The sequence below is a fragment of the Barbus barbus genome, assembly GCF_936440315.1.
Source record: "Barbus barbus genome assembly, chromosome: 7".
Taxonomy (NCBI): Eukaryota; Metazoa; Chordata; class Actinopteri; order Cypriniformes; family Cyprinidae; genus Barbus; species Barbus barbus.
Window position 1 is genome coordinate 32,219,643 of NC_136735.1, and position 121,896 is coordinate 32,341,538.

The 121,896-nt window shown below is 37.4% G+C and overlaps 5 protein-coding genes across 17 annotated transcripts; 2 read left to right on the forward strand and 3 right to left on the reverse strand.

The window, feature by feature from the left end:
• Positions 1 to 44,880: 44,880 nt before the first annotated feature.
• On the reverse strand, positions 44,881 to 47,965 carry LOC306872415 (uncharacterized protein). The gene is made up of 6 exons (XM_079420947.1): positions 47,260 to 47,965; positions 47,082 to 47,171; positions 46,926 to 47,006; positions 46,743 to 46,817; positions 45,578 to 46,318; positions 44,881 to 45,300 (listed from the first exon to the last, which is right to left on the reverse strand). The coding sequence occupies exons 5-6, from the start codon at positions 46,239 to 46,241 to the stop codon at positions 45,008 to 45,010; spliced, it is 957 nt and encodes a 318-aa protein (XP_079277073.1). The 5' UTR covers positions 46,242 to 46,318; positions 46,743 to 46,817; positions 46,926 to 47,006; positions 47,082 to 47,171; positions 47,260 to 47,965; the 3' UTR covers positions 44,881 to 45,007.
• An 11,447-nt stretch (positions 47,966 to 59,412) lies between these two features.
• Positions 59,413 to 66,425, forward strand: LOC306873314 (nocturnin-like). The gene is made up of 3 exons (XM_079422527.1): positions 59,413 to 59,584; positions 63,256 to 63,534; positions 64,468 to 66,425. Exons 2-3 carry the CDS (start codon positions 63,264 to 63,266, stop codon positions 65,325 to 65,327), a joined length of 1,131 nt encoding a protein of 376 aa, XP_079278653.1. The 5' UTR covers positions 59,413 to 59,584; positions 63,256 to 63,263; the 3' UTR covers positions 65,328 to 66,425.
• Positions 66,426 to 67,804: 1,379 nt separating this feature from the next.
• LOC306873313 (ETS-related transcription factor Elf-2-like) lies at positions 67,805 to 91,768 on the reverse strand. Of its 10 annotated transcripts, none has more exons than XM_079422521.1 (9): positions 91,446 to 91,768; positions 83,400 to 83,520; positions 81,511 to 81,715; positions 71,584 to 71,694; positions 71,293 to 71,469; positions 71,057 to 71,137; positions 70,300 to 70,489; positions 69,822 to 70,178; positions 67,805 to 69,742 (listed from the first exon to the last, which is right to left on the reverse strand). In XM_079422521.1, the coding sequence occupies exons 2-9, from the start codon at positions 83,472 to 83,474 to the stop codon at positions 69,088 to 69,090; spliced, it is 1,851 nt and encodes a 616-aa protein (XP_079278647.1). In that variant the 5' UTR covers positions 83,475 to 83,520; positions 91,446 to 91,768; the 3' UTR covers positions 67,805 to 69,087. The 10 variants fall into 10 exon arrangements, with proteins under 10 accessions (XP_079278647.1, XP_079278644.1, XP_079278643.1 ...); XM_079422517.1 differs by having other exon boundaries at positions 67,811 to 69,742; positions 71,269 to 71,469; positions 91,446 to 91,759; XM_079422522.1 differs by lacking the exon at positions 91,446 to 91,768 and adding an exon at positions 85,037 to 85,638 and having other exon boundaries at positions 67,811 to 69,742.
• Positions 91,769 to 93,181: 1,413 nt separating this feature from the next.
• On the reverse strand, positions 93,182 to 105,266 carry LOC306872444 (uncharacterized protein). Of its 3 annotated transcripts, none has more exons than XM_079421004.1 (6): positions 105,105 to 105,266; positions 102,626 to 102,729; positions 102,454 to 102,530; positions 100,842 to 101,051; positions 95,035 to 95,727; positions 93,182 to 94,654 (listed from the first exon to the last, which is right to left on the reverse strand). In XM_079421004.1, exons 3-6 carry the CDS (start codon positions 102,491 to 102,493, stop codon positions 94,611 to 94,613), a joined length of 987 nt encoding a protein of 328 aa, XP_079277130.1. In that variant the 5' UTR covers positions 102,494 to 102,530; positions 102,626 to 102,729; positions 105,105 to 105,266; the 3' UTR covers positions 93,182 to 94,610. The 3 variants fall into 3 exon arrangements, with proteins under 3 accessions (XP_079277130.1, XP_079277129.1, XP_079277128.1); XM_079421003.1 differs by having other exon boundaries at positions 100,842 to 102,095; positions 102,458 to 102,530; positions 105,105 to 105,231; XM_079421002.1 differs by having other exon boundaries at positions 102,458 to 102,530; positions 105,105 to 105,229.
• A 738-nt stretch (positions 105,267 to 106,004) lies between these two features.
• On the forward strand, positions 106,005 to 111,511 carry LOC306872390 (histone PARylation factor 1-like). Of its 2 annotated transcripts, XM_079420915.1 has the most exons (10): positions 106,005 to 106,072; positions 106,246 to 106,307; positions 107,079 to 107,220; positions 107,875 to 108,049; positions 108,200 to 108,386; positions 108,539 to 108,637; positions 108,950 to 109,100; positions 109,257 to 109,344; positions 109,501 to 109,673; positions 110,492 to 111,511. In XM_079420915.1, the coding sequence occupies exons 2-10, from the start codon at positions 106,246 to 106,248 to the stop codon at positions 110,624 to 110,626; spliced, it is 1,212 nt and encodes a 403-aa protein (XP_079277041.1). In that variant the 5' UTR covers positions 106,005 to 106,072; the 3' UTR covers positions 110,627 to 111,511. The 2 variants fall into 2 exon arrangements, with proteins under 2 accessions (XP_079277041.1, XP_079277042.1); XM_079420916.1 differs by lacking the exon at positions 107,079 to 107,220 and having other exon boundaries at positions 106,013 to 106,307; positions 110,492 to 111,500.
• Positions 111,512 to 121,896: the final 10,385 nt, after the last annotated feature.

The following is a 121,896-nucleotide window of genomic DNA, read 5'->3' on the forward strand; positions in this document are numbered from 1 at the left end:
GAACGAGACAACCAACCACTGAAGAGTGCGCTAGTCACACGACCGACCGAACAGCCAATCCGAACGCGGCCCGCAAAGAACTGAATTCACCAAAGGAAAGAGTCTCTTTGAACTGGAGAAAGCCTGAACTGAGTTCGATCAAAACAACTGAAAGACCAAGTAAGGCAAATCTCTTTATTGACTGAAACCGGGATATCTCTCCGCTGAGGGTAAAGATAAAATACTTCTTTGTCTATGAGTTTCCTCAGGTTGAAAAGCTAGCATTAAAACCTAAGTCTCTCTCTTCAGATACAAACAACTCGCTCCCATTTGTGTGTATGTTAAATTGTCTGTTAATAATGTGTTAGAGTAGTGAATAAAACCTTGACTTTATTAAGAAATCTTTTGTCTGTGTTATGTGATTTAACATGTCGTAACTATTTGCCAATAGATCGCGTTTACCTATACGCTCTTGAGCTAACTAAGCTAACTCAATTTAACTATTTGATTTATTTTAATCGTTGGCCACGAATGAAATAAACAACGTGTTAAAAGATAACTTGCTGTTATTAATGCTTGCTGGACAAGTCGTTAACAAGGCATAAGTTGTACATTATGATTGATAACAATTAATCATATGAAGATCAACTCTTAAGAGTGATTCCCTAAAAGCTAAATAATAAATAAATATATATATGTAGGATTCATTTTCTACATATGTAATGATAGAAAAAAAATAGAATGATACTTTAAATAATGAGACTAAAACAAGCACCAGTATAGGTGGAAGCAAGCCTGTCTTAATGACTGAGCCATTGAGTCATTTATTCAATCAATTTATTAAAAACTGCTGATTCCTTCAGGAACGAAGAAACTGTTTTTATGAATGGATCAGTGAATCACTGATTCAAGGCATTCAAAAAAGGTAAATTCATTCAGTAATGAAACACTGTTGTGTGCAGAGATGCACAACATGACTTTGTTTAGAACCATTTTTGCAAAATAGAGCAAAAAGACAATATTTTCTTCACGATTTAAATCACTTAATATTAACTTCTTGTTTATTGAATTTTGTTGCCCTGACACTTAGTAAAGTCTGCCACAGATCGTGCTAAATGCTAACCAATCTGTTCATATAATCTAGTCATTCTAAATGTGTGTCCTAGAAAATCTGTTCTTATAATACCATGATTAAAAATCTATATTTGTTGCTATATAGTAATAGTAATCTAATTTTGTCAGATAGGGATATTGGTATTATGAATTTATAGGCTACAGTAAGTTAAAGATACCTGAAGCAGCTGCATTTTACTGTTTAAGTGCTGGTTTAATATAAATAATTTTAATGCGCATGAAAACTCAATCTTGATGCGCACAAGACATGGTAATAAAAACATTTGGGGCTTCAGCCCCCTTAGCCCGCCGCTGTTTGATTCCCAGGGAATGAATAACTTAATAAAATGTGTAGGGGCGTGCAGGGCACAAACTAACACGGGGTTAGCTGTAACACACACGGTTTAAATATTTCCACACATGCTAGCATAACCAAATTTACAGTATTTACTAGCTGCCATATCAATGATCCGATATTCAATGATCTGCTATATATTAGATCCAATAACATTTTAAGCTGTCATATGGTTATGTTACAACGTGCTCCTCCTATGTTGCAATGTACCCCAGCTACGGGGCATGTTGTCACATTTCACTTCCATTCTTTTGAGATAAATAACGAAAAACATACACTGTAATTATGAAACAACGCCACATATTTGTACTAGACAAGTGTGAAATTATACTGTATAAAAAAATTATACTCTGAGCCCCACGTGAATTTACACAAACTAAGAAAGTCAAAAAGTGTTAGGTTGTGCCCTGTGCTTCCCTAATTTTAAATACAATATAACTTTAGTAACATTAATTAAGTTGATGAAAGCTCACCTGTTGTTATGACGGCAATCACAGGAAAAGACTCCAGTACTTCTCCGATGAAGACGACAAGACCACAAACGTGAAAATAAAATACAAAAGATGTACTTTACAGTGATATTTCTTAACTCACCTCCGACGTTGCAAACGAAATCTAGACTAGAAACTTGAAAAGAACAAACAAAAGAAGTTCTTGAAAATACTGTTTAAAATCTCCACTGAAACAGTGGTGTTGTCTACGCACTTACCTCAGTAACGTTATTTCGTTTTAGTTTGTTGTTAAGGTTAAGTAACGACTTGCCAGATTAACTAAGTTGCATTAAAAGGCAGCAGAACCTACAAACGTGTTTCTCGGTTTAACTAAGGTTTATTTTGACTAATATAGGTGATCTTAATTTACTCACCAGTCGATGTTATCACCATTATGGCGGCGTTACGTTAATCCGCCGTCAGTCAGATAAAAAGGCCCCAACTCCGGACATGAAAAAGGACACGATGAATAATGTTAGTTTGCTGTTAACAAGCATCTTAAAATATCTCAGTTTTGCATAAAACAGAAATAATATACTAACCTTTTTGTCCAGTTAACAGTGTAACCTTTCTCTTTTGTCCTTTTACCGCTGCTTCCACCAAACAGTAAATAAAAGAAATCTCCCTTGCCATTGGTCAGTTTTTCGCGGACAAGTTCACTACTGTAAATTTACAATAGTTTACTGTGATTTCATATATAATACATATATTTTCCCACAGTCCTTTGCTGTTTACAGTAAAATACTGTATATGCATTTTACAGTATCTTACTGTACATATTACAGTAAAATACTGTTCAAATTACAAAAATCGGTTACAGTGTATACACTGTCATTAGACTCACTCATTCTCTCATCAGGGTTTTCTTTAAAAGAGGCAGTACAAAAAAATGCAAAAATAAATAAAAAAAATAAGATCAAATAAAACATCTAAAACATAATTTTACGAGCACATGAAGTTTCAGGGGGAGTTTTCATCCATGTCGGCATGATTGGCTGATCATGCTGTCAACGGCATAACATGCAAATCGGACTGAATGTGTCAATCTGGTGAAAAGGGACAGAATAATTACAAAGTAAACAACTCACCCACGCAGACATCACCACGTTTAAGTCAATGATTTTCACATGATGTCGAAATGATCTCTGAATTAAAACATTTTTGGTGTATATTTTGAAGGTGCACCTCCATACCTGCCACCCTCCAAATACTTGCAATATTTATGAAGGATGACTAATGAACTGAAAAGAAGGTGGATATTAATAATAATTGACGAGCAACAGTCTGTGGTAAAAATGTTCGCAGAAGTACACTGCTGTTCAAAAGTTTGGGGTTGTTATGTTTTTTGTAGTTTTTTTTGTTTAGTCCCCTTCAGTATTTTTGAAAGGTCTCTTATGCTCACCAATTCTGCATTTATTTGGTTAAAGTTATATTGTGAAATATTATTGCAATTCAAAAACTTTTACCAAACCTGAATTTTCCTGTCTTCAGTGTCGCATGATCCATCAGAAATCATTCTAATATGCTTATTTTGTGTTTAAGAGACAGTTCTTATTATTATCGATGTTAAGAACAATTATGCTGCTTAATATTTTTGTGGATAAAGTGAAACATGTTATTCGGCATTCTTTGATAATTAATTTATTTGAGATAGACATATTTTGTAAGTTGTCTTTTCTGTCACTTTTGATCAATTTAATGTATCCTTGCTGAAAGAAAAAAAAATCAATAATAACAAATGCTGTCTCAATTCAGAAGACCACCACATGCCACTGTCTCTTATGTGTTACTCCCAATGTCATTTCTTTTCCTGGAACTATTTGTGACATTCACATTCTTCTCACTTGAGCAACTGCTGCATTGCCTATAATTATTTTATCTTCATATAGGAATGAAGGTCCTGTTCATCACTGCATAAAAGTCATGGGATTCTTTGTCCTTGCCACATTGTCAGTTGTCTTCCACTGAGGACCAAAAAACAAGATGTCTAACTATAAAAATAATGCGCTGTAGCAATGTACTGTAAATCACAAAAAAGTTTTTTTTTTTTTTTTATATAAATCATGATGACTGCACACAATGTTAGCACTGGCTATGCTTGGGTCTAAGTAAATACTTGTGTACTGCCTACTATGTATGCGCAGTGTACTGTATACTTGATAACAGTGGCGTAACTTTGCTTTGAAAAGTGGTGGGGACACCGCACAACTCGTTTTGCTATTTGTTTATTTAATAACCAAATTTACTTGGGGACTGAGTTCAGAGTTGGAAATGCACTTAATTTTCACTTTGATGTACACATGCATCACATTCACAAATATGTCTATAAACATCCAAATAAGCAAAACGTAACATTCACATTGTGAATGTTACGTTTTGCTTATCACAACACATCCAGGGTAGCTAATATCAATCAAAATACGCAAGATAAATATGGTGAACTTACCATTTCATGGTCAGCTCAGCTGCAGCGTATTCATTAATTGCACAATTGTGTGTGTGTGGGTGTATTACGATTCATTCTACTTTGAATTACTTGCATATGTTCTCTTAATACCAGCAGGACAACTTGCTAAAAGCAGGTGTGATCGATGCACGTGCTGAACATGGAAGAATCAACATTACGTCAAGAGTCAAGACAAGCCCACAAAATGTTTCCTCATCCAATCAAATAATTTAACCAATCCTGAACTATGCAAAACCTTGTGTAAAACATGAATGAGAGTTAATTTGTGTTTAAAATGGTTAAACTACCTTTATTAATTAAATAATTAAATAAATGAAATTGTTTTGACGAATCTTTTTTTTTATGACGTTTTTATAAAAGCTCTATTTTTTCCTCCCCCACCCCACATGTAAAGGCTAGTTAACGGTAAATGTTGCTACCTATAGCATACATGTTAAAACATCAACAAAATTTCCAAAAGAAAGTGTGGAAGTGATATAAGAAGCTTTTTAGTGAAGCAGCCACGCACAGTGTTACTTTGCTTAACATGAAAACATATTATATTTAACTTACGTGAATATAGACATACTGTCGCTAATCATGTTTTCTGGCGGCCACTGGAGCGCGCTGTGATTTAATACAAAACTGAATTAAAGGACTATGAACTAAAGTCATAACATAGAATTGTCCTGTTGCCTAAAAGTGCTTTAACTATTATTCAACCTTCAATGATGGACAAATGCCAATATTGCTTATGATTGCAAATGTAAACATTTAGATCCTGGGTTGAACTAGTAATTTTTTCCCCAGAATCAGACAAATGTGCCTACTGACAAAGAACAAGAACAGGGAGCAGAAAATGTAGAGGTAAGAGTAAGACTAAAATACAGTATTAACATTGTAGACTACAAATAAATTTTAAAGAGGTACAGGATCTGTAGACTAATTATAGGGAAAGGAAACTACATATCCCATGACGCATATCGCGTATCTCACTTGATAAGATTGTCAAGGTTTTTTTTTTTATTTATTTATTTTTATTTATTATTACAACAGTATAGAGATGACAGGAAGCGAAGTGGGAGAGAAAGAAAGGGGCGGGATCGGGAAAAGTCCTCGAGCCGGGATTCGAACTCAGGATGGCCATAACACAAACAGCGTTATATGTTGACGCGCTGCACACAAGACTATTGTCACAGCCCTAGACAGTCTGGGTGTGTGTTTTTCTCCCCATGTGCTCCCCGTGACCTAGTTTTCCCTTCTGTTTGATTGTGTCATTCTGTTCACCTGTGTTCTATTAATTATCCTTTTTAGCTCTCCTTACTTAAGCCCAGTGTTTCCTTTGTCCAGTCTTTGGTGTCGTCAATGTTAGTGGTTGTGTTTTCCCAGTTCTCTGAGCTTCTGTATTAGCGTTAAAAATAAACGTGGTTTCCTTATCCTGCGTCGTGCTCTTCACAGTAGCCAAACGGGACAGCTATTGGCCCGACATTATTATTTTTTTAATGGTTATATCTCATAAAATTACACATTTTCAAAAACTAAAAACTATGCACTTTTTTAAAAGACCCTCATGTCGTTCTAAACCTGTAAGACCTTCGTTCATATTCGGAAAACACAATTTTTTTTTTTTTATGAATTTCGAGAGCTCTCTGATCCTGCTTAGACAGCAACGCAACTGCAATGTTCCAAGGTCCAGAAATGTAGCAAGGACATTGGTAAAATAGCCCATGTGTCATAAGTGGCTCAACTTCAATTTTGCATAGCTATGAAAATACTTTTTGTGCGCAAAGAAAACAAAAATAACATAACATAACACAATCTTGCGCGCAAAAAGTATTCTTGTAGCTTTGCAAAATCGAAGTTGAGACACTGATGGCACATTTTCCTTTTTCTTTTTTTTTTTGTTTTAAGTTTTACCAATGTCCTTGCTATGTTTCTGGGTCTGGGAACATTTCAGTTGCGTTGCCGTCTGTGCAGGATCAGAGAGCTATCAGATTTCATCAAAAATATCTTAATTTGTGTTCCGTAGATAGCGAACGTCTTACGGGTTTGAAACGAGGTTGAGTAATTAATAACAGAATTTTCATTTTGGAGTGAACTAACCCTTTAAGTTATTATTCATTTTATCCATATATATATATAGTAAAATTTCCTTAACTTTTGTCTAACTAACTACTAACCGTCTGATGACATAGTGACTTGCGAAGGACATCACTTGATTTCTGGTCCATCCACGTCAACTGCATTGTTATTGTATAGCCTGCTCAGTTTGGCATTATGCCACCCAGGTAGATGCATACAGATATGTACAGTACTATGTAGAGCGTACATTCTGCAAAACAACGCTGTAAAACAGTCAAATCAAAATCATATTATAACATTTCAAAAATATCCACCATCCGGAGATTGTCACTGGATTTGAGGTTTAATTGGAAGGGAGAGCAGTTCAACTAAAGCTAAGACATGTTGGGTTCAGATGTGGAGTACAGGGTTAACACTGCTGGTGGCCTTCTTCAGTGATCTCAAGTGCAGCACAATAACGCCTTTAACAACCTGCTGAAAAACATTAATGGCTTCGGCAAGAGCTGTGACTTACATCGACTCTCCCAGTCTTTTTCGCTATCCTATCTTTCTGTCCTCCTCATTACTGCTTTCATTCTCTTTTTCTCATTCCCAGTACCTTCTGTGCCGTTTCTTTCACGAAGAATGAATTGGAGAGAAGGGAATGAGAGTAATTTCTCTCTCTATACCTTGCATGCTGTGTTTCCATGGTTTCTTAATGCACTCTTTTACTCCCAATTCCATAACTCCTTATTTTTTTATAGTACGTCACAAAAGACTACATGAGGCTTCACTTTCTCATTTCCATTCTGTCTTTATTTCTTTCCAGATTCCTTAATTGTCTGATTAATCAGACAATCAAGTTTTCTTTCTGCTCTGAAGCTTGCATTCTAAGATATTTCACATTGAATATGATGAATAGCTTCCCATGAATGAGTGAATGTGCAAGCATTTCAAAGTTATTACCACACTTAACACTTTTATATTAATTTAAAAAAACTGAGAAATTCTTTGAAATTTCAAATTATGCATGAACTACAGCAAATCAATCAGTTTGTATTGCATCACATGTAAAGCCACCGCTGACCCAGATCACAAAGAGTGTTACATATTTTTTAAATTGGTATAGCTCAAGAAACAAGTTAAAAGAAAAAAAAATGCACAGTTTTTTCTTTTACCAAGCTTGTTTCTTGTTTTTGTGCATGAAGATAAGACAGGTTTGACATCAGTGCACAGTTTGAGAACAGAGCGAGATTTGAGTTCCTCTCATCACATGGCTTTAGTCAAATGGACTACTTTGATTGATTGATTGATTTATGTATCATTTGACTGCCACAGTTACTACTTTTGCTTTGTGGAAAAGAACAGCTTGGATTCTGCACAATATCTCCTTTTATGTCCCATGGAAGAGAGAAGAAATACATTAGGTTTTAATATTTCAGTTTTGGGTGAACTATCCCTTTAAGACTTCATTAATAGGAATGTTAACCAACCATCTCGCTTCGATAAACCTCAGAAGCAGAACCAAATACGTGAACTACCAAAAGCCACTGAGCTTTATCTGCTTCTTTTGTCATTGTGGAATAATTATTACTCTCTCCATCTCGTAATTACACTCCATGTGACTCGTTACGTTATGCAATACCATCAGAGGAGCATTATGGGATACAATGAACATCTGCTTGTCTTGCTGGCACATACTTTAACACAACACCTGTAATTATGCAAATGATACAGCATGTGATTACCCTGTGTAACAATGACATGGGGTAATGATTACAGTGGGTTTAATCACTAACCCACTCACACATATAGACGAAATATATTTACACAAACACTGTGCAGACCATTACACACACAACTACACTGTAAAAAATTCTCATGATTTTAACGGTAAAAGACTGTAAAAATGTCACAGTAAAAACTTGTTAAATGATTAACAGTACATTTCCTTAATATATACAGTGAATAACTGTAATAGAGCTAAACTTTGTTTTCGAGAAAGTAGCCTCAGAGTTGACACTCATAGACTGTGTCTGAAACCACAACCCAACACCCTCATTCACTAGTTCCTACATTAGTTCACTATATAGTCCACTAGACAGAGTGATTAAGAATGAGTGAGTTCAGACACTGATGAACACCTGTTGTTAACAAACACAATCACTGAAGGAAAGAACCAGAAACAAAACTATAACTGACATACAGCCACAGCCTTAAATGAAATCAACTGAAATAAATCAGCAGAGGATGATTAAACAACTCCACAAACAGCATTACCAGCTCCACTTATTGCTAACCAGTTTGACTTAATTTCTGTCATATATCTATGAATTAACAGAGGTTTATATTTATTTCATGTTTTGTTTTGTTTGACCTCACCATTTTGGTTATCGGTGTTTGCTTTAGTTATGTTCTTGACCCTTGACTCTTTAATGATAGTTATAACTGTATTTGTGACGCATGTTTGTTATGATAAGAAAAGCCAAGAGAAATTGTTAAGTAGTTTTGAGTAGCTGTTGATGGTCATCATCAAATAATGACCTGATTCACTGATCTCAGTTACTGTCAAACGATATGGGTGATTTGTAACTCATTTCATATTGTTTATGGAAGTAATATTACTCTAGTCTGCACGATAAGTTGACAAACTATTATGAAGGAATTTAAAACATTTTATACACAAAACCTTTAGAGCTATAGCACCATTTAGACACACAGACATCAAGAATGGTGACTATTAATAATAAAACACAATTAACGCCGTAAAGCATGCTGGGTGCCAGTATAAAACTCCCAGCATGCATTGCAGCATGAATAAACTATGCAGCTGAATGTTCTTACTATTTTCTTTATTTGCTTTTATTTTGTTGTTGTTTTGGTTGTGACTTGTCAGTAGACAGTTTTGTGATGTTCAGAGTTTTTATTTTATTTTTTTATCATTTTGAGATTCACACACTGATTGTTGATGTCTGTGTGTGTTTAAGTTCTGCTGTAGTTTAATACATTTATTTGTGCATATTGTGCTTAGAACTGTTTAGCAACATTTCACTGCTGTAATATCAACGGTGCAATTTAAATTTATTAACATATCACATATTTAATAAGAGGTTAAACATTGAGTAAGATCAGTGAATTAAACTAGACCATGATGGTTTTAACATCACAAACATCAGCATTAATGTTTTTTTTTTCTTTTTTTGTTTAGAGAGTTCTTGCTTTAAAAACTGCATCTAACAAACACAGTTAATTAAAGCAACCAAATAAATACTAACTTTAAAAAGTTAAGGTTCCAGAGCCTAACTAAAGCAACCACTTATCACCAATATGGTGACTTCAAATGAAAGCACAACACCTAAAAGAGCTTTTGTACACATATGACTGAAATAAAGTCAAAGTGTTTTGTAATAAGAAGGTGGTAATGCTGTTTGTGGAGTTGTTTAATCACCCTCTTCTGAGATCTTGAGAGATTTCATGTGTTTTATTTCAGTTGATTTAATCTTTGGCTGTAAGTTTTGTATCTCTGCTCTTGTTTCTCTTTCCTTCGGTGATTCTACTTGTTAACAGCAGGTGTTCATCACTAAAGCTCAATCCGCATTTACTTAGTCACTTAATTATCTAATTAACTTCAGTTTTACTTCAACACTCTGTAGTGTGGACATATAAGTGCTCTTTAAAACCGAGGATTTTGCTGTGGGATTAAGGGGGTTAAATATGTGAGATGAAAAAAAAATAAAAATACACAAACGTAATTTTGACAGAAATACACCGTAAATTAAAAAACCGTAGATTACTGGCAACCACAGCTGCCGGTATTTCACCGTAAAATCAAGAAAAAACCCTGCAAAATACTGTAAAACCTAACAGTCCACTTCCTGTTGTTTTTTGTGGGTCACCATTGTGCTGGAGAGTAGAGCCTGTGTTTAAGTCAAGGACGGACAGAGAAACACTGATGTTATGCTGCGTATTGTTTTATTTAAAGGCAGTAACTGTGTAATTACTGATGCAGTGAGACTCTCTTCGCTAATTTTAATCACACATGTATGTGTGCTGCTGTTAACTGCAAGAGATTTGAGTTGAATTGATGCTTTTAATCACTTTGCATGAATCAGGTTTTTCTTCATGTACTTAAGCAAAATAGTTCTCAATATCCTTATGCTCACTTTACATAAACATTAGAAATATTAGTTTATAAACAAATGGAAGTTGGGCAATTTAAATGCAGTCGGTTTCTGAAAATAAAATGAGTTAACTGAAAAGTTTGTATATTAACATTGTATCAGTTAATGAAATACGGTTTTTCACTGTAAATTTAAACAGTTCTGTAAATCCTAAAATGTTGCTACCGTATTTTTCACGGTAAAATTCTGGTAACCACAGCTGCCGGTATTTTAAATTTAACAGATTTTTTTTTACAGTGTGTGTAACTGCAATTGAATACTAATAAGTCAGTGCTCATCTAAACAGCCTCTTCTTCTATAAGCTTTGAAGTGTTTATCCTACATTTCCTCCCTTAAAGGTAAATGTCACTTAGTTCTTCATGGGATTTTGCCTTTATTTGACAGCATATCAGAGAGATGGGAGAATGTGGTGCAGTCCAAACTTAAACGTACATCTCTGGGAATACTGTGACTCTTATGTGTCACCATCACAAGCACCACTGCTGCTCCACAGCCATCTAAGGAGAAGTGCCTTTTTTGGATGAATTGTGACACTATATTCTGTATTTTTTTTTAAAGAAATGAAAGCCAGTTGTTGAGACCATTATTATTGTTTTGCATTGCGACCATTTTCATGAAAATTAAGAAAGGTTAAAAAATATTATTTATATTGTTGTAAAGTATAATGTTATTCTCGCCCCAAATTCCTACTGAAAAAAAGTAATACAATCATCCTGTTCCTGTGAAAATGATTTATTATTATTATTATTATTATTAAGATCTATAAGATTTGGTAGCCTACAAATCAACCAAAAATAATTAAATTTTAATTTCATTAAAAAAAGAGCAACTAACTAAAATAAGTTTGTTGAAGCACTAAAATTACCAGTTGCAAATAAATAAAAACTGAAATAAATTAAATAAACCTTCATATTAATATAAAAACTAATAAAAAATGACAAAAGCTATTCAATTGTAAAAAAAATAAAAAAAATAATAATAATTACTTAATGAAAATATTGAATGAATGAATGAATGAATGAATGAATGAATGAATGATCATTTATATAGCGCTTTATTGTGTATTGCTGTACACCCAAAGCACAATCATGTGGGGGGGGGGTCTCTCCTCAACCACCACCAGTGTGCAGCATCCACTTGGATGATGCGACGGCAGCCACACTACAACGGCACCAGTGCGCTCACCACACACCAGCTACAGGTGGAGAGGAGAGAGAGTCATTGAGGCAATCAAGTGTATGGGGATTATTAGGAGGCCATGTAGGGGGCCACAAGGGCCAGTAGAGGGAATTTGGCCAGGACACCGGGGTTACACCCCTACTCTTTAAGAGAAGGTGCCATGGGATTTTTAATGACCACAGAGAGTCAGGACCTCGGTTTAACATCTCATCCGAAAGACGGATGATACGTATTGTTTTAACTCTCTATGGCAGTGCTTCCTAAACCTGTCCTGGAGGACCCCTGCCCTGCACATTTTGTATGTCTCCCTAATCAGACACACCCAATTTAGTTCTTGCAGTCTCTACTAACGAGCTGATGAGTGGAATCAGGTGTGTTAGATAAGGGAGACATACAAAAGGTGCAGGGCAGGGGGGCCTCCAGGACAGGTTTAGGAAGCACTAAATTGCATGTAAAATACAATATTAATGTTCAACCAACAAAATGTTATTTTAGTGATGTCAAATGACATCCCCTTCAGCCAGTAAAATTAAAATTTATTAGCCACGTGCTTCACATTTTTGGTAACAAAAGTAGTAAAGAAGGCATTAACACGTTAGATCACATCCTCTCAAGGCGCCATATTGAGCTCATTTTAGACTACAAAAAGCATATAAATTCAATTTATAAAAAATATAATTGTACATTCAAATGTTTTTTTTTTAATAAATGTTTTGTCATTTTTAATGCACTTTTATGAAAGCAATCACTCAGCGACCAAAAAATCTGAGTGTCATGCATAACTGACAAAGTCCTATTATGGGATGCATATTTGCTGTAGCTGGCACTATTGACCAGCATTAGCAGGTATAACAGCCTTTATGCAATATGCATGTGTTTTAGGTTCATTTTTTGGAAGATGGAGAGACAAATTTGTACTTATTTCAGAAGGTATTGATGATAGTAATACGAGTGCATCATAAAATCAGGTTGTAGTAATACAAGAAGTTGTTGAGGACTAAGGAGGATAGAAGCATTGAGGGTGAGGGCAGTGATGAAGAATAGGTTGTTATGGAGGTCAGACATTTGGGCACATTACTGTATGCCAGTTTAAAAGATGTGATGCATAACAACCAGACGTCAGGAAAGATGCCATTGTCTATTGGCATTACTATACTGACAGGCAGCGATGCTCAAGTCAACATCTAATTACATGTGGGATGTGTAGTGTACGCTGAAAAAGAAGAGTCTTGTTGACTTTCACTTGTGCTAAAATAATTGATTTGAAATTCCAAGAAGAGAAACAACGTTAAAGATGTTTTAATACTTATGACTCAATAAGACATGGTTTGCAGGCAGTGAAATTCCAAATTCCGAACTTGTCAAGCTTTAGACATTTGCACATGTGAGTTCCTAAACAAATATAACAGCACAAGAAAAAAAAAAGAATGTTCATAAAGACTTGTAATGTTTTTTTTTTAAAACAGTAAGACCTTTTTACTTCTTTTCAGATAGTGAAAAAGCCTTGATTGTGTGTGAAGTTTCAGACAGTTTGCCAAAAAGAATTTACCCCAATGGGGCAAAGTCAGTTATATATGACGGAACCCTAAAAAGAAGGTCAAAGGTCAAAATGTAGAAAACAAATTTTGGAAAATTATTTTATACCCAAATATGTCAAATATAAAGTCAATTATTTTTCAAGCTGTGAATTCAAAATTAGTCCCACAGAGGAATAATAAAAACTATAATAGAACATAAATAATACTAAAAATAGCATTGTGATGTACACAACATCCACAAAAACAAGCTGTTGAATGGGCAGATCAACACTCTCTTACTGATTTGAGAGTGAGATTTGGGAAGACACAGGACTGGGACTGAGAATCTGGAATGACGGATGACAACAGGAAGAGGCAGATAGAAAGACAGAGACATAGAGATAGAGGGTTGGAACTGACAAGTGTTTGTGAGACACTGAAAAACAACCAGACACCGAGAAGACAAGCAAAGATGAGAAAGGATGGGTCGGGACGAAAATGCAAAAACGAACAGGACCCAAGTAGAAGGAAGCCAGTGACATAGCAAGTGAGAGAGAGAGAACGAGCGAGAGAGGAGTCCAGAAAGACAGCAAGAGCAGGCATCAGGCTTCTGGGTAATCTGCGTTATGAAGAGAGACAGCGCAGACAGCGGAATCAATGGACCTGTCTGTGTAGGAGAGAATGGAGCCCTGGTTCTATGCCTAGCTAGCCCCAGTCGTCCTGGAGCTCAGTAAACCAGACAGAGCACGCAAACTCATCTCCTCCCCGAGACCAGGGCTACTCACAGGGGCATCAGAGGGTGGAGAGAAGGTCCCAAGGAACAGTAAATCAGCCAGAGCTGTCGCTAACGCTTAGCACGGCAATATGTTCCAATACATCCCAGTCAAGGGCACGGAGGCGAGCTGACCCGTTGAAGTGGGGTCGAGAAAGAGAGAGCTCTGACAAACGGGAGCAATTGAACCAGGAGGGGGAAAAATGCAAGAATAAGAATCACAGTGCAAGACAGTGAGTGAACATTGGTGTTAAAAGGAGAAAACGAGGCAAAATGGAGCAGGATTGCCAGAATTCTCCATACTGCAGCGGTGCTACTATTATGGCACAAATGGGAAACACTTTGGTGTTTTTAAAGCATTAGAGGCACTACAAACTATAAAAATAAACTATATTATATAACATAACTAATTAGGGACTAGCTTTAAACACTTTGTATGTAGTCAGTACAAAGCAAGCAATTAAATACAACATCAGTGTGATCAGTTGACCTGTATGAATTATAGTGATTTAATCTGCAAAACAATATTTTTTTTACAATATTTTATTCTGAGCTAATGGCTTAAGAACCTTTTTCCCTCAGAAGCAGAGTAATTTATTTTAAAAAGCACATGTTGCAAGTTCAATACTAGAAAAAGAAAACTACAGAGATTTATTAATTTTTTTAAAGAAATTAACTTTTATTCAGCAAGGAAGACTCAAATTGTTCAAAAGTGTCAGTAAATACATTTATAATATTACAAAAGATTTCTATTTTAAATAAATGATTTTCTCTTGAATTTTTTTATACATCAAAGAACCTTGAAAAAGAAAAAGGTGTTACAAAAATATTAAGCAACACAACTGTTTTCAACATTGATAAAAGTAAAAAAAAAATTGCATATAAGAATGATTTTTGAAGGATCACGTGACACTGAAGACTGGAGTAATAGCTGCTGAAAATTCAGCTTTGCCATCAAAGTAATAAATTACAAAATAGTTATTTTAAATTGCAATAATATTTTTTAACTGTTTTTACTGTATGTTGATCAAATAAATGCAGCCTTCTATCAAAAACATTTTTTTTTAATTACCAACACCAAACTTCTGAAAAGTAGTACATCTACAAACTGATTCAGACAGAAATCCATTGGACTTCTAGTTGTTATCCGTCTTAACACTCTAATTGAAGAGCCATATACATTCTGAAAAAAATGCACTTTGTAATTTAGCACAGTGTCACATGCTCAAAATTTGAAAAACTAAGCACACTGTATCCTGTTGGTCACGGGAGCTTATTGAAACATTTTTTCAAAAGTTAGCAGCTCTCTCTGCCCATCAGGATGTTTTGAAAAATGTTCTCCCTTTGCAAGCTCAAGATATTGCAGATTCAAAAACAATATGTCTGTTAAAAACAGAATTATACAACAGGGAGATGAAAAATGACAAAGGCAATATGTATCACTATGCATTATTCCATAAGGGGAGCCACTTGTAAGCCAACAACCTGCGGCACTGAAAACTCATTCAGGAGAACAGACCAACCCGTCCTCTGTAACATATAGTACACCAGCTAATTCTCACTCTTCCTCTCAAATCGCCCGTCTTCATCTGTCACAGATTCAAATGTGTCAAGGGAATCATCAAGAGCGGATTCAGTTCTCTAATTGGACACAGGAGACCAAGGCCTTTGTGCCAGTGCTTAACACTTCAAACTTAACACCAAAATCATTTCCACTCTCACACACGCATAAAACACCCCAATGTATTTCATACCTAAGCCCAGTGCCCAGCTCTCTCCTCAAACATATTGGAATAATTTCTAAACCCTCTGGTGGGAGAGAGATTGTGAAAAGTGGATTGCTGAGCTGTGTTAGGTGGAAGTGTGACATTTTATATAAGCAGAAAGAATATGTTATGTGTGGAAATGAGACCGAAATAGATGAATGTGCCTGTGGAGAACGGTGGGTACAGCGTGTACGTCTGTGTTGACATGCCGCACGCTAAACTCAATCTATACGGCCACCAAAGTCCAAAAGAAAACACAAAAGCCAAAAATGACATGCACATTCACAAATCATAAAGCTGCGGAATCTGTGAGGCTTAGAGCAAAGCAAAGAGGTCACCTTTATGGGATTGAAGCATCCTGACATACCCAAACTATCCATATGCATGCGGTCTTTAAGCCCTCTAAGAGCAAGAGACAAACAGCGAGGAGAAAAAAGTGGTAGTGAAACCCTTGTTAATAAAGCCCCAGAGCTCTGAATATGTATGAATTATGTATGCGTGTCTTCAGGCATGTCTTACTTTACAACTCATAAACACTCACACATACACAAACCCACTCACAAAGATAAGATAAGTCAAGTGTCTCTGGAGCCTCTGCTAAGTGTGAGAATATGTTCTGCTGTTCATCTGATTAATCCAAAATAACTGCATAAATTGGTCATATGCTCAAACACACACAAACACTTACTGTAGGCTGGGTATTTACATTTTCTTTAATGTTCTCGGCTCTGAGTCAAAAGAAAGCACAACACATCTGAGTTCAGTTCCAGTACTTACAAGTGCTAACAAGAACACTATTTGCTGCGTTAAAAATGTTTATTCAAGTAGAAATGGTCAAGGATGAAATTTAGTTTGTATGTAGTACAGAAAAATTTTAAAAAAATTGAAATACATTTATAGAACAGCTCTCTGGCTCTGAAATCTGGTTGGAAGAGCCCAGTTTGAAGCCACTTTTGTTGTGAACACACACCTATGACTTTACATCAATAATTATATTTTATTGTGCCAAATACTTGTTTCATAGAATGATCTTTGATAGTTACAGCGCTTGGCAACTGTACACAGCCCACAGTTACAGTAGGCGCATGGTCTGTATTGGCAGAATAATTGTTTATTTATCATTATTAATGAATGTAATTATTTATTGAACATGGGTGTCTTTTATCATTTTGCTGTTGGCACCGTTAAAAGAATGTTCTGGGTTCAATATTAATTAAGCTCTTGATTTGTGCCTCAGTAAAACAAAAACAAAGGGGTACGGTAATGCATACGGTAATGAAAGTCTACCAGGCAAGGTGTTGCACGGGAGTCTTAAAAGTAAAACATTATTAACATTATTAAACATTATGGGCCAGATTTACTAAACAGGGAAAAATTGCATTAGAGCGCAATTCCATAAAAGCGCCAATGGGAGGGGAAAATTCTGCGGATGATTTACTGACAATGCACACATTAAAGAACACAGACGCAGCCAGATCATTTCCATAATGACCAGAGCAGTCTACAAAGAGCAGCGCAAATTACTGCCTGCTTTAAGACATGCTTTCTTTGGGCGTTATCGCGTTGTGTGATTCATTTTAATAATCTTCTCTCATAAATTTTGATTCTGGAAAGGAAACTCCTATAAATGCATATTCAATAGGGTCAGGCGCAAAAATAACTGTGTCCATGCCTTTTCAGAGCTAATTCTTCACTGCGCATCTTTAGTAAATTCTGACGTTACTATTTTAACGCCAAAAGACAGTTTGCACTGGCGCAAGCTGTTAGTAGGCAACATCTGGCCCTATGTGTTAACATGAGACAAGTATGATAAAATGGCTTGTCAGTACAAAGTTTTATCCAATCTTTTAACTCCTGTTCAACATTGATGAAATGTTTTTTGAGCATTAAATGAAACAATGAAACCTGGAAACCTGAAAATTCAGCTTTCATCCATCACAGGAACAAATTACATTTTAAAATATATTACAATAGAGAAAAAAGTTGTTTTAAATAGTAATATTTCACAGTATTACTGTTTTACTGTATTTTGATCATTTTGAGTGTGAGTTGCACATTCCTTCCAGAATGCCTTACCCTGAAATTCCATTGTAAGTAAATTAAAGTAATAGTTCACCCAAAATTAAATTTCTATCATTATTTACTCACCCTCATGTCAAATAAAACACAAAAGGAGAACTTTGAAGAAGCTTCACATAGAACCTTTCTATATAACAACAAGCAACAGACTGGGGGGAAAACACGTTCACACTTTTAAGAGACCTCCAGAAAGAATTGGTCACTGGTAAAACACGTATTATAAGATATAATGAAATTTTAGTGAAATTTATGAAACCAAAGAAAATGCATTCCGTCAAAATACAGGGCATCAAAGGAGCAAAGATGCTCTTTACTACCAGATGGTGTAGTTACAACTTCTAGCGACAGGGGCTAACAGTGTCACGTTAACCAGCCAAACACTGCCCTCTCAGTTCAGACTAAAAAGAATGAAATAGATTTAAGTGGGATCAGCCAAAAAACGGATTTCTGCTGCCTGTCTGAACAAAGCCTATGTGACCTCTCTTCCTCTGGGAGATTAATGTGAACGGAGTCCTCCTCCATCTCTCACTTAGACTTTTGGATTTAGTAGCTGCATGAGGACCTAAACTTCCTCTGTCCATGAGTGTCCAACTGTTTTACACATTTGTGAAGTTTCATGGTGCTGTGGCAGCATTTTGCCTTCAGATGCCGGAACACCTCTACTTCAGTCTCTCCTGGGATTTCCACCCTCTTTAATTATTTTAAACCTCTCCAGTCCTCTTCCTCTCCCTTCATGCTCTATCTCCCTCTCTTTCTTGTCTCCCCACAATCCTTCTCTCTCTCCCTTGTCGAAACATCTGTTGTTTATCAGTTCTCCTCATCTCTATCGCTCCGTCCCGATGTGAGGAATGGGGGGTCCCGTCCTGGGGGGCTCCTGTCACTCACTGATCACCTGCTCCAGGGTCTGAGAGACAGTAGTCTGTCCCTACGGCAAGTGCACACCGGTCAGCACCATGACAACAGAGCTAATGTATGCAGGGGAGATGAAAGATGACGATGGGTTGTCCCAGTGGAAGTAAGACCCAGTCAGCAGCAAAAAAAGAGATAGGCCCTCAAGACAAAAGTAGAGAGGGTGAATTTGGGAAAGGCAAGGCAGACAAAAGCAATGTTCAAAACCTAGCTATCTGCCTCACATGGGTAACTTTCTAAGACAGCAGTGAAACGGCAGTGAAAATTCACAAACAAAAAAGGTACACTGTCAATAGAGCTGAAATACATGATGACTGCTGAAACAGGATTTCATTGGTCAATGTGGTGAATTCATGTGAATTCATTTTTCACCCTCATGGAAAACTCCTGATTGCATGGAATCCTATTGGAATGACTGGATTCAGCATGAATCGTGTATGTGACTGGCAGATGGAGAAAATGTACAAAACTTTTTGAAAGGTGGAAAAACACTATTCAGCCATAATGCATAAATTGATAAAAAGATGAAGTAAAGGCAAAATGTTATGAAATATTTTTTTTTCCAAACAAGTGCTGTTCTTTTGAAATTTCTATTCATCTATGAATCCTGGAAAAAAAATGTATAATTGTTTCCATAAAAAAAAAAAATTATATACCATTTAAAATACCCTTTTAATAGTCTTGAGCACCAAATCAGCATATTGTAATGATTTCTGAAGGGCTGACACTGAAGATTAATGGCTATGCCATCACATGAATTTTAAATTGTAAACACTATTCCACAATATTACAGATTTACTGTATTTCTGAGCAAGAAAAATTATACTTTTATTTTAACTGAACAAATACAATAAATAAGCCAGTCTCCATTTGAGCATACTTGAAGACATTCTTGCTTTGGTCAGATTCTATAAAATTACACATCCTATATAAACTTCTAATGGTAAACTTTGATAACAGAAGAAATGAATATATTTGCTGTAGCAGACTGTATGTCACTTACATCCGCAAGGGTCAAATTATAGTGTTTCAAAACATGTTTTACGTAGCACTTTCCTAGTACAGTAATCAAGCAACTGCCAAAAGTTTTGGATTTTGAATGCCTTGCTGCCTCTCTGATCTTAGGAGTCATCATAAATATGCATGCCTACCTTTTGGAACAGCCTTTAAATTGAAAGTGCATCTATGATGCCTTAAAACACTGTCTAGAAGGGCAGCTCACTGGGATTTTGAAAAGAACTACAGAAAGAAGAGTAAAAAGGAGAGTTTGGAATGAAGATAAAGAAAGTGACAGCAAAGGTGAAAACATTAAAGCCAACGCACACGCATAAAAATTCTTGTTTTGAAAAGCATCATCTCTGAATGGTCCAATGAGTACTGTTTTTTTCTTGAAAACTCACATTATTGATCTTTCCATCTAAGACTAATTGACGCTGTGATGTTGACATCTGCTGCCAATGTCCACTTGACGCTTCCTGATGTCTATGTCAGTCCAAATTCTCTCTGAAAGAAGCCAATACTCTTAAATGGTTCCTCTATTCACTCTATTGATTTATCCACCATTCTACAAAAGCTAAAGGCAGCTTGTAGACTGTAGAGCTGTATTAGGCTTTTTTTGTTCAGCACTTGAAGAAGGCCTAGCAGAGAACAGTGATCTTCCTCTTTTAGTTGTGAGACAACAAAAACAATCAATCCAGTCCAAGAGAGGAAAAGAAAGCACACAGCCACTTTGTGCTCTATTGCACTACCCCATTTCATCTTTCAATATTTGCCTCACAAGCAAGAGCACGTGTGAATGTGTGTGGCGTGATCAAAATCTCAAAAACTTACAGCACTTTTATTACCCTTTAGCACCTTTGGGCCTATTTGAATCAATGGTGATTGGGCAAATTGAGGGCCAGTGCTCTGCATTTACCTCTAAAAGATTCAAGCACTCCTGCTCCAATCTTAAGAACTTAAAAGGAACCACGGGAAGATGCACAAAATTGCCCCTGATTACTAGGCCCGGGATGCCTGGAAGAGATGACTTATCTTAGCGTAGATAACAGCCACCAACAGGTTAAGCAGCAGAGCCCCATTAACTCTGCAAAACTGCAGGTGCCATCTCTTCATCTGGCTTCAATTTAAAAGTTCAAATGCTTTAGTATGCCCATTTTCCAACCTAAATTTCATTCTCACTCTCTCACAGCCTGATGCTGAAACAACCCAAGATTTCATAGACAACAAAAAGGCGTGAAAAAGATTACTAGGGAATGATGTGACATTTGCGCTTTGCTCCAGTCTCAAATACCAAGTTGGATTCGGTCCCACCAGCATTTTCTGATGCTCAGCGCCACTTGCAAAAAGGTCAGCTAGCTTGCGTGCAAGACAGATGCATTCAAAAGCTGTGTTTTGTAAGTAATCCACCAAATGTTGATGACGACGTATAATGGCGATAATGAAATGAAACTAATACGAAGAATATTTGGCTATACTGTATGCATATTAAAGGAGAGCTACCATACAGTACATGGCAAAGGATTCCAAAGTGCACTCCCAAAGACTCCTAAAAGCCTTAAACAAAAAGTATTCAATAGAATACACACTTAGAACAGAATAAAATCAGAACAGTGGGGAAAAAAAGTATAATAGGTTCTCAGTGAGCCTCAACTTTGCAAGGGCATTAAATAACTTAAACATAGTGTCCCTCTAATGCCGATGAATAAAATGCAATAAGGTCCTGAGAAATGCAGTCACTTTTTCTCTCGTTATTAGAGCTGAAATACAATGCACTGGTGCAGAAGTACAGCAGTGGATTGTGAAATCCACATCTACCTTTAAGTAAGAAACACAGTCTGGAATCATTGAGCAACTGCTCCCGATGGGTTTCTGAACTAATATAAGGCCAAGCCATTCACTGTTGCAGTGGTAAGGAAGGAAAAACATATCACATTAGCTTAGCCTGAAGAAATAGATAAGGCCACGGGAAAGAAACTGGCTGGGGTACATGATTGGCAAGCTGCAGGGTGTCCTGACTGACAGTAGATTTTGGAGTGCTTTATTTTTAGCACCTAAAAACACTTCATCTAGTGGGTAGAAAACCATACACTGAGACCGAACAAGAAGTGAGAGGCAAGAGGAAGGGGGGAAAGTGTGAGAGAGAAAAAAAATGTGTGAAAGAGAGACATGGTGTCCTTTCTGTAAATGAACGTTGATGTGCTGCAACTTTATCATTAGCTTGAGAAGAAGCCATCCAGGCTTAATTATCCTCGTCCTTGGCCACGAGGATAGGAATCGAGTTCGCATACAGACCCACGGAGGAAGAAAACACGGATCGCTTTCTCCTCATTGGAAACCCCAGCAGACCTGTGCATCTTAGCGCAACGCATCTCGCCCGAAACACGACTGATGCGTATGATGAGCTGAACTGGGCCGGGAGAATTGGATCTTTTAATCTTGCAAAGTGGGAGAGGAACTCACCAGGCAGAACTGATTGAATTTTTGCTCCTTTTTTCTTCTCTGAGCAAGTCCAGATTTGGGGCAATAAAGTTATAACAGCATTCATTACTTTTTGCTGAGTGCTGGGACATTAGTGTCTTCTCACGTCTTTCCTTTTGCCTTTTTCTCCATCATCCCCACATCAGAGGGCCAAATGAAATTCAGGTTGCTTTGATTGGGACCATTTCTACATAGAGACATTCATCCACTTCAGTGATAACCTACCACTGTAGGCTCCTGCTGAGTACAGTTATCCATATACCCCTGATAGTGCTGTGCTATATCACTGCTTCATATCAACCAAAAGTGAAGCCTATTTCACTTTTAGCCAACTTGTGTTGATTCCCATTCTCTTGTATAATCAGCCAATGTTAATGCTACTATTCTAGTTGCATTTTGGCCTGTACCTAAAGATAAAAAAAACTGAATAACCATAAATATGCTTGATGACTTAACTTGTTAGAAAAAAAAAATTGCCCAAAACAGCAGCTGAAGACAGAAATATATCAATTAAATAATTATTTATTTATAGTTCATTCTATCCAATATGTTTATAACTGCTGACAATATACATTGATACTTAATTTTACAATAATTTCTTTAGAATCATGTGACACTGAAGCCTAATGGATGTCTAAAATTCAGGAATACATTAATAAATATAAATAAATAAATGCTATTTCACAATATTACTGTTTTTACTGTAGTTTTGTTCAAATAAATGCAGCTTTGTTAAACATCAGAGACTTCTAAAAACATTAAAAATAAATAAATCTAACCAACCACAACCTTCTGAACAGTAGTGTATCTAACAAAAATGTTTGCTTAAAACAATAAAAAAATAAAAAAATTTAAAATTAAATATTTAATATTACCCTTACCTTCTCTTAAAACAAATCTTTTTTATTATTTATTTATTTTTTAATTTTATACAATATTCCTCTCAAGTAAATGTATCTAATTTACACTATATGGACTAATTTTGTTTCCATCTCTGTTGCAACAGTTAAAAATAGTGTCTAAAATGACTGTACCCATATGTACAAATCATTGGTGTTTGGTGATAAGTTTTAGGCTCAAGGTCTGCATGGGATCAGGACTTGGCTTTATGTAGACCAGTCAAGTTCTTCCACACTGACTGAATCAATTGTTTCTTTTTGAACCTTGCCTCATGCACAGAGGCACTGTCATGTTAGAAGAGAAAAGGGTCCTGTCCAAACTGTTTCTATAGAAGCACACAATTCCCTAGTATATCATTATATGCTTAAACATTTAGATTTATACTCATGGAAATTACTAAAGCAGTCAAACCTTCATTAGAACGGGGTGTCCCCATACGTTGTATCTTGTTTAAATAGTATTCCTAAAATGGCCCAAAAGCAACCAACAATACAGATTAATGAAATGATTTTTGCATTGCCTTTTATGCAAGACAAAAAGGCAACTCACTAGGTTTTGGAACAGAGCTTGTTTTAAAAAGTATATGTATGCCAAGTCTAAAATCATATGGCAAATACAATGGTTGGTCGGACAACACACACACACACACACACACACACACACACACACACACACTAAAGAGGAGATCAGGCAACATGCACTGTGTCTGGACAATTCACAACATGGCAATTACAAGACACAACACTGGGTATTATGAGAGATAGTACATCTATATGCCCCCCCCCCCCCCCCCCCCCCCACACACACACACACACACACACCTTCTTTGTATCCAGCATAGCAGGAGGTTATATGAGAAGAATGGCCTTCTTTTTTACTGACCAGAAATTCCGTCCAGCTCAATTTTACAGGTGTAACAAACTCTCATACAGAGAAAGAAAGAGAGAGTGCACTTCACACCAAGCTACACTGAACTAAAGCAGTTCAAATATTAAATCCCTTATATATAACCATGTACATTGACCATGTACAAGCTACTTAACATTAACTGTATGTAAATTACATAAACTAATAGCAATAACTGTTTATCCACTAAAAAAAAGAAAATTAGCTAATTTTATTGTTGCTTAATTGGATATGATGAGATATTGATTTGCGTATTGCCATTTGAAGTACTTGAGTCTACACCATTGAACTTACATAAACATATGATTCTTCTCCAGAGAGAAAGAGTTGGTTTGTTTGGTTTTTCATCTGTCATTTCATCCATGCAAATCAGATTGGTGAATCTCTGTCTGTGAGGCAGTCGGATGTTCACACGTCTCAGAAGAAAACAGATTGAAACGTGTCTTCTCTAGTTTACCTAAAAATAATCTTCTTTGCTTAATAAGGTCAGAAGCTTTTGTTAAAATATCTGCTGAGCACAGACTGTAACATTAGGCAAGGTTACACACCGTTACACCCCTGTCATGACAATTTTCAATATCCATTTTGATTCTCTTCTTCTATTCTTCTCATGAGTAAGACTGCGTTAATGGAATACTAGCGTACTGCATACTCTGCAGTATAAAGTGTATACCACAGACTATTTTTTAAAACAGTATGTCAAACAGTATGCAAAATGCAAAAAGTAACAGCTATATTCTGTATACTACTGATACTACTATAATGCATAACTAAATACTATTTAAAAAAACAACAATATGCACCGATAATGGCTAGATACTGTATACAGTTTCTAGTTAGACCTTATCCTATTATAATAAAGTATGTAACAATAAATATAGGCTACTGTATGCTATTTTTTCCAAATAGCAAATGACAAAAAACATATACAAAAAAGAAACATTATCACACAATGTCATCACATTTCATGTTTAATTCAGTGAGTGCCTTTCAGTTAAAAAATCATCTAAAAAAAATATAAATATGGTTATGTTTAGGCAAATATGAGAAAAAAAAAGATTTATTAGCTGTTGACAGGAGATCATAAAAATCTTAGTTAACATTATATCCTGTTCATTAATCGCACTGGAAATAGAAAGTTCAGTTGAAACCATTGTACTTTAGTATACATTATTGATTATTCAGCACTGTGCTTTGTATATATGCATTTTGGCAAATGTAGAACGTATTGGTATTCTATGCATAGAACATTTGCATACCGTGCACAGCATATATTCTGCATACTACTTTCTGTCAATAATAGTAACTGGCATACCATTCTGAATATACTCTGAGTCTTAATTTGTTTTCAGGAAGTCACAGTGGAGCTCTTGATGGTTGGAAGTAATACGAGGTGTGCATATTGCACAGAGTCACAGCTTGTGGGAAAGAACCCAACAGGTAACTGTAGTTAATTTGGTAGGTAAATTATTAGCAGGCTCTTGTAGGTATTAGCCCATTGTGTCCAAGCCTGTCTGTCAGCTGCAGTGCAATACTGTAATTAAGTGCCTGGATCTACAGAGCATGTAATCTCCTGCTTCGCACCAGTGATGCGATGCACTCTGGGAGTTGTAGTCAGCGACAGGATTGATGGGTGCCATATGTAGTCCATTTATCACTGGGTTTGTTTGAATTCCCTTTAAAATGAGACAGGAGCAGCAGAGGAGACGGACAGAAACACACACACACACACAAATACTTGCATTGAAATTTAAAAGAAAGTATGTGTGTGTCGACTATCAATCTTTCCATACTATAGAACGATAAATGGACATACATAGAACCATTAATCAACAGACAGAATGACAGAAAATGACAGACAGACAAAAGCATATAGAATGACAGAAAGACAAACAGAATGAAATAACAGACAGACAAAAAGAACAACAGCTATAATGATAGACAAGAAGAGCAATAAATTGACAGAACAACAGACAGAATGACAGACAGGCAGAACCATAGGTAAAATGACAGACAGACAAAGAACAACAGACAGATATAAGGATAAACAGAAGGGCAGACAGATGGATAAAGGATAATAGACATAATCTGACAATAGGCAGAATGATAGAAAGACACAGACAGAACAACAGACAGACAGACAGAAGGATAGATAGACCAACAAACAAACACAGAGAGAGATAGAACAATGGATAGAACTACAGACAGAAAGGATGACAGAACGAAATACAGACAGAATAATAGAGAGAATGACAGAAAGATAGACAGATAGATGGAACAACGGACAAAGAGAAAGAACTACAGACAGACAGAACAATGGCTAGAACTACAGACAGAAAGAATGACAGAACGAAAGACAGACTGACAGATTGAACAATAGATAGAACAAAAGAGAGAGAGAACGATAGATAGAACAATGGATAGAACTACAGACAGAATGACAGAACGAAATACAGACAGGCAGAATAATAGAGAGAATGACAGAAAGATAGACAGATACAACAATATATAGAATAACAGACAGACAGAACAATGGATAGAACTACAGACAGAAAGAATGACAGAACTAAAGACAGACAGAGAACAATAGAGAGAATGACAGAAAGACAGATAGAACAATAGATAGAACAACAGGCAGACAGAACGATAGATGGAACAACAGACAGAAAGAATGACAGAATGAAAGAGAGATAGACAGAACAATAGAGAGAATGACAGACAGAGAGAGAGAATGATAGATAGAACAATGGATAGAACTACAGACAGAAAGAATGACAGAACTAAAGACAGACAGACAGACTGAACAACAGAGAGAATGACAGACGGATAGAATGATTGAAGGAACAACAGACAGATAGACAAACAGACAGACATTTGCAACGTAAATTAGGTCTAGATAACTCCTATATTAGAAACCCAATGCTTCAATGAACTGGTGAAAACTTTTTAAGGAACTTGATGCTGTTCATTGGTGGCCTCATGCTTCTAATGTGATTGTGGGTGTTGTTGGGGGGGTTGGCTGGTGTTTATCTGTGCAGTTGCTGTACGTGGGGGTTCCGTAATGATTTGCCCACACACTGAGAAAGAATTGCTTTATTATAGCCAACTGACCACTAACCACAAACATACACACACAGCACAGGAGACTCTCCTCCTCTCTGACACAAACAAACTCTCAAATCACGAACTCAATTGTTCTTACTCTTATATCGGAGAGAAATGGCCACAGACATGTATCCGTTTTTGCCTTCTTTCTCTCTCTCGACCTGTCTTCCTCCCTCTTCTGTATCCCTCCCGCATGCACACCCAGAGCAAAAGGCTGTGAACAACACCAGGACCGTTCTCTAAAGCCGCTGCATAAGAAACCTCTCCGATAAGGGAGGGTGTCTTCTTTCAAAACAGCTTTTAGCACTCATTTCTTGGAAGTGCCTCTCTTGCTTTCCTTTCTCTCTCTCTCTCTCTCTCTCTCAGTCACTGGCACCGTTTCACGTATCAAGAGCTCCTCCTGCTGGCCGGAAACTCTGCCTGTGACTCATCTCGCTTCCTTGTTAACCGGATTCAAATGACTTATGAATTTTTCTTAAATTATTTATTGACTAATTTCCATGATGTTTACACGGAGTTTATTAAGGGAAGCTGCCCTAACACGGCCTTGTCAGAATCCATCACTTCCTATTTAAAAGTCCCTCTCAGCCAATCATTTTAGAAAAGAGACTCTTCATCCAAACGATTGACTCAAATAAATGATATTTGCTCAGGTTTTGTCATCTGATTAGTCAGCTATTAAGTGTGATCACAAACATTCGACTGCTTACAAGATGGGGTTACTGGCTTCTATGCTGGTCCTCCAAAATAAACCGCCAGCAGTTCTCGACTCCTGAGTTTACAAGTGTGCCTGTGCCTGCGACAGATATGAAAAGGACTCTGATAACAGCACTTTATTCATATTTCTGAATAGATGTATTATGGCAGTGGGAGAGAAAGGGACTGTTGGTGCGTCTGTGTAGTCGGCCGCCTCTTTCCTCTCTAGACTGTTAATCCTATTTGGTGTGTGCAGTGAAAATGGCTGTCAATAGTTTAAGCTGATAAGCGAGAGAGGCAAAGGGTTTAACCACAGACCTCCAAACAGAGTCTGGTCTCCACAGAGAAGGGATAGAGTACTTTCATTCCCCCCTTTTTTCCCTTTTTCCTCTCTCTCGCTCTCTTTCTCTCTCACTTACTGTCTCATTCCTCCTGCTCTCTGAATCATTCCAGCATTGCAAAGAAGCTGAGGGTGAACAGAAAATCTTGTTTTTGTAAGTCATTTTATTCACTTCTCCCTGAACACTCTACACTCACACCCACTCGCTAAAATGAACGCATCGCTTTTGATAAGGTCAGACTGTATGCTTAACAGTTCTTAAAAACAGAAATAGTGCATATATACTATATCTCAAGAGTTAATCCAGGAGGTTAAAGAGATCTGGGTCAGGAGAAAGCCCTGGACTGTTAAATAAAGAATGTGAATAGCATATGGAATGAATAATACTGCAATAAAACGCGCTCTGGTTGCTCAAGCTCACCTTTCTGATGGATAACTTAGCATTAGCATGCCATGTAGTGCTTAATGTAACTTATATAGCGCTCATTAATATGTTACTCGCTTTGAAAAGCCACATGTGGAGGTCTGGGTTACTGCGTGTAGCTACTGTTACTTTGCTCTGCTGTCAGGATAGATGATATCTGTTCAAGGCACGTTTCAATCCTCTGGATGTTCTGCGGTGAACAGAACACAATTGTGCAATGGGTTGAGTTGGAAAGCATTGATCTTTAATCTGACCCCTGCTGGAGGACAGGGGTTGAATATCCATTTGAGAAAATGGAAAGACTAAGACGCTGAGATATGGAGGTACTTTATACCGTTAGGCACTTTGATAGGTTGAGAAACTGGCTAGGAATTTTCCGTTTTACTTGGAAAAGGCTAAGATTTTGAATTCAAATACATGGACCAATTCACATGTTTATCAAAAGCCTATGCATTACCATTCAAAGGTTTGGGGTGAGTAAGATTTTTTAAACATTACTTTTATTCATTAAGGACACATTAAATTGAAGCACTGTGACATTTTAAATATGAATATCAAATCAGCATATTAGAATGATTTCTGAAAGAGCATGTGACACTGAAGACTGGAATGGCTGCTAAAAACAGCTAAATATATAGAAATAGTTCAATCAAAAATAAAAATAAAAATCATTATTTACTCACCCTCATGTCAATATTTTTTGTGGAACACAAAATACAAATTTTGAAGAACCTCTTGACATACAGTAGAATGTTTCTTTGAAATGCATAGAAAAAATTCTGTTCCAAAAAGGAAAAAATAACACCATAAAACTCTTCTTGAAAATGACGTTACATATAATCACTGATAATCTTACATTGTCAAATGAAACATGACATTTGGACACAATTGAGGTTTCATAAAATGGCACCTGCAATCCATAAAACTTTTTTGTGGTCCATTTCAGAGCTTTGGTGGAGGGGAAGATTGAACAACATTTTGTGGAAGTATACATGAATAAGTAACTGCTTCTTTAAATATTGATTTATTCTTCACAAGAAATGATCATATCTCTTCAAAAGTTCTATGTAAGTTATATAGAATACTTTTATGGTGCTTACAGACTTTGAGGAGCATGAGGGCGAGAACATGACGCAACTTACAGTATATTTGTGTGAACTATCCTTCGAAAGATGGAAACACAAGTCTGTTTTTCACTCTGGCAGTAATAGAGGCATTTTCGAGAGGGCACAAGCAGCAAAGCTGAGGGGGTCGGCATTCGAGGGCGATTTTTTTCTTTGTGAAGTTGGCGTGATTGAAGTGTGGAACTGGAGCAGGAGCGCCAGAGAAAGCGGCAAAAATTGCAGACACCCGAGAGAACAGAGAACAGAATATTACACATATGCAAACAAAAACAACACAGTCATCAATAAATAACTGTGAGCGACTTGTTTGCTCTTCTTAGGGGTATATATTTGTAGACGTTACTTGCCCTTTAGGCTGTTAGAGAAGAGGGTGGCGCAAAAATAGCAGTCAAAAAGAGAATATTATAATATGACAGAGAGAGGCTAAGAACAAAAGAGTGAGAGAGTCAGCTAGAGAGCGTGATATTATGTTATCATTAGGCTCAAATGTGGTCTCATAGGGCCTTAGTTAACGACTCTGTGTCTGTGCTCGGAGTGTGTGTGATCATTTGAGACAACACCTCTTCATTTCTATATTCCCCATACACTACCTCATTACTGTATCTCAGCCATCAGACCAGCAGTTAATTACCGCTCCCTCTGTAGAACTCTCTTCCAGTGCGAAAACATCCGCAGAGCAATAATATTCACTTCTCTTCTGGAGTTTCTCGGCACAGAGTGATCATGTGTGTCTGCTAAAGCACCTTGACAGGAAAATGCATCATCTATAGTCCGGGTTCCCATCAGTCCCTGCCATGTGCATTCTTGCGGTTTCTCTCGCACATAGAAGGCTCACGGGAAGCCTGCACACTAAAGCAGAGAAAGGGCCAGTCGAGCGGGAGAGAGAGGGAAGCGAGGGACAAATCTGTTTCTCTGGTCTCTATCCAGGTGACTGTGGCGCTCCGAGACCGTGTGAGCGGGATGATCTGCGCTTGGTCTAAACTGTCCTTGGGAACTACGCCACGTTCCCCACCAGCTAGCCCCGACAGATCTGGCAACGCTCTGCATGGGTGGCACTTTGGAGAGTCGGCTTCGAGAGGAAAGCAGGAAAAGGAGAGAAGGGATTAAAAACAAGAAAGAAAGCATAAAATAAGATCAGGTCTTCGTGTTTGTCGGAGCGGTCGGGATGTAGAGGCTAATTAAGAGATGGATAACAAAGATTAGAAAGAGCGAGTGAAAGAAAAACGCCATCACAAATGGATTCAGGATGGATTAGGTACCGATGTGTTGCTTTCACGCACACACAATGCACAAAGCACTTTTTTCATTTTTGCCTTCCACATGCATTGCATTAGAACACAGCACAGGTTGGCAAATATCCTAATATTGTCTAATTCACAATTTAGCAGAGACTTTTATTTGAAGGTATTTGCAATGGGCAAACTGAACTAATAGATAGCAACTGTCTTTGTCAAGGGCAACTGAAAAATAGCAGGATGCCAGTGTATTCATCCCACAAAACCTTCAGGTTGAACCTCCAACCTAAAGCCTGGAAACCTCAAGGTATAGTTACTTCTATTGTGATGTTTCAGAGCATTTACAATATGGAGGCCTGTTCCCACCTCAGAGTAAAAAATAGGTTAATTGTGAAATAAAGTTTATTTCTTATATGAAAGTCACAGTATTGAGATATAATGTTGCAATTACTATTTTTCACAATAAATTACAGACTAATTCATTGTTTTTACTTGCAAAAACCAAGAGTTCTACAGTAAAAATTGTAATGCATTGTCAATCCATTTAAAGTTTTTCCACTGTATATGGTAAGGTTACTTACATTTAACAAATTAACAGATTGTTCTGTAGCATTTTATAGTTCTTGTTTTTTAGTAAAAATTCTAACAGAATATTAAATATCAAACACCTTTGATATTTGATGTCAATTTCATTGTTGATTTCAAATAATTCATTCAATTTGAGTCTTTCTCATAATGGACAGCATACTGTGTGATGATGATTTAAAAATGCCCTTATATAAAAGATGTGCCTGAAAATCAATTCCAGGGCACAAATATTGACCCTTAATAGTTTACCTGGTCAGGTCTAATTTAGTACTGGTTCCTTATACTGCTCTTCTAAAAAAAGTGCTCTCAAATCTATAACAAGCTACCAGCTCAATGTGTGTATCCACATCTGTGCAACTGCTCACATTAATTCATATCAGCTGCAGACTGAGATCGGCTTGTTCCATTTCACAGGAGCGTGGAAAATGTCATGCTTGACAGAGAGCGCATGTTGTCTATGTCCCTGTAGTGTCTAAGGAAAGCATCACAATTACTATTGCTCAGACTAAGGGTTTGGTATTTGGGAAAAACCCTTAAAGAAAAGACAGTGCACCCAAAAACAGTTATTTCCAACAATGCTGGTAACCAAACAGTTTCGGTTACAGTTTACTTCCACTGTACGAAAAATAAAAACAATGACACATTTCTCGAAATACCTTCTTTTATGCACCCCAATAGAAAGCAAGTCCAAGTTCGGAGTAACACGCAAGTATCTCCGAGAACCTGACTTAGACTACACACATCCAAACACAGGTCAAGAAAGCCAGGCAAAGACCATCTGCAACAGCTGAGGAAATTCAGGGTCTCACCAGCAATCCTGAAAACTTTCTATTCAGGGACCATAGAAAGTGTATTGACTCAGTGCATCTCAGTGTGGTATGGAAACAGCTCCAATCAGGACTGCAAAGCACTACAGAGAGTTGTGCGCTTAGCTGAGCACATCTCAGGGTCTGCTCTCCCCTCTCTGCAGGACATCTACCTCAAACGCTGCAAAAATAGAGCTGTTAAAATCTTCAAGGTCTCAAATCACCCTGGTAACCGACTATTCACTTTGCTTCCATCTGGTAAGCGCTTCCGTAGCCTGATGGCAAAAACTGAGAGACTTAGGAGGAGCTTCTTCCCCCAGGCCATCAGGCTCCTAAACTCTAACTCTGTGTCATAACATCACATGACTCCATGTAAATATCACCATATCAATAAGCTATTCATAATTTTTCTCTACCTCATATTGCTGCTATTTAAATACCCTGTACAACTTTTTTGCACATTATTTTTGCACATTCCTCTTATTACTATTTAAGTCAACAACATACTGACCTGCACATTTATATTTATATTTTTTATCTTATCTTTTATTTTATTTTATTTTATTCTTTTATTTTATTTTTTTTTTCTACTTTTCTTCTCTTAATATTTGTATACTTTATAATTGCACTGTCCTTGGAGCGGACCTGACCTACATTTTACTGCTGGTTATACTCTGTATAATTGTGTATGTGACGAATAAAACTCTTGAATCTTGAATCTTGAAGTAAATGAGGACAGAATTATCGTTTTTGGATGAACTATCCCTTAACATTTAAATTCATTATGCTTGAAAATTAATTTGGTCTACGTAAACAAATGATACATTAAAGCATGTGGCCTGTTGAGGAGAGGTGTGTCTCAGGCTGTGTCCAAATTCAGGGTCTGCATCCTCCTTAGGATCCTTCCTACCCGGTTGAAGGAGGAGGGATCCTCCGATGTCCGCAAAACCCGGAAGTCGGTGTTTGTGAATTTGGACAGCCTACCCTTCTTTCAGTTCCCTCCCTTACCCGTTGCTCATATCCTGTCGCCTAGCAACCGTGACAGCGCCAAGCAAGAAGCGGGAAAATGGACAAACAAAGAGTTATTCTCCTCATTTTAATTCTTTTGGAAGAAATAAAGCAATTAAATAAATTAAATACTTTCTTTGCTCGTTGTCGGAGAGTTTTTTATATCAGACTACAAGACAGTCACATCCAGGTAAGCCATTATAGCCTATTTTTATTTGTTTTTAAGTATTCTACTAATTTCTCCTACAAATTCATTGAGCCGAAGCATAAACTTTAGCTTGTTTTGTCAGAGAAACTCCTCTCCCACTCCGCTACCGCTCGCTTCGTCCGCCATTACGCTCTGCCGAAAAGAATTATGGGATAGGTAGGACGGGAAAGGATCCACCACACCCATCCTTCCAATTCGGGGAAAAGGAGGACGTATTTGTGGGCCGCATTTGAAGGATCCTACGAATTTGGACAGCCTTCGTCGCGGCGCTGTGACGTAACATCCTTCAAATGAGTACTCCGAAGGATGCAGACCCTGAATTTGGACACAGCCACAGAATGGCCTGTCTTCCCCGTCACTCATCACTGTCACCTGTTTGTCTTCAATCATCACCCGCACCTACACCTCATCAATCTCCAATCACCACGCTCATAAAAGCACTTCCCTCAGTTCACTTGCTTGTCCGATCTTGAAGTAACATGCTGCAAGCTGTTGTGACTACAAGGACTGGCCTCGTACGAAGCTACTGGCTGAGTATACTACCTGAAATTCCCTACCTGTCTTTACCTTCTGCCCTGTTCCTCTTCATCCTCTTCGCTCTCAGGATCCAGCTCCTGGTGAACGCCGTCTTCCCCAAGCTCTCTGGTACTCCAGTTATCCACGGACCTGCAAAGAAAGAAGGGACTGTTAGAATCCTGACGATCTATCACCAAACTCACGGAGAATCACCGCTCACCTATTTCCACGTCGTCCACCTTAGCTGTGTGTTCACCAACTCTGTTAATAAACCCTTTCACTTGAACCACTCACCTCTGTGTCCTGCAGTTCCGTTACAAGGTGTGAGCAGACAGTGTTTTTTAGGACAGATACAGTAAAAAAAATATTCAGTTTCCTTTGAAGGAAAAACCCTGATTTTTTTTTTTTTTTTGGGGACAGCACACTAAAACCCACATACCTTAGCACCTTAGCAACTGCATTGTAGTGTCCTTTCAATTATTCTGACAAGGTTTGCACAGACACTAACATTCTTAAAAAAACTTGCACTCTCTTTCATGCAAGTAAGAATCTGTGAGCGCGCAGTCATGCGGTGCTTGTGTTTAGCTCTGTAACAGCATTTATCCATTTATAGAAGATGTCACACATAGTAGACAGAAACAACATGCTATAGAGTGCCACAGGAATGAGTTCTACAATGCACTTCTACAATGCACTTCCAGTTCTATCGTCCCAATGTCAGTGAGGTTTTCTAAATGCATTTTTGGTTAAATGTCTGAAACAATGTCTATGGTTAACACAAACTCAAAATATTTTCACATTTTATTCTATGGCATTAAAAACATCATTGATACCTCACTCATGATTTTTGTAACTTTGACATGTCTTGAAAAAGGTGATTGCTAACAAGTGGCTAAATGAGAGTATGCAGAAACTGTTGGGGGCATTAAATGTCATTACACTGAACAGTTCTACTCCCTAGTACACAATTACAGCCTTGCTTACTTGAAAACTATTCTGACTCAAACTTTCCAACTTTTTTAGATTTTAAATATCGAAAGAGTTGAGGGAAGCTTAGTGGTGGTGATGATGTAGTCGTGCAATCGCGGAGTAGGTCTTTATAGCCTAACTTTAACTTTTTACATCTGGTAATTATATTCAGGCTTCAAAATTCAAAAAGTTGCATTCATTTGTGAAGATTATCATGATAAACAAAACATGTAAGAATCATAAAAGCTTATTTAGTGCAATAATCCAAAAGTCAAAGAAAAAAAATCAGTCACACTTTAGTTTGCGGACCAATTATTACTATTACATATCTATTAACTATGACTTTTGCTTTAAAAAACTCATAATTTGCAGTTAAATAGTTAGTAAGGTAGTTGTTAAGTCTAGGTATGGAGTAGGATTAAAGGATCCAAAATATATCATGCGGAATAAGGTATTAATATGTGCTTCATAAGTACCAATAAACAGCCAATATGCTCATTAATGGTGAGAACTGGCCTCAAAACTAAAGTGTTCCTAATGGCTTTTTGTTGAAGGAACCAGTGTGATGCTAGTTGGCTTACACAATTACATACTTCCTGCAGCAAAGTTCGTAAAATTTAAAACAAAATAAAAAACTTAATGGAAATAAATAAATAAATACAGTATAGAATAGAATATGAAAACTGAATAATGAAATCTATAAAGACATTCAAAGTGTTGCATCATGAAAAAGGTTGATTGCAAAGAAGTGTGGTGTTGAAGAGGATAATAGCGGGAAAACCATATAAAGGTAATTAACCATCTGCATCAATAACAATAACATCTCACCTAGAGACCAATTACAAAGAAAAGCAACAGCTACTACAGACAAAACAACAATGACAAACACTCATGTGAGCGCGTGTGGTGTGTGTGTCCCAACCAAGCGTGAAAACGATGGTGTTTTAGGTGACAAAGAAAAGAGAAATCTGAGAGGGAAGGATCTGTAGCCTAGGCAGAGTAGTTGGAGCCGCAGATTCCCACTGAACTGCTTGCGGTGGCACAACACACACACACGTACATGCAAAAGCCTTAGTCTTATTTGGGGAGCTCAAAAGCAGATGGTTGGGTCACTGTGTGTTTGTTTGTATGCCTCCACCTAACACCACCAACCTACACCATCCACCAACACCCCAGCCACCTCCATTTTCCACCACAGAGAATAAACACACACACAAAGGCAAACAGGTTCCCACACACACTTCTACATACAAACGGCCATGAGCATATTCCTTCCACTCTGTCTCTCTCACACACACATTTTTAGACTGCCAGAAACCTCGCTGAGATGTTGGCACAGATGCCGCTTCACAAAACACTTCCATAAATGAATTCTGTCAAGACACACACACAGACACATGCTCGCCAAGCGGCCCAGGCATTTGCTAATTTTTTGGCAGAGCGATGCTTCTTCAAGTAGACTCTCAGGAGAAGTTCTTGTTTGCTAACAGCAGAGCAACAAAGCATTGACAGATATGACTCTGGCCTGCTGGTACAAAATCCATTTTTAGTGCCTCGAATGTGTTTTTTTTTTTTTTTTACAAAGCCGACTGATCCTTGATCGGTTGGCTGCGTATCATATCACAAACCTGTAGCTGGCTGCTGATCACTCTTGTTTAATTCGCACCTGTGATGCTTGAGCGCTGATACTCTTTTAATCATGAAAGATCGTGTGAAGAGGCTGAGTTATCAGTGAAGAGGATGTCTTAAAAGGAGGCTTTTCAAACTTTTTAAAGCAGGGGCCCCCAAACATGAGTCTTCCCTCTGTAGAATGCAAAGGCAGCTATAGATTTTCATATATAAAGATGCATTTAAACTGTGTGAGAAAAATAATTAATATGAATTGTTATAACATGCTATGAATGCATGCAGTTTATGTCTTACTGTGGCAAACAGGGCTGCTGATTCTGATTGAACAGTAATGATATAAAAATCAGAGTTAAATTTTATATATATATATATATATATATATGTGTGTGTGTGTGTGTGTGCGTGTGTGTGTGTGTGTGTGTGTATGTATGAACAAATGAGATAGCAGCTTTCATTTTATTTCATTTCATTATGTGTAAGCATTTTCATCTAATATTTATATTTTATTTCAGTTTTATTTCAATTTATGAAAATTATCTTTAATAGATTTAGTTCACAATAACTGTTTAATGTGTTTAATAATGTGTTTAAATACAGATAAAATTGTCCTGTGACCAAATTTTTATCTTGTGAAAAAGTAATATCACACGTTTTAGAGTTTCAGATTGTGCCCACATTTAAAAAGACACTAAAAATCAATATTGAGAGATCTCAAGCATCATACATCTAAGAGCAAATGATCTGAGCTGTGCCATCCTCATTCATTTTATAGCTCAAAACTCTTACAGTATGACAAATTGTCTTATTTATTTCCATTTGTATTGCTCTTAAATTTTAGGAGACACATCTGAAAGAAATTTTGACAGCTATGAAAGAGCAACCTCTAAACAATAACATTTCAGAACTGTCGCAGAGTGAAAAGCTGCCAACCTCAGAAATGACCAGCTCAAATGACCAGAGAGAAAGAGAGTGAGAAGGAGGAAAGTGTGTGTGTGTGTGTGTGTGTGTGTGTGTGTGTGTGTGTGTGTGTGTGTGTATGCTTGTATGTGTACACGCCAGCTGTCAGTCCTGGGATCAGACCCAGAGTCCTCAGCAATACACATGCTGGCACACAAGAAATGACCAATGAGAAGCTGGCCCCATCCTCTCACACTCAAAATACTTTCTGTCCAAACATCAAAATGTCAGAGATTAAATCACAGGCTGGGAAAATCTTTATCTGTATTGCCTAACTGCTCCGCTTTCACCATATCCATCTACTTTGCAACCAAAGCAAACACACACACACATACTTGTTTCTGAGAATTGTGGGGACTTTACATAGACTTCTGTTTTTATACTGACCAAATTATATTTTTTATCCCCTAACCCAAAACCAGCCCTTTACAGAAAACCTGTTTGCATTGTTATACTTTCAGATAAACACCATTTACTATTTTTAATATTTGTTTTCCCCTCGTGGGGACTGCAGGCCGGTCCACACAATGTCAAAATTTCAGGTTTTACGATCCTTGTGGGGACATTTGATCCCCACAAGGATCACTTAAATAACCTGCATTATGAACCAAGGAGTGGAAAAAGAAAAATCTACTACTAAGCACATTTTCAGGATTTTTTGTTGAAGAGAAAGTAAAAAAACAGAAACAAAAGCAAAAACAGTATTTATGTAAAATAAGAATATCATTTACTCACCCTCATTTTGTTCCAAACCTGAATGAGTTTCTTTAGTATGGGTGGGGGGGGGGGGGGGGGGGGGGGTATGGAAGTCAATGGGGATGTTTGGTTATTCTTTAAATTATCTTCTTTTGTGTTCACCAGAAGAAAGAAATTCATACAGCTTTGGAACAATTGGAGGGTGAGTAAATGATGACAGAATTGTCATTTTTGGGAGAACTATCCCTTTAATCATAAATACACAATGTCTTATGATTTTTTTTTTTTACAGTTAGTAAACATCACATACATGTGCATTAAAGGAGAGACCTAAACCATATCTCAAGGGGTAAGAATTTCACTGACACTTGGGGTGGGCATCTACTTGGGCCTGTAAGCAAACAAGGAAGGAAACAGCTTCTGTGCTGTAATCAGCACTTACATTTTCTTCAGAAAACATCAAATTAAACCATTTAAATGTATTTATATTATCCATCCAAATGGTCTAAAAAAGACCACATTAAAGCCTAACAAACGTGAGAGAAAACAAACTGACATAGAAATACATCAAAAAGCTGGCTAGAAAGAGGTCATGGGGTTAGATAGGGGACACAGAGAAAGAACAAGGGAAAATGGGGCAGAAAAAGAGAGAATGACACAGCTGCCTGCTTTGAAGGTGGACGCCGAGATGACATAGGGCAGAAGAGAGTGTAAAGTTTTAATGACAGAGAGAAGAGTGAAGAGAAGGAGAGGCCAGGTATAAGAGAAAGTGAGAGATGAAAGATGTAAGGGTCATTCAGACACTGCAATAAGGCTTACAGAACTGAATAAATTACAGAGAAAGAGTAGTTAATGAGAGAGGAAGAGGAGGAGGAAAAAAATGGGAGATTGCACAGGTAGGACATGATTAGGTTGAGACTCTTTGTAAGCCTGTAGTGCCCTCTATAGGAAGAAAGAAAAAAGCATTATGAAAAGCAGTTGGGTGCATCTCTGTCAAAAATAAATAAATATATAATACATTGACAAAAGAGCGAAAAGATCTAAGCCTTTTTTCTTTACAGGATGGCTGTTTTTAATGAAAAGTTAAAAAGAAAACAATCCCCGACAGATTTCACCACCCTGCGGTTTCATTTCACACTGATTCCAAAGCAACGCAAGCAGTGACTGATTTGGAAATAAAAGCTCTTGGGCTCCACACAACAGGCTTTTGAAATCAAGACCGAACAATGCAAAACTAATTACACGATGTGCAATAATGTAAAAGAGCATTTATTTGAACGCATTTATTTTTCTGCAGCTTATATCAGCTCGTTTAGCAGATAAAAAAAAGATGTCTCAGCCGGTATACAACTTAGTTAAGCTCTAGATCACTCCTTTCAGTTTGTCTTTTAAATGTTGGACAAATTAAACATCCAGTTTATCAAAACCTCTAATCCGGCCTGAGGGCCTGTCTCTGCGCGTATGTGCGTCGGTTCGGAATGGCAGCTGGCCTCAGGCAAGAAAATGCCAAAACATGAGCGGCTGAATTTGAAAATAAAAGGCTTATCATTCAATAGCGTGAAAGAGAAATTAAGTGTGTGTTTGTGCGCATGCTTGTACCCCAGTCAATTACTGCATCCTTGAGAGAAGGACAAGGGTTTAACTAGTGACACGAGGAAGTTAAAACAGAGTTGCCTACACACACACACACAAACAAATTGACGGTCTTATTTAGAAGCTCGCCTGTTATTGCCAGTAGCAACTGCATCATATATTGATTTCCACCTAGAGGAATTGTGATGCTGATACAGAGAGGAAAGAAATCCAAGAGAGGGAAACTTTTGATTGGCATGCAATGGATAAAGTGAACTACTTACAATGCAGTGCCAGTAGACAAGAGGAACATGACTTAACCAGCATGGACAGGGTAAAAAAGAGAGATGGAGAGCTACGAGTGCTGTCTAAGGGCGTGCATATGAGGTGGAGGTAATCTGTGATCTTTCGTTTCCGCCCTCCCTGATCTACTGTTGCTAAATCTGGATGACCAGATGGCCCCCATGCTCTCTTTCATCCAAGCGACAGGAAAAGAGAGCGATGCTGAGACTGGAAAGGAGGGGGACAACGATGAAAGGCGACTTCTTTTACTTGAGGACAGAGAGAGAAACTGCAAAGTGTGAGAAGATCATTTTTAGTAAAAAAAGGAGAGAAAAAAAAATCGCACCGCGAGTGAACTCGCTCTCTCTGCACAGCGTGCTCCGTTTCCAGCGATGATTTCACTCTACCCTGATTCGGAAATTATCGATATGAGTGAAAAAAAAAAGGAGCAGGAATGTTTCAGGCCTAGGAACTGCTTTTGGCAAGATCCAAATGGGGGATCTATAGACTCCGACTGCAAATTTTGTACCTTTAATTGACATGAATGTAGAACACATGCTTCAAAACCCTGCTGGTTCAGGCTGGTTTGGTGCTGGTAGACCTATCATAGCCATTCTATAGATTGATCAAGAGGATATTAGCACACCAGGATGCAAATGATAACATTTGCTGGTGACCAGTCGTGGTCTTTGCTGCAGGGGTTCTCAAATCAATAGCTCTTAGTTTCTACTCTCGTCTTGTCTCTCTTTGCTGCTTTCTTCAACTGAATATTTAAATAAAAGCGGTCAGATCTTAAAGAATCTGAATTTCCTTGATCTTCAGAGATAAAAGTGTTCAATGTACTGTGAAAATATACTTTACATGTAACTTTCAGAGCTCAAAACATCCTCTCCAGTCCAAAAACACCATTGAAACTATAGGCTGGAATACACTATGCTAATTTTTCAGATTTTTGCCCACAGTTTGCTGTCTGGAGGAGGCGATAGCTGGCAAAAGTCAGAGTCAGTCTGGAGATTTCGGGTAGTCAAAATTGACAGATTTCACAGAAAAATCGATGATGGGTACAGACCACTCGGAGGATATTAAACATGTTTGATATTTTGAGTCGATTTTAGAAAAAATAAATTCTTAATTTTCATGGATCTCCCATCAATCAGGCACATGTTTTTGCATGAGTTTGTTGTGTTCGGAATGACTTTAAAGTCTGGAAGAGTGTGATCTTCAGTCATTTCATGAATGATGCCCAGTTTTTCTATGTCACCAATTACAAAGTTGGCAAGTGTATGATGTCCAGCATTTAATAATCAGTTCAGATTTCATGTAGTTTATTCATGTAGTTATATTAAAAGGATCGTTCACTCAAAAATTAACATTTACTAACATAAACATTAATTCACTTTATGATTACTATAATTATATAGGGTACAACGGGGCTAAAGGCCCACCTTAAGAAAGAATTTGCTGTTCACTGCGCTTAATATATACGTATTGAACATTAATGGAGCAACAGATTTTGTGTGAAAATAAATCATTCAAGTTGTTTATTTTGTTTAAAAATCACATAAATGTACGAGGTGGCAAGAGGGGCCATTTAGCCCACACATGGGGTAAAAGGCCCACCAGCATGGGGTAAAAGGCACATGGTATTGACAAATACTTCAGCAAAGTTTGTACTATTTTCTGCTTATTTTGAAAAATGTATTAATTTTTGTACAATAAATAGTCATTAAAATGTTAATATAAAAATATATATTTTAAAATACAGAAACAAAATCATTTTAATAAGTAAAGATTCTGAAAGTATTGAAGGAGACCCAATAATAATTGAATATATAGGCCTATTTACAGTAGTAACAACAAATGATATTTTATTATATATGATCAATATCATGTTTTTAAAGATCAGATAGATATACATGTGCATCTTGAAAAGCTAATGTTTTGGAAAGTGCTAAGCCATGTTTTTGTGCCATCTAGTGAATTAGATGAAAATAATATCAAAGGCGCCTTTAGCCTCGTTGTACCCTACTCCAAAGAATACAATGTCCAAAAAACATAGGCTATGGTACTCAAGAACTTGCAAAAAAGTTTAAAGATAATGTATTTGCGTATCATAGAGACAGTATGTCTCTCTGTTATTCATGGCTGAAAAACAACCTCTCCTCTCTCCTCAGTTTCCTTGTTACCCGTATCCATAGAAAAGGATTACGAATGAAAAAAAGGGTCATGTCCCAGCAACCAACCCGCCTCTGGCATTACTCATTAGTCTAGCAACAAGCTAAGTCCACTAACAGTGATGACCTGAGGGGGGATCAAACCAGAGAGCAGCTTCACCACATTTCTGAAATTTTACCATGATCTTCTGCTAAATTCAAGCTGAAAGCTTCAAGTTAGCCATGAATAATGACAACCTTGGGCTGTCCTGAGTTTAAAATGAGTCAGCATGATCGGGGTCACTGAAGTGGAAACCTTTCAAAAACAAGACAAATATCTGAACCTCCAAACGCCACATAAATTGCTTGCTTCAAAGATGAAAAACTAAACTCAAAAAGACTATGAGAGGCAGCTCTTTAAAGGGGAAAAGTCAATTTTGTGCAATCAAGAAAGATCATAAAATGAATAGATTAAGCTGTATAATAACCCCTTTTTTTGGTACCAATTAAATTCCTTTTAATTTCAATCTGCCTTTTGGCTTTATAGAACAGCATGAACATGTACTGCTCTCAATGGGCTCCATTCATTGAAAAATGTGTTGAAGTGTTCTTATGTGCGCAGAGAAGGTTCTCAGAAAAAACAGGTGCATACCGAGGAAGTCTATAATACCAGGAGTCATCTGTTAGCATTTCCATTCATCTCAAAGTCCCAAGCCCTTCACTAGCAACTTTTCTGAGCTGTGACATGAAAGGCAGGGGAAAGTCAGGGGAAAAGTCTATTTCACGCTTTTAAAACCCCTCCAAAAACAGATGGGACATTGCTGAACCATTTACTACTGTAAACTATTATGAAACAACTGTGATTGATATGTTGCTAGCATAAAAGATATTGCTACATTTTATGGCCATCAGAAGAGTTTTTTCCCCCCCTTTGAAACATGTAGTTCCAACATCTAACATTTACCTATTTTTATTTTTGGATAAATAAATAAAAAGTAAACAAGCCAAAAGAACAGAAAAAGTATAGAGAACGCTTGTGTTAGAGGGTTATTTTTTTATAATAATAATAATAATAATAATAATAATGACCCCCACTGTTCTTACAAATCTGGCTCAGTCTTGCATATATGCTTCATTAAACCTTATACAGGCACATTTGAATCAAAAGAGAAGTTAGACCCAACCGGTGAAAACATGTCAGATTGGTTTTGTAGGTCTTTTCTATTGCTAATGAAACAGAGATCTATAGATTGCTGCTGATATGCAATATGTAATAATCAGGGATCTCGTTCATGAAACACAAGCAGAAAGGATATCTGTGAAAAATGTATCTGTACTTCCTCTGTCCTATTGAACTGAACACAACAATTTGCAGCAAATGGATTTATGAACGATTCACGCAGAAATTCGCTCTGCTCGTGTTTCATGAATAAGGCCCCATGTGTATGCCCAAGGGAGTTAAAGGAATATCAGATCAACCTAAAACTGGGTTTTATCAGCATTTAGCACCACCTGCTCCCATGACTGTAGGTGTCAATATTTTGTTTCATCATCACCACAAGATGTTAGGAAGAGCAACTGGGGCATTTGATATTATAATGGCGATCATATTTCACATCCCATACAATTATGCTCATATAGATTACAAAACCGCTACTACAAAAACAAGGTTTCTTCTTTAATGGCCTACTGCACTTAAACAAAAAAGTAATCTTACAAAGTTGCATAAGGCATAAATACCTAAGATGGTCAAAATATGCACAGGGTCCTATATGTGCAAGAATTAAGCCAGTTTTTTGTCTCTAGTTTGACTGGTCTTTTTTTTTTTTTTTTAAGAATTACATTAATATACAAAATTATTCAAATGAGCAGGAATATTAAATTAAATGTACAGGACACAGGTGGCAATTTAATCATTACGCATATGAAATATTGGTTTAAGATTTTGTTAAATCGTAAAATTTGCCATGTAATGCAAAAATTAATGTAATGTTTAATGCTAATTATATTTAGTCTTTATGGGCTGAATCATTGCTGCAACAAAATGAACTAAGACACAAGTAAACATTCTTAGCAAGAAAAAAAAAACATTAGAAAACATAAGAGAAATGCAAATATATCATTAACTTAGAGAGCGTTTCAGAATTCACATACTAGCATAATGGTGTAATATTTGACGTCATGGTGTAAAATCATTTCTGAATCTGTTCCGAACTGTTTAAAAGAACCGATTTGTGGGAATAAGTAAATCTAATTTAGGAAGATAGGAAGTGTTGTCAAATGTTACCTCTAACTTTTCTCAGAGCTCGGATAGTAATGTTGACAGAATGACAGAAATTAAAAAAAAAAAAAAGGAATACAAGCTTTTGATTGTCACATTGATAAGTTTTGTGTTTTTAGGCAGAACAAAGAGGTTGAATTTTGGTTTAATAATTTTTTTTACTAAAGGTAAGTTTTATTTACACAAATGTAGATTTACAGAAATGTAGTCCTTAAACACCTCAATATAGTTTCAAAGGTGAACAAATGAAAGTTGGCCTCTGAATGGATTTAAAAATGGGGCTGGACCTAATATGAGGAAGGGGCCCAATCTTTGCGCTCCCGCACGCAAGCAGGAAGGGCCGACCATAAAACACAATTTTTCACACACTTTTCCAAATATGCTCCAGGAGGGCGATAGCGCTCATCCCAGAGCTTCCTAAAGACTGTTCGGCTAAGCTGGTCCACAGCCACCCTCATGGCACTCCCATATGACCACATGGCGGGCGTTCCTTTTATGGCGTCTTCCATCCGGTCATCATTCCAACGCATCAAGCCCTCAAGGAGATAGGCCTGAAAATGCGCATCACCGGCACTGGTTCCTAAAAGTTAAATAAACAAAAAAGGCTTTTATATGTCACATATGCTCAAGATATGTACTACACATGAGGTGCTATGAAGTAACTTGTTACATGTAATAGAGTGATGTAGTTGCATGAAAAATTATTGTCATTATAACCAGAGCTACTAGAGACTACAGTAAAATAACTGTAATTTATAAACTGCATTTATTAATGTGACATTACTTTAAAGTAATGGAAGCAGTTACAGTGCTTATAGTTTTTACAGAAAAATTTGTAATTCATATGCATGTAATACCTGCAATAAAACAGTTTAGGTAGAGGTGGAATGAATCCAAGGAGGTAGAGCCACGGGCACACCTGTAGCAGCACAGCTCCACACCGCCTTTTTTCAGTGTCCCCGTCTTCATGTAGAGCGGAAAGTTCTCTGGGTCTTGGATACACGGAGCGTGCTTCTGCTGTTGATTCCATATCTGCTGGATCCGTTCGTGGTCCAGCAGAGGAACTCCCAGAGTGTCCTTTCTGTCTGCACTGTCAAACAGATCGATCAGTGATCCAATCGATCTGGTGGTCTCCTCCAGCCCCCTGGTCCTCCTCCGGCAGTGCAGTGCCAACTCCCTCCGGGTAATGCGAGCACTGACCACCCTTTCCGAGATGTGGCCAGTCTTCTTTGCTGCCAGTTCCTCCTCCTTTGCACGGCGAAGAGCAGCCACATCCTCTGGATCCCACTGAAAGATGCACGTGGACAGACGTGCCATGAAGATCCCGTAGAGCGGATGAGCCTCTGTCGTGACACCTGCAGCAAATCGCCGCATGAAATGCCAGATGTCGAGGCGCACTTCAAGCTCATCCCACTCTGAAAACATGATCTTCACCCGAGACTGGCCGTGCTGACTGCAGCAATCTCTGTCCACGTACATCACTTTTGGGGCTGCCTCTCCTGCCTCCCGGTAGCGTTTCATCAGGCCAGCTGGCTGATGATGTGCGGGATCTGGTGTTTTGGCTGCTTCTGCTGATGGAGACAGGCCGGCACAGACCTCTGAGTGAACAGTAACAAAAACAATATAAGGATGACTGTTGCATTTGATAGTAATATGCCATGAATGCAGCCCACAAATGAAGTAGCCTGTGAAGCAGTAATTTTGGACAAGTATTAATAATTAGTGAAGAAAATGGTACTAGTGTTAAGAAGCAAAGAACACAGTGTGCACTTTATTGAGGTGTGATGAGAATGAGGTGTGATGAATTTAGTATAAAGTAATGATGCCCACAGACAAGAAGCATGCACACAGATGCAGTAAGGAAACAACTGTCCCTCTAATCATTAGAACAAAGAATCTCCACCATCCTATCTGCTGAGGGGGAGCTAAAAAGTGAGTGAGTAGAGCAAGCGGTGTGAAAAAGTTATCCGGTGATTGTTCAACAACGGGTAAGTTTGGAAACGCAAATAAATGTACTGACACCTTTGGATATCCTTAAGGTTTTGAATAAGTGCACTCAAAGAATGCATCCCGCTTGAGGCTTGATGTGACATAATTCTGTATTGTAAACAAAAAATATTTATATTTTATTTTTTCTAAAATAATGCTTCTCAGTGTTTTCACAAAACATTCTTTTAATATGTGCATTTGTGTCATATGCCACACCTGTATTTAGCTGTGCTTCACATTGTGATGCAGCAAATACCAGCTCCTCATTATCATCTTCAGCAGTGGGAACGGAAGTGCCTGGAGCACAAATGTTAAAACTATTACTCTGAACAATAAACAGAGACAAACGTATGTAAGACGGTGCTTGCTTACCAGTAGCGAAAAGCTGCCTTTGGGCCAGTGTGGAGCTTCGGGCTGGGAGTTCTGTTGCTGGAGGAGGTAAAGTGGACTGCAGTAATGGATCTGGAAACAGACAAAGTGGACAAGTTTGCCATAATGAATACATGTAGAACTTCTGTAGGGAAAATTCAGTATTCACACTTCTACTCACAGGGTTTAGAGTTTTCTCGCCAACTGTGAAGGAGACAAATGTTTGCCACGTGCCAGCAGCGCTTTCACGGTCTGCTGTACACCAGCTCGGATGGCTGCAGGTGGAGGTGCAGAGGCACTGGAGGCTGCAGTTGGATGTGCAGGCTGACGTACACTAGCGCCCACAGCAGAAGCCCGTCTTTTCAGGACATACGTCTTGAAAATGGCCATGTTGGTGTTGGGCCTGGCATTAACCAGGTACCTGATGAGGGCTTGGGCCTCCTTGCTCTGGTCTTCATAAACATCCTTCATGGACCGGCCCCGGAAGTCACCAAACTCCACTATCAAGTAGCCCTGGTCTCCAGTTGCCCGGGCTTCTGCTTGCATTTCCTGCTTCCTCTCATACTTCTCCACTTCTTCTGCCATTTCTCTAATATGAGAAGTGTACTGTAGGAACAGTTGTTTATTTTGTGACAGGGTTTTTTTGCGCTATCTCTTTGGAAATGCTGAGCACCAAATACACTGCGTACCCCAGAGAGTTTTCCAGGAGCCATCTAAATCTCTGGCCCTGGTACTTCCCAAACTGAAGTTTGCAGTGAGCCAGTACTAAAAACTGGTCACTGGGGTCTCCACCGTTTGTGCTGACAAAAGAACTGGCCTCTGCCAGCACCTCCTCATTAGGTTTGGCCCTTCAAGACGCCACATTTTCAAGTCGCTTTGCCTCCACTGATGGCGCCATGAGGAGTCGGGTTGATGTTGCCGATTGGTGGGGAAAAACAGGGTATGCGTACATTTTTTTAAATGAAAATCAGAAAGAGACTATTACCTCTAGCAATCTGAAAGATACCTGTACGTTAAGTGTGTAACGATAATTTAACAAGCTACATGTAAACCATATTACTGTGGTAATAAACATGGCCATAACCATAAACTGGCCTGATGATGAGTTTTCTACAGAGGACAGGAATCCCTGATATATCAAATATGTAAAGTCAAATTTGAAGTCTGAAATTTCCTTCTGTTTCCAATGCTGTCATCTTAAACCATGACTGTGCACACAGTGTAAAATTAAAATAAATAAATGGGGCAGCACAACTGTGTTAGTTTAGTATTTTTTTATATGCTTTTACAGTTTTTATTAATATTTTAAATTAGCTTTATATTTTCAGTCTTTATTTTAATTTTAGTTCAATATTCATTCTTTTTGTCATGTTTTTTTTTTTCAATCACTATTTAGGTAAAAAAAAAATTCAGTTAGTAATTTTAGTGCTTCATTTTATTTCATATTTTTATTTAGTTTAACTTTCTCATTTAATATCTTTCTTTCAATTAACAAAAAAAGTTTTTAATAGCTGTAGTTAATAATATGCTGCAAGATAATCACATAATATGATCTGGTTTTTGAAATGCAATGTGTGCTAAGTTTACTTTATTTACACATTTGCATAGAGTCTGACAATAATAAAAAATCAATTAAAATTAAAAGCATGAATTTAACATGTGAAAAGCAGGAGGGTTTGAACATTTGAAAAAGAGGAATTTATTCCATAAATATTAGTATTGTAACTTGTACCATAAATCACATTATTTTAATTATTTACTTATAATATAATGCATTAAAATTATTTTTATTTCATATTATCAAATATTCATATTTTATTTTACAGACCAATTATAATATAAAAGTAATATATTTGTCTTCATTTTTATAATTAAAGCAACAACAGCTTCAATAATAATAATTGTTGTTGTTGTTATTATTAATAACAATATTATTAATAATTACTTAATATTATTATTAATCGATTTTATTAGGTTCCTCAAACACAAGTTTTAATGTAATTTGGGGGGCAGGGGTGGGGAGGAGGTCACTAGTATTAATACCAAATCTAAGTAATTCAGTCATAGGACCCAGAATCTCAAGAGGCGTGATTGATTGCATGCGTACGGAACGTTTACGTCATGCGCCTGGTGTAGTATAAAGTAGTTATAAATCATGACTTTGCACACAATACACACATAATTTTTGACAGCAATATAACTTAATTAACGGACGGCCGATGATTTTAACTTATCTGATCAGTAGCGACATGTTTTCTGTATATCGTGGGAAAAGTTACAGGTTCACTGGTACTGAAGAAAATGTGTGCTATAACGTTACATGCTAGCTAGCTAAATTTAATTTTCCAAAAAATGCACACTGTGTACGAACAAATAATGAGTGATATTCAATAATGAAGTAAACCATTGCCTTACCTGTTTCAAAGATGACAATAATAGCGGCCGGTGGCGATTAGTCAAAAGTAAGCCACACGAGAGAGACACGCGATTGGTCAAAAGTAAGCTGCAGAGAGACACGCGATTGGTCAAAAGTAAGCCACAGAGAGACACGTGATTGGTCAAAAGTAAGCCGCAGAGAGACGCGTGATTGGTCAAAAGTAAGCCACAGAGAGACATGTGATTGGTCAAAAGTAAGCCACAGAGAGACAAGCGATTGGTCAAAAGTAAGCCACAGAGAGACACGTGATTGGTCAAAAGTAAGCCACAGAGAGACATGCGATTGGTCAAAAGTAAGCCACAGAGAGACATGTGATTGGTCAAAAGTAAGCCACAGAGAGACATGTGATTGGTCAAAAGTAAGCCACAGAGAGACATGCGATTGGTCAAAAGTAAGCCACAGAGAGACATGTGATTGGTCAAAAGTAAGCCACAGAGAGACATGCGATTGGTCAAAAGTAAGAGGAAGGGGCCCAATCTTTGCGCTCCCGCACGCAAGCAGGAAGGGCCGCCATAAAACACAATTTTTCACACACTTTTCCAAATATGCTCCAGGAGGGCGATAGCGCTCATCCCAGAGCTTCCTAAAGACTGTTTGGCTAAGCTGGTCCACAGCCACCCTCATGGCACTCCCATATGACCACATAGCGGGCGTTCCTTTTATGGCGTCTTCCATCCGGTCATCATTCCAACGCATCAAGCCCTCAAGGAGATAGGCCTGAAAATGCGCATCACCGGCACTGGTTCCTAAAAGTTAAATAAACAAAAAAGGCTTTTATATGTCACATATGCTCAAGATATGTACTACACATGAGGTGCTATGAAGTAACTTGTTACATGTAATAGAGTGATGTAGTTGCATGAAAAATTATTGTCATTATAACCAGAGCTACTAGAGACTACAGTAAAATAACTGTAATTTATAAACTGCATTTATTAATGTGACATTACTTTAAAGTAATGGAAGCAGTTACAGTGCTTATAGTTTTTACAGAAAAATGAGCAATTCATATGCATGTAATACCTGGAATAAAACAGTTTAGGTAGAGGTGGAATGAATCCAAGGAGGTAGAGCCACGGGCACACCTGTAGCAGCACAGCTCCACACCGCCTTTTTTCAGTGTCCCCGTCTTCATGTAGAGCGGAAAGTTCTCTGGGTCTTGGATACACGGAGTGTGCTTCTGCTGTTGCTTCCATTTCTGCTGGATCCGTTTGTGGTCCAGCAGAGGAACTCCCAGAGTGTCCTTTCTGTCTGCACTGTCAAACAGATCGATCAGTGATCCAATCGATCTGGTGGTCTCCTCCAGCCCCCTGGTCCTCCTCCGGCAGTGCAGTGCCAACTCCCTCCGGGTAATGCGAGCACTGACCACCCTTTCCGAGATGTGGCCAGTCTTCTTTGCTGCCAGTTCATCCTCCTTTGCACGGCGAAGAGCAGCCACATCCTCTGGATCCCACTGAAAGATGCACGTGGACAGACGTGCCATGAAGATCCCGAAGAGCGGATGAGCCTCTGTCGTGACACCTGCAGCAAATCGCCGCATGAAATGCCAGATGTCGAGGCGCACTTCAAGCTCATCCCACTCTGAAAACATGATCTTCACCCGAGACTGGCCTTGCTGACTGCAGCAATCTCTGTCCACGTACATCACTTTTTGGGGCTGCCTCTCCTGCCTCCCGGTAGCGTTTCGTCAGGCCAGCTGCCATGGAGTCCAGTCCATGTCCCTCGGCGGCTGTCTGCACATAGACAAGGACTTGCCCGTGTTCGTTTCCCACATTTGTGCACCAGGCAAGTTTTTTTGTGACCTATTGGGAAAAATAAAAGGGTCAAAAACTGTGTTCATTATGTACGCACACATATCCATATCTGGAAAATTTCTGGATATAAACAGGTCTGACAAAAATACCTTTTTTGTGGAGTCCATCTTGAGAACACAGCCAAAGACAGATGTTATTTTGGCCTTGACCTCGTGCAGTCGCCCCAGAACATCCCTGGCGTACATGGCTAACATCCACTTAGGTTTAGGTAGAGCAGGTAAAAGGGGAGGCTCAGCAAACAGAGGAGGCTGCACAAGGGAGGACCTTGTGAATGGTTCATAGGCAGTCAGTTACTGCAGGACACGCTGTGTCCATGCCTCACTGTGCTGTTCCATCAGCTTCTTGTAAAGCTGAGTCACACTGTTGCCCAGTGTCCTCTCTCTCATCATCCTCAGCACCCGGTTGTCACATGAGTATCTAAGGAAACAAGAGTATAATCATGCAAATGCTTTTGGTTGGTAAAAAATAACACAAATAAAAGCGCCTAATAATGAACGATTGTCGTTATGAATGACCTGTATGTCAGCAAAGCTGGAAACTGACTGCGGTGGCCCATATCCAGCTGTCCTAAGATGTCCTCGGACCAGGCAGGATATTTCTTTTTGTAGCGTTTGCATTCCAGATACTCAGTGGCAAGGTCATACCACCCGTCGATGTCCAAGACCTTGCGCACGGTATGGTAAATTCCTGCTGCAGTAAGTCTGTGCTTACCACAGTCTGGGCGAACACAGGCAAGAGGAAACAACCACATCTTCAGCGGCATCCATAAGAAAAGGGGCCAACAGAAGAAGAGGTTGGGTGAGGCAGGTGGCTGAGAGTGAATTAAAGGGGGCTGAGGAGGATACCACCAAAGCTTCAGCTGGGACACTAGTTCTGGCTTGACGGTTCGCAGGTTGGCTTTAAATAGAGTGTTCCGGATCCACTCATGCTGGAAAGGTGGAAGATTATCTTTCCAGTGAATTGGAAGCTCAGCTGGTGGCTGATGATGTGCAGGATCTGGTGTTTTGGCTGCTTCTGCTGATGGAGACAGGCCGGCACAGACCTCTGAGTGAACAGTAACAAAAACAATATAAGGATGACTGTTGCATTTGATAGTAATATGCCATGAATGCAGCCCACAAATGAAGTAGCCTGTGAAGCAGTAATTTTGGACAAGTATTAATAATTAGTGAAGAAAATGGTACTAGTGTTAAGAAGCAAAGAACACAGTGTGCACTTTATTGAGGTGTGATGAGAATGAGGTGTGATGAATTTAGTATAAAGTAATGATGCCCACAGACATGAAGCATGCACACAGATGCAGTAAGGAAACAACTGTCCCTCTAATCATTAGAACAAAGAATCTCCACCATCCTATCTGCTGAGGGGGAGCTAAAAAGTGAGTGAGTAGAGCAAGCGGTGTGAAAAAGTTATCCGGTGATTGTTCAACAACGGGTAAGTTTGGAAAAGCAAATAAATGTACTGACACCTTTGAATATCCTTAAGGTTTTGAATAAGTGCACTCAAAGAATGCATCCCGCTTGAGGCTTGATGTGACATAATTCTGTATTGTAAACAAAAAATATTTAAAGATTTTTTTTTTTTTCTAAAATAATGCTTCTCAGTGTTTTCACAAAACATTCTTTTAATATGTGCATTTGTGTCATATGCCACGCCTGTATTTAGCTGTGCTTCACATTGTGATGCAGCAAATACCAGCTCCTCATTATCATCTTCAGCAGTGGGAACGGAAGTGCCTGGAGCACAAATGTTAAAACTATTACTCTGAACAATAAACAGAGACAAACGTATGTAAGACGGTGCTTGCTTACCAGTAGCGAAAAGCTGCCTTTGGGCCAGTGTGGAGCTTCGGGCTGGGAGTTCTGTTGCTGGAGGAGGTAAAGTGGACTGCAGTAATGGATCTGGAAACAGACAAAGTGGACAAGTTTGCCATAATGAATACATGTAGAACTTCTGTAGGGAAAATTCAGTATTCACACTTCTATTCACAGGGTTTAGAGTTTTCTCGCCAACTGTGAATGTTTGCCACGTGCCAGCAGCGCTTTCACGGTCTGCTGTACACCAGCTCGGATGGCTGCAGGTGGAGGTGCAGAGGCACTGGAGGCTGCAGTTGGATGTGCAGGCTGACGTACACTGGCGCCCACAGCAGAAGCCCGTCTTTTCAGGACATACGTCTTGAAAATGGCCATGTTGGTGTTGGGCCTGGCATCTGCCTTAAGCAGGTACCTGATGAGGGCTTGGGCCTCCTTGCTCTGGTCTTCATAAACATCCTTCATGGACCAGCCCCGGAAGTCACCAAACTCCACTATCAAGTAGCCCTGGTCTCCAGTTGCCTGGGCTTCTGCTTGCATTTCCTGCTTCCTCTCATACTTCTCCACTTCTTCTGCCATTTCTCTAATATGAGAAGTGTACTGTAGGAACAGTTTTGTTTATTTTGTGACAGGGTTTTTTTGCGCTATCTCTTTGGAAATGCTGAGCACCAAATACACTGCGTACCCCAGAGAGTTTTCCAAGAGCCATCTAAATCTCTGGCCCTGGTACTTCCCAAACTTAAGTTTGCAGTGAGCCAGTACTAAAAACTGGTCACTGGGGTCTCCACCGTTTGTGCTGACAAAAGAACTGGCCTCTGCCAGCACCTCCTCATTAGGTTTGGCCCTTCCAGACGCCACATTTTCAAGGCGCTTTGCCTCCACTGATGGCGCCATGAGGAGTCGGGTTGATGTTGCCGATTGGTGGGGAAAAACAGGGTATGCGTACATTTTTTGAAATGAAAATCAGAAAGAGACTATTACCTCTAGCAATCTGAAAGATACCTGTACGTTAAGTGTGTAACGATAATTTAACGAGCTACATGTAAACCATATTACTGTGGTAATAAACATGGCCATAACCATAAACTGGCCTGATGATGAGTTTTCTACAGAGGACAGGAATCCCTGATATATCAAATATGTAAAGTCAAATTTGAAGTCTGAAATTTCCTTCTGTTTCCAATGCTGTCATCTTAAACCATGACTGTGCACACAGTGTAAAATTAAAATAAATAAATGGGGCAGCACAACTGTGTTAGTTTAGTATTTTTTTATATGCTTTTACAGTTTTTATTAATATTTTAAATTAGCTTTATATTTTCAGTCTTTATTTTAATTTTAGTTCAATATTCATTCTTTTTGTCATGTTTTTTTTTTTTCAATCACTATTTAGGTAAAAAAAAAATTCAGTTAGTAATTTTAGTGCTTCATTTTATTTCATATTTTTATTTAGTTTAACTTTCTCATTTAATATCTTTCTTTCAATTAACAAAAAAAGTTTTTAATAGCTGTAGTTAATAATATGCTGCAAGATAATCACATAATATGATCTGGTTTTTGAAATGCAATGTGTGCTAAGTTTAGTTTATTTACACATTTGCATAGAGTCTGACAATAATAAAAAATCAATTAAAATTAAAAGCATGAATTTAACATGTGAAAAGCAGGAGGGTTTGAACATTTGAAAAAGAGGAATTTATTCCATAAATATTAGTATTGTAACTTGTACCATAAATAACATTATTTTAATTATTTACTTATAATATAATGCATTAAAATTATTTTTATTTCATATTATCAAATATTCCTATTTTATTTTACAGACCAATTATAATATAAAAGTAATATATTTGTCTTCATTTTTATAATTAAAGCAACAACAGCTACAATAATAATAATTGTTGTTGTTGTTATTATTAATAACAATATTATTAATAATTACTTAATATTATTATTAATCAATTTTATTAGGTTCCTCAAACACAAGTTTTAATGTAATTTGGGGGGCAGGGGTGGGGAGGAGGTCACTAGTATTAATACCAAATCTAAGTAATTCAGTCATAGGACCCAGAATCTCAAGAGGCGTGATTGATTGCATGCGTACGGAACGTTTACGTCATGCGCCTGGTGTAGTATAAAGTAGTTATAAATCATGACTTTGCACACAATACACACATAATTTTTGACAGCAATATAACTTAATTAACGGACGGCCGATGATTTTAACTTATCTGATCAGTAGCGACATGTTTTCTGTATATCGTGGGAAAAGTTACAGGTTCACTGGTACTGAAGAAAATGTGTGCTATAACGTTACATGCTAGCTAGCTAAATTTAATTTTCCAAAAAATGCACACTGTGTACGAACAAATAATGAGTGATATTCAATAATGAAGTAAACCATTGCCTTACCTGTTTCAAAGATGACAATAATAGCGGCCGGTGGCGATTAGTCAAAAGTAAGCCACACGAGAGAGACACGCGATTGGTCAAAAGTAAGCTGCAGAGAGACACGCGATTGGTCAAAAGTAAGCCACAGAGAGACACGTGATTGGTCAAAAGTAAGCCGCAGAGAGACACGTGATTGGTCAAAAGTAAGCCACAGAGAGACACGTGATTGGTCAAAAGTAAGCTGCAGAGAGACACGCGATTGGTCAAGAGTAAGCCACAGAGAGACACGTGATTGGTCAAAAGTAAGCCGCAGAGAGACACGTGATTGGTCAAAAGTAAGCCACTGAGAGACACGTGATTGGTCAAAAGTAAGCCACAGAGAGACACGTGATTGGTCAAAAGTAAGCCGCAGAGAGACACGTGATTGGTCAAAAGTAAGCCACAGAGAGACACTCGATTGGTCAAAAGTAAGCCCCAGAGAGACACGCGATTGGTCAAACGTAAGCCCCAGAGAGACACGCAATTGGTCAAAAGTAAGCCACAGAGAGACATGCGATTGGTCAAAAGTAAGCCACACGAGAGAGACACGCGATTGGTCAAAAGTAAGCCACAGAGAGACACGTGATTGGTCAAAAGTAAGCCAAGAGAGACATGCGATTGGTCAAAAGTAAGCCACAGAGAGACATGCGATTGGTCAAAAGTAAGCCACAGAGAGACACGCGATTGGTCAAAAGTAAGCCACAGAGAGACACGCGATTGGTTAAAAGTAAGCCACAGCGAGACATGCGATTGGCTCATGCGGGCTTACTTTGGGCTTACTTTGGCTCAGTCGGTGGGATGCAGTAGGTGCAAGCGGGATCGATGCCCGCATTCTCCAAGCTGCCCTTTTATGCTTTTTTTGCCCTATAAAGAGACAGACTACGCTTTGACGTTATGCTCCCAACATGAGCTCTTGGGGCTCACTGCTGCCTAAAGGTTTTTTGGACCGGGTACTGCACACATTCATGACAAAAGCAGGTCCCACCCAGATTTGAACCCAGATCGCTGGATTCAGAGTCCTGAGTGGTAACCATTACACCATGAATGTTGACAGGAGCAGCTGTCGCTCACATGGCCTCAAAGACTAAAATCACTTACAGACTCGCCAGCAGCAGCACCACCAATCTTTTTATTTTTCTGCCGCAAGAAAGCATACAGATTTGAGCTCGGATCACTAGATCACTCGGATCACTAGGTCCAGAGTGTTAACCATTACACCATGGAACCACCACTGCTTCGTTGGTGGCCGTCTGGGAGGCAGATAGCGCCGTGGCTGTGGGGAAGCAGTTAGACAGAGGGGTTGGATCCCTGGGAATTTTGGGCATTGGCCCCCTCGACCAAAAGGCAAAGACAGGGAACATCTTGCGAAACCCAGGATCAAACCAGGGACCTTTAGATCTTCAGCCTGTCTCTCCCAGCTGAGCTATTTCGTCCACCACTGCTAGCCGTTTAGCGAGCAGGGATTTCCGAGAGACCACCGTTCACTTTGCCAGAAGAGCAGAGCTGAGCTCCCAGAGAACAAAAGAGGCTGGCCTGTATGGGGATCAAACCCACAACCTTGGTGTTATTGGCACCATGCTCTAACCACAAACTGTAAAAAACGATGGACGACGCGTCTCCGCTTCCTTCCATTATAGAAAAGTGAAGCCAAAACATCTCAGTATGGCCGCTGCCATCGTGAGTAAATGACGTCATTTGGAGCCCGAGTCTGCGCAGTAGAGATTCGTTTGGAACCAGAGTCTGCGCAGTAGAGATTCGTTTGGAACCAGAGTCTGCGCAGTAGAGATTCGTTTGGAGCCCGAGTCTGCGCAGTAGAGATTCGTTTGGAGCCAGAGTCTGCGCAGTAGAGATTCATTTGGAGCCAGAGTCTGCGCAGTAGAGATTCGTTTGGAACCAGAGTCTGCGCAGTAGAGATTCGTTTGGAGCCCGAGTCTGCGCAGTAGAGATTCGTTTGGAGCCAGAGTCTGCGCAGTAGAGATTCGTTTGGAACCAGAGTCTGCGCAGTAGAGATTCGTTTGGAGCCAGAGTCTGCGCAGTAGAGATTCGTTTGGAGCCAGAGTCTGCGCAGTAGATTCGTGAGGTGGAGCCGCAGAATCAAACTCCCGCCCAAACTCCCGCAGACCCAATCAACCATAACGACACGCCCCGTTTTTATAGCATGAAATTACTAGCTAAAATCAAACTTACCACAAAAACGAACAATTGAACATATATCAGTGTGATAACAACTACCTTAAATGGCCAAAATCATATTTTGGAAAATTGTATTGGAAGTGTAATACATTTTTTTGTTATGACTCAAGTCCCATTCGTTTACATGGAGAGGGTGTGGTTTATGATCTGTACTGCAGCCAGCCACAAGGGGGCGATCAAAGAGCCCGCACCTTCACTTTCGAGTACGAGTGAGACACACCCGGCTCTAACCAACTGAGTCAACAGGCTAACATGGAAGCAATTATAGCAGCTGAAAAAAGGAATGCCTTAAAACTCTCTAAAGTACTTGCAGTATATACTGATCAACACCCAGTTGAAAATATGCTTTTATACTTTTTTTTTTTTATGCTGCTTGGACAACAGCTGAGTTGTAATACAACCATATTACAGCCCGGCAGTAATATGCTTTTATAATTTTTTATGCTGCTTGGATTTATTGTTTTTTTTTATTGCATTATTTGCTATTTGAAGAAGTTTAATAAAGGTTATTAAAAAAGTTTCTCAGAGCTGTTCAGGATGGAAGAACGGAGTAAAAAAATATAAAAATAGGGAGACCGCTGGAATAAATTTATATTTCTATCTCGGTTACTAATGCTTGAAAATAACATTTAAATTACATTCTAGAATCTAGTGTATCTACAGTGGAGAACCAAATTAGAGAACAATTTATGAACACTTGATTTTTTTTCTAAAATAATGTAATCATCATTGTTCAAAATTTGAAAGAATTTTAGTTGTGGCTATACCATTAGTTAGTAGAACAATGTTTTACAAACTAACTTGCTTTTATCACTTAAGTGAAGTTTGGACCAGTCCTCCTCTGTCTACACAACATGCTCCTCAACAAAGGCTAGTGTAGCCTTTTGATTCTTTCTGCTGATGAGAGGGAGAGGGCTTTCAGTCCAAATTCTCTTAAAGGTCGAGACACTGTATGGCGAGAGAGATCCTTACTCTGTTCAGCGATGAACTGGCTAGCAATTACAGCTGCAGTGTTGAACTGATTGCCTGTTGAGATTCTCTGCATTATCCTGTCCTCTCGTGCATTCGTCTTTTGTGGATGACCAGCCTTTTTGGCGGGCTTGAATGAGTGAGTGACATTGTAAAGATGCAATATTATAGAAATCAAAGATTTGGAACAACCATCTTCTCTTGCGATGGCTGGACAGGTCATCCATTTGTCCTTCATCTAGACAAGCCGCTGGAGGGTTTCAATCACTTTAGAATAGATGTACATCTTGCAAAGCCAGTGAAAACTGGAAAGTTAGGCTGCCGGTTAAATAGGGTTCATCAGATAATCAATAAGGCAATTAGCACCAGGTGCCAGAATAACATCAATAACTGGGAGGTATCTGAAAGTGTTCTCTAATTTGGATTAGCGTTTTTATAATGTGCTTCAGAATATATTTAACTCATGAAATATGCTTAAAAACTGCTTTTACTCCTGTTTTGATAACTTTAAATATGATTAAGCAGTGACCTCCAAATTTAGGAAACTGCAGGTTATTCAAGAATTTTGATCTCCACTGTGTCTCTTATAGCAGGACACAAAACCCTAGAGAGATTTGAATGCAGGCGCCCCCTTGAGGACGAATCCTGTGTTTGTACATGCATTACCACCTCAATCCAGCAGAGAGCAGTGCAACACCGTTCATCAGGAATCACTGGTCCTATGACCTTGCGTTAGTTTACAGCTGTTTTTGTGCCTTGTGTATGCTCCAGGAGGTCACTTATGTTTCCAAAAGGAGACAGATCGCAATAACCGAGCTACAAGAGGAATATTCAGTGTTTGAATCCAATCTGGTGAGTGACAAAATCGGCTACGCTTACCTTGAATGTATGCGCTGTGTCGTCCTTTACGTCTTCTCTGTATTTGTTTGTTTCTGTTTCATCGATGATCGGTCTGCGCAGCGCACATTATTGGTTTCACACTGCTCTCCAAACTACCTCCATGAACTGTAACGTAGGCAAATGAATCACAAATCATGCTGCATGTCCTTCACTATCTCTTGTGATGGTCTCTGTTTAGTTAGTGGTGCTTCGATGTGAAAATGTATGGTATTCATAATCATATCAGCACTAAGAGTGATATTGATTTTATAAAACAGTTCAATGAAGATAATACTGAGTAACTTACACTTTTAGACACAATATTGCCAGTTCCAAACAATGCCAATGCCAATGCCAAAGCATGGTTAGTGTCACTGAGAAACACACATCAATGGCGTTTCCTTTCTTGTATGATTCAATGACTCGTTCTTGATACATTTTTGATTGATGTTTTTGCTTCATTTTGAACTTCGTTTCATTGACCGTTTTTGTCTGAAACTTAATTTACGTGATAATATTTGTTTGTACAACTGCTCTGTGTATACAATAGTACGTTTGCAATTGTGTTACTGTTTAAATAACTGAAACTGATTCAGATTAGAACATCTTTTGAGGGTATTTACACCTTAATGCATTTTGAGTGATTGGATTGGTATCTATATTAATCGACTTTTGAAGTGGATCAAAACCTTTCATCAAAGTTGTCCTAAAACCAAAATGCATTCTTGTCTTGGGACAACTTTGATTAACTTTTTTGATCCACTTCAGATGTTGACTACTGTAGTTGAGTTCACACATTCCATCTACACTTACTTTGTGACTGTTAAAAGTTGTGTTTCTATATATAATTACGGAAGTGTGTAGTAGGAATGTAATGTCGATGTACTACATTCATGATGTTCTCATGTAGCTCTTGCTACACTGCCATTCACAACTCCTTTCCTGTGGCCTCATGGGATTGTAAAGCATCCATCAGATCCATCACCTACTGTTTTATGAATACTTTGAATTCTGACATACTACTCTTCCCCAATACTGTTTTTCACCTACTGTATAGGTACACTCTAAAAAATACTGGGTTAAATACAACCCAGCTCTGGGTAAATTATGGACAAACCCAGCGGTTGGGTTGTTTTCAACCAACAGTTGGGTTAAATGTTTAACCCAACCTTCTGGGCAGTAACCCAAACTCTGAGTCAAAACAACCCAATTGCTGGGTTTATCCATGTTTAACCCAGCATTTTTTATGGCATGCAGCCATAGTCTTTTCATGATTTTATGAAAGTGAATGCACATGAAGTGGCAAGTATAGACAGGTACTTTATGTAGAAACACAAATGTCATTATATCTTATCTTGTATGATTTCTCATGACCGCTTCAGCTGTCACTTACAATAAACAGCTTCTTTTATGGCACAGAAGCAGGTTAACTAGGAGTCAAACTGCAGGAGATTTTATTAATCTCATGAATGAAGCTAGAATGAGATAAGAGAATATCTTCAATTATTACAACATGCATGCGGTGGATCTTTTTCTTGCAGTGCCACGTTAACCCTTTAGTAGAGTCGTATTGATCTAACTTTTCATCTGTAATAATAGTGTTGCTGTACTTCCCCACATTCTGTTTGTGTGGATGAAGCTATTTTTGATCTGTGGCTTTTAAGCATGACCTCAAACTTAATGTTGAGTGACACCTGAGGTGTATTAGCACAATATTGTCCAGAAAGATATGATACTCCCTTACATCCCGGCAGTACCATGGTGGAGTGATGGTGTCAAATTGCAGTGTTATGGTACTTTTGATATACTGAATCCATATAGGACCATATTCACATACCAATCTATTTCCATTAAAAAAAAAAATTGTTTAAAGGTTATGTTTAGAAGAAAAATCCAGCCAATCTGACTGAATACAACTACAAAAATGTGTATTCACTATGCAATGTCTGTGACTTTTAAATAATTTATTAGGCTAATTTCCATGGCTTTTCCAGGCCTGTAAATCATAATTTTTAAATTTGTTTAGGCCTATATTTCTACTTTTCCCATGGGCACCAGAATTTTGCCATTCAAAAGTTTGGGGTCAGTAAGCTTTTTAAATATTTTTGAAAGAAGTCTATTATGCTCACCAAGACTGCATTTATTTGGTGAAAAAAATAATAATAATACAGTAAAAGCAATAATAGTGATAAATACTATTACAATTTTTGCTTTTGATACACTTTGGAGGACTCTATGATGAATAGAGATGTCACACAGCATTCATTTATTTATTTTTCAGTCTTTTGTAGCGTTATCAATGTATTTACTGTCACCTTTCAATCAGTTTCATGTGTCCTTGCTGAATAAAAGTAAAAAATAAAATGAAATACTGACCTCAAACTTTTTTTCAACCATGGCACATTTTGTCAGAGATTTCAAATGATCCGTATTAAGTAATTTAGCATGAGACAGTAAAACTGTAGTAAACGTGTTAGAATGATTAAATCGACATTTGTGTTTTCTGAAGCATATCATAATCACATGCTGACTTCGTAACATCAAATGCGTGCTAAAAATTAGGTGACTACAGATTATTGGAAATGTACAAAACGCTAACGCTGTAACCTTGCCCAACTTCCTGAATGCCAAAGCACAGCGTTAGAGACAGTCGCCATTAAACAAATTACACCATATGTTATGTATAACACTTTTGCAAGAAAAATATTGACGTCAGCATTTTGCGTTGGTACTAAAATGCATATAGCGTGAGCCGTGAGGTGCAAAAACCACATGTGGTGACATAGTTGCTTTATGTACCCAAGGCCACCCTTCTGACCTGTGTACTCGGTGTGTGTGCATCCATATGGTCTTCTGACGTCTCAAGTCTGTAATCTCATTCTGTCAGAAGCAGTTTAACACACGCAGCCAGTTGTGCATTTCTGCTGAACATCGCTCACACAACCTTACAACAAACACACACACTGCTGTAATACAGACTCGAAATCCAGACCTGAAAATGATGGATGTTGTTGGTAAGATTCATATCATTCTAATGATAAATGTCATTTTTATTGGTTGGTTAGGTCATTTTAATGTTTAGCTTTCTATTAGGGCCACTTGGTTTTAACTCCAGTTGTGTTTTGAGGACTTGAGGTGAACCCAAAATAATATATTGAAGTCATAAGTGGACAATTTTTAGATTAGAAGTGAATAGTGTTATTTAAAACTGTTTGTAGCCAACTTTACAAAGTAGTACTGTGTTTGTTGATACCATGGTGCAATGATGGTATCAAATAGCAATACCAACTTGTATGTTACCGAGACCTTGAGATCAATGGAGCTATTACATGCATGAACGCCTCTCAGCTCTGGGTGCGACGTGTTTTATACAACTCATGTCTGTCTGGCCGGTCCTACTTGCTGCTCTCAGTATAAACGAGTTAACCATGTGTTTGCTTGTCCTATTTGAAGAAGATACAGGATAGAATGTTAAAGTGGAAATAGGTGGCAAAGCCTGATTTAGTTCAGCACAACTGCTCATTGTAAAGGTGTGTTTACACTGACGGCTATTTGCAGCAACGCGACAGGTGTTGTTCTTTATTTTATCATTTTTTTAAAGAGAGTTGGTGATCCTGATGTGATAGTTGTTTTGTTTCTTTCAGCATGTTCCATGGGCAGCAGCACTAGCAGTCTCTACAGTGCCCTGGCTAAGACCGTCAGCAGACCTGCTCTCCCTCACCCGTGTGACTCCACTTACAATCCAGGTAACGATCTGGATCTGGATCTGGATCAAGACCCGGCGGACCCTTTGGAGCTGTTGCAGGAATGTAAAGAGGTTTTGAGAAACCGGCCAGCCCAGCTGCAGAGAGCTTTCGTTCAGACCGGGCATGGAGACGCCAGGCAGACGATCAGAGTTATGCAGTGGAATGTACTTGCACAAGGTATAAATCTTTATCTTCATAAAGAAATGACACTGAATGACATATGACTTGTTTAAAATTATACACCACTATTCAAAAAATTTGTCTGTTGTAAGACTCTTTGAAAAGAAGTCTCTTATGCTTAACAAGGCTGCATTTATTTGATCAAAATTACAGTAAAAATAGTAATATTGTGAAATATTACAATTTAAAATGACCGTTTTCTATTTTAAAATGTAATTTATTCCTGTGATTGCAAAGCTGAAAATTCAGCAGCCGTTACTCCAGTCTTCAGGGTCACATGATTCTTCAGAAATCATTCTAATAAACTGATCTGGAACTCAAGAAGAAGAAAAATCATGTCATTATAAATGTTGAAAACAGTTGTGCTTCTTTATAATTTTGTGGAAACTGTTACTTTCAGGATTCTTTGATTAATACTGAGGAGCAGACTTTGTTTTTTATTTATTTTTGTTACAATGTAAAAGTCTTTTTTGTCACTTTGATCAGTTTATTTTATCCTTGATGAGCTAAGGCGGGGTTATTATAGTTAACTAAAACTAAACCACTTTTAAAAATTGTTATTTACGCCAAAAATTTTAACTAAAAATAAAATATTAAAAAACAAGGCAGATTTCTCTCATTTTCGTTTCGTTTAATTTGATTTAAAAAACTAAATCTTTATAAAACGTTGTTGTTGTTGTTGTTGATAATAATTAAACAGAATTACTCAAACTATAATTTGAAAACAGAAAATATAAAAATTAAAACTAATTCAGTAAATATTGATAAAACTGTAAGAATATTGAAATGATATTAAAAACTGTGACAAGGTAATTTTTTCACAAATTGTAAAAGAAAAGGTTACTTGTTTGGAATTTCTTCAGTTGGGATGATTTACAGTAATTTTTTTTTAAACCCCCCCCACCCCACCTCCTCTCTGTCCTATTGCAGCATTAGGTGAAGGCATGGACAGTTTTGTGCAGTGCCCCATGGATGCTCTGAACTGGGCTGAAAGGAAGTATTTGATCCTGCAGGAGATCCTAACATATAGACCTGACATCATTTGCCTACAGGAAGTTGATCACTACTTTGACATGTTTCAGCCTGTCCTGGCAAGTTTGGGCTACCAGAGCAGTTTCTGCCCCAAACCGTGGTCTCCATGTCTGTACGTGGAGAACAACAACGGCCCAGATGGCTGTGCTCTGTTCTTCAATCACAAACGCTTCCAGTCACTAAACACAACACACCTACGACTGTCCACCATGATGTTGAAGACCAATCAGGTGGCGATCATCGCCGCTCTACGCTGCCGAGCAACAGAACGTGCGTTTTGTGTTGCGGTGACGCACTTGAAGGCACGGAGTGGTTGGGAGGTCCTACGCAGCGCACAGGGCTCGGATCTGCTACAGAACCTACGAAACGTTGCACAGAGAATGGAGACCGAAGAAAAAAACGACACCGACGTTCCTCTGATCGTATGTGGCGATTTTAATGCCGAGCCGTCAGAAGACGTCTATAGGAATTTCGCAACATCTAGTCTGGGATTGGACAGTGCGTATAAGCATTTGAGTACAGATGGGAAAAGCGAGCCTCCTTACACAACATGGAAGATCAGGCCCAGTGGCGAGAGCTGCCACACGCTGGATTACGTGTGGTATTCGCAAAGAGCGTTTGATGTTAATGCGGTTCTGGACTTTCCTACAGCCGAACAAATCGGAGCCAATAGGCTTCCTTCCTATAACTACCCTTCAGATCACCTCTCCCTCGTCTGTGACTTCAGCTTCAAGGATCTGACGCTTGTTTCCCAGTAATTATAGTTATTTCGCAAGACATTTACCACGAGTCGAGACTTGTGTTGGCACAGCAGTTCTACATATTTTGCGTTGTTCGTGACTAATTAACGATTCAGTCAGTTTATTCCAAAAGGGACACAGAAATGAAAATGCTGTCTTCATTTACTCACCTCTGTTTCACTTTCTTTAACGATTTATTTTCATTTTCATAGACAATCCAGCACAATAAAACCTTCACGAAGCATAAATATCACTGTACAGAACAAAGTACAGTTTGTTCATACAATACGACAGCTTCGTGTGAAATCAAAAGTGTTGCTTCAAGACTCGTCACATCAGGTTTGACATTAATAGAGACTTTAAGAGCTACAATGGGTGGATTATTTTCAAGTAACTTAAATATCAGTCTGTTCCTCACACAAAGCTATAGCATGACTTCAGAAATATAATCATACTAGAGCTGCACGATTAATCGTAAAAAGATCGCAATCTCGATTCAAACACCCATGCAATCCCATTTTTATATGACAGCAATTCGCTCGTGTCTATTAAACCTTATTAACAAATCATACTGGAGCATTCAAATCTGTGTGATTTAAATCGTGACTGCAGAACAATAATATTTTGTCACATTATTTTGTTTAGTTCAGAATCACGGGAGGATTGTGAGACAAAAAAAATCGTGGTTCTCAATTTTTCCAGAATCTTGCAGCTTTAAATCATACTATAGTCACGTGGACTATTTCTGTGGAGCTTTTATGGAAAAGAGCAGCATGGACATTAGCTAAAATATCTCCTTTTGTGTTCCACAGAGGAAAGTAAGTCATAAAGGTTTGGAAAGACATAAGGGTGAGTAAATGCTAGCACAATATTCAGTTTTGTGTGATGTTATTCCTTTAAGCTCTTGTATGTTCCTGACTTTGAGAATGTAAGTTTAAAAGCAAAATATTATTTTTTTTTATTCCTAATATGAGAAAAAAAAAAAACATGCTGGAAATATTTTTTTGGTCTTATTGTTGGTAATATCATGAGCGTGCACAAATAAAACTGTTGCATTGTGGTATTTCATGTTGACGAAAATAAAGCATGTTTGGGAGGGTATCAAGTTATGCATCTAATGTAACAGTCTTTTTTTCACTTCACTTATTTATTAATGAATCATTTCCTTTGTGGAACATCCTCAAAATGGTCATTTCACAGCTAGTTTAACCAGTCTACATAATTTCAGACAGTTAAACAATTAGTACCCATCACCTGAGCTCTTAATTTTATAGTCATGATTACTTCCTGTAGGGTTAAACAATTTTATGAGCTAATTATCTTTCTGTCTGTGTGGAAAGGTCAAGTTTCTCATCAGGGCTGTTTCATAAAACAAGTTAAGCCAGGTTTATTTCAGTTAGTCTGATTTATTGTCAGTTGATTTAGTTCAAAATAACCTGGCTTATTTGGTAAACTTGTTTTATGAAACAAGCCCCAGATCACACAACAAATGTAATCATAAACACATCTAGTAAACACACTACCCCCTCGTGGCTGAATATATAACTGCAAGTACACAGCCAAGAAATACAGCTTCTTGCTGCAAACTGTAGCAGTAGCCCCTCGCTGCAGAACACACGATCCAGGGAGCGTGGTTGGATCCACATCTAGGGGTGGAGATGGATGGGTTTAGGGATCAGGGGGTGGAGATGGGTAGGTTTAGGTATATGTAAGGTGGGAGGAGCTCGATCTGGATCTTGTGTTCTGCAGTGAGGACCATCTCGACTGTAGCACAATGACTAGATTTCCATTGAAATCTCTTTTGCTAGAATGCAAAATCAGTAAAGCATGTGCTCATATTTTGTGTGGGTGTATGAAGTGCAGTGTGTAACTCCGTTTCTGCTTCATTTTTGGTGCACTTGGGGCCTGACTTGCTGCCTTTTGTTGGCAAAGACTATCTGGATTTAGGCTGTGTTCACTAGGTCTGGCTGTTTTTAGTCAGATTTTCTGCCAGTTTGATTTTTACTGTGCAGTTGTTTCTTCGGTCCTGTTTTTATCATTTTCTTGTGCTTCAGTTTGTTTTTTGTCTCTGACTCTGCTGGCATTTTAAAAATTAGATTTTTATTATCAGTGGTATTATATGGAGTTTTTCCTAGTTTCGATCTCCTAGGATAAAAAAAAGGTCAGCTGTAAGTCCCCTAAAATCATATTTTCTTCTAACATTTGCATGGGATTGTTGCATTTTAGCATTTAGTGGCAGTCACATAGTGGCCAGATGCATAAAATGCTTAGACTAGTCTTATAAGTCAGTTCATTTTTAATACTTAAGACTGGTCTAATTTGAATACAAAAAGTAAGATTCAAGAATAACTGCTAGTTAGTCAGCTCTTAAAACACAGTCTTAACGTAGTTTATGCAACCAGCCCCAGAACTTAAAAAATTGGTTGTGAAGCAGCAGTTAGCCTCCACTTATCATAAAACGTATATATGAATATAAACATTTTACAAAACGTTTTCAAAGAATAATGTTTTAATGGAAAAACATTGGTAATTCCCACGCTGTTTTTAATCTAGTTTAGATTAGAATAAATCACATTTAGCCTGGCGGTTGCAAGCAGTCTAGCAGTAAATGTTAAAATATTTCAATGCAGCTAAAGCTCAAATCTTTCGAAGTTGTCATTTGTTGGTGATCATGAAATAGCGACCTAAGACGCAACAAACAAAACAGCTCTGCAGCTGACACAGATGTATTAAAAACAACACCACTCAAATTCAGGAATATTTTTGTATTTGAGTAAAATCTACTTGAGTACACTTTGAAACAAGAGTACAACAAAATAGAATATACTTCAAATGTTGAATATACAAACTAGATTATTCTGAACAAACATCTTGTTCTCCCTCTTTAAGGACTAATAAAAACAAAAGAAAAATGCGCAACAGATGTATTTGAAGTGAGGATGCATGCTGATGATTGACCTTTTTGGGGGGGGAATTGGCATAATTCCAGGATTTGGATCCAGATTTACTTACACCTAATCAGTACGGTCTTTTTTATCTGGATGACTGAGACGTGAATGCAAAAATGTTTTGCCATTTGTTTGTTTGCCAATAATACTGTGCTTGGTACAATGTGTAAGGAAGAAAAAAAAAAAAAAAAGAGCGTAACACAAAAGCTTGACTTAAAAGAATAACAACAAAAACAAAACTGTTCTAAGGCTGCATTGTTTAAAAATTCAGTAAACTGTATAATTCATATATACAAAGTCCATTTCTTCCCTTAGTAGAGGAGGAGGGAGGATCATCACGTTCCTGTGAAACACGGGCAGAAATGTGCGCTCACAGTGATCATAAAAAGAAACTGCTGGTTTTGCCTTGCAATTTAAATGTTAAAGAAAAAAAACTCTTTATACAAGTTATAAAAAGTTGAATTTATCCTCCCTCAATGGTTCACATAATTGACTACAACTACTCACTCCTTAGTGTTCTGCTTAGTTGTTATTAGTGTCAAAGTTAGATAAAAAAAAAATAAAAAAAATCTGTAGTGTCCTTTACATTGGTCCCTTTAACAACTCATAATTGAAATGATGGACATCCAGATTTAGTCCACATGATGTGAGAATTGTGGTCTTTGCCTGATTTTTTTTCCTAATATATAAAATTAAACCACAATTGAACTCCGAAACTGTACAAGTCAACAAATCTCCAGTTTGTACTCCCAGAATGTGACAATGGTATCTGGTTCAATGGTATCAGATAAGTTCATTTATTGTTCATGACTGACTAAAGGCATCACTCTTCAGCTCTCTGCTTCAGACTGTGGATTTGAACCTTCCTCTACCACCACCACTGCTGCTTCCTGTGTGGGATTGTCCTGCTCAGGTGGTTCTGCTGAAGTGCTGTCGGGTTTCGACTCTGGGCTTTTTGCTTTTGGAGAAAGCTGGCTCTGTTGAATCTGGATCTGAACTGGAACTGATGCCGGCGTAGATGCCGTCTGAATGGAGATTGGGACTTGAGTTTGCGTCTGGATTGAAACAGGGACCTGCGTCTTCGCCTGAGCTGGACTCTGCTGGGCTGGAACTGTCAATCTGACCACCTGCGCCCCCGGTGCCACAGACATGGGCGCAAGGGCTCGGACAGCGAGGGGGGCGCCCATCAGATTGATGCCCGTTGGGGTGCCCGGTTTGCCTTGTAGCTGGCACTGCGTGAGCTGGCTTGCGGGGATGGTGATTATCTTAGCGAGCTGGACAGTGATCTTGTCACCGTTCTCAGCCGTGGCGGGAACCATCGTTGGCATGGTTTGAATTAAGACTTTTGCACCAGTTGCTGAGCCGGTGTTAGTGGGCGCTGTAGTGAAGAGTGACGAGTTCATTGACTGCACAGCCACCGTGGAGATCTTCTGTCCCAAGGAGTTTGTCATTACGACCGGCACTTGCATAGCAACCCGCACAGTCCTGGACACAAGATAATATTTTAAAACATAACAGTTGAGAAATCTTTTACACAATATTACACAAATTTAAGACTGGTTACCTGGGTGCATTGGGGATAATGGTGGCATGGGACGGCTGCGATGGATCCATTGACGTAGAGACCGTTACAATCCGCTGAACAGGAGTTGCAGTGAGCGCAGCTTTAGCTTTTGGGGAACCCGGATAGACCACAGTCCTACCGCCCCCTCTCAAGATGGCAGGGGTTTTGGAGAGGTCAGTTGCCAATAGAGTGTCAGATGAGGGAGGAACACGCTCGTAGGTCTTCTCTCCGATTACGTCGTCGCCAGGGTCGCACTTATCGTCATCGATGACGACAATGTCTTTAGGCATTTCCTTAAACTGATACACCAACCTCTGACCCTCTACTTTAGCCAAGATGCCTCTTTGATAGTAATACCTGAGAGAGAAACAAATACAACATTAGAACAGATAGTTCTAGTTATGGATACCAATTGCTAGCATCGCAAAACGGGTTGGAAAAAGTCATCTTATGGTGTTTGCACACACAAGCTTCTCACCTGAGAGCTCTGCCCATGGTTTCATAGTTCATGTCTGGTTTGTTCTTGTGTTTGCCCCAGAGCTTTGACACAGCTTTGGAGTCCACCAGTTTGAAGATGCCCTTCTCCCTCTGTGTCCACTTAATGTATCTGGGACAGGTGTTCTTATCCTGCAGCAGGTCCAACAGGAACTCCCACAGGTATGTACTTCCTGTAAGAAAACACAAATAATCACAAAAGTTCAACTGATTAATACTTGCAAATAAACAGCAACTGACAATCCAACAAAGCACAACAGATGTAAAAACTGAATAGGTTCCATTTAAAAATAAAATAAATATTACCATGGATGTCACAAATACCTATGTGTAGGTTCAGTAATTTCACTTTAATGGCAATGAATAGGTTTTTTTCATTGCTATTAAAGTAAAAAACCTAAAACTGTGCATTCCAATAAATCTCAATCAAACTGCAGTTGAGTTATTTTGATTAGGTTAAAAAATAACTAAATAATACAGCTGACTAACACAAAACACAACAATAACATAATAAAGTTCTCTCTAAAGTACTGATTACCCAAAATTGAGTAATATGAATAACGAATAATATGATGTATACAATGTACAACAGATATACATGAAAGTAATGAGAAAAAGATTGGATTACAGTACATTTCATTACAGTTCCTTTATGATTTTGCAGTTAAATATGACCCAAATGTTTCTTCACCCGCTGATTAAGCATATCATGCATATAACACTGAATGTATGAGACATACCTTTCCCTTCTCTAGACTTCTTCTTGATGCCCAGGTCTGGAGATCCGTTTGAAATGTGATGGGGTTTGGGTTTCCGCCCAGCTGAAAAGATTAGACAAATGACAGTTAAAAGTTTAATTTAAAAATTTAAATAAATGTATAAATAAATACAAAGTTAACAGAATATATTCAGAGACATCTCATTTAACTAAAAAAAATTATCTGATTATTGCCTTTGCCAATGTTCATGTTCTCACATTTTCTTCTTTTGGTGGGTTCTGTCTCCAGCATCTCCGGCTCCTGAAGAACTGTAACCACCTCCATGGGCTCCGAGTCCTCTGTGCTGACCTCCACCACTGTCTCTGTCAGCACGTCAGGTCGCATGGCAGCATGCAGGAACTCCGAAGTGTTGACACATGGAGGCACAAATACCTCTACACAACAGGGGAAAAAAAAAAAATTTGAAAATCATGTTTTGCCCACAGTGTGGCTATCTACAGTGTCTTGTTTTGTGATGTGAAAGCTAGAAGTGAGAGAGCAGTGCTCACCTGGGCTCCGGTCTCCACGCAAGCTGGAGGGAGAGTCCATGTGTAGAAGAGCTTCAGCAGCCTCAATGGTTTTGTCAGAGCATTGTACAGAGCCATGAACTGATGCTTCCACTGCAACAGACAGAACACACAAAAACTTTTTAAAGACAAAAATACACTAAAAACAGTAATAATGTGAACTAAAGTTGAAAACATTTTTTTACATTATAATAATAATGTACTTTAAAATGTCATTTATTGCCCTCAATGAAAAAACATTTTCAGAAAAAGTATTTTGTAAATGTATAAATATTAAGTTACGTTTGATCAACTGAATGCACCATTGCTAAATAAATCTTCCCAACCTAAATTTTTGAACAGTAGTGTAATTATCAAATGCCCCATGCACTGGACTGCTGGTACACAAGCAATCTCATGTTTCAAATTGAATATCTGTACACCTAACTGACAATAGAGGGTGCTAGTGGGTGGAAAACGTGCATTCATGGTTACTCAATATCATAATATTAAAAGGGAAGAAAAAAAATAAACATCACACACAATCAAACCCCACAGAGTGAGTGATACGTTTAAGCATGGTTGATGAGAAAACTGGTCTAGCAATGGCTATAAATAAAATTTAAAAAAAGTTTTTTATGGCCCTTTTTTTAATCATATATTTATTTTTATTCTTTATGGCTGAACAAGTTATTTTATTTACATCCACTTACTATGGAGACTAAATCAAAAGTGTGATTGACACTTTAATATGGTACTTAAGAGCTTTAAAACACTACTGCAGTTAAAGAGGAGTTAACACTGAAAATATATTGCTTTGTCACTGCAAATAATCAAAAGTTAAAGAGTTGACATGAGTGACAGACTCTAGCACTCTAACAAAGAATCAACAAATATAACCAACACAAATGGTTAAGAGAGAACATTATATGTAAATCCCACAAGGACCCATTAATACAAAAGTGCAACCTCTGAACTATAGCCTTCTTGAGATTCTGCCTTTGCACCTAAATAGATCCAGGGGTGTCATACCTGCAATCAGTCTACTCAGACAGTTTGGATAAAAGCATCTGCTAACTGACAAGTCACTTTGTTGAACGCACTTATTTAGAAACAGGTGCGGAGAGGCTGATCTCAGACAAGCAGTTCATGCATATAAAAGGCACACAACTTCCAGTCCTGCTCCCTTTGACGTTAACATCCAGAGCCACTAGCACCTGTGCCAGTCTATCCAAGCCGTCACTCAACTCCCATTATAACCTGAGCCTGCCCATGTTTGGCTATGCATGTCTGTTGCTGCACAAGGGGGCTATCTTTAGGCAGTTCCAGTCATAAACATACACACGGTGTCCTCTAGAATGGGTGACCCGGCATGCATTTACTTCCTGTATTCAGACAGATATGCCCTTAGAGACAGGACACAAATCAAAGTGCAGATATTGAAACAAAAAAGCTTGTGTACATTATTAAACACTGCAGAGTTAATATAAGGAGCCTGCTTTCAAACAATTACTATAAAACAGAAAAAAAAAAAAATATATATATATATAACAATGTTAAAATGATAGTTTACACAAAATATATTACGGAATTTACTCACCCTCATGTTGTTCCATGAAATTATGTACCATAATTTTTAGAAGAACACAAGGATGACAACTCTTGACTATTTTTATTTATGATTTAAATGTTTCTTAAAGAGGCCAAACGACTTCTTCAGAAGTGTGTTTATCCAAGAATGAACTAAAATAAAAATGTTAAAACTAGAAAAAGCCAAAACAATACTAAAAGCTCTTTAAACAAACAAATAAATTAAATAAAAAACATCCTGCCGATAAGAACAAGTAATAAACATTCACATAATTGTTCACAAAACACTACAACAGCTGCTAAATATCAAGTCACTGGTCATATAATAATACCTTATTATTAGCAATAATTCAGCAAATCTTTAACAACCAGTACAGAAGAGTCGTGGTACTATTTTTCTGTCACTAAAATAGCGGTCCACTAGAAAGTAGTGCTGTCCCTCCTCATTTCCGTGTTTACAGTCGTCAGAGCTTTCCCTCCAGTTCTTTCTGAAAACGCTCTCAGTGCTTCCTGCCACTCAATCCCCGCCCCGAATCTGATTGGCCTCTTCGCTGATCAACGCCCCAAGACAAAATGCGAGCTGATTGGTCAGGTGTAGGATTTCGAACGCGACGCCAATACTATTGGACAACAAGCGCCGTCACTCAAAATGTAGACAGCCCAGTGGAATAACAATGCTTCCGCCATCAAATTACCTCTAAAATCTAAACATTCACAGGAAAAAAGTCAAATATCCACTCGACACTTTTACAGAAACACATTTCTGGTCTCAAAAATACAAAGTGAGATTTGAAGGAATAATTAAGCGATGAATGTTGCTCACAGCGCTGAAATGTGCAGAAAGCAAAGCGACCACGTTTAGATAACGGGACATCTGCGACATGAAGAAAACACGGATTTTATTACTCAAACTCAATGTTTTCGACATACATCTTAACACTATTAATAAGTTACAATGTGGCTATAATGTAGGATTTTTTTTCATCCGATATGCCACATTTCCTTTGACGATGAGGCATCAAAATCAACCAATCGTTAAACGTAAAGCTCTCAGGCGCTATTTTATGAAATATATAATCCACTCAATAGATTAACTAACATTCAGATTTTATTAAACTGTATTTCAGAGTTAAAAATGAAACTCCGTGTCCTTCCGACTCCAGACAGCGTGGCAAAGACGTAGGAAAGACAACATCTCTCCCACTTCCTGGTTTCAGAGCAGCGCACCACCTCCAGAGAAACCCGTTATTCTCACACAGTCCATCTTTAAAAACGCCCTCAGCGCAGGGCAAACTCAACACGGTGCACGCTGCTCACGCATAACACAACACACACGCCTGCACGCTACTCTTCAGCACTCCAAGAAAGCAGATAAGAAAAGTAGGCAACGCCATGCAGGTTGCCTTCCAAGGTGATCACTTCCTGAAATGCCCTCCATTACTTTACAGCACAACTTCACGGATCTCATTGCTGCGGCGCGAGCACCGCTCTGCTGCGCCCCAAACAAACCCACGCGGGCGAGGTTGAGCAAGCGCTTTAGTGTTTTTACCTGCTCGGATAAGCAGATCGAGCTGGTTAGCGGGTCCATCATGCAGCGACGTCGCCATGTTTCGTCCAGAGATGCAGAATTCACATTGACTCGCATTGAAAGCGTTTAGAGACTCACGTATCACTCCGCCTCCACAGGAAATCTCCACAATCTCAACAGCGCGCACAGATCCTTCCGCGCCAAACACAGGAAATCCTCCGCGCGCTCTGCGTTACGTTCGATTTACGTCAAAAGCATTTACAAAAAAATACTTTTTAAATCTTTTAAAAACAGCAGTTAAAATTACGCTTATGTATTGTAAAACACGGTAAATCTAAAATTGTCTATTGGAGATTTTTTAATGGGGATATTCTTTATAAAATATTCCTACACTTTTTTTTTAACTTTCGACTGTCATCTAAAAGTATCTAAAGCATATAAATAATTGAAAAGAACAGAAAACTGAACCGAAAATGTGAAATTCTGAGCAGAAAATGTGCATTTCTTTTCCCATATTCTTTTTTGTGTCTTATTCTGCATTTTATTATTAACAAGTGGTGCATATATACATATGTATATATATATATATATGCATATTCTTAAACATCTTGTCTTAAGCACTTTAAACGATGATCTCAAAGTATATAAATATGCCATAAAAAACAACTCTTCTAAATAGACACGAGCGTGTGCATTTCTTTTCCCTTTTTTGCGTCGTATTTTGTATTTCATTGTTATCCAGAGGGACATTCTTTATAAGCATCTTCATATTCAAAATCTTTGTTATTATCTTTTATGCATTTTTGTAACTGATGTCTAAAATATTTCTGGACGAATAATAAGGGGGCGGGGGTATTATGATGTCACGTGACACTTGTTAGTATCAAGTATAAGTGACTTAAGTATTGGCATTTTAAGTATCATAAGTATTATTATACTTCCAAAAAGTTATGAGACGAATGACCATATTCTGCGCAACACTTCAAAGAGTGCCCACAAGAGGGCAGTAGAGATTTATCATAAGACAGGGCCTTGGCAAATCCACACAATTTATACACCCTCATCCTCATGTTGCTCCGAACCATTACTTAGTGGAACACAAAAGATGATTTAAAAAAAAAAAAAATAGAACAGTCACCTTTTACTTTCATTGGGTTTGTTGTTGTTTTTAATCCATACAATGAAGGGGGTGAACTTTTTTTTTTTTTTACATTCTATTAACAGGGCAATTTTGATCAGAAATTGGTTGTAAAAATAGAAGCATAGTCCTGGGTTTGGCTGTTAGTAACTGTAACCAAAACAAAAAAGCTATCCTTGGGCGATATGGTTGATTTTCTAGCAGAATCATGCTTAAGTGGTTACCCTCTGAAATGATGCATCACTAAATATCCCATAAATCCATAGGGCCAGCATTATACAACAAACGTATAATAACAAATAGTCTGCAAGCACCAAAATAACCAGGGTGCCTAACTATTAACATAACTGAGACATAAGCAAGCAATGTGCAACTATTATAGTCTACTCTCCCTGTAGCATTTAATGTCTATCAACATCCACCCATAAAGAATTCTCATTGGGCGATTCAGTTTTGCAATGCATAATGCATTAATAACAAGTCATATGTTCACAAACAGTGGCTTCATAAAGTCTCTCTGCCAACAGCAACTACTGGAAATCACAGGATTCTAAATATTTTAACATGCAATCAGGAATAGAGAGCATTTTGTTCAAGTGAACAAAAGCACATTAAGTATGGCTGGAAGTTGTGGTAAAGTGTGTGCAAAGGGGTTTTCCTGCCACTTTGATGGGGAATTCAATACAGATGTGTTTTGAATAGCTAGAAGTTGATGTATATCGAATTACGCAGACAACGTTTTTATTTGTAATGAAATGAGTCAATAATTAGAATGCATCTAAAATACAGGTCCTTTATAAAAGGCATGTGACAAAAAAAGAACCCTCCCACTTAATATAAACATACAATACTACGACTTATTTCTAAAACTACTACTACTAATAAATTATTATTAAAATTAGGGCCGGGACTTTAACGCGTTAATTTAGATTAATTAATTACACAAAAATAACGCGTTAATTTTTTTTAACGCATTTTAATCGCACTTATTTTTGCACCGCGGAACGTTTCTCACTGGATGAGTTTCGACGGACCGATTATACTGGAGCACCAACTAGCGTCAGAACGGACTTGCGTTCGTGGAGACCGGTCTTGGCTAGGGCTGGGTATCGAGTTCGATACTTTTTAGGCACCGACCGAATTGCCTCGATACCACCGAGTATCGAAAAACGTCTTGTCGTTCGGTACCAAATTTCGATACCTAAGGGGTTAATCTCATCACATCAGTGAGCCAATAATCCTGCAGCACTAGGTGTGTTTGACTAGAAACGGCGACGTGCAGATTGATCAGTGTTTGACCTCCGCGAGAGCGTTTCGAAAGCGCACGGAGCAGTCCGCTCTTTAAATCGCGCGGTTTGTTTATTATACACAGACTGAAGCTCGCGTGACGTTCGCGGTCATTTCAGCGTCTGCCGCCTCTCTAAATGAGGACATGAACAACATCTCCAGACCTGCTCTGAAAGTCACTTCATGAGCATTTTACCGTTTGATTCGAGTAAAACTAACTCATCTCATATACACACAGAACTGTAAAGGTATTCCAGGCAACCCGTCAAAATAAAAGTTCGGTTTTAATATTAACGGTATTAATATTGTTCAGCAGACAGTACATACTACTGCTACTACTAGGCTACTATTAAAATTATTAAAACTTTTTTTTTTTTAGTAATGATCACACAACAGTTATTCCATGTTTTAATTTTAATAGTAACCTCCCTTTGTTTGCCAAAATAAATAAACTTTGATTTTCAATAATTTAAAGAGAAATTAAATTAATGTTTTATGTCTTCATTTGAAAACCAGATACAGAACACAGAATTTCTGAGGAAAAATAAAACATTTCATAAGGCTATTTTAAGAATAAATTTAAATAAACTAAGTTGTTTTTATGCATTCAAATAATTAGACATACTACACCAGAATTTAATAACAATAAAACATGTGGTGAAAGAAAATAAAACACCCACTTATGAAAGTGGATGAAGATTTTAAATTTCTTGAAGTCTTTAACAACCTAGAAATGATGATTCTGTCTGAGCTATGTGTTTTAAAATGAACACGCACAAATGTAAACGTAGCCTAACAGATGTGTAAACTGAAAACAATTTGAACTTTATTAAAATTATTTATTTATTTGTGTTGGATATATTTTGTTCCTTTGTGCAGTGGCTCAGGAGATGAGACTTTGAGTCTGTATAAATATCAACAAGCTAAAACAAAATATTTTTTTCAGATAATGTAATCTTATTAAAACTGATTTTATAAAATTGGTATCGAAAAAAGTACCGTTCAGGAACCGGTATCGAACTCAAGGTATCGGTATCAATATCGAAATTTTTTGAACGATACCCAGCCCTAGTCTTGGCAAGCTTCCTTGGAAGAACGAACTCGGAAGGACGCGAGAACACAGAACGCACACTTATGAGAACTGAGATGTAACTTACTGCATTCCTGCTTAACTGACCGCATAGTCTCAGCATAAGAAACGGCCAATGAACAATAAATATTACAAAATGTCATATCATAACTTATTAAAACATTTCATACTATTATAGATATTACTTTCATATAATTGTATTGTTTTATTTTACAGCATTATATGTTTTACTGTTAAGATTCATTTTAATATGCCAATAAAAATGCAGACTTTCTCCGGGTCTTATAACTTTATTAAAATTAACCAAAACAAAAGGATAAATGTTTACTTTCAACTTGAAGAGCCGTTAAGTATTTGTGAGAGCGACTTTAAAGCTTACAGGCTTCCGTAAACCGGCCACCCACAGCGTTTTCTGGGATTTCTAACGGCTCGATTCTCTCAAGTCTGCACTCGATTCATCCTCATTTTCAAGAACATATCCGGGCACTTTCATGCATCCTCTGTACTTGCGTTCTTGAGAATTGGAACTGAACTTCGACGGTTAACGAGAACACAAGGACGCAAGATCGCTGAAGAACGCATATTGAGAAACAGACAAAAACAAACCACAGTGAACATGGACAAAGAAGCTGATGAGACCGCTTTGGTTGGCCCTGTGGATGGGAAATTTAAAAATCCATATAAAAAAAACTTACTTCTCACTGTTCTCAGGTAAATATTTATATGCGATTAAAATGCGATTAATTTCGATTAATTAATTACAAAGCCTCTAATTAATTAGATTAATTTTTTTAATCGAGTCCCGGCCCTAATTAAAATATATTATTCTAGTATCATTCAAATTATAAATCTATAAATACATTACTACTGCAAAATAAACAAAATAGGGCTGTCAAAGTTAATGCAAATTCATTTTAACGACACTAATTTTATTAACGCGGTGCGCATTTTCTGTTTGACCTGTGGCCTAGCCCGTAGTTGGAGAAATGGAGATGCACAGTGTTGCCAACTTCGGGACTTTGCAGACCCCTTTAGCGACCCCCCCTCCCCCTCCCCTCTTCAGAAAAGCGCCTAGTGAAAAATCTTTAGGGTTTGCCCAAACCTTATTTAGTTTTTGAGACTAGCTGGTACTGCCGCGTGAGCACGAGGTCTTGCTGTCCCAGCGCGCGCACACCTCTTTCTCTCTCTGTGCGTCTGCATTGTTCAGCAAGCGGCAGAGAGGAGCAGCGCTTTCAAGTATTATGTTGCTTCTCTAATTTTACATGCAAGTATAGCCGAAATCACAGCACAGCTATTGTCATTATCTTGTGTATTTGATTTCATCAGACGACAGCTTGATTATCAGGATTTTTGTGCAATTAACATATTGGGAGGGAGAGCTGGTTAAGTAGCCTGGTCTTAAAGGGTTGCGTTTCAGTCACCATTTCATATTCATTCCGTTGTCTGACAACAGAAAAAGTTAAATATATCAATGAAAACAGTTTTATTGAGAATTTAGCTGCATCAAAATACAGTATGTGGGCACAGAGAGGCAAACAAATCTAATAATAAATAATAAATGTACATTTTGCATGTTCAGAAGAAGGGCTGCCCTGTCGTGCAAAAATGTAAATAGGTTTGTGTAAGCAAATTGCTCAGTGCAAAGAAAGAGAAGTAATGGGAACCTGGTATTTCTTTTTTGTGTGTGTCTAATAGACATGAACAAGTTCTTTGAAAAACATCTATGACCTTTGAAACATGTCTAGTCTTCATGCTCTATGTTGACTATGGCTTCAATAATAATAAACATACATTTGCATAAAGCATCCATATTTATCCACACCCTTGTTGATTAGAGTATTAAAAACTTGAAAAGTATTAATTTAAGGTGCATTTAAAACATAAAATAAAATCGATTGACAGCCCTAAAAATACCTTATATAAAAAAAATGACATTACTAGTATTTATGTCTGTTGTAATTCCTTTCCAACATTATGCCAGAGCTTTTATTTTGGTGGAAAACTGCACGGAGTCTATAAGCAACCCAAACTCACAGCACATGCAGAGATGAGTTTGTATGGAACACTGAATCATGAGCTGCTTGCATTTAAATGAACAAAGTGCAGTGCTTCGCGCTAAAACATGCAGTGCATATATTTAATTAAGCAGCAGTCTTTCCAATTTTATAACTGACTAAGCCTATGAGGTAGTGTAACAGAGCATTTATGTTTAGCGTGCTTACATTAAACATTGTGTATGTGTCTCCATGCAGTGATGCTGAAGCCCAAAAGGGTTTTATCTTCAAATTTCCTAACCAGGGCCCGTATCCCTAAAGATTCTGAGAATCCTCTCAGAGAGCTCCTAACTTAACCTAAAAATTCCTTGCCAGGAGTTTTAGCTTAGAAGTGATTCCAGAACATTTTCAGTGAACTCTGAGCAAGGAATGGATGGAAAATCCTATCTTAGTGAGGAGGTGTGGTTGACCCCGTTGCTAGGTATGAGTCATCATTTCAAAAGCCGTGATTGGTTGATCCTACAAGTTTGATGAAAATGAACTTTTGGTGATAATGAGCAAAGGATGTACCCTCAAATCAATAAACATAATTATACACTCTAATCTTATGCAGACTGTAATTGTAAATAATATTTCACATTCAAGAAAATATCTGGAAAATGAATAGTAAGCTGTAGGGGTTATAGCCTAACATTAGAATCTAAAATATGTAAAAACTTAAGCTCATTACACCCTGTTCAAATAATGATTTGTGTCTTATTTGCTCATATTAATATCCTAGCTGGCATATTTTGTACTTTCACTCCCATATGGACCCCATTGAAAACAAGATGGCCTATCTCAAGGGGCTGTCCTTAATGAAGTAGTAATTGCATCTCTAAGGAGATCCACCACAAACATGATTCCTGCACGATCCAATCTGTAGCGTCTCAATAATTCCCTGTCATCCAGTGTTTGCAGGACATCTCTCCTGCCTCCTCTGTTGGCCATTTTGTGCAGCTGCTTAGGGGAACTCCTAAGCCACTAAAAGTCCTCTTCCCTGCTCTTAGCAGATCTCGCCTTAGGAGCCCTTTTAAGCGCTAGGAATCTTGAGGAATAGCTTTTATATTAACTGGGATTTTTGTGTCACTTTTAGGGGAAATTCTAAGAAAACGTCATGACTCTGAGAATTTTCTTAGAATTTGGCCGCTAGGAGCCACTTTTTGCACAAAAATTCTTTAGGGATACGGGCCCAGGTGTTTATATAGGTTGAGTGAAAATCGTCTGAGAAAGACAGTATAGTAGTTGTTGTAAGTGTTCTCACCTGTCTCTAGCACTTCAGTCTCCACCTCCTGCTCCTCAGCAACTCCCTGCATCAGGTAGGTCTCATCATCGTACACCAGCACCTGAGCAGCGAAGCCCTGCTCCAACCGCGCACTGGGCACCTGCTCCACAATCACTGCAGGGTACTCCACCTCTCCTTCCACCTCTCCCTCCATCTCTCCCTCAACCTCATACACACCCTCCTCCTAGACAAAGAAGAGAGAATTAGCATCCACACCAATAGACTATAACATTCTGTTTATTATAAGCACATGATGCAGATTGGCTTTCGGGGTTTTCATTGTTCACCAGCTAGAAAAAAATATTTCTGAAAGGGATCCCAACTATATCGTTCCAGAGTCATTATCTTTAGAAATGTGACCCTGGTCCACAAAACCAGTCATAAGGGTCAATTTGTCAAAATTTAGATTTATACATCATCTGAAAGCTGAATAAATGAGCTTTCCATGGATGTATGGTTTGTTAGGACAATATTTGAAAATCTGGAATCTGAGGGTGCAAGAAAAAAAAAAAAAAAAAAACAATATTGAGAAAATTGACTTTAAAGTTGTCCAAATGAAGTTCTTAGCAATGCATATTACTAATCAAAAATTAAGTTTTGATATATTTATAGTAGGAAATTTACAAAATATCTTCACGGAACATGATCTTTACTTAATATCCTAATGATTTTTGGCATAAAAGAAAAATCAATAATTTCGACCCATACAATGTATTTTTGGCTATTGCTACAAATATACCCCAGCGACTTAAGACTGGTTTTGTGGTCCAGCTTATTCGGACCAAAACTGCCTACTTTTACAGGAAAATATGTTCTGACCAACATATAAAATGACCACAATACAAATAACAATTTTCTTTTTTTATGAGACACATGCTCTCAGAATTCATTTACCCTGTTAGCGCACATCAGTGTTGTTATTCTTAACTAAAACTAATTTTCAGTAATTGAAATAAAGGGGATATAATATGAAATATAAATATTAAATGAAAACATAAAATACTTGGCAACTAACTGAAATAAATAAGTTGAAATACTAAAATTACTAAAACTTAACTGACAAATGAATTAATAACAAAATTGAATTAATAAAAAAGACAAGATGACTAAAACTAAAATTAAAACAGTAAATAGCCTATACAAATAGTCTAGTGGAGAACAATTCATCCATGCAATTTACAGAAAAAAAAAAAGTTTCTCTTCATAACCTTTAATCCAAATCTGAAAATGTGCTTCCACATTAGAATGGCGTTCCTTCTCTGATGATGAGATGCCAAGGAAGTGCATTAAAATCAAGATCATCTGTTTTCTCATTCAATATTCTGTTTAAAATGCATCATAATACTGAATTAAAGTCGGTAGCAACTTCCGGTTCACCCAGATTTAAAAACACAAAATCGGATATTACTCTCGGGAAAATGTTGAATAAATTGGTATACTGGTGAACATTTCAACAACTTGTCTGTGATTCAAAAAAGGAGCACTATAACTCTTAGCATCAGAAGTTATTGTTCCATCTCATTGACCATCTGATGTAAACTGCACATAAAAATGGTAAACACTTTCTGAATCTGGCAAGCTCTAATCTGATTGGATGATCTTCAGTACATTTCTGACAGAATAAACTACAAAGTCAACAAATGTCAGGCCAATAGTGAAAACTATGACTGTGCAAGATTATGGCAAGCCTAACTCCTGCAAATTGTGTAATGTCAGCCAATCACATTGGAGCTCGTCATATTTGAATACATCAAGGAAACAGTCAGGGAAAGAACTTTCTGGATGTGCCATTTTAACGTGAGACTAGCAGCAAAGTAATATAAAGTGACATATGTTAAAAAAATATTTTGTAGTGGTCAAAATCTTACCGTAAAATGGTCGTCCTCTGCTGTGACATACTCCACCACCGCTCCTCCACTGTCTACAAGCACCACAGACGTCATGACTCATACCCCACACTCTGCTTACCCCCTGTGGCAAACTCCAGGACTGCAGTCAGACCGAAGGATAAGAGACAAAAGACAAAGTGAAAAAAAGATCAATAGCACTGCAAAAATAACATCTCAAACATTCATGAACCTCATGTGCAGAGCCAAAGCAACCTGCTCTCCTGTTCTCTCAGTCTGGTTCAACAGGAAACTCACTCTTGCTAAGGAACAGAACACCAAAACAGGAAGCCTGTCTGTGAAACACTGAGGCCATGGCAACAGCCAACATTCTTTGGTTTGGAGCTGAAATGACAACTACTTCAGCTACAAAAAAAAAAAACACTCGCAGATTAAAAGTCTCTCAAATCATCTTCTTTAAAAAAAAAGAATGGGAGAGAAACAACAAGCGTCAGTGAGACCGTCTAGCAGCTAAATTATTGAGTGACTGCAACCACACTCCAGACAGCTAAAGTGACAGCGCGACGCAATACAGTGGTAACATGCACATGCACAAACCACTGAAAACAAAAGGAATGGTTCAACTAAAAATGAAGGCCCTCTCATTATCTATACACTCTCATGCTGTTCCAAATCTGTATAACATTATTTTATCAACGAAAATATTAGGTTTGGCAGAATGTTCTTGCCATTCTACAAATGACTAGGAATGAATTACAATTCCAGTCACTGAGAATTATGAGCCTAAAGTACCATTTCAGGTTTCCAGAAAGAGTAAATGTGAATGGAAACTAGGGCTGCACGATTCTTGCTATGGCAAGCCTCGTGCTGTTCTTCTTCTCGTTCTTCCTGTACACCTTGATTGACAGATGTCTCGTCCAATCAGCGATGAGTAATCTATTCCCAAACCAATGGTGCTGTCTCAAACTATACCTACCTCTTCCGGTTTGTCTGATTTGTTGTGTTTTCTGATTTGTTATTTTGTTTTTGGATTTGTCATTGCGTTTTCTTATTGTTATAATGTTTTCTGAATTGTTGTTGTGTTTTCTGAATTGTTATTTTGTTTTCAGAATTGTGATTTGTTTTGCACTTCTCGGCCACCGTAAGAAAGTCATAATAAATTAGAAATTTTTGTGGAAAACGCCTTCATGGCAGCACGGATGTTTGTTATTCCTCTCAATAAATCGCAAAGAGTAAATAAAGATGCCATAGAAACAGACACTAAAGATTATTAAAGTGCACTAATAAATTCCCCAACAACGCAATCACAAAGTCTGTGGAGGGACATATAGGGGTGTGGCAACAACGTGACACACACACAAACACTTCCTCACCAGGGCATCTGGATCATGTTATCCGCAAATCACAAAATGACAAGTTTCAGCTTCCCCATTAGAGCTTTCTCCATAACCGCTGCTAAAGAACAACTTTTCTTGTATTTTCAGCTCATTAAATAAACTGAAATAATATATATAGCCTACAATAGCTCATCATCTACACTTTCTGGCTGAATAGATTCATGAGTGTACTATTACTTGAAGGTTATGTTTCAATTCAGCACAAGCTATGTTATTAGATAGCATCAAGGAAATTCAAGCAGCAATTCCTCTATTTCCAACCTATTGTTCCTGGTGCAGCTGTGGAATTCCACAGAGTTCCCCTTCCATTCCAAGAAGTATTCCAATTCCCTAGGAAACGTTCTTGGTCCACTTCAGCCATTGATTCTTGTCCTTGCAAAATCTTCACATTCCAACAAACTGACTCCACAGAAGACAGCCACCGTCCCCACAGCACCATCAGGGAAATGGTGTGTAAGGACCGAATGAGAGAATTGCACGCAGTCTGCACCGTAGAGTTGTTACACTATTGCTTTCATTTCCTGTTTTGTCGTCCACACCTGTTTATCTGCGTCTTCCTTCTTTAATGGCTCTGTATCGTTCCCTTCTCAGTCTTTTTCTCTATCATGCTCACATCTCAAGGGTGAGGCGGCGTTTGAAAGTTCGACTCAGCACTCTGTGAGGCAGGATCACATGGTCGGAGCTTTCCAAACAGGCATCACATGACCAGGGCACAACGCTGCTTTTGTGTCCTCAACAGACTCTCCAGTGATGCAACATCCCACCTTTAGAAGCACACACACGCAAAGGACGCCAAAATTCAGCCTCCACCCAACAAACCTGCAGATGCAACAAATTATTCCTCAATGAGAACCAACTGGCCTGAGCTTTCTGTCAAAACACGTCACCAAACTGACAAAAACCCACTTCTGTTTTTACTAGATTCAGTTCTGTAGCCGCCTTCTCCATTAAAGGGATACTTCACCAAATATATACAGGAAAAATATAGCCATATATATGGTTTTCTATCATGGAACACATAAGGAGCTAATTTAAAGAATATTTATGCTGCTCTTAACTATAAAATACAAGCATACTAGGGGTGGGCGATATGGGAAAAATATCATATCACGATTCACGATTTTATCACAATCTTTGTCATGTTAGTTTTACAAGTTGTCTGAGCATTATAGCCAAACTAGAAAGACAAAGATGCATGGCAGATATTTAGGCCAAAGTGGGCGAAGATAAAAAAAATCTGTCATTATTTTATCTTTCTTATTAAAAAATAAGAACAAAGACACACATTACAAATACATATAATATACAAATAAGTGCTTTATTTTCTTTATTTACAATAGGTGTATTTAGCAGGAGCATACAATGAAATTGAATTAACAAATATAAAAATAAAACACTACATAGACTGATTCCTAAAGCAACTGTATTAAAGTTTTTCAGTCAAGAATAGTGAGTGATTTTTCTCTTTGCGTTTTGTTTTGTTAACGTTAAATGAATAGTTCCCCCAAAAAATAAATATTCTGTTTTTTTTATTTTTATACCATCATTTACTCAAAAGTTGTTTTAAACCTGAATGAGTTTCTTTCTTCTGCTGAACATAAATGCTATTTTGAAGACTGAGGGTAACCAAACAGTTGCTGGTCCACAGTGACTTCCATAGGATTTTTCTTTCCTACTAAAGTCAATGTGGACCAGCAACTGTTCGGTTACCCTCATTCTTCAAAATATCTTCTTTTGGGTTCAGCACAAGAAATTAATAGAAGTTTGGGACAACATGTGAGTGAGAAAATAATGACAGAAATTAAATTTTAGGGTGAACTATCCCTTTAATGACAGTCGACAGCATGTTTAGCGTCCTGTCTCTTTAAGACCTGCACGCATCTAATATACAGGCACGCAACCGTTTCTTTCTTAACCATTTACTTTCATTTTAGAGATAACCAACTGAGTCTGTATGTAAACCTTGTGTTTTGACAGTATTAGCGCAAAAGATAAGTTAGTTGAGTAATCAGGCGCTGTTAGACAGGGTTTTAGTGCGCGTGCTTCAGGTGTATGCGCACGTCAGACCAGCGCGCGAATTAAACATTTAACCAGCAAGGCTTGTGTGCTAATAAGTACTTTTGCGATCGCGAATAAGTGCAGTGTCCTGTCAGAGTAACTCTCCTGCTGTATGTCGTGTTGTACAGTATATAGAGACGGAGACCAGAACTGTATTTGACAATGTGCGCTGTAGCACGATACTACGATATTTCTTCAAAAGCAGATCGTGGAGACATTATCGTCCACGATCAAAAATCGTCATAATCGCACACCCCTACAGCATACATTGACAAAGGACTTTCAAGCTTTACAAAAGTATGACTTGTGCACTATATTCAAAGTCTTCTAAAGCATTTTTGTGAGCAAGACACTGTAGTTGTTTTATTTCAGAATTATGTTCTCAGTATTATCTAGTTCTTAATGAAAACTGTCACTAAAATACTGAATGATTTTGCTATTATTAAAGAATATAGCATCGCATAGATCGTTTTTCTAAATTTGAACAAAATGAAAACTAAAAGACTTTCAAATCACATGAGCCAATATTTTATTGACAATAGAACATAGATAACAAATGTTTAAACAGAATTGTTACACTTTTAATCACTAAATGAACTCCTTTCAAATTTGATGCCTGCTACAGGTCTCAAAAAAGTTGGCACGGGGGCAACAAAGGGCTGAAAAAGCAAGACATTTTGAAAAGATTCAGCTGGGAGAACATCTAGCAACTAATTAAGTTAATTGACATCAAGTCTGTAACATGATTAGCTATAAAAGGGATGTCTTAGATAGGCATGCTCCGATCGATCGGCATCGGCCGATAATCACATTTTATGACTCGATCGGTACTCATACATTTGGCCGATCTCATGCACCGATCGCAATTTGATGACATCAACGCATGATGACGTGTATGATACGTGGGGACATATGCCGCAGTCATCGCCGGTGTGGAAATGCTATGACGTTTCGAGAAACAATGAAAAGTTCGCTATAATGTCGTGTATGTTTTGCATGATGATGAATGGATGGTTCATTTTTATTAGCAGATTCACTGACCTTAGATCTGATCTGCGCATCACTGCGTAAACTTGTTATTCTGTAATGAATTATTGATCTAGTATCTCAAGTTGTTTGCTATTCAAGATATAAGCCATAATTTTCAAATCTCACATGCAAGGTGCATATTTTATATTGCCCCATTGCGACTGGTTGTGAGATGCAAGGAACCAATGGCATTTTGGCATCGCTAATGTTAAACCTTGTGAAACTTTCACAAACAAAGTGTGAATATGGACAAGTCTAAGTTCTATTTGGAAGTGCCGTTAGAAGGCATGTTTAGTGAATGACAACTCAATATGACAAAATGCTGGGCTATTCTGGAACTTTTTAATATGTTTTTGCAGCATGAAAAAACATTGTCTGGAACAGTGCAGCATGAACATTCTGCCCAATATCTCCTTCCACCCGTTTCTTATCTAAATCAGTGGACATAACATACGCAGTTTCTTCCAATCTCATGTTAATTTCGAGTATCTATACTGTAGTATTGCAGTCATGACCATGCAAAGCTTTTGAGTAGTGATTTTCTGCAAGCTGTGATAGACATAAACATGCTCTTCCTGGACAAGCGCCCATACAAGGAATTCCACCCTTTGTGATGTCATAAGAGAGCCATACTTTAAAAAAAAAAAAAAAAGTGAAACTTGTTCAAACCCTGAAGGAGTGTCTTTGGCACAGAAATACTCCATTATACATCCAACTACTTTGAGACTTTGGTCATGTTTAGCATGAGAATCCAACTATTTAAATACATCAGAATTCAGATTTTAATTAATTAAATAGCATTAGAAATCCCCTTAAGAATGGCACAGGCGTGAGCAAACTCAGAAAGTTTTTTTTATTGTTGATTGAACTCTTCGTTTAATATTGTCTATACCTAGCAACAAACTTCTCCTAGAACAAATATAGAACAGTTTTATTAAAGGTGGTTCCTTTTTATATATAAATAAATCATATAGATTTATATGAGTCAGTGTCACACAAAAGTGCAGATGGCAAACCGGGGAAACGGTGCATGAGTCAGTGGGGCTCAAATATTTGAGCCAAACAGACCAAATGTTGACTGACCTTGTGCAAAATTAGTTTACAAAGCAGACAAATTGTCTAGCATTCAAACGCAGGTATTTGATGACTAAAAATGAAAATGGCAGGTTATGTTCAGTGAATGGTCACAAGTCACAATACCTCCCACAGTCCACCACAGCAGTGCACAGAATGCTTTGCAGTCATTTGGTAAGGGATGTGTGCGTTAGTGAACAAATACAGTAATAATACAAAGTAGTCACTCCTTGGACTTTATCATGTTTTACTTCACAGTGGGGTTAATTAGTCTGATCATCTGATTAATCAAAACATTATAATGTGACCTGACAACAGATCTAATATTATTTAAATAAATTAAAATAACTTGGAGACAGTTAAGTACAGTTAAATCAATAATTAAGAAATGTAACAAACATGGCACAGCTGTATAACAATCATGCCAATGACAACTCCAGGGGAGCAAAGGCTTTGCATTTAATAATTCTGGATCCAAAGAACACTGAACCACACCTTACACATTTATCTTGCAGCATCTGAAAAAGCATGGAAACCCAGCTTGATCCAGTTATAATTAAGTCAACATGAAATCCATCCACCATGAAATCATGTGAAAAAATCCATTTTAGTTATTTATGAGTTTATTATTTAAGATGCTTCCATGACAACATGATTTGTAATCTGCTGTGCAAGTCCAAGTCAGTTTAGTGGAGCACTGAGATGTGGACTGCAGGAAAATAAATAATAAATAAATACAAATCATTGCGAGAATGAACATAAACTCACCCTACTCATGAGGATTCAATCTGCAACCATGCAACATCTGCATATGGGACTAATCCATCTCACACACATACATGCTTTTACACTCCACCCTCATATGAATTAATCTCTGCTGCCTTTGACCTGTCCATGCATTCGCATTTGTCTCAATAACTTTTCACTGCTTTAAGAACATTAATTATCATACGGTGATATGGAAGGACCTGCACCTTTCACAGACTTTATCGGTTGAAATCAGCAACTGCTGATTAGACGGATCAAAGTCCGCTGTTGTTGACTTCAGCACTTCCCTCCACTTTCACTAGTCTATTTTAATTTATTTACTCATTTATATATTTTAATCCAATTCTTATTTATTTTAATCTAATTTTTAATTCATTAATTTACTAGCACTTTATTTTAACCTACTGATTTTCAGAATTGATTCTGTTTTTTTATTTTTAAACACTTTTTCTGTAAACTTTTCTATGGACCCCCAGCATTCCTTTACAGGCCCCTGGGGGTCCTTGGGCCCCAATTTAAAAACCCCTGTAAAGATCAGTGGCCTAGATAGACTAACATCATGACTTGCCAAGGGAATTGATCAAACCCTATGAAAAAAGTCTGTGGCATGTGTTCAACACTATGGAATGCCTTGCATATAGGATTCTTTTAGAGGTGTGCACTTCGCTGTAACACTACTGTTACATGCCCTGACATTTATCATGCAAATGCGTGTAAAAGACGCGCCGTGCCGCTCTCGCCGGAGCTCGCCGCTGGCTCACATTTTTTTGGGGAAGTCGTGGCCTAATGGTTAGAGAGTCGGACTCGTAATCCAAAGGTTGCGGGTTCGAGTTTCAGGCCGGCAGGGATTGTAGGTGGGGGGAGTGAATGTCCAGCGCTCTCTCCACCCTCAATACCACGACTGAGGTGCCCTTGAGCAAGGCACCGAACCCCCAACTGCTCCCCGGGCGCCGCAGCATAAATGGCTGCCCACTGCTCCGGGTGTGTGTTCACGGTGTGTGTGAGTTCACTGCTGTGTGTGTGCACATTGGATGGGTTAAATGCAGAGCACGAATTCCGAGTATGGGTCACCATACTTGGCAGTAGGTCACTTCACTTCAAAATCACTGTTTACACCACTGACTACAACAAAGCCCTGATCCTGATGTACGCTCTCCAGATAAGTGGGCGTTACAATATAAACACTGAAGGAAATACCACACACCAATGTTATCTCGGTTCCTTAAATGAAAACCATCATTTAAAGTATCCCTGTGCTCTTTAAAGTAAAAAAACAGCATTGAGCATAAACCTTGTGAACAGTGAAGCATCACTGACATTAATGCAATAATACCAAACCAGTGATATATTTCAAAGCTAAAACATGATATTCACATAAGCAAGTTTCGTTTTTAAACACTTTACTTCCATCAAATCTCGATCTTCATAGGAAAAAGGGAGATATGAACAGCGAATCGTCAATGCTTGTAGTTGTCAACTCTCTGCTAGCATTTAACGTTAGCTTAGCCAGACAGCAAATACGCCACAGAGGAGCTCACAACACAACAGATATTGACGCTTCTAAACGTATACACGATAACACACGTGTCTACATATGGAAGTTACTCTATACTGTAAAGTGAAACTAAAAAGCACAGTAAAGTGCCTCATTAGCTTCGTTACACAGAGCTAAGCTAATATAGCCGCATAGTCCTGCTAATGCTTCTTCAGAGTATGGAATACATAAAAGTAGATTTCTTACCTTGAAAAGCTGATTTTCCAAATGAAACCCACACTCTGTGCTTGTTTGGTTTACACAGACATAAGAAACATTCAGAGTTTGGTGGCTGTGGCGGGTGAGAGTCCGTCACACTGTGGCCGTTAGCGGCTAGGCGCTACACACCTGAGCATCACAAACTATACGAGTCTAAAGCGACACACTGAACTACACTGAAGACCACTGGTCCAAGTCAACTCAGTCCCTTACAACGATCGAGCAGAGAGGACATGGAGGGGTTGTGTTTGCAGACGTTAGATCCAGGTCACACAGTCAGATAGATAGATTGAGAGAGAGAGAGAGAGAGAGAGAGAGAGAGAGAGAGAGAGAGAGAGAGAGAGAGAGAGATTCACGCCTATTCAATATATATTAATACTTATGAATACTTCACTTCTCAGCACCATACTTATTTTTTATTGTTATGCCTTATATTTATTTTCCTTGTATGTACAATCATGCCAATAAAGTACTTTTTCAACTGAAATTGAAAACGCCCTAGAGAGGCCTAGACATTGTCGCAATTAAAATAAATAAATAAATAACATTTTTGTTGTGTTGTTAGAATTCCAAAACGTGAAGGATGAGTTCTGAGTCAAACAAAAAAATACTAATTTTATCAAAACTAGCCTAGTAACAATGGACGAGACAGGAAAACCGAAAGTAAAAGTTAAAGTAACTGAGAATTTAAAAAGGCACAGACTGCCATATAGCAATAATACTTCGAAACAAAATTATTTTCACATGTAGAAAATATATACACGGATAAATGGTCTTGTTTTACTGCACCGTAATATATACCGAATATAATCCATTTAAAATAAAAATTAAACCATTCTTTAATAAAAAAAAAAACAAGTTTACAGGATTGATGTCATACATAACTGGTAACAATTCTATAACCATATTAATATTCATATATTGCACAAATAATGCCTGTCTTTGGTGTTTTTGTGTAACGGGGGAAAAAACCATACACATATGTAGCGCCCTCTGCTGTTTGACTTCTGCCATAATTTAATACATATGTTTGATTCATACTGTCAAAACCGTCAAACTAATTATTTTATGTAGAAAATAAAGTTTTATTAGTAACAGGTTTCAAAAATGACGAAATTCTGATTCTACCAGGAAATGTATAAAATAAAATGAGATCTGAAAACTATTGTACAGTGGATTTTAGTCAGTTAAACTATAATGTAGGCTGCATTATGTGAAAAAACACGTTTATTGTTTCACTAATAGTCATAATAACAATGATATAGCTTTATTCATTTTCGACGGTTTAATGATTGTATGAGCAGATGTCTGTATTTGTTCATAGGATTATAAACAGATATTTTTTTTTTAAACTGCATAAAACTAAGCTTGTTTGTTAATTCATTAGCTAATGTTTTAAAAAATATATAATTAATAATCCAAAACAAACAAACAAAAACAAAATAATAAAATAAAAATATATTTGTTGGTGTCGATTGGTGTCATAGTGATTTTTTTACAGGGAGGCAGGGCCTATCCAATAGGATTTGTTTCAATACTTTTGAAAGTATACTTGCCAAGGCAAGTGGCCTATTATTTTCCATATTAGCTATTTTAATGGTTTCATCTTTAATAAAATAAAAATAACTAATAAAATAACAGAATCAGGTAATACACCATGCATAGCAGATCAGAGAACATCAGATTGTCCGGACCACTTGTGAATTAATAACAGAGACTATTTTGAAAATGAGATATTGAATGAGTTTAATGTAAATACACTCTTTCTATTAATAATGACTTCACATGTACTATGCCTTGCCAAGAACTGGTGAATGCACATAGTGGAGATTCATGTCACACTAGTGCTAACACTATAAAAAACTAATACACTAATTCATTTGGTCTAATTTCCAAAACAGTTCATGCAATCATTGAAACAAAGATGCATTTTTTACACACATTTCAGTTTTGTTCCATGTTCTCTGCAATACTCAATAGTTTAATCATGTTCTCATTCAGGACACACATTCACATAATAAATTAACTCAAGCATAACTGTGTGTGTGTGTGTGTGTGTGTGTGTGAGAGATTATAAAATATTAACTATTCTATCTAAAATTGTGCTTTGACAGTTTAGCTAAATAATCAATTACACATAAAGTAGAAACCCAGTAACATAATTATGAAAGGTTATGAAAGGTAAATTTATACTAGAACATGACCATATTTTAATTTAAGATACATCATAATAGCAACACTATGAATTTAAATTTAATTCAAATTAAATTAAGTTCACTTAATTAGCCTATATAAATACTGAAGAGGTCTAAAATGTACATTAAAACAAATAAATAAATTTAAGATTGATGCGATTAATTTAAATTTCATATAAAATTTCCTTCAGTTTTGATTACGCATTGCATTATTTTTTTTTAATGCATGTTTACAATATTTTGTGTATAACAGAATAACCTAATGAATTACAATAAGCACTATAGCAACAACATGCCAGTTGGGACCTTCTGCCCTAATTCTAATTTTATCTTGTCATTTTAAAATAAAAAGCAATATAACAACATGAATGCGCCCTCAAAACCTTTGATATTTCAGCATTATACAGTGTCACAGATCAATTAAACTCAAAACTGTTTCAACTGACTAAATCTCACAAATATCTATTTTCAGATGAAATAACAAAATTAAAGGAGGCCATAGTCATTCACTAAATTTGCGATTCATTTGGAAACAAAGTAAATTAGAGCAAGTATTACAAGGTTCATTAATTAACAACATTAGTTAACATGAATTAAGCATGAACAATTCTTCTACAGCACTTATTAATCTTAGTTAATGTTAATTTCAGCATTTACTAATGCATTATTAAAATCGCAAGTTGTGTTTGTTAACATTAGCTAATGCACTGTGAACTAACATGAACAAACAATGAACGACTGTATTTTTATTAACTAACCTTAACAAAGATTAATAAAGAGTGTAATCAATGTAGTGTTCATTGTTCATTTGTGTTAATTAATACATTAATGTTAACAAATGACACCCTATTGTAAAGTGTTACAGTCTGTTTTATGACTGTAACAGCACTTCAGTGTATTACATCACAGATTGTTCAGTTTCACTGGTTTTCAGTGTCTCAGGTGTGGTACATTCACTTCAGGCTTGTGTCATGGTTATTGCAACATTTCCACTTTCAACAGCTGTGGAAAAAGAAGTAAACATGATGATAGAATGTCTCAAATTAAAGTCTAATAAAAAAAAGGTTCACCCAAAAATTTAAATTTACTGAAAAATGTATTCACTTTTTTCCTCTTACAAACATGCAGTTTTTCCAGCTCACAAGATGTTAAATGATTGACTGGAAGAAATATTTCTATTTTTAGCTGTTTGAACTCTTATTCTGACAACACAGATTCACTGCAGAGGATTCCTTGGTGAGCAAGTGATGCAAAATTTCTCCAAATCTGTTCCGATGAAGAAACAAACTCATCTACATCTTGGGGGGCCTAAGGGCGAGTAAACTTTCAGCAAATTCTTATTTTTGGGTGAGCCATTCCTTATGGTGCCATAATCATGTTACCGTCATCTGATGCCTCAGCAGGTTTAGCTTTCTCCACAGCATCCTGCATCATTTCCATGACAATAACTTCTTCTGCAGCCTCTGTAGCCTGTAATGATTCCTCCAGGTCTGCTGGTGGTTCTGCGAGTTCTGCTTGTTCCGTTGGCTCATGACACGTCGCTTTATATTCTTCCATTTTCTGACCTACTTCCTCGACGGTTTCTGAGGTCAACTCTGCAGTTCCAGAGACAGTGTGATCTTCTGAGAGCATCACCACTGGGCTTGTTGAGTCTTCCAATTCCAAAATGTTCTCCATCTCTGTAACAAGGACCTCCTCTGATGAAGTAAGGCTTTCAATATTAACTTCAGGTACAACAGGGCTGTCTGCCTCAGACTTGACATGTTCATCTGCCACAACAATAGTTTCTTCTACTGCATGATTTGATGGCAGTTCCTCCAGTTCTTTTCCTTCCGTTGTTAGATTCAATCTACCCATCATGGCCTCCTTAACCACAGCTCCCTCAGGCACTTCCGATGGGACCTCTGCTTTAACATCAGCAACCTCCAGCCCATTGAGGGTCTCCATAGAATTGTTTTCCTCAGACAACCTCACCGCGGCCATCAGGTGCTGATCACCGACTGAAGCAGCTGCAATCTCTGCTGTAGATCCAGCCAGGATTTTCACAGTGCTCAGTAGGTCAGACATTGGGATAACTGCAACAAGATTAGTTTATTACAGAAACATGTAGGTAAATATACTATAAATAGGTCCCCAGAATCAATGGACTTTATTTTGGCATTTGCTAATATTTATTTTTCTTTGATGGTTGAAATCCCACTTGGAGAACCAATTACATTAGTTAATGAGTGTTACTATACTTTTAGATTATATTGCGGTAAAAAAAAAAAGTTTGTTTCGCCTCACAAAGTTGTGCTAAGTGAAGCTCGCTAGAACGTCCTTTTCTATCCATTTCTGAGAACCTTGCACTTGGATTTAAAGGATATTTATATCTCAATATCATGTTCCTGACATTTGTTTGCAATATATGGCAATGTATCTACAATACATATAGCAGCAGGGGGCAGCCGAGTGCAATTTGGTAAAGGGCACACATAGGACTTTGCATGGAAATATCCCACCATTTTCAAAGCTAGATTTGAAGGTGGTACCATTGGGAAATCTCCTTAAACCACCATAAGTGGCATAAACCTCTAAGATTAGTGAGGAAACAACCAACACACAGAGAGATTTACTCAGATTAACTGAAAGAGATGCCTAAAGTCATTATAAATCAAGCCAGTATGCAAACTAAAATGGACTTTAAGAGCAACAATTGGGATGCATTTGCAGCATAAGGAAGTGGGGTTTAATCTGTATTTACAGAAACAAGAAAACATTTAAAGCAGATGATCAAAACTATAATGTAAATACTTGACTGTTTATTTTTAATTTCATTTACAGTTTGTGACGTAAAGGGATCAATGAAAATGGCACTGAATTCAGACTCAAAAATAATAAAGTACTTTATTTTAAGGAATACAAATATTTAGTCAGTTTTAAAAACTGCAGTCAATCAAAAGTTCTGAGTTGGTTAATCCTAAATAAAATAAAAAAAACAGCACAGATTAAGAGCAAATGTTTCCAATGTCAGTATTATGATGTGTAAGTGACACTGGCATTACGTTGATAGCTCACATTTTGAGAGAGATTTAAGCCAATTATAAAAAAAATAAAAAAAAAATAAAACAAAAGCCACAACGTCTGTCTTCCATCCCAATAACTGAGCGACAACATGCACAGGTAGAAAAATGACAAGTCATTTAAAAAAAAAAAAAAAAAAAAACACACACACACACACAAGCAATCTTATAAGAGATCTTGTGTAAGGCCACAATGGCTTGGAATGCATGTGTATTAATACAATGCATTAAATATAATTTTAGAAGAATTATATATAAATGAAGTATTCATGTCTATCCACTCGATTTTTAATTTTGAACTTGAACATGCAATGCATCTGCCGTCAGCCATTTCCAGGTATTTTAGCTGCACAAAACAGTCTGTTTTGTTGTGTCATTTCAATTAGTTTTAGGTTGTTGCAAATTTGTAGTCTACTAGTCAATTATAGCTAAATTGAAAGTCTCATACATTCACAGGAAATAGCTTGAAAAAAAGATGGATAGGGTCTATAAGGCTGAATTTAAACTTTGACAGGTTCAACATGAAAAGGTTGTCGTCAAGACATCATTTAAAGTTTGTATTGGGTCTTCTTTTAGTTAAAATTAGTTATTGCACTTAAATTGCTTCGACTTTCAGTTAATTTTAATTCTACTTCTACCAAAAAAAAAAAAAAAACCCCACACAATTCTGAATGCTGTTTACTAATTCATACTCCGCTAAAAATAAGAACTACCCTGGAATTTAAAAAGCATTTTCAATTCAGTTCTACAGATCCATAAAATGTTCTTGTTGCCAATAAACATCATTGTCAATATGAAGTTACTTAAGAAAAATGCCTCCCTGCACACGCATGAGACAAAATATCATAATATATTTTACAGGTACACCGTAACAGGTATTACAGCAGGCACATACACTGGGGGTGAAGAGAAACTGTGTGTCACCCTGGACCACAAAACCAGTCTTAAGTGTCAATTTTTCGAAACTGAGATTTACACGTCATCTGAAAGCTGAATAAATAAGCTTTCCATGGATGTATGGTTTGTTAGGATAGGACAATATTTGGTAGAGATAACTATTTGAATATCTGGAATCTGAAGGTGCAAAAAAAAATAAAATAAATAAATAAAAAAAAAAAAATAATAATAATAAAATAGAGAAAAATCACCTTTAAAGTTGTCCAAATGAAGTTCCTGGCAATGCATATTACAAATCAAAAATGAAGTTGAGATACATTTACGGTAAGAAATTTACAAAATATCTTCATAGAGCATGATCTTTACTTAATATCCTAATGACTTTTGGCATAAAATAAAACTTTATAATTTTGACCCACACAATGTATTTTTGGCTATTGCTACAAATATACCCCAGCAACTTATAGGTGAGAGAACCTGGAAAAGTCAGATTGTCATGATTTAAGAGCTATAATCAGGTCTCCAGTGCATCTACCAACCAAGGAAACGTGAAAAAGATTAACCCAGTAAATTTGTTTTGGTAAGCCTTTTTCTGCAAGCATCTGAAAAAACGAGCACGTCTGATTTCGCTCTCTTGGTGACGTGGCAAAGGGATCTCATAATATTATCGCCCTTTAAGCTGCAAGTTTCCACCCACGATGCAGTCATTTTGATTTCACAAGCAACAGTGTACCAGCTCTAATGCCATGGTGAAAGTTTGAGCAAAACATAACCGTTCAGCATTTGGCTGCACACACGAGCACAGAACACTGAGTCCCAGCCTCAGAGGAGACAAGAGAGCAGTGGATTTATTGATTTATTTACTGTATGCTGCTGCCACACAGATCTAAAATAATCATGAGATTTATTTCCCAGCCGTTTACCTTCACAGACATGACTGACTGTTTTTGTGACTCATGTGTGCTTTTAAACCAAGTTCTCATTCACACACACACACACACACACACAAGTTTACGTTACTCGCATGCTGTGACAGTCGCGTTCTGTCCACGTGTTTCGGATGCGTGAACTCAGAAAACCGTATATCAGAAGTTTAAACTAATGTGGTTTAAAATGCATGATTTCAGCGCGATAGACATGATAATCAGAACCAAAACATGTTTTTAGCAGGTATGAGCTGAAATAACACAGATCTATTCTGGAAAAGGGGACTGGGAGCAGCAGCTCATTTGGATTTAAAGAAACAAGTACGAAAATCAGAGTGTTTCTGCTTCCACTCAAAATAGGCATATTCAAAATGATATAATAAATGATCTGTGGGGTATTTTGAGCTGAAACTTCACAGACACATTCTGGGGACACCAGAGACTTACAGGTGCATCTCAAAAAATTTGAATGTCGTGAAAGTTAATTTTTTTTTATTGTAACGCTTCAAAAAGTGAAACTTTCACATGTTCTCGATTCATTACATGTCAAGTAAAACATTTAAAAACTTGTTTTAATTTTGAAAATTAGAGCTTACAGCCCATGAAAGTCAAAAATCCAGCATCTCAAAATATTAGAATATTTACATTTGAGCTTCATTAAATGACCATCCCTACAGTATAACATTCTGGGTTTCTCTTGTTCTTTGAAACCACAATAATGGGGAAGACTGCTGACTTGGCAATGGTCCAGAAGACAATTACTAACACCCTCCACAAAGATGGTAAGTCACAGAAGGTCATTACTGAAAGGCTGTATACAGAGTGTTTACAGAGTGGCTGTTTACAGAGTGCTGTATCAAAGCATATTAAATGTAAAGTTGACTGGAAGGAAGAAATTGGGTAGGAAAATGTACACAAGCAACAGGGATGACTGCAAGCTTGAGAATACTGGCAAGCAAGGCCAATTCAGACACTTGGGAGAGCTTCACAAGGAGTGGACTGAAGCTGGAGTCAGTGCATCAAGAGTCATCACGCTCCAATGTCTTCTGGAAAAGGGCTACCAAGCCACTTCTGAAACAGAAACATCGTCAGAAGCATCTTACCTGCGCTACGGAGAAGAAATGGACTGTTGCTCAGTGGTCCAAAGTCCTCTTTTCAGATAAAAGTAAATTTTGCATTTCATTTGGAAATCAAGGTCTGGAGTCTGGAGGAAGACTGGAGAGGCACAGAATCCAAGCTGCTTGAAGTCCAGTGTGAATTTTCCAAAGTCAGTGATGATTTGGGGTGCCGTGAGATTTTGGAGCACTTTATGCTTCCATCTGCTGACAAGCTTTATGGAGATGCTGATTTCCTTTTCCAGCAGGATTTTAGCACCTGCCCACAGTGCCAAAACCACTTCCAAGTGGTTTGCTGACCATGATATTACTGTGCTTGATTGGCCAGCCAACATGCCTGACCTGAACCCCATATGGAATTTATGGGATATTTTCGAGAAAAAGATGAGAAACAGTCGATCCAACAATCCAGACGAGCTGAAGGCTCAATAGTGCCTCAGCAGAGCCCCAGGCTGATCGCTTCCATGCCACTCCTCACTGATGCTGGAATTTGTGTGCTAAAGGAGCCCCGACCAAGTATTGAGTGCATAAAAGAACATACTTTAAAGAACTTGAACTTTTCTGTTTGGCAAATCCTTTTTTTGATTGCTCTTAGGAAATATTATAATATTTTGAGATACTGGATTTTTGACTTTCATGAGCTCTAAGCATCAAAATTAAAAAAATTGTTTAAATGTTTTACTTTACATGGAATGAATCTAGAATATATGAAAGTTTCACTTTTTGAAGTGTTACAATAAAAAATTAACTTTCACGATATTCTAATTTTTTGAGATGCACCTGCATATTACATTGTAAAAAGGGGCATAATATGTCTCTTTAAAACTGGTTTTGTGCTCCAGGGACACATGTGTGACTTAAATTAGATATTCAAGTGTCAAAACACAGGCTGGCAAAAAAAAAAAAAAAAAAAAAAAAAAAAAAATAATCCCTCTTCATTTAAATCTCCAACACTTATTTTTGGACTTCCTCAACCTCTCCTCCACACCTGTGGGATTAACACCCTGTGGAGTTCACAATTCGAAAAGGGACACTTAACTAACTGACTGTGTCCTCTGAACGGAAAGAAAAGGAGCACAAAAATGGTAGTCTCTAACAACTTAAGGGAGCATTCCAAGGTGGGTTGGGTAGAATCACATATCTAGACTGCTGGGGACTCAGGCTGCTTCCTCAGTAGAAGATGCCTCACCGGTTGTTTCAGCAATGGGTGCAGCAGCCTCAGCAGTGGCATCCTCAACAACAGGTGCAATAGGTTCCTCAGCATCAGCCGTTACTGCTTCTACAATTGCAGTTGCTGCCTCCACAGGTTCTGGGGTCTGTTCAGCCTCTGCATTAACCACCTCAGCTGCTGTGTTTTCTACAACCGCATCTGCTACGGAGGCTACCTCGGCCACTGCTCCTACATGGAATACAGTCAGCAGGACTTCAAGAAAAGTAAACATGATCCAAAGAAAATCCAAGATCAAGTGTGATTAAAGTTAAAGATTAAAAAGCAGACTTAAGAAATGCGTCCTTATACTAAATAAAGGGAGTAAGCATTAAGCGTTACTAATTCCATCTGTCATTAATAGAACAACATTAGAGAGATTATGAGAACAGGACAATCTACAAATAGATTGCAGAGACCATTCATTCAGATTAGACTTCAAAAAGTCTAAGATCTTAGAGTTAGCATTAGAAATGTATTGTTTATTTATTAATACTTCAGAATTAGTCAGGTTAGTTTTTAAAGAACTTGCATGGATGCTTGATTGGCTCAAGACAATGTAGACCATTGGTCTCAAACTCAATTCCTGGAGGGCCACAGCTCTGCACAGTTAAGCTCCAAGCCTAAATCAAACACACCTGATCCAGCTAATCAAGGTCTTCAGGATCACTAGAAATTTCCAAGCAGCTGTGGTTTGGAGCTGGATGGAGTTAAACTCTGCGGCCCTCCTTGAGTTTGAGACCTCTGATGTAAATCACCAAGCCAACATTGAACAAATAAAAAACACAAACGTGCAAGATTAAAGATTGATTCACCCCAAAAATAATTTTGCATTATTTTATAATAATGTGTGTTTCATTTTATAATAATGTGTGTTTCAGAAGACATACGATAGATCGTGGCAAACAAAAAATAAATTGTGTTCCTTGGAAGCAAGAATCGTATGGGCTTGGAATTACATTTTTGGTTGAATTACTGCTTTTTTACCAAGTTCAAAATTCCACTGATGTTATCAATCACGCTTACTTGCCACAATTTAAACTGTTTGCGAACACTAAAAAGTTGTGCAACTACTCTTGTAAGTTTTTCTGTTCTGAAATGTGTGATGCATGTTGCTGCAGGCAAAACAAGTAAACACCAAAATTTATAGAAAAGTGTTGTTGTCGACTAATGAGTGCTGCTCAAAAACAGACATGCTGCTAAGACAGAAGCTAAATTTATACTCACCCTCCTCACCTGATGGGAGAACAAAAAGTAAGGTGGTTAACAACACGCAAACAAGAGAAGTAAACAAGTGAAAGCTGCTCTAAATGTAGCTAGCTTAAAGGCTGCCGAGTAACTGCAGAAAGAGGATCAGGCCTGAGGAACTGCACTAACATACACATTCCAGAACACCGGCAAAGCCTGACACCCTGCCTCACGGCATCCATCAATCCAAGAATAAAAGAACTCTGAATGGGAATCTAATCCTATCTGTCTGTGTAAATTATTTCCGCTTTACCGATGCTGAAAGATTAACTGTGATCTTGAACAGCCAAAATTAAAACAGGCATTCATAGACAAAAACAAAACTATACCACAAAATAAAATCAACTTACTTTTAGGTCTGGCCTCGAGTTGAGCAATTCTTTCATTATATCTTGCACTGTCCGAATTTATTGTCTTATAAGCCTGTAGGAGGATAAAATTGGGGAAACAAAGTTTAGATGATGATGAAAGGTTGTTTTTGTAAAAATGTATTCCAAAATAAAATAAATAATACATACATAAACAAGAGCAGCAGTAAGTGAGCTTCCACCAATTACCACGCAAGCTATGTTTGTGCCGGACGCTGGTGGACCAAAGGACATCTGTCGTGTAGGGAATACAGCTATTAAAAGATAAACGGAGACATGCATCAGTTCATGCAAATTAACTAGTATTTTTGAGTAGAATAATAATTAGTTTCTGTTTCCTACAGTTTTGAAATGTTTTTATTTATAACCCTATAAAGCCTACTGTATCATATTTGATACTCAAATTTTAGGGTCTCTAAATTGTCAGCAAAATCAAAACTTTGATACAAAAATATGCATTCTGTCACCTGATCTATTACAAACAAAATCTATTTTGCATACATTTATGAACACTTAATGGACTTAAGCAACTTAGTCTAACTTGATCATCCATACATTGTTTTTTAGAAATATCATGTTAAAATGTGATTATACCAAATATGATATCAGACTTTTTAGTTCTCAATCACTTTATTACATTGCATATATTTATATATTTTACCCTCACAATAAAAAACACAGAAAGCATCTAACTAGGTTGAATTATTGGAAGATATAGAGTGACAACTGATATGTACATGCATTTTATAGTTGCTATACTGTTATAAAGAGCTCAATAATTGACATTATAAGCTATCAGAATTTAATCATACTTTTTGACCAGATAAACATCAGCAAATGCACCAAATTCTCCTATATCAGTGTTAGCCATAAAAGCCTCATGTAAATGTTCAGTAAATTGTTACATTTCATAATTAATTTTCTGACTATTATTTCATGTGTCAGGCTTTAGTGGTTTAATTTTAAAAACTGACGATCCAAAAACAAGTGAAAAAAACAACATGTTTTATCAGTTATTAAAAAAAATCAGTTCCTCAGTTGTTTTAATGTCAATTTCACCACAATGAACAATTGTGCCGCTAATAAAGTTGTATCGGTGGATGAGTGGACACTTTAAGTGACAAAGTTACACGTGACCAGACAAACCTAATACAGCAAGCATGTTCTAGGCTTTTGTGTCTGTGCATGCATTTAGGCAAACACACATCCTCTGTGTAGCTGCAGTGAAGCAGCAGAAGGGAACACAATGTCCAACAGTTAAACTGCCCCTCCCACCCTCTCTCGAACACTTCATCGCACTGGAGCACATGCACAGGACAAACTATACGGTCACATCACAAAATCTAGACTTTAAATAGTTATTTCCACTAGAACCCAGCATGAATTTTAGGAGCGACTCCAATAGCAAGGTGACTGTCTGCACCAAGGTGGCCTGTGCCTCATTTATACATTTAATCTCATTTACGGCTGCGTAAGGTGAAGATAGACCAGCAGGTGTCCAGGACAGTCCTGCTCTCTGAAAACAGTGATAGCTGCACACATAAACACTGGCATAGCATAGAGACGGCAGACATGTCAATGTGCAGAACCGTAGGCAAATTCATGTCGGCAGAGAGCCCTGCATAGGGCCCTCTTCAAATATTTGGGTAGATTTAGAAAATGCCTGAGCTAATTTTGTGAATACATCAGTTCAATCATGCGCAGAATGCTGAGTCAGCAGGAAAACTGATCAGCCCTCAAAATCAAATGGGCCAGAAGATCTTCAGATTTTAAAACAATAATGAAGGGGCAAAGTTAAAAAAAAAAAAAAGAAAAGAAAAAAAAACATTGCACGCAGTTCAAACCGAGTGAATCCTTTGACAGGAAATTAACTTTAAACAGATCAAACTCAGCTATTTCCCACAGATGCACTGGAGCAGGGAAGGGTTTACATGTCCCAGCTGTCTGTTATGGAAAACTCTGCATTAAAAACAAACTTCAAATTCAGAAAAATGCTGATGTCAAACATTTTTAAAAATTAAACTCATCTTAAAAAAAAAAAAAAAAAAAAAAAAAAGTCATACCATTCGACTTATCACAACATTTATACATTTTAAGACAATTTATATATTGTAATACAATGTTTTATATAACATATTACCAGTCAAATCACCAATCATAAAATAATACCTTGCATCTAGACATTACAAAACACAATAGACAGAATCTCTGAATATTGTATTACATAAAACACTCATGGGTCTCTTCCAAATGCAAAGACAAAAGAGGTCTTTCTACTTTACGGATGTACGGTAATAGAAATAATGTTGCATTTTCTATGTTTATTTTGGGATGAATTTGATGAGCATATCTCACCGGTTACATAACAAACAGCAGAACTCAATGTTCTAGATTTGGGTAAGTTGGAAACACTGACACGCCTCCTAAAAGTGTCTAATTAAAATAGTTTTTTTCATTTTCATTTCATAGTTTACGCGCTTTTTATATTTTGGAACATGCACTCTTATTTTTGTAACATTGCTCTACTTTAGATAGCTATCTTTTAGCCTGCGTAGGCTGGTGAATTCATTTGTAAAATCGAAACAGCATTGAATATTGATTGAATGGCTGGACATCGATGTTTTCTTACCATTGCTGAGTGTTTTGCGTGCCAGAGGCGAAAGTCTTTGCCAAGCCGCTCTGCAGAACATCATTATTATCGGTGTTGTGGATGCAGAATCGGAGTTACTGAAAACTTTAACAAATTTAGTTGCCACAAGCGTGTCTATCGCACAGACTGATCCTTTTAAACTCCCTGTCACCTCCCTCTGTGTCACGTCATGCATCATTTAGGCCGCACGTGGTCCGTGAATAGCCTAAATATCTCATTTGCATCGCTATAATTACAGAACTTAAAAAACTAAATAAATAAACGGAATAAACTATTGATTATATTGCAGTATCTAACATTGCAATAGAAAATTATAATAAGATAAAGTAGAAAATAAAAAAGGAGAATATAAATTACACTGTAAATTGCTATTTGTATGTTTAAGATGAAGATAAATATAAATTTTAATCTAAATATTAAACAAAAATATTTATAATCCAAAACGCTATTCTAAAGAAAAAGATCTGGACAAAAATAACAATTTGCGTTTGTGCATTTTATTCAGTAGGGACAAAATGATGAAAACAAACGTCACGACTTTAATTTTGCAATTTAATTAGACGAATTTAATCGATGTAGTCATTTTAAGAAATGTAGGAATTAATCTTAGTAAGAAAAGGTGTTTTTATATATATATATATATATTTTTTTTTTTGTTTTGTTTTTGTTTGTTTGTTTGTTTGTTTTCTCCCCTCCTTCTCTCTGTGCGTGGTTTATTTATTTCCTTCTATATCACTGCCTCACCCTCCACCCCAGTAGGTGGCGGAAATGCACCAAAGCTGGTTTGCCAACCGCCATTAAGTTCAAAGAAGAAGAAGACTTTAATTCTGAAATTGCTACCGGATGTTCAGAGCTTTTCTACCGGCTGCAGCGCTTTACGTGGAGACCGCGGGAAAAAGCAGCAGGCGCGATGTGAAAGCCGAGAATATTGGATTACATAAATTACAGTACTGTTCAACGGGTTCAGTCCCTCCTATTCCTCCATGGTTTTTCCCTATACCAGATGTAGATTTAGGCATTTATAAGGAAATCAAAAATAAAACAAAGGAAGTAGCAGTGAGGGATATTGTTAAATATTATCTGGATATGCATTTTTCTGACCATACATTCATATTTACAGATGGTTCCAAGGATCCAAAGACAGGACATGCTGGGTCAGCAGTATATACTCCAAAGAATGGGGTAATATGTCAGGAAATGATAACGGATAACTTATCAGTATACACAACAGAGTTGGTTGCAATTTTGGGAAATGATTTAAATAACTCAGTGATTATATCTGATAGTTATTCAGCCTTAGAACGCATTAAATCTGGGAAATCTATAAGAAATGATATAATTCATAAAATTTGTGTGGTTTTGTTGTATAAGTTAAATGCAAAGGATTTAAAAATCAGGTTTCTTGCAAAACAAACACTGAAACACAATAGAATATTACAAGTTCCATACAGCAAATCTGAAGCTAAAGTGTTCATTAAAGCATATGCAAGATCAAAATGGCAGGAGTATTGGTTGGATCATGATAAAGGGAGACATTTATATAATATACAACCAGAAGTGGATATAGGAAGGACAGAGAGTAGGAGTAGAAGAGAGGAAAGTATAATTACACGGTTAAGAATAGGACACACAGGGCTCAATTCTTCATTGAAGATAATAGGGAAACATCCAACAGGGAAATGCCAACATTGTAGTCATTTAGAAACTGCAGAGCATATTTTATTTCATTGCACAAAGTACAGCCAAGAAAGAAACCAGCTTTTTCAGTCTCTCGGAACGGTCAATCAGAATAATTTTACAATGCAAGGTTTTTTAGGGAAAACATCCAGTAACATTTATCACTTTATTATTAAGTTTCTAAGAGAGACCGATTTAGCCAAAAGGATTTAATTCCTTTTTTTTTTCTTCTTCTTCTTCTTGTTTTGTTCCAATATCGCTTGACTCACACTCCAGCCCAGTCGGTGGCGGTAATGCACCGTTACGTTGGTTTGCCAACCGCCATAAAAAACAAAAGAAGAAGAAGAAGAAGAAGAAAAGCGGCAGGCAGGCGGGCATGGCGGGGCGCGGGAAAAGAAAACCCAGATCTTCGCCGCAGGTGCATCATATAAACTTCATAAGTTCGTGGCCAGCTAGAGTAAAGTGTTCAGTTAAACTATTACTTTGAGTGTTTACTGAGAAGTTATATGCTGTAGCTCGTTTGTGAATGATTGTGGTTCATATGCCTTTAGCATCAACTAAGTTACACTTCTGTTATTTTGTTTGTACATTCATGTATAATCAGTGCTGTTAAATATTGTGTCAATAATCACCATGTAAATCTCTGTTGGTGTCTTCAGTGCTACTGACCTGCAGTTAGTTTCCCCAAACGTGTCAGAATCAGAACATTTGATCAGGTGCTAAACAGTTTAATTATCCTTCATCTGACTTCAGTTCATCGTGACAGACAGGTTACAGACATTGTAGTGTTTGTTCATTATTACAGTCATTTCGTTTTGGTCTAAAAGAGACCAGTTTGTTTGTCTTAATATAGGGCAATTTTATTAAACACTGTTTCTTTTTTTTAATGAAGAACAGATTATTTCAATCTTTTTGTTACATAAAATAATACGTTGAAGATGATCTCCTGGTTGACCTTTGCTCAAATGTTAGAAAAGTTAGCTCTCTCTTCCTGTCGTTTTATTATTATTATTTTATTACAGAAATTATTTATTTCTGGTAAAGTAACTTATTCAAATGTTGCCTGTTCCAGACAGAAACACCAAACGGGGAGGTGAAAAAAGCAAAAGAAGGGCAGAGGGACGAGAAGACCACTGTTACAGGGGAAATGAGAGAAGAAGTGGAAAACTTATACAAGCTCCGCATGCCTGATGATTTTTTCCAGTTTTGGGAATTTTGCAAGGGTCTTAATGCTGACTGTCCACAAGGTTATATTGATTGTTCCAGCACTATTCACATGTTTTTGCAGTATTATCATATGCATCCTCAAATTATTAAATATATTACAATTAATGAACTTAATTTAGTCTTGTTGCACTGCTGTTTAATCTTTGCATGTGTTTTTGTGTGCTTTACAGATGCCCTAAAGGAAACACTTGGGCTTCGGCTAGTTGGCCCGTTCGATATCCTGTCCAAAAAGCACAAAAGCTCATCTGCCTCTCAACCCAACTTTCACCTTCATTGGCGTTATTTCTATGATCCTCCAGAGTTCCAGACCATTATACAGGGCAACTTGGACACCCAGCACCACATGGGCTACTTCAGGTGACTGTTTACCTGTTGCAAAAAAGTTTCAAGGGTGATTGCATTAGCTATTCTTGGCATATCAAACTGCAACATTGCAGATTTTTTTGTATTGTGGCTAAAATAATGCTGTGTCTCAGTGTGAGTTCCTCACTGTACGTCTCCCTGTACAGAGATTTGCCTGATGCTTTGCCTGTGTTCATTGGGGAGAATGAAGCCAAAAAGGGCTGTACCATCACACAGATGGGGGACAACATCTTTGCAGCTGTTCTGTGAGTGTCTTCAGTAAATAATGAGTATAAATTAAAATGTATATAGATGCTGTGACTGGTCACCATTTCAGGTTGAAAGTTCCAAGGTTTATTTTTCTTAATTTTTAACATTTCTGTTGCCTTCATTATTTTATTTTAAATGGTATGTCGGTGTGACAGATTAATTAAAATTTAAATGAGAAAAAACAAAATGGTAGGATTTTAAATGTGACGTAAAACATTTGTTTGTTTTTAATATTCTATAATATTTAAAAAATATTTTTCATCTTTCTCTTTGCATAATGTTATTCTCTCTCCTGCCACACCATCTAGGCTGTTTTTGCAGAAGAAAAGGAAGGAGAGGGGACAACAGAAGAATGAAGCAGCTTTGGACCAGTTCGAAGATGATTTAAAGCGAGAGGCAGAGAGGTTGGATTTGCCTCTGGAGCAGAAAACTAAAGCTATGAAACAAAGAGAGAAAAAGGTATGTTTTATAACATGATGTAAAATGATTTGACAGAACCACCACTTTGTCTTTGTAAAATATGTGTGGAAAGTGTTGAGCTTTCCTTAAACAAATAAATAATGCAATCAGTAAATAAAAATGATTTGCTTATTTCCAGTCTGTTTTTTTCTGTAGGTGGTCACAAAGACATTTCATGGTGCAGGAATTGTGGTTCCAGTGGATAAAAATAATGTTGGATATAGAGAATTGCCAGAAACTGATGGTAAACCTGAAAACCTCTCTCAACCATTAACAGTGGCTACTGGGCTAATATGTGAAAAAATGTGTTATGCAACATCACTATCAAAATTTATAATGGGAGACAAAACAGTAAGACTTTAGTTTACAGTTTTTCCTCCTTCATTTTGTTTACCTGTAGCAAGTCTGAAGAAGATCTGCAAAGCAATCGCAGAGGCCAAAGATGATGAGGAGAGAATGAAAGCTTTTGCGCCCATCCAAGAAATTATCACCTTTGTTCAATTTGCCAATGATGAATGTGACTATGGCATGGGCTATGAGCTTGGGATAGATCTGTTCTGTTACGGCTCACATGTAAGATTAACGCACACATGCAAATAATCCAAATAAGGTTCAACCTTAAATCCTTGCACACATGCAATTTTTTTAATTATTTTTTTCCTCTTCGGTTGTCTATACCTTATGTATCTGGATACCAAAGTCAGGAACTACTTATTTACTATTGAACATGGTCTTTATCAGTTTTATTTATCTATTTAAACCTGTAAACAATAATGCTAATTAATAAGCAAAAATAAAAACATTTTAGTTACATAAATTCTTGAATATAAGTTTAATAATAAAAAGAATAGAAGATGATGATAAAATAAAGAACAAAGACAGACATTATAAGCCATAGAACAGACAATATTGCTGTTTGTTTATTGTTCAGATGGCATTATGCCTCAGCAGGTCTTTAGTGTCTCAGCAGGTCAACAGTAGATTTACATTGCAAGACATAATCAACAGAAATAATAGATTTTTCTAGTCTGTTTGCCACTTGATATAACTTACTGTTTAGATTAATTCCTTGCAAAGACAAGCATTTAATCCAGAAAATGTATTTTTTTTTTTTTTTTAAATATGTTTGTTTAAATTTTTATTTCAGTATGGACTCTGCATTAAGCCTTGCAGGCAAATGTAGCGTTTGTGTCCAGAGATTCTCAGAACATTAATTTTAATGCCTGCATAGCTGTTACCTTTAATAGCTTTCTGCTTTCCATCCAAGGCCATCTTCCAGCGAGTGTGTCCTTGCACTTTGCAGACACATTAATAGTCTTTTCTGACAGATTTCTCATGATATAGTGTTCTCCCGGACAACTGACCAATTTTATTTCTTCCACTTTTGGTAGTATTTCTATAAAGTGATACGTCAGCTGCTGCCAATGGCATACAATCTACTGAAGAGAGGTCTGTTTGGAGAGATACTGGAGGCGCAACTCACCAGCCGTTCCCAGGACAACCTTGACCAACTCGCTTCTGTCTGACGTATACTGAGAGGATAAGCTATTCAAAATGACTTCCTGTAAATGGTGTTGGGGTGGGGTCAGAGACAGATTACACTGCACTAAATTATGCTGTTAGGTGCTGCTGCTTTATTGAAAATGCTACGAACCCCAGGAAAGGTTAGTTTCTTAAACCTAAATTACTCTTTTCTAAAAGATGTCAAATAAACGAAAATTTTAACATTTCGTTTTAGGTTTAATTGGTTTAACATAATTAAAATTAATAGTCACATATCTTTTTAGCTCTCACTGCTCAGTCGTGCATTAAAAGTGAAATCAAATTGAGTTTTTCTCTCCATGTTTTTCATCCTGAGAATCAACATTTTGTAAGTAATACTGTGCCTTTCCAAACCTGAATTCCTTTTATTCACACTGTCAGTCCAGTAAATCATAGAGAAATGAGTTATAGCTGTTGAAAGTTCAGTATGTTGCATACATTATTTATGATTCTGCTTTCTGCATTTCCATTAACATATATTTTGCATAACCCAGTTGCTTGAAAGCAATGCTTCAATTTGCCAGTTTATTTGAGCAGAGACTGCTGAGTGCTGATCAACATCTTGGTTATGGTATCAGATCTGTTTGTTTATTTTTATGAAAGCAGAACACACTAAAGTGAGCTGATTCTTGTTAAAATGGTACCTTAAGTAATTTGTACTGAGAAAATTTAAGTTAGAAAATGAGTTTTCATTGTCAATTTCTTACTGTCTCCATCATCATTCATCGTTATGATCATTCCGTTATCGTTGTCCAGTACTGTTCCAAAGTAGATGTTTAATAGTGTATTTATTTATTTATTTATTTTTATTGCCTGTGCTGTGTGAAAGATGAAAGTGAATCATAATATATCCAATAGATATAATTCTGACAAATGTAAGTCTTTATTATCAGTATACTAAATATAGGTTTCAGTGGTCTAAAAAGTGTTTATATATATATATATATATATATATAGATAGATAGAGAGATAGAGAGATAGATAGAGAGATAGAGAGATATAGATAGATAGATAGATATATATATAGATGTATAGATATATATATAGATGTATAGATATATATATATATATATATATATATATATATAGATGTATAGATATATATATATAGATGTATAGATATAGATATATATATATATATAAAATAAATGCAACACATTTAATATACAGTCAAACCAAAAATTATTCAGGCACGTATATAATTTTTGATATTTTTCTTTACTATTGGTGCAGGACACTATAGTTCATTTATATACAGGGGGGAGTTATTTGATCCCCTGCTGATATACATTTGCCCACTGACAAAGAAATGATCAGTCTATAATTTTAATGGTAGGTTTATTTGAACAGTGAGAGATAATAACATCAAAGAAATCCTGAAAAACGCATTTTAAAAAAAGTTATAAATTGATTTGCTTTTTAACGAGTCAAATAAGTATTTGACCCCTTTGCAAAACATGACTTTGTACTTGGTGCCAAAACCCTTGTTGGCAATCACAGAGGTCAGACGTTTCTTGTAGTTAGCCACCAGGTTTGCACACATCTCAGGAGAGATTTTGTCCCTCTCCTCTTTGAAGATCCTCTCCAAGTTATTAAGGTTTCGAGGCTAAAGTTTGACAACTTGAACCTTCAGCTTCCTCCACAAATTTTCTATGGGATTAAGGTCTGGAGACTGGCTAGGCCACTGCAGGACCTTAATGTGCTTCTTCTTGAGCCACTCCTTTGTTGCCTTGGCCGTGTGTTTTGGGTCATTGTCATGCTGGAATACCCATCCACAACCCATTTTCAATGCCCTGGCCCTGACAGTACATGGGCCCCGTCCATCGTCCCTTTGATGCGGTGCAGTGGTCCTGTCAACCTTAGCAGAAAAACACCCCCAAAGCATAATGTTTCCACCTCCATGTTTGACGGTGGGGATGGTGTTCTTGGGGTCATAGGCAGCATTCCTCCTTCAAACACGGCGAGTTGAGTTGATGATAAAGAGCTGGATTTTGGTCTCATCTGACCACAACACTTTCACCCAGTTCTCTGAATCATTGGCAAACTTCAGACGGGCCTGTACATGTGTTTTTTTCTTGAGCAGGGGGACCTTGCGGGCGCTGTAGGATTTCAGTCCTTCACGGCGTAGTGTGTTACCAATTGTTTTCTTGGTGACTATGGTCCCAGCTGCCTTGACAAGATGCTCCCGTGTAGTTCTGGGCTGATTCCTCACTGTTCTCATGATCATTGAAACTCCACGAGGTGAGATCTTGCATGGAGTCCCAGTCCGAGGGAGATTGACAGTTATTTTGCGTTTCTTCCATTTGAGAATAATCGCACCAACTCTTGTCCCCTTTCTCATCAAGCTGCTTGGTGATGGTCTTGTAGCCCATTCCAGCCTTGTGTAGGTCTATAGTCTTGTCCCTGACATCCTTGGATAGCTCTTTGGTCTTGGCCATGGTGGAGAGTAATTGACTGCTTCTGTGGACAGGTTGTCTTTTATACAGGTAACAAACTGAGATTAGGAGCACTCCCTTTTAAAGCCCGAAAAACACTGCACTATTTCCGGCTGTTGCAGACGAAAGACTGCAATCTACATTGTGAAACAATTGTGGCAATTTCTGATTGGCCACGATTGTTTCACAATGCCAATCTTTCATCTGCGACAGCCGAAAATCGTGCAGTGTATCTCAGGCTTAAGAAGAGTGCTCCTAATCTCAACTCCTTACCTGTATAAAAGACACCTGGGAGCCAGAAGTCTTGCTGATTGATAGGGGATCAAATACTTAGTTGATTCATTAAAATGCAAATTAATTTATAACTTTTTTGAAATGCAGTTTTCTGGATTTTTGTTGTTATTCTCTCCCTTACTGTTCAAATAAACTTACCATTAAAATTATAGACTGATCATTTCTTTGTCAGTGGGCATTCGTACAAAATCAGAAGGGGATCAAATATTTTTCCCCACTGTAAGTGAGGATAGCATTAAAAAAAAAATAAACAGTGACATACCCAAAAATTCTTCAGAAAAATTTACAAAAATTTGGGACCAAAAATTATTCAGACACTCTGACCTGACCGTGTATTTTTTCTTTTAATTGCTGCGACCTTTTTACACCACAGACTGAACAAAATTAAGCGTTGCTTGGTAATTGGTTGACCTAAATTGGTATCATCTAATTGTCTACTTAAATTTAACAGTTGACAGCTATTCAACCTACCGACCTATCCAACATTACATACCTTTCTATCAAAGTTATCTGATATTATCAAGATGAATTTGTTCTGACTGTTTAAATTGAGTTCTTGTCATATTTTATTACCATTTTCTAAATTATAGCGAATAAACTACTTACTTTTTGTCATTTAGCAGACGCTTTTGTCCAAAGCGACTTACAAATAAGAAAAAGTAACTAAAACTAAAAGTTACAACTCTATAAATACTATATACCCACATATTTAAGAAAATAAACTAATTTGAGAAATGTTGAAGGTGTCTGAATACATTTTGGTTTGTATGTAATTATACATATTATATTTTAATAAACCGAGAGAGGATATTTTCCACTTGTTATTAGCAACATGAAGTGCATTAAATATCAAGAATTCCCAACCTGGGGTTAGTGAGTTTAATGTAAAGCTAATAATTAAAGTGTAAAATAAGTAATTTTAAATTAAAACACTATAAGATTAAATATCGTACACACACATATATAAACTCCTGTATTACTGCTATGAAGAGAGCCTGATATTTGGGGTAAGTTATCACAATGGAAACCTGCCATTAAATACCCTATAGAAATAAAAGTAGTTATCTCCCAGATAAAGTATGGCATAATTGCTTTGCACATACCTTGGTTTTTTATTTTGCTATCAAATCCTGTTATGAAATTCATAATTTTAAGTGTGCCTTAACTGCCCATCTGCTATTGGGTTACTGTATATTCAAAAATACAAGCTATTAAATCGATTTTGATTTTGCCTTGTCATGTGTAAGTGGGGGTTTGGCTTATGGAGGAGGGGAGTGAGTGAGAGAGAGCGAGAGGAGCACGGGAGGGGGCTACTCAACACAGCGATGAGAACATCGCTCATTTTGCGCGTCTCTTACACCATCGTGTATTTATCTCAGGCTTATCGTTAATTATCCTCATTCCTCCTCCATCTCGGTCAGTGTTTCAGCACTGCAGCATCGGTGCCTGTGCATGTGAACAGCGGAGTGCCGCAGGACACCGCGCTTGAGACCCGCACCGTACCGTCACGCCACAGGACATTCGTCTGTCTCCACTCTCCAATACAACCACGACATGAGTCGGAGCTTCAGCCCTGACATCTGAGGCCGGAGCACGGGTCTCGACCACCGCAGTATCGGGACTGCCAGATTCAGTTTCGCGGACGACATCACGCGCTGAGCCTGAATGTCAAAAAGCTCGGCAGAAAGTCAGAGCAGGGGCGGCTCCGTCCGAGACGTGAGGATGGCCTCTTCCAACAATACCTCACCCGAAGGAGGGTCTCCACCCCACCAGAACCGCATCCGCCAGGTCAGTGTGTGCGTGTGTGGAATTAACGAAGCATTCAGCTTTCTGGTGTTGTGTGTGTGGGCGAGCGTGACACCCTTGTTTCGCGGTCTTGTGGTCCATGATGCGGAGGATGAGGCGTTGTCCTGGTTACCGAATCTTTCTAAAGCATCGGTAGACTATCGCAATGTAGCCTGTTTCATTTCATAATGGCAGTGTTGTCTCTGTCTCATTGAATCTATGTAAAATTCTGCTAAATTTACAGAAATTTGCTGTACAAATACACTAACAACCAAACTTTATCTTAGCAAGCCTATCCATTAACTATTGCCCATATTCAGTCATATTTCATTTTACGTTATGTGTATTTTTCACTGTAAAGCCTATACAGTTTTTTTTTTTTTTTTTTTTTTTTTTACCTGCACAATGTTTTGTCTTGCAAATGTACATTTTAACCATAAGTGTACAATTCATACTTCTCACACTTCATAAAAACATAATTTTTCTTTATGGTAAGCTAACAATATTTAGCCATTTTATATAGTTTTTTTCCCGTATATGCCTATTGCATTCGCTTTTCATCTTTGTCCAGTCTATACGTGATGCTGTAGTGACCGTGTGTGTTGACTGTTAGTGAGGTTTCACACCTGACAAACTGCATGGTTAGAGCAGCATTGTTTTGATCCTTAGGTGCCATTCTGGTATGTTTCCTAAGTAGCACTGCTTGAGATTCAGTTTATTAACTGTGGTGTTTTACGCATGAAATCACAGCTGATGACCCTGCAGAGCTTGTTAAATAAATAAAAAAAGAGAATATCCAAACAGTGTTTTTTCTATCACATTCTCTTAGGAGCCCTACAATAACAAGCTTAGCCTCAATCATCTCAGTCTGCTTATTCACTAAAGCCAATTCATCAATAAAAACCGGCCATAAATAAGTGATGGACTGGCTGAGTCATTTAGGGCATTAGCTTGTCTGCATGGATGCATAGATGCCCTTCCGTGTCACTCAAAGGTGTAGCCTGTGTGATTTGTTGCTCTAAGCTTTCCCAGAGATATTTTCCACTCTATTTTCTTTATTATTTCACTTTTAGAGCTGTCAAGGCTTAGTGCCTGTGGTGGGGTTTTCTTCATGGTCTGTTGAACTACATTTAAACTCTAGGTCTAAATTCGCCTTCCATCTGTCCATTCTGATGGATCCTAAATCAGTCTTCTCACTGTTTCCGCTCTGACATCATGGTTGCACCCTTCCAAGTGCTGTTGTCAGATTTAGCTGGTATGAATTAAACTGTTCAGCCATGACAATGCTTTGCATAGCTCTTGTATCGATTCTGAATTTATATCCCACAATTCAGACTTTTTTCTCAGAATTCCGAGGGATATAAAGTGAAACTTTGAGGAAAAAAGTCAGAGCTCTTATAGATAAACAAGAATTATAATTTTTTTTTTATTATTAATTGGAGGAAACAGGCTACCATTTAACACAGACCTACATCTTGAAATAAAAAAAAAAATAATAATAATTCTACTTAATTGCAAAAAAGGCCTAATATTACCTAATTTGATGATGCTGGGTTGAAAAACCTAAAAAAAAAAAATCATCCTGTACATTGTCATGTTTGGACTGTACATCCACAACAGGCACTGTACATTTTTCCCACAAATTAAGAATGTTTTTTCAAACAATGTTTTTGTCAGCTTTAATGCTCTTGTCAAAATAACAAAAGCAGTCAAATGTGAGAAGTTTTAATGACATGAAGTATCTTTTTACTTTTACAATCTGCAAAAGAGTGCTTGGAAAACTTTTTTTCCCACAAAATATGTAATTTTCAGTTGCTGTTTGCATGAAGAAAAACAACCATAGCTGTAGCTTCAAACAATAAGTTTGCATGTTCTTCTGTCACTGGCCATAACCTTGAAATTAGGCAAAAAATAATGCATTCAGAATCACTCAAACGTGAAAACCTGGCACAAAAGAAGATATGAATCATGTCTTGTTTTGTGGCAGCTTTTTCTGGATAATACAAAATTTCTTCACCTTACAAATGGTTGTCAAGTAAAAATGCTACAAAATGCACACCATGCGTTGTGAGAAAGGAATATTTTTTAATCAGCACCCCAAAATTATAGTAAGAAACAACATGTATTGGATTTTATTCAGCAAATATGATACAGATATAGATTATATGGAATATGCACAGCTTAAAAATATTATTACCTGTTGTGCATATGCTAAAAGACTGGGCAGAACTCGTTTTCCAAAGCTATTTCCTGTCTAAACTCACTCTAATGCAGTTTCCTATTGGGTCCTGAGTTATGATATGAGAGAGTGCTGTCAGGGTCTCTCTGGGTAATTAGATTTCAGTAATGGACCAAGCACTGCAGGCGTATACACCCAGGCGTCGTCTTATTGTATGAATACCATATACTGGCACTCCTAAATCTTTGTTCACTGGCTAAAACAATGTTCATTTGAATATGTGGAAGTCTAGCAATTAATAAATGCAGTGTGATCTTGGTTTGGTTGTAATTACAGCAGTCAGTTTAGGAAGTAATATTGCATAATTTAATTCAGTTAAACTGCAATCTATTCCTAAATTCTGTGCACTAAATTCTTGAGTGGGATGAATAGAGGAGGGGAGTGGTCCGAGAACAACAGGGCTAAGTTATGGTGCTTGTGATGCAGGCCTAAAAATAGGCTACCATCAGTCTAGTCATTCCTGCCGCCATACTCTGGTTCTCCTCAGGAGTGGGTAGTGTGTTTCTACCTGCAGGGCTGGTTGGGAGGGTGGTATTCGATTGCACTTCAGCTGCATGGAACCAGTTGTGAGTGGATGGAAGGGTGGCACAAACACTGCTGTACAGAGCACTGTAGTGGGCAAAGTGTTTGGTATTTTCAGTGTACTTGGGATGTTCAAGCTATTTGTGAGACTAAATTTTATTTTTAAGTATATTGCAAATATATGACAAAGAATTTACCTTTTCTAAGGTAATAATGTGATGAGATTTAGCTGTAAACTTGGCATAGTGAGACTTTTGATTGTCAGTATAATGTCTGGTCTACTTCACAGCTTATTCTGTGAAGAACCTCCGTCATACAATGCAGTCACATTAGTGAAACTTCAGTAAAAGGTCCGTTGTCAATAGTGTAGTGATCTATGAAGTACAGCTCACACAGAAATCACTTTCAAAACAAGCAGCTTTCTGTTGAATTCATGTCAGCAACTTAAAATCTTCAGACCTTCTGTTGGGATTTTGCATTTTTCACTCTCATACGAAAATACTTTTGACTGGAAATTTCACCAAGCAGCAGTAAATGTGACCACATCTTAAGACAGAGAGAGACCTCCTGACTAATAGAGTGTAACAGTGTCTGTAACCCCCCCGGGTCCGCACCACCACACCTCGTTCTTGTTCCGAGTGGGTCTCGATTCCGGGTCTCCAGCGTGGGAGGCGGGTGCTCTTACAAGGAGGTTAAAGGCCATGACCTCTAGCGTCAATCGCTAGAGCGATTCTTTTTGAGATCCGGGGAGTGAGGTTTACCTGCACAGCGCTTACCCACTGGCCTCCATTACATCTGTCCACATTTTCAGAGCATGAAAGTATATTTACCTTAAAGCATTGTAAGCCATGAACCAAACCATCCATGAGGTGAATCATCACCAACTTTGATTTAAAACAAAAAAGTATTTTAAAATCAGACAAAAAGACAAAGGTGCAAGACTGTTTACTTGACAGCTTTTAGGGAAAGAACTACAATCCCATGAAGAACTGTGAATGATAATTTGGATAAAAATTATTGATAGACCCTGTTGAAAAAACCAGCATATGCTGGTAAGGTATGGCTGCTGGTTTGAGTTGGTTTAAGCTGGTCCTTAGCTGGTCGTGTGTTGGTCCTAAGCAACTAGCTCCTGCTCAGGCCAGCTTAGGGCCAGCACATGACCAGTTTAAACCAGCACATGACCCTCTTAAACCAGCACATGACCAGCTAAGGACCAGCTCAAACCAGCAGCCATGCTTCAAAACATAGATTTTTCTTTTGGCACAGTTTGTTTGTTTTGATTCTCTGATTGGTGTAGATTTTTAGCATCATGGGTAATGTAGTTTCCTCACCAGGAATTGTGCTGTTAATTTTTTATTTTTTTTTTTAATTTTATCATTGCATCATTGCAGGCTGATAACTTCAGCTGAAGTAAATACAATGGATTAACAACCTTGTTAGGTTTATAAGCAGTTACTCTATGGAGAATTCCTCTATAGGCTTTTGATATGTATTGAAGGTTCTGGCCACAGCTCATTGTGCTTATTTTACTTCAGCAGTTTTAGCAACTTTTCTCATTTTCTTTTAATTCAATGTACTAAAATAACTAAATAATAATAATAAAAAAAACTACAATAACTATAATTCAAATAACCATTTAGATTTATTAAAAATAATGATTTCTATGTAATATGCATCAGGTGGTCAGTGGTCATACTGTGTGTGATCTAATAACATGAAATATTAGTATGTCATTGTATTCATGTCACAATTATTTTGAAACACTTTTTCAAAGATTTAGATCCAACAGGTATAATTCTTGTATACTGTATGTATTAATGAGAATATTATTGCCTTGCCGATATTCAGAGGACTCCACCCTTTATACTGAGACTAATAGATGCTCTGTAATTCTACAACCCCTTCAAGTTCACATACAAAGTAACCAATAGTCTTTTGAATACCAGAGAGTGGAATTATCAATCTGCCGTAATGTCTTTTAAGTTTTCTCATTAATATATCACCATGTTGCCAAAAACCTGCTGTTTCATGTGCATTATGATGTATTATACTCAATAATTTATGGCACTGCTTTCAGCTGTAACTTATTTTACAGCCAAAACTATCTGAACAGGTGCTATACAATCTCTTAGATCTCGTGTGGCTCACCGTTTCTGTTCATCATTTCTCTCTTGTCCTCTATTTGTCCATAATTCACTCACTCACTCAGTCTCTCTCTCCCTCCTCCCTGTGGGGAGAAGTATGATGTGATGTACAGGAAGGAGACTGTAATGGAGCAGAAGGGTTTTTTATTGCATTACACAGCTGCATGCTGTTGCATTGTGGGTAGTGGGTGCCAGCCCAGTCCTGCCCTCTGAGGACTGTTTCTATAGCAACCTTGCTGTCCAGCGCTGTCTACACACAACTTAAAACTTTAATGATCATCATTATTGACCATGATCATCTATTATCATCATTGCCCACATTATGATTTCGAAATTTTCGATGCCATATGAAACTTTGCACAGATGCTATAAATGTTGATGTTTGCTAAACTACAGCAGGCTGTATGGTAGAGTTCCACTTTGTACCACTGAATTTTAATATTATCATAACTATTACAAGATTACAGTGCTGGATGCTTGACATACTTTAAAGTTATAAATCAGTCCTTACATGCACCATTTGACAATAAGTCAGTAAAGGGTAGCTGACATAAAACATGAATTACTTCAAAACTAGGCCTACTTCAAGCAGTGTTTTTCTAATGAATTGTTAATAAATTCCTCATATTAGAATACATAGGATATTTATACTTTTTACTAACTTGATAACACTTTACAATAAGGTTCTATGTATTACTTTAGATAATGCAATGGCTGAAATAACAATAAACAATAGCCTACTGTAAAAGTGTTTAATGGTAAATGTTTTTCATGGTACATTTAATGCAAAATTTCTTTAGCATTCCAAGCTAAATAAAAAAAAAACATGGATGTAAAATAATATATTTCTAAATCAGTATTAACCTAGATTAATAAAAGCTGTAAAAAATGTTGTTGTTGTAGAAAAAAAAATCTCATGTATGTCAGGTGTAAGATAAGATGGCATTGCATGGCTGACAATATGTACTAGATATAATATTTTAACAATTTTTCAGGTATTAATATCAAAATTATCATTTTCTTTCAGACCTAGCCAAGATGCAAGATGTAGATTTTGTTTATCTGGATTTGGTGTAATGCTAATTCACTGAAAAAAATTCCGTATGATTATTCATATGGAATTGTTCTGTATTATGTTTTCTGAAATACTATGTTAAATATGCAAATGAGGCACTATCTAATTAAATATGCACTAAATGCCACACAGAAATCTGAACATTGGATAGAGTTCAGAATTTTTAATTAATTTTGTTGAATACAGTGTTGGGAAATACAGTGTTACTTTGGAAATGTAATAGGTTACAGATTACAAGTTGTAATAAGTAGTGTAACCGTATTAAAGTAATGTATCCAATTACATTTGATTATTTTTGTATTACTTTTCTAAATTTCTAACTAGTGTTTTCAACTGTTAATCATTTTGAAATATTTAAAGCAGGCAGAGTTAACCTTACAATAGTACTCAACACTGGTTACTGTCAGACTTTCACAATCCTTCGTCACCTGAATTAACATTATAATAATTGAATTTTAAAGCACAGCCACCACAAATCAGACTTTAACACCTCTTTTTACTTTGAGATTGTTCTGAGGTTAAATACAGTTTTAAAATCATAAGATATGATACTGTTTTTGAAATAAAATCTTTGCATAGCTATGACAGGAAACACTGGTATCTAACAATGTTTTGGGAAAAAAAAACACTTGATCTTAAAAAATAAAGCATAAACACATACCCAAATTGGAAATAAAACGGTTATCAAATAAGCATGTGTCCTATTCTTTGTCCTAAACAACACTGGTTTCTCATATTTTAGAGCAGTCAATGCAATTTG

Bases quoted from the DNA above. Each gene is read 5' to 3' on its own strand.
- LOC306872415 (XM_079420947.1), bottom strand. From the start codon at position 46,241: ATGAAACGCTACCGGGAGGCAGGAGAGGCAGCCCCAAAAGTGATGTAC. The intron at 45,301-45,577 runs GTATTACATGCA...TTTAACTTTTAG, and splicing joins CCTAAACTGTTTTATTGCAG to GAACCAGTGCCGGTGATGCG.
- LOC306873314 (XM_079422527.1), top strand. From the start codon at position 63,264: ATGGGCAGCAGCACTAGCAGTCTCTACAGTGCCCTGGCTAAGACCGTC. The intron at 63,535-64,467 runs GTATAAATCTTT...GTCCTATTGCAG, and splicing joins GTGGAATGTACTTGCACAAG to CATTAGGTGAAGGCATGGAC.
- LOC306873313 (XM_079422517.1), bottom strand. From the start codon at position 83,474: ATGACGTCTGTGGTGCTTGTAGACAGTGGAGGAGCGGTGGTGGAGTAT. The intron at 81,716-83,399 runs GTAAGATTTTGA...TTCTTTGTCTAG, and splicing joins CAGAGGACGACCATTTTACG to GAGGAGGGTGTGTATGAGGT. The intron at 71,695-81,510 runs GTGAGAACACTT...TGTCTGTTGCAG, and splicing joins GACTGAAGTGCTAGAGACAG to TGGAAGCATCAGTTCATGGC.
- LOC306872444 (XM_079421002.1), bottom strand. From the start codon at position 105,168: ATGATGTTCTGCAGAGCGGCTTGGCAAAGACTTTCGCCTCTGGCACGC. The intron at 101,052-102,457 runs GTAAGTTGATTT...TATTCCATGTAG, and splicing joins ACTCGAGGCCAGACCTAAAA to GAGCAGTGGCCGAGGTAGCC. The intron at 94,655-95,034 runs GTAACATGATTA...CTTTTTCCACAG, and splicing joins TGCTGAGGCATCAGATGACG to CTGTTGAAAGTGGAAATGTT.
- LOC306872390 (XM_079420915.1), top strand. From the start codon at position 106,246: ATGGTTCCAAGGATCCAAAGACAGGACATGCTGGGTCAGCAGTATATA. The intron at 106,308-107,078 runs GTAATATGTCAG...CTCACACTCCAG, and splicing joins TATATACTCCAAAGAATGGG to CCCAGTCGGTGGCGGTAATG. The intron at 108,050-108,199 runs GTTATATTGATT...TGTGCTTTACAG, and splicing joins TAATGCTGACTGTCCACAAG to ATGCCCTAAAGGAAACACTT.